The following is a 144,179-nucleotide window of genomic DNA, read 5'->3' as shown; positions in this document are numbered from 1 at the left end:
ACATCTATAATTCCAGCACTTTGGGAGGCCAAGGCGGGTGGATTACCTGAGGTCGGGAGTTCAAGACCAGCCTGGCCAATATGGTGAAACCCCATCTCTACTAAAAATACAAAAATTAGCCGGGCATGGTGGCTGGCGCCTGTAGTTCCAGCTACTCGGGAGGTTGAGGCAGGAGAATCACCTGAACCTGGGAGGTGGAGGCTGAGTGAGCCAAGACCACGCCACTGCACTCCAGCCTGGGCGACAGAGCGAGACTCCAACTCAAAAGAAAAAGGTCTGACTGACTTTTTCTTTTTTCTCTCAGAAGAAAAAGGTCTGACACACAAAATACTGCGACTCCTACTTCATGGATACACAATAATTAATTTAGGAAAGATCACAGACCTTAACATAAAAGCTAACACTGTAAAGCTTTTTAGAGGAGAGTATCTAAGTAATGGGAGTAGGAAAAGTTTCTAGAGAAGACACAGAAACAATAACAATAAAAGAGAAAATGATAAGTTAGACTTCATCATAATTAAGAAGACATTAGTAAGAAAATAAACAGGCAACCCACACACTGGGAATAAATATTTACAAAATAGGAATCTGACAAAGGACTGATACTGAGATATGTAAAAAATTCCTACAACAGAAAAATAAAAAGGAAACAATCGAATAGATGAGCAAAATATTTGAATATATAAGGGAAGATAAATGAACAATAAGCACATGAAAATTGTTAAATATCATTAGTCCACAGGAAAATGCAAATTAAAAGCATAATTAGCTATCACTACATACTCACCAGAATGACTAAAAATAAATAAAAATAGGCACCAAATGTTATCAGGAAAGTCGGTGGTGCGATACTTTCCCAAAAGATCTGGCAGTTTCTCATAAAATCAAACAGCCTCACCAAATGGCCCAGCCATTCCAATCCTAGTAATTTACCCCAAAGAAATAGAACACAGTCACGTGTTGCTTAATTATGGGGATACATTCTGAGAAATGCATTGTGGGAACATCAAAGGGAGTGCTAACACAAAACTAGACAGTATGGCCTGTGGCGCCCAGGCTGCAAAACCAGACAGCCAGCCTGTGACCGCACTGAATACTGGAGGCAGTTGTAACACAATGGGAAGTACTTGTGTATCTAAACATAGAAAAGGTAAGTGAAAATGTGGTAGGAAAGATTACAAATGGCACTTTCATAGGGCACTTAGCACAAATGGAGCTTGCAGGACTGGAAGCGGCTCTGGGTGAGTCTGTGAGTGGGTGGTGAGTGAATGTGAAGGCCTAGGACATGGCTATGCACCACTGCAGACTTTATGAACACTATACACTTAGGTTATACTAAACCTATTTAAAAATCATACTTTCTTCAATAATAATTAACTTACTATAACTGTTTTACTTTATAAATGTTTTAATTTTTCAAAACTTTTTGACTCTTGTAATAATGTTTGGTTTAAAACAAACACATTGTACACCTATACAAAAGTATTTTCTTTCTTTATATTCTTATTTTATAAGCTTTTTTCTACTTTTAATTTTCTTCTTTTTTTTTTTTTTTAACTTTTTAAACGTTTTTGTTAAAAACAAAGACAGAAACACACACATTAGCCTAGGCCTGCTCAGAGTCAGGATCTTCAATGTCACTGCCTTCCACCACGTCGTGTCCCACTGGAAGGTCTTCAGGGGCCACAACATGCATGGACCTGTCGTCTCCTGTGATCACAGTGCCTTCTTCTGGAATCCCTCCTGAAGGACCTGTCTGAGGCTGTTTTACAGTTAACTTAAAAAAAAAAATAAGTAGAAGGAGTACATTCTAAAATTATGGCAAAAAGTATAGTAAATACATAAATCAATAACATATTCATTTATTATCAACTATTATGCACTGTACATAATTGTGTGTGCTATATTTTATATAACTAGTAGTATAGTAGGTTTGTTTACACCAGCATCACTATATACATGTGAGGAATGCATTGCACTATGATACTATGACAGCTACATTAGTAGGTGATAAGAATTTTTCAGTTACATTATGATCTGCAGTGAATATTTATTTATATGATTGTAAAATTTATATGATTGCAAAATTGAGGCTGGGCACATTGGCTCATGCCTGTAATCCCAGCATTTTATGAAACCAAGGCTGGAGGATCACTTGATGTCAAAAGTTTGAGACCAGCCTGGGCAACATAGCGAGACCCTATCTCTCTGTAAAATTTAAAAAAATAATAAAAAATTAGCTGGGTGTGGTGGTACATGCCTGTAGTCCCAGCTACTTGGGAGGCTGCGGTGGGAGGAGCCCTTGAGCCCAGGAGTTGGAGGCTGCAGTGAGCCATGATAGCACCACTGTACTCTAGCCTGGGCAACAGAGTGAGACCTTGCCTCTAAAAATAAATAAATAAACACAAATAATTTTTAAAATTGTAAATGATATTTACTGACTTTAGATTTTCTGGATTGATGTAGGCCAAGGACCTCATATGTAATCAGAGTTTCAGGATAACATGCTAACATTTCACATCTTGACAATGTCAAGCAATGTTATAGCTGACAGTTTTAGGAAATGTAAGAATGGAAGAAATGTGGAGAAAAATGTACTTATTTATTTTAAATAAAATAAAAATTAACTGGCTGGGCACGATGGCTCACACCTGTAATCCCAGCACTTTGGGAGGCTGAAGTGGGCAGATCACGAAGTCAAGAGATGGAGAGCATCCTGGCCAACATGGTGAAACCTCGTCTCTACTAAAAATACAAAAAATTAGCCGGGAGTGGTGGTGGGCGCCTGTAATCACAGCTACTTGGGAGGCTGAGGCAGGAGGATCGCTTGAACCCAGGAGGCGGAGGTTGCAGTGAGCTGAGATCACGCCATTGCACTCCAGCCTGGTGACAGAGCGAGACTCTGTCTCAAAAACAAAACAAAACAAAACAAAATCAAAAACAAACAAACAAAATTAACTAAAGAGAAGTGAAGAGAATGAAGGAAAAATATAATTAAATTCCTTATCTTTATAGTGAAATCAGTAAATGAAGAAATAGAAGGGCAAGAATATTAAGTTTATGGAGGTAATCATGAGAATTACAGATAGAACCTATCAAAAGAGAGACACTGCCGCTGCAACTGGGATCAAGGTGAAGGATGGGAAGGAAGTTTGGATGTTCTGTTTTTTATCTTTCTGTACTGTTTGAAATGTTTCTGTTTGATGTATTACTTGTATAATATGCACTTGTAGGGCATAAGAGTATGAGTCGTAATATACATAGTCATATTTTGGTGGTATATTTTACAAGGAATATACCAATGCATTTGAAAGTCATCTGCTATTAATGTTGCTCATACATTTTAATGTTTCTTCTATACAGCAGAATCATGAGACAGACTTTGCCTTATATCTACTTTTGGTGGGGACTTTTGCCCTTTGGGATGCTGTGTGCATCCTCCACCAACAAATGCACTGTTAGCCAAGAAGTTGCTGACTGCAGCCACCTGAAGTTAACTCAGGTACCCGATGATCTCCCCACAAACATAACAGTGTTGAATCTTACCCATAATCAACTCAGAAGATTACCAGCTGCCAATTTTACAAGATATAGCCAACTAACTATCTTGGATGTAGGATTTAACTCCATCTCAAAACTGGAGCCAGAATTGTGCCAAAAACTTCCCATGTTAAAAGTTTTGAACCTCCAGCACAATGAGCTATCTCAACTTTCTGATAAAACCTTTGCCTTCTGCACGAATTTGACGGAACTCCATCTCATGTCCAACTCAATCCAGAAAATTAAAAGTAATCCCTTTGTAAAGCAGAAGGTAAGATGAAAATGTCTATTGTTACTAATGTTTTAAAGTCACTTATCCATCCTTAGACTTACTATCTAAACATCAAAGTAAGAAAAAGGAAGAAATTTGATCTAATCCAATTTGCCACAAATACTGCCATTATAATAGAAAATGCTTCCAAAAGAGAAAATGTACTCTTAAATCAGTTTCATCCTTAATTTTCAATGTTTGCCTCTCTCGCTTTTTCCCATTAGAAACAGAACTTAGATGCAAGAGGCAGAAGTAATGAACAGAGAAGAATCAGAATATCCCATAAGAACATGGACACTAAACTTTCAATGCTGCTGATTTAGTATGTGAAGTCATGAAAAAAGTCTAGAGTCCAAAGTCTGACTTAAATAAAATTAACAAATTGATACAATGATCAAGTGAATTGTTCAACTAAAAATTACCTACTCCTGGTTTAAGAAATCTCCTCAATGGCTATTTCAATGACTTGTTCAATAGTGGTGTCACTTTTTCAATGACGGCTACCTTTTTCTTTTCAACACTTTGCTTGAATTTTAGTTTGTTTTTTTTTCTTTTCTTTTTAGTTGACATTTAATAATTGTACATATTTATGAGATCTAGAATGCAGATCTTTCAATATGTGTATACAATGTATAATGATTAAATCAGGGTGATTATCATATCCATCATCTCAAATGTTTCTCATTTGTGTTGTGAACATTCAAAATACCCTCTTCTAGCTTTTAAAAAATATACAATAAATCATAGTTAACCATATTCACCCTACAATGCTTTAGAGCACCAGAAAACAAACAAACAAACAAACAAACAAAACGCATGCTATTGTTTCTAAATCTGAGGCAATTATTAAGTGTTTTTCTTTAACCAAAGTGATTTTCAAGTTACTTCATTTTATGGCCTTACAAAAAATTGAGCATTGCTCTTCCTCAGATGCCAAGAATAGTCTACAAATGTAAATATGCTGTGAAACATAAAGTGATTTGCTCCCTGGCTATTTTAAATCTTCTCTTGGGTCTTCTTAGAGTCTAATGTGGATGAAATATCTTCAAATACAAAGGCCTCAAAATCTTGCTAGAGAAGTCATTGTAAAATGTTATTTTTGTAAAGACTTAAATTAAAAAACTTGCTTCTCGTTAATAGAGATTACATTAGATTTTGCCTTAACTGGTATCATCAGCTTTTCCTTACCTTTTGCCTGAATTTGAAGCGTACATATTCAAAAGTAGCAAAGGGTGATAAAATATCCCACAGTACTGACAAGCAAACAAAAGTTAATATTCTGTACTAGTCATGATCCAAAATTTATATAACTATGAATCTTTCTCAGTATAAAAATCTATTTAAAATTGAAATTAAATAGATGGCAAAATTCTACTCATGCTTTTTAAGAAAACATTCTGTTCTTTTTTCTGATACTTATTTTCAAGGTGAATGCATGACACTGTGTTTGATAAGCCACGTGAAAATCCTTGCATCATAAGTAAATGGTTATGAAAAATAAGTTTATAAATTAGCAATGTTCCTTATATCATAAGTAAGCTTAAATCCTTCTTATTTTGGTAAGAGAAATAAAATGATTCTTGAAGTAAGAAATAAAATCCTTCCTACAATGGTTTCAAGGGTAACCATCACAAAGATTATAACATAACAAAGATTAATCAGAACAAAGATTTTTTATTATGCTTACTGTTAGTATTCAACAGAATGATACAGAGGTGTTGATTTTGTTGTTGAAATATTTTTAAGATGTACTTACATTTAAAAGAACTGTTTTTGACACCAAGACTCTAACATATGCTTATTATTTTTTCCCTTCAGAATTTAATCACATTAGATCTGTCTCATAATGGCTTGTCATCTACAAAATTAGGAACTCAGGTTCAGCTGGAAAATCTCCAAGAGCTTCTATTATCAAACAATAAAATCCAAGCGCTAAAAAGTGAAGAACTTGATATCCTTGCCAATTCATCTTTAAAAAAGTTAGAGTTATCATCGAATCAAATTAAAGAGGTAAGAAGTAAGCTAAAATTATTTTGCATTCTGCCTTTAAGGTGGGTAGTCCCTATCTGTGTCACAGACACAGGAATCTGACGTTCTTTAGCCTTTGCCTGTCTTCCAGCATTCCTTCACACCTACTGCTTGGGGGCATTGGTGCCACCCTCGTGAGAGCTCAGGCAGCCCCAGGAGAGGTCGGGAGACGGGACTCTGCGGTCCTGCAGCACTGGGTGGAACCCCCGTGCCATGACCTTGGGAACATCCTTAACCTCTCTGAGTCTGTGTCCTCACTTGCAAAGTGGAAATAGTGCTCTCTGTCACACAAACTCTCTGAAAGAATTATTAATAAAAGAGTACGATGGTCAAGAGCCCCAGGTTCACAGTTGGGTTAGCTGGCCTGGTCTCTGGGCTTTGTCTTTTAACCATCGTGTTATCAGGCAAGTTATTCAAGTTCTCCCTCTCCAGCCTCCCAGCTTTCGAACGGGCGTGATAATGACTCTACCTCACAGGACTGTGTGGTAAAGAATTTAGGACCGTGTCTGGCATAGGCAGGGCTCAGGAAATGACAAGCAGCCCCATGTTGTTATAAAAACCTTCCTACAATGAAGTCAGCTTAAATAACTGACAGGACTGTCTCTTTTTGGAATCGTGATCTTCAGGCTAATCATTTGCTGTCACGGGGAGCAACAACTGTCTGGACGGGTGGCACAGGGGTAAAAGAATTTACCAAGACAGTTGTAGGTGGAGAAAGGCACATTTGTTAGTGAAAGTAGGAAACTACATTGCGAGAAGGCAACGGGCATTTCAGCAAGCGAAGCTGACTACAAAGAAACAAAGGCTGCTGAGGATTTTACAGGATTATGTTTTTTTTTTTGTTTGTTTGTTTGTTTGTTTGTTTGTTTTTTTTAAGAGGGCTCTGTGCAGCACGGACAGCGCCCAGGTTGCAGTGGGCTAACTCGCAGGGGCCTGGGGATAGCTGGGCACAGGAAGGCTGTCTGTTATTCGCACAGGAGGGCTATGTGTCCTGGATCATGAAGAAAGAAATAACTTCCCTGCTCTTTTGCTTTCTCTCGGTCCTGTCGACTGACTCCTTTTCCCTAAATAGGATTCCGTATTTTCATATACAGGTTGTCTGTATTTTACACTCATTTTGTTCCCGGCTACAAGACTACTGGAAATCCTTACCTACAACTCTATTCATTTTCAGACATAAAAATAAATGGCGTACAAATTTATCCTGAGATATTAAGATGTTTTGTGCAAGCTATTCATTTTATTTTTTTAAACAGCATTTTCTATGATTAAGACATTTATGATAGTAATGGTATTAAATATATCAATAAATGAGAAACAATAATAATAAGGGGTGATTAAAAAAAAATCACTCAAATGTCCATAGTCAGAAACAACCACGGTTAGCATTTGGGTACATTTTCCCTGGCTTTTCTCCAAATAATTATAAGGAAAAACAACAGCTTAAATTCTTACTGTACTGAAATTCATACTGTTTTTTTAAATCCTTAAGGCACTTAACTGTGTGTCAAGTACTGTGATAAATTTTAAAAAATATTTTATGTATATAGTAGTTTTAATCAACTTATTCTTAGTTTCTTTTCTTTTCTTTTCTTTTTTGAGACTGAGTTTCGCTCTTTGTTGCCCAGGCTGGAGTGCAATGGCACGATTTGGACTCCCTGCAAACTCCAACTCCCAGGTTCAAGCTATTCTCCTGTCTCAGCCTCCCGAGTAGCTGGGATTACAGGTGCCCACCACCACGCCTGGCTAATTTTTGTATTTTTAGTAGAGACGGGGTTTCACCGTGTTGGCCAGGCTGTCTCGAACTCCTGACCTCAGGCGATCCGCCTGCCTTGGCCTCCCAAACTGCTGGAATTACAGGCGTGAGCCACCGCATCCGGCCTAATCAACTTATTCTTAATTGTCATTTTCACAAAAGAAAACTGAGATGAAGAAAGTTAACGTGACACATCTCAGGCCCCACAGGATCCACCTGGGACAGCGCTGGGTTTCTGGCTCGCTGGGACCGGAGGCCCTGCTCCTAACAGTTATGCTATATCGCCCACCGAAGATCATGGTCTCTCCTGCTCTTTAGATTTAATATGATATCATGAACATCTCCCATACAATTAAGAATCATTCCAAAGCTAAATTTTACTGCCTGTAAAATAGTGCTATCATGTAGATTTATCATACTTAATTTCATAATTTTCGGCTTTGCATTTTAACTCATTTGTTTATGATAAAGCACCCTTTCTTCAACACTTCTCTTTTTTTCCATTAGCCTTACCATCCCCCAAGTGACACATTACAAATCACAGCCCCGCCAGGCTGGGTGCGGTGGCTCACGCCTGTAATCCCAGCACTTTGGGAGGTCGAGATGGGGGTGGATCATGAGGTCAGGAGTTCAAGACCAGCCTGGCCAGCATGGTGAAATCCCGTCTTTATTAAGAATACAAAAAAATTAGCCAGGCGTGGTGGCAGTCGCCTCTCATCTTAGCTACTCAGGAGGCTGAGGCAGGAGAATCGCTTGAACCCAGGAGGCGGGGGTTGCAGGGAGCTGAGATCGCACCACTGCACTGCAGCCTGGGGGACAGAGCGAAACTCTGTCTCAAAAAAAAAAAAAAGAAAAGAAAAGAAAAGAAAAGAGTGACTTCATGGCAGTCCATGAGTGACTTCATGAGCAGTTTATTCATCGCAATTGTTCTCATGGTGATAAAGAAAAAGTACCAGGAGATTGATCCTGGACTGGAAGGTCAGAGAAGGCTCCTTGAAAAGGTGTCATCTAAGCTGAGGCTGTGAATGCTGAGCAGAAGCTAGCCAGTGGCCAGGGGAGTCAGAGGTTGGAGCAAGAGGTGGGCGCTGTAAGGAAGGACTCGTGCATTAGAGGAAGGGGGAGAAATGCTCTGCCCACAGGATGTGGTGAAGGGTGAGTAGAGATGGAGTAAAGAACTGCATTGAGTCGGGCGCGGTGGCTCATGCCTATAATCCCAGCACTTTGGGAGGCCGAGGCAGGTGGATCACAAGGTCAGGAGTTCGAGACCAGCCTGGCCAACAGGGTGAAACCCCGTCTCTACTAAAAATACAAAATTAGCTGGGCGTGGTGGCGGGCACCTGTAATGCCAGCAACTCAGGAGGCTGAGGAAGGAGAATTGCTTGAACTCGGGAGGCGGAGGTTGCAGTGAGCTAAGATGGCTCCACTGCACTCTAGCCTGGGCGACAGAGTGAGATTCCATCTCAGGAAAAAACGAAAACAGAAACAAAAACAAAAAAAACCAGAACTGCATCTAAGCTTTTCAACAGCCTTACAGAGTCTGTGCTTTTGATTGTTAACCTCTTTTTTTCCACCTTTAGTTTTCTCCAGGGTGTTTTCACGCAATTGGAAGATTATTGGGCCTCTTTCTGAACAACGTCCAGCTGGGTCCCAGCCTCACAGAGAAGCTATGTTTGGAATTAGCAAACACAAGCATTCGGAATCTGTCTCTGAGTAACAGCCAGCTGTCCACCACCAGCAATACAACTTTCTTGGGACTAAAGTGGACAAACCTCACTATGCTCGATCTTTCCCACAACAACTTAAATGTGATTGGTAACGATTCCTTTGTTTGGCTTCCACATCTAGAATATTTCTTCCTGGAGTATAATAATATACAGCATTTGCTCTCTCACTCTTTGCACGGGCTTTTCAATGTGCGGTACCTGAATTTGAAACGGTCTTTTACTAAACAAAGTATTTCCCTTGCTTCGCTCCCCAAGATTGATGATTTTTCTTTTCAGTGGCTAACATGTTTGGAGCACCTTAACATGGAAGATAATGATATTTCAGGTATAAAAAGCAATATGTTCACAGGATTGATAAACCTGAAATACTTAAGTCTATCCAACTCCTTTACAAGTTTGCAAACTTTGACAAATGAAACATTTGTATCACTTGCTCATTCTCCCTTACACATACTCAACCTAACCAAGAATAAAATCTCAAAAATAGAGAGTGGTGCCTTCTCTTGGTTGGGCCACCTAGAAGTACTTGACCTGGGCCTTAATGAAATTGGGCAAGAACTCACAGGCCAGGAATGGAGTGGTCTAGAAAATATTTTCGAAATCTATCTTTCCTACAACAAGTACCTGCAACTGACTAAGAACTCCTTTGCCTTGGTCCGAAGCCTTCAACGACTGATGCTCCGAAGGGTGGCCCTTAAAAATGTGGATTGCTCTCCTTCACCATTCCAGCCTCTTGGTAACCTGACCATTCTGGATCTAAGCAACAACAACATAGCCAACATAAATGATGACATGTTGGAAGGTCTTGAGAAACTAGAAATTCTGGATTTGCAGCATAACAACTTAGCACGGCTCTGGAAACACGCAAACCCTGGTGGTCCTGTTTATTTCCTAAAAGGTCTGTCTCACCTCCACATCCTTAACTTGGAGTCTAATGGCTTTGACGAGATCCCAGTTGAGGTCTTCAAGGATTTATCTGAACTAAAGATCATTGATTTAGGATTGAATAATTTAAACACACTTCCAGAGTCTGTCTTTGATAATCAGGTGTCTCTAAAGTCATTGAACCTTCAGAAGAATCTCATAACATCAGTTGAGAAGAAGGTTTTTGGGCCAGCTTTCAGGAACCTGAGTAACTTAGATATGCGCTTTAATCCCTTTGATTGCACATGTGAAAGTATCGCCTGGTTTGTTAACTGGATTAACAAGACCCATGCCAACATCCCTGAGCTGTCAAGCCACTACCTTTGCAACACTCCACCTCACTATCATGGGTTCCCAGTGAGACTTTTTGACACATCATCCTGCAAAGACAGTGCCCCCTTTGAACTCCTTTTCATGATCAATACCAGTATCCTGTTGATTTTTATCTTTGTTGTACTTCTCATCCACTTTGAGGGCTGGAGGATATCTTTTTACTGGAATGTTTCAGTACATCGAGTTCTTGGTTTCAGAGAAATAGACAGACAGACAGAACAGTTTGAATATGCAGCATATATAATTCACGCCCATAAAGATAAGGATTGGGTCTGGGAACATTTCTCTTCAATGGAAAAGGAAGACCAATCTCTCAAATTTTGTCTGGAAGAAAGGGACTTTGAGGCAGGTGTTTTTGAACTGGAAGCAATTGTTAACAGCATCAAAAGAAGCAGAAAAATTATTTTTATTATAACACACCATCTATTAAAAGACCCATTATGCAAAAGGTAGGTAAACATTGTGAAATTTTAAGTGTGTACTTGCTTTTCAATTAAACTTTTTTTTTTTTTTGGATGGAGTCCCACCCTGTTGCCCAGGCTGGAGTGCAGTGGTGTGATCTCAGGTCACTGCATCCTCCACCTCCCGGGTTCAAGTAATTCTCCTGCCTCAGCTTCTTGAGTAGCTGGGATTACAGGTGTGTGCCCCCATGCCTGGCTAATTTTTGTATTTTTAATAGAGATGGGGTTTCACCATGTTGGCCAGGCTGGTCTTGAACTCCTGGCCTCAGGTGATCTGCCCACCTGCCTCCCAAAGTGCTGGGATTCCAGGCGTGAGCCACCACACCCGGCTTCAATTAAACTTTTAAATATTACCAATATTACTCAACTCAAATAATTTTAAAAATAAAATTAAGAAAAAAAAACCCTGAGTTTCAGTAACAGCTTAAACTCTGTTACAGACTATTTTAAATAGTAGTGATTCTGGCTGTTAAGAACTGTGTATTAATTCTTCGATACTTTTCTTTACTTAGATTCAAGGTACATCATGCCGTTCAACAAGCTATTGAACAAAATCTGGATTCCATTATATTGATTTTCCTTGAGGAGATTCCAGATTATAAACTGAACCATGCACTCTGTTTGAGAAGAGGAATGTTTAAATCTCACTGCATCTTGAACTGGCCAGTTCAGAAAGAACGGATAGGTGCCTTTCATCATAAACTGCAAGTAGCACTTGGATCCAAAAACTCAGTACATTAAATTTATTTAAATATTCAATTAGCAAAGGAGAAACTTTCTCTATTTAAAAAGTTCCATGGCAAATTTAAGTTTTCCATAAAGGTGTTATAATTTGTTTATTCATATTTGTAAGTGATTATATTCTATCACAATTATATCTCTTCTAGGAAAATGTATCTCCTTATTTCAGGCCTATTTTTGACAACTGACTAAATTTTACCCAAAATAAACACAGAAGCACATAAGAACATTCTCTACTGATAAATACACGATCGGCCACTGAGCCTGTGACAACTTAAGGAGTTTTAAAACATTTCTCATCTTTAGAAAAGTTAGAGTTACATTAGGGTTTGTGATGATCTTTTCGTTTTTTGGATACACTTAAAAGAAAGATAATTGTTTCAATGGGTATAATGCTATTTCCTTTGTAAAAGAGTAAAATATATACCCATATTTTTAACAAGTTTAATTACAGTATTTTTTCAATGGAAACACTTTGTATTTTAGTAAGTACTTGTCTCAGTATTGATTTCGTTAAATGTTAAATATTTTTTAATATGCATACCCAAGGGCAGAAAACATTTGCAATTCATTTTCATTAATGAGATGATTACTTGAATGAATATTGACTTGTATTTTCCTGAGATACGAGTTTTTGCTGTGGGAGGGTAGAAACGATTCTCCTACTAAAAGTATTGTGGGCAGGCTTGCTTTCTGAAGGCTAATCAGTAACTGGCTTTGTGGAAACAGAACCTTCCTCCCATGGTTACAGACTCAGGAGATGGCATTGGCGAAATCACTCGGGCTCACTGGGATTCTTTGTCTCCTGATCTTGAAAATTATGATAATAAATAGCATCTTAGATATTCCTATATAATTAGTGATGATGATCACCGTATAATATATTCACAGGAATGTATTATTCTACCATAAAATAATATGCCATGTATAAGGTAGTCCTTATCTAGAAAGACTATTTTTATTTTTATTTTTGTTTTTTATTCGTTGGTTTGTTTTTGAGACAGAGTCTGGCTCTGTCGCCCGGGCTGGAATGCAGGGGCCCAATCTCTGCCCACCGCAATCTCCACCTTCTAGGTTCAAACTATTCTCCTGCCTCAGCCACCAAGTAGCTGGGATTACAGGCACATGCCACCATGCCTGGCTAATTTTTGTATTTTTAGTACAGATGGGGTTTCACCATGTTGGCCAGGCTGGTCTCAAACACCTGACCTCAGGTGATCCACCCGCCTTGGCCTCCCAGAGTGCTAGGATTACAGGCATGAGCCACCATGCCCGGCCTTTTTATGTTTGTTTTACAATACAACAAAAAAGTTTTCAGTTTTACAATAAAAGAGAGTCTGATTATTGGAAATAGACCTGAATAGCTTTTTGAAATAGTTATAGTTCCAGTATTTAAAGAGAAACCTGAAATTATAAGGCTGAGTTAATTTCTATACCTGAAATGTTCACTTATCTGCTGAATTCAAGGAGCATTTGAGATGTCACATTTTGGAACTTTGATTTAAATAAGTCATTATTCTCTTTTTCTTTTTTTTTTTTTTTGAGACAGAGTCTCGCTCTGTGGCCCAGGCTGGAGTGCAGTCGCGTGATCTCCGCTCACTGCAAGCTCCGCCTCTTAGGTTCACGCCATTCTCCTGCCTCAGCCTCCCGAGTAGCTGGGACTACAGGCGCCCGCCACCTTGCCCGGCTAGTATTTTAGTAGAGACGGGGTTTCACCGGGTTAGCCAGGATGGTCTCGATCTCCTGACCTCGTGATCCACCCGTCTCGGCCTCCCAAAGTGCTAGGATTACAGGCTTGAGCCACCGCGACCGGCCCCCAATAAGTCATTATTCTCAAGGCTGATTTCCATGACCCTGGATGAGACATATCCACTGTGCCGCTGGTTCTGAAGAGTCTCTAGCCGGCCAACACTGTGAATGTGTGGAGGACTAATTACCACTTTCATGTTATTTGCCAACCTGACAGCTGAGACACTGCTTTTCAGCATTTTAGTCAAGATTTGCTTTTTAACTGTGCGATAATCCTGTTTTATTTTGGCATTATAAAATAAAAATCACAGCTTCTGCTTTTCTTATATGCTTTGTGTGTTATCAATATTCTCAACTATTCATAAGATATTTTAAATAAATCATTATTGTTAATTAGTCAATATATCAAGTTGCTTAATATGTCACATTTCAATGCTATTTAATATATAATATCTATATTTAATATATTGATACGTTGCTGGTAGAGGGTGTCCAGGTTCTTGCTGCTTTGAGCAAAGAATTGGACAAAATGCACAAAGAAGGAGGCAACAAAAGCAGAGATTTACTGAAAACGAAAGCACACCACGCAGGGTGGGAGCAGCCCGAGCAAGCAGCTCAAAAACCGGGTTACAGAATTTTCTGGCGTTTAAATACTCTCTAGAGGCTTCCATTGGTTACTTGGTGTATGCCCTATGTAAACGAAGAGGCTGAAGTGAAGTTACAAAGTTATTTACTTGGTGTGCACCCTATGCAAATGAAGAGGGTATTTCCTGCCATAGCTGAGCTAGCGTTACAAAGTTATTTACTTGGTGGTAGAAAGTTAGGGCCGGGCGCGGTGGCTCAAGCCTGTAATCCCAGCACTTTGGGAGGCCGAGACGGGCGGATCACGAGGTCAGGAGATCGAGACCATCCTGGCTAATACGGTGAAACCCCGTCTCTATTAAGAAATACAAAAAACTAGCCGGGCGAGGTGGCGGGCGCCTGTAGTCCCAGATACTCGGGAGGCTGAGGCAGGAGAATGGCGTGAACCCGGGAGGCGGAGCTTGCAGTGAGCTGAGATCCGGCCACTGCACTCCAGCCTGGGCAACAGAGCGAGACTCCGTCTCAAAAAAAAAAAAAAAAAAGAAAGTTAGGGTTTTCCCCCTTGATTTACTTCTAGGAAGCCTTTAGGTTCCCTGCCTCCAGACCCTATTCTCCTGCCTCAAATATATCAATGACATATTCAATACATCATCAAGTTGCTTAATAGTTAAGAGGTGAAGACGCACAGATAAAACCTCTAAATGAATACCAATAAAACTAGGAAAAGGTGTAAACTCTGACTCCTCTCTGACCTAGGGAGGAAGTAACATCCAGAACTTCTGCAGGCTGTCCTGTGTAATTGTTCCCAGGAGGAATCCTTGTCCCCGGGGTTTGAGAGAAGGGGATTGAGGAAAAGGAAGTTTGACCTCTTCTTTGATTTGCCCAAGTGACTTGACTTGTTTGAATCCTCTCAGGGTGCCATCATGTTATCTGTTCACTCCAACTTCTTCCTGTTTTTCACGTTGCAAAACAAAACCTAACTGAATCAACACTGAGTTTAAAATAAATCTCCGTATTTAGTTCTACCTAAAAATAACTTTTAGATTGTAATCAGAAGTAGATGCTAGCAATTTGTTAGTGAAGAGGGGTGGAGTTTTCAATGCCACTTAGTTAACAACTTCTAATTGTTCAAATATACATCTTAAGTTGTAAAGGAGACTCAATGGTAAAGTTATAGTGACCATTCAAACATGTAAGGGGGCTTCAAATCAAGAACTTAGAAGGCATTTCTTGCAATCTATTGACACACAAAGCAGATTAGCAGTTGTCTGGGCCTAGGAACAGGAATGGGGTGTGGCTGCAAATAGGCGTAAGAGACTTTTTTCAGGAGAAGAAAATACTCTAAAATTGGGTTATGGTAATAATTGTACAACCATGTAAATTTACTGAAAGTCATTGAGTTGGATACTTAAAACAGGTAAATTTCACGGTATGTAAGTTACACATTCACAAAGCCTTTATTAAAAATAGTCTTTTCTGAGCAGCTACAGGTGCCTAGCCCGGTGCTAATTACTATAGTAAACAGCAAGATAAGATTTAGAATCTGGGTGAACAATAGAACCTGTCGGCAATAGAACCTGGGTGCAAAAGGATTTCAAAGATGGACCTGGGCAGAGATGACTCCACAGAGGTGAAACAACCCCTTCCACGGTAAGTGAGATTTCAGTGAGTGGAGATGGTCTCGCTGACTTCAAGAATGAAGCCGCAGACCCTCACGATGAGTGTTATGGTTCTTAAAGATGGTGTGTCTGGAGTTTGTTCCTTCAGATGCGTTGGCAGTGTCTTCCTTTTGGTAGGTTCGTGGTCTCGCTGACTTCAAAGAGGAGCCGCAGACCTTCACCGTGTTACAGCTCTTAAAGGTGGTGTGGACCCAAAGCGTGAGGAGCAGTAAGAGCTATTGTTAAGAACCAAACAACAAGGTTTCCACAGCGTGGAAAAAACCCTAAGTAGGTAACAAAGGGTTGACAACGAGGAAGACAACCCAAGTTGGTTGCTGCTGGCTGACGCGGGCTGCCGGCTTTTATTCCCTTATCTGACCCCACCCACATCCTCCTGATTGGTCCATTTCACAGAGAGCTGACTGGTCTATTTTACAGAGAGCTGATTGGTCCATTTTACAGAGAGCTGATTGGACCATTTCTACAGGGTGCTGATTGGTGCATTTACGATCCCTGAGCTAGATATAAAAGTTACCCAATCCCCGCTGCATTCAAGACTTCTCTGTGGCTTCACCTGGTGGATCCTGCACTGGGGCTGCAGGCAGAGCTGCCCGCCAGTCCCAAGCCATGCCCGCTCTCCTCAGCCTTTGGGCGGTGGATGGGGCCGGGCACTGCCAGGGTGGCTCGGGCTGCGTGGGAGCCCACTGTGGGGGAGGGGGGGCTTGGACATGGTAGGCCGCAGGTCCCCAGCCCTGCCCCAGGGTAGGTGACCGAGGCCCGGCGAGAATTGGAGTACAGTACATGTGGGCCAGCAGTGCTGGGGGACCCAGCCCAACCTCCGCAGCTGCTGGCCCGGGTGCTAAGTACCTCATTGCCCTGGGCTGGCGGGGGGCCTGGCTGGCTGCTCAGAGTGCCGGCCGGCAGAGCCTGTGCACGTGCCCCCCACGGAACTCTCCCCGGCCTGGCTGCCACCTGCGCCTCTCCCTCCACACCTCCCCACCAGCAGGGGGAGCCAGCTCCGGCCTTGGCTAGCCCAGAGAGGGGCTCCTACAGTGCAGTGGTGGGCCACCAGAGTGGATTCCAAGGCAGAGGAGGTGCCGAGAGTGAGGGCTGCTAGCATGTTGTCACCTTTCATATAGATGCAATGTTTTGAAATTGTGACTTTATGGCTTTCAACTGGCAAACCCAGACATCAAGATGAAATTCCCTCCTGGGATCTGTGCCTTAGATTTAGGTGTCAGCCAGTTAAACAGAGGAACATAGACTGTAACTTCACAGTCCAAAGCCAGGCTGACTGTCACATAACAAAAGGGGCTTTAAGCACTTTTTTTTCTATAAACATATACATCTGTGTTAAAATAACAAAGGACAGTCACTCATTAGTTACTAATTACACTAGGTGACATTACTAATTACACTAGGTGACATATTAGCTACTCTTGGCTCTTGTAACTCTCTAGCCTTGCTCCATTGTCCTGTTTACGGGAGAAAAGAGTTATGCTATGTGGCTATTTTCACAAACCATTCTTTATTCTTTGTGTGCATTGGGCAAGAATCACCAGACTTTTCGATGGTGGAACTCTTCCAGTTTTGTTTGAGGACTTCTGGGCAGACAGAGTTGTCTTATTTAGCTTCCTTTTCTCTTAGGTCAGTTCCCCAGAAAACAGGTTTTGGAATGGAGATTTGCATGAAGGAAGTTTCAGGGGTGCTCTGATTTATAAGTGAGTGAAATAAGCTGGATTGGGAAGAGAGAGAATGATTAACTCTGATGCAATTCACAATTGCAACTGAGTTCTTAGCCAACCCCATGGGGAGCTCTAGAACTGGAATGACCCTAGAGAATTAGGAGAAATCTAGGCAAAGGGTTGGACCGCTCTCCATGCCCTCACATCAACCAGTCACAGACACAGGCAGCCCCAGGGAGGAAGTGTGACCTTTAAGTAATATGTTTTGCCAAAAGAAATTCAAGGAGGGGGGCGGGTGCAGTGGCTCACGCCTGTAATCCCAGCACTTTGGGAGATGGAGGCAGGCGGATCACCTGAGGTCGGGAGTTAGAGACTAGCCTGACCAACATGGAGAAACCCAGTTCTACTAAAAATACAAAATTAGCCGGCCGTGGTGGCACATGCCTGTAATCCCAGCTACTTGGGAGGCTGAGGCAGGAGAATTGCTTGAACCAGGAAGGCAGAGGATGTGGTGAGCCAAGATTGCATCATTGCACTCCAGCCTGGTCAACAAGAGCAAAACTCCATCTCAAAAAAAAAAAAAAAAAAGAAAGAAGAAAGAAATTCAAGGGGAAGGCCTCAGTTATGAACCGTCAGAAGCCAACTCACTGTGCAGCTGGAGGAATAAGTGCCTGGATCCTGAGAGCAGAGCTCCCTATAGAATGGCCTTTTCAAAAATTGTAACAGTGAGACACTTACGACATTGAAGGGATCTGACCTAACCAACTCCATCTTGCTTCCGGCCTTGTTTATTTCTGGGTGTAACAAACTACCTTTGGGAGGAACTTAGTGTATAGTTTAACTTGGAAACAAAGATGATAACTTCCCTTTCCCAAAACAAACCTCCCTCTTGCCAGGGAACCAGACTGCCTTTGTAGGACTAACAAATTAGCCACAAGGTTTGTAACTTCTTCAATTACTCCTGCAGACAACATCACTATTTCAGAATGTAAGATTGGCTTTTTGAGATGTCTTTTCAAGTTTTTGCATTTCCGACAAATAATGGCTCAACCCAGACCCACCAAGTCCTGTAGCTCCACCTAGGAACCACCTCAGTGTAAGAAGACAGCTTTGGCTCCCTATAATTTCATCTCTGACCCAACCAATCAGCACTTCCCATTCCCCGGCCCCTACCCACCAAACTATCCTTAAAAAACCCTAGTCTCAAGGCCAGGTGTGGTGGCTCATGCCTGTAATCCCAGCACTTTGGGAGGCTGAGGCAGGTGGATCACTTGAGGTCAGGAGTTCGAGACCAGCCTGGCCAACATGCTGAAACCCCTGTCTCTCCTAAAAATACAAAAAAATTAGCTTGGCGTGGGGGTGGGCTCCTGTAATCCCAGCTACTCAGGAGGCTGAGGCAGGAGAATCACTTGAACCTGAGAGGTGGAGGTTGTAGTGAGCCGAGATTGTGCCACTGCACTCCAGCCTGGGCAACAGAGCAAGACTCCGTCTCAAAAACAAAAACAAAAGAAACCCTAGTCTACCAATTTTCGGGGAGACTGATGTGAGTAATAAAATACCAGTCTCCTGTTCAGCTGGGTCTGTATGAATTAAACTTTTCTCTATTGCAATTCCCCTGTCTTGATAAATTAGCTCTGTGTGGGCAGCAGGTAAAATACTTGGTGGTCACACCTGTTTCACTACAACATCCACCACGCCTTTTGAGGTACTTAAGAATTAAAAGGGCAGGTGCAATGGCTCATTGTAATTCCAGCATTTTGGGAGGTCAAGGTGAGAGGATTGCTTGAGGCCAGAAGTTTGAGACCAGCCTGGGCAACACGGCAAGACTCTGTCTCTACAAAAAATTTAAAAATTAGTTTGACGAGGTGGTGTGAGCCTGTAGTTGCAGCAACTTGGGAAGCTAAGCTGGGAGAATTGTCCGAGGCCAGGAGTTTGAGGCTACAGTGAGCTACGACCGTGCCACTGCACTCCAGCCTGGGTAACAGAATGAGACCCTATAACCACCCAATGGGTTTATCTTGCCTGCTGCCCAGATAGAGCTGACTGGAAATTTTAAAGGACAATTTGATGGGTGCCGGGGGCGGGGGGCGGGGTGGTGGGGGGCAGGGAATGGGGAATGCTGATTGGTTGGATCAGAGATAAAATCACGTGGAGTTGAAGCTGTCCTTTCACACTGAGTAGGCTCTCGAGTGGAAGCCACAAGACCAGGTGAGCCCGTTTATGGATCTGAGTGGCGCCAGCTGATCCATCAAGCGCAGGGTCTGAAAAAGACCTCAAACATCAATCTTAAGTTGTATAATGCTATGTTATTCATAGGAGCAATTGAGGAGGCTATTGATCTTGTGGCCTCTGGCTGCATGACTCCAGAGCCGTAACTTCTAACCTTGTGGCTAACTTGTTAGTTTTACAAAGGCAGTCCAGTCCCCAGGCAAGAAGGGGGTTTATTTTAGGAAAGGGCTACCACCCTTGTTTAAAGTTAGTTCGGCCTACGCTCAGGAATGAACACGGGCAGCCTGGAGGTCAGAAGCAAGATGGAGTCGGTTAGGTCAGATCTCTTTCACCGTCGTAACTTTCTCTCTGCTATAATTTTCACAAAGGTGGTTTCAAGACCCTGCCTCTAAAATTAAAACAAGAATTAAAACATACAGAGTGCAGTTGGCTTGGGCACTAATGCAAGCTTCCAAACTTTTTTTTTTTAAATAAGGTCTGTTTCAAAAATTCTGAGAAACAAATGACTTCATAAAAAGCCAATAATTTTGTTTTTTAACAGACAAGGATGTTTTCACAGTGTTAATGTCCTGCAGTCAGACAACGAACTCACCTGCAGTTAAAGAAGTTGGGGTTTGCTTCATTGCAGTGAGGAAGGAAACACATCATGGGGTATCAGTAAAAAGGGGCTTGAAAAATCCTATTATATAGGATTTGGGCTTGGGATGGGTAAATTCAGGAAGAGGAGACTGGAGCAGGGATAAAGTTGTAAAAGAAATAGCAATCACTAGCTGGACGTGGGGTTCACAGCTGTAATCCCAGCACTTTGGGAGGCTGAGGTGGGAGGATCACCTGAGGTCAGGAGTTGGAGACCAGCCTGGCCAACATAGTAAAACCCCGTCTCTACTAAAAATAAAAAATTAGCCAGGTGTGGTAGTGCACACCTGTAATCCCAGCTACTCGGGAGGCTGAGGCAGGAGAATCGCTTGAACCTGGGAGTCGGAGGTTGCAGTGAGCAGAGATCACGCTATTGCACTCCAGCCTGGGCTACAAGAGCGAAACTCCATCTCAACAAAGAAAAAAAAGAAATAGCAATCACTGAGCTGAGAGAGGACTGGTTATGGTATTTTGAGGGTGGCACAGTGACGTTATTTTTGTCTGGACTCAGACAAAATTATGACATGGTAGTGCTTCATGTTGCTTTCTAGTACAGAGCACTCTTGTGGAAGCTGGTATGTGGTGAGTGTGTCTGTGTCCCACGGGAGAGGAGCACACCCGCCCCGTGGGTGCCCGGCTGCTCCCACACCCGTCCCGTGGGTGCCCGGCTGCTCCCGCACCCGCCCTGTGAGTGCCTGGCTGCTCCTGCACGTCAAGGCGCGCTCCCTTGTTTTCCTTTCTACCTCCCTTCACATGGGGATCTTCTTGGCTCCTTTCAGAGATCTCTTTTTTTAATCTGAGTGAGTACTTGGTCGAGAGGGACAGAAGCTCATTGTTTAGGCAACAAGGAGGCAAGTTTGTGGGACAACCAAACTCGGAAGGGGAGCTGGAATGGGGCTCTGACACCACCACGCAGTGTGTGCTTCTCTCTGCATGATGGCGGCATTGGTTTGCATGGCTGGAAATGTGGGCGCCCAGGATCTTCAAGGCTGCCATTTCCCTTCAACAAGGCACTAGCCCTCTTTCCTACTGTGGTTTCCAAAACCTCAGGACAGTCCTTTGCGTGGTCTAGCTGGGGATAGATGTCCATGTTTGTGGCCATGGGAGTAGGGTGCTGGGGTTGGCAGCACCCACTAGAACCACATGGAGAAAATGGAAGGAGGAATGGCCCCCACAAAACAAGCCAATGCTATTTCCCCAAGAGGGGAGCCAGGCAGCAAAGCAGGGTGTGTCCACCCTATGAGCCACGCGGAACTGGTCTGCTGGACAAGCTGGACTTGTAAAGTCCAATCAGAAACCTCCGTTGTTCTTTCTTCCTCTCTCAAAGCTGTCTTTTTTTCATCCTGCCATTTGAGTGAAACCTCTGGCTTATTAGACACACTTAGATAGCACAAAGCATGTCCCAGCATCATGGTGCAAAACTCCAGTCCTGTAGTAATAACGAAAGCACAAACTCTTTCCCAGTTGGAGTTCTCCTCTTCTCTGTCGGAGACCTGCTGCAGCCTGCTGGACACCCGCATCAGGGAGCCGGGTAGTGTTGACTTCCTTTGGCTCCACACTCCCCCTGCTCTTTCACCTGCTGCCTGGGGCTCTGAGCATCTCCAGGTTCTGAGGGGCACTGCACACAGAAGGAGAAGATAAAAGACAGAGAAGCCTTTACTTGGTGGGCACAGGTACCATCCGGCCCGGGGCCTTTGGCAGCATAACACTGAGGGGCTGCCTCTTTCTTTCATGAACGCTTCTGTCATTTCTTCAGAAGTCCAGCTTCTTCCCTTGCACTCCAACTCACAGGCTGTGGTTAGCCACTCCCAGCACAGGTTCATCCATGCTGCTAGGATGGAATAAAATGAATCCAAAACTTTCCATTGGCCTGTCCCAATCCGGGTTCCAAATTCTCTCCTGCTATGTCTTCATACATCTAAGGCATTAATTGGTGTTCCTCACTAGTGTTGTAAGATAACGTCTTGTGAAAGGGGTTCCTGCCAAAGAGATGTGGGAAAGATGGTATACTACCTTCTTCTCTCAGAAATACTCAATGCATACCAGCATATGAAAAAACTAAGATGCCTGCTATAAAGTAAGCCGTTTAACCTTCATTATTGAGGCAGTTGCCAAACCAATTTGATTACAGAACCCTTCTAGTGGTAACTGTTATCAGCATCCTGTCAAAGGCATGTTCTGCATAGCACACTTTTGGGAACACTCTAGGTAAACTTAATTATTCTAGTTCTTGCACCTCCTAAGAAATTCTCCTCTTCATACCTTGCGCACCTTAGATGTCACAGTTTGTTTCTTATTGCCTTTTGCACCCATTTTTTTTTTTTTTTTTTTGAGATAGCGTCTTGCTCTGTTGCCCAGGCTGGAGTGCAATGGCATGATCTCAGCTCACTGCAACCTTGACCTCCTGGACTCCAGTGATCCTCCCACCTCAGCCTAGGACTACAGGTGTACACCATCACACCTGGCTAATTTTTTTTGATTTTTAGTAGAGATGAGTTCTCACTATATTGCCCAGGCTGGTCTTGAACTCCTGGCCTCAAGCGATCTTCCCACCTCAGCCTCCCAAAGTGCTGGGATTACAGGTGTGAGCCACTCAACCCACCCTGCACTCATTTCTTTAAAGCTTCAGCTAAATTCCATTCCTGCTAGTCAATGGCTTTAGCCAGAATTTCAGCAGCACTTTCTTCCCCTCTTTTTCAGGCCCTAGATGTAGATGCCCCAGATTTTGGATAGGCCAACGCATGAGGTGGGGAAGCTCAAATACCAGACCAAGGAAGTGAGTGAGTGGAAGCGAGGAGTCATAAAGATGCTTTTACAGTAGAAGCAGTATGGAGTGAAGAGCTGGGTTTTAGGAAGAGTGAGATACTGGGATCGACTGGGAATGGACTGAGGTTCTTGAGATGCCCCTATTTACATAGGGCAAGTTCAGATTGAGGCAGGAAAATAGGGTCTAGAGGCAGGGAATATAAGCCCAATTCAGACTTCAGTTGTGACAGGAAATATCCTCTCCACAGAACCTATGCTGTAAATGACTTTGTAACTTTACTTCAAACTCTCCATTTACATAGGGCATACCCCAGTGTAATCCTCTAGGGGGTATTTAAAGTCCCAAAAATCATGTAATGGGGCTTTTGAGCACCTATGCTCGGGCCTGCTCCCACACCGTGGAGTGTCCGTCCGTCCTTCCTTCCTTCCTTCCTTCCTTCCTTTTTCTTCCTTCCTTTTTCTTTCTTTCTTTCTTCTTTTTCTTTCTTTCTTTCCTTTCTTTTCTTTCTTCCTTTCTTTCCTTTCTTTCTTTCTTTTTTTTTTTCTTTTTTTGAGATGGAGCTTCACTCTTGTTCCCAGGCTGGAATGCAGTGGTGCAATCTCGGTTCACTGCAACCTCCGCCTCCCGGGTTCAAGCGATTCTCCTGCCTCAGTCTCCTTAGTAGCCGGGATTACAGGTGCCCGCCACCATTCCCAGCTCATTTTTTCTATTTTTAGTAGAGACAGGGTTTCACTATGTTGACCAGGCTGGTCTCAAACTCCTGACCTCAGGCGATCCACCCACCTCAGCCTCCCAAAGTGCTGGGATTACAGGCATGAGGCACTGCGGCTGGCTCTGTACTTTCATTTTCAATAAAACCCTTCATTCCTTCCTTGCTTTGTGTGTTTTGTCCAATTCTTTGTTCAAGATGCCAAGAACCTGGACACTCTCCACCATTAACATATTGACCTAGTGTGGCCTTCAAGACCCTTCGCAACTGGGTCGAGTTTATCTCCTTGTTTGATTTTGTTTGGTTTTGTTTTACCACGTCTCCTATGCTTGGTGCCATCACCCCTGACCGCTCTGTCCCCTCGCCTGTCACAGTCGTGTCTCTGTGCTCCTCCCTCTGCAAGCAACAGCCTCTCCTCTCCTCTCCAGTTGGACAGAGCCAACTCTGTGAGAATCCGTCCTTCATAGCGCTGCCCTTTCTGCCTTGCAGGATGAATCGCTTCATTACTTAGGTGTCCATCATACTTTATCCATGCCCTTAGTCTAACAGCATACTGTATGGCAGACACTGTTATAGTATCTGACTCTGTCCTGAGCCCTTGGAATAGGATAGAACTTTGAACACAGAGAGCCCTATCATACTCATCTTGGTATCCCCACTATCTAGAAGGGTGACTGGAACATCGTAATTTGTCAAAGAAGAAGCTGTTGGAAAAGTAAATGTTAGATTGAAGTTGTGGCAGGAGGCATAGAAAGGGAATAGGCACGTGAGATTGTGTGGAAATACACTTTTACCATCAGCTAATTTCATCTCCAGTAGCTCTGTTTCTGGGAATGAAAACAAACAAGAGAACCAGGATGCTCCGGCATTCCCTCCAGCTCTGCGATCCCTATTCCAAGAACATGCTGCCAGGAGTGGGGCTGAACTGTGATCGGGGGCACTCCCGGAAGAATGATGCGGGTTCCAGGTCCCCACTTAAAACCTTCGTTTATATTCTAATTTGTTTTTGTGATCTTGTTCTCTTTTTTTCTTGCTTCATGTGTGACCATTCCCTTATACTTACATAGTGCCTGACACAGAGCAGGAATTCACAAAACGTTTGCTGATGGAATAAAGGATTATTGGATGGATACACTCTGAACAACACGGTAGCTCTCTAGGACAACAGGGAGAAATCCTCTCAGTTCTCCAAGTGGGCCTCGCCCTTTCAAATTTCTATCCATTCCAGGGGTTCTGTTTTCACTGCTCTGTTCTCTCCTTTCCTTGGCTACATCTTGCAGTTTCAGGGTTAGATTCGGTGTCCACTTCTCCTAGAAGCCTTCCTAAACACGCCTTGGGATGATTGTTAGCCAGGCCTTCACCCTGTGCGAAGGGCCTTGGATAGAAAGGATGTAACCTTGTGAACAGAGTACCTGTAAGTGTGCAACCTGGAGATCCACCGTGCCGGTGCCAGGATCTGCACAAATCCTAGGTGGGAGGCGGGGCTCTGCCTCGGCCACCATGTGACTTTGAAGGGAATTATCAGTTGGGGCCTCTTTTCCAGTCTACTACTTTGCTGAAAATCACCCTTCTTCAGAGCAAAGGGGTTTGAAGAGCTGCTCTTCAGGTTGTTTTGGTATCAAGCAGTTTCCACTGGGATGCGCACTGGGTCCAGTGAGCTCATCCTTCTGAAAATCACCCTTCTTCAGAGCAAAGGGGTTTGAAGAGCTGCTCTTCAGGTTGTTTTGGTATCAAGCAGTTTCCACTGGGATGCGCACTGGGTCCAGTGAGCTCATCCTTCCTCAGAGAAACCCTTTTACGTACCTAGTGGTGAGAAACAGAAGATCCCTCTGGACTCCCCCCATCACAGTTCAGCCCCACTCCTGGCAGCTTAGTGATTCTGCAGCTTCCTGCCATGTCATCCATCTCTGCTGGCTCACATGTCATGGTCTGACCTTAGAGTATGTGGTCCTAATATCAGATCCCAGCTTAGAAGAGAGGGGAGGGAACGGCTGCCCCTCGCCTCAGCCTCCCTCCTTAGGGAGCCCCTGGTGATTTCTGAGTGTAATGGTAGAATGTATAAAGCGGGAGGGTGTATTTAAGGGATGGCTCAGGACTGTGGTTAGAAAATTGACCTTCTTGTTAATCTTGGCACAGTGGATTTTGAGTATTGGACTTTCAAATAACTTGCAGCAGGTGTCATAAGGCGTGCTCCAAACTTTAAGGAGAGTCTCCCCAGTTCGATGCTCTCTCCTTCATCTTCCTCTTCTTCCTCTTATCTCTCTTTTTATCTACCTTCAATCTCCTTTCCCTCTTTTGCTCTCCCTGGATCATGCCCCAGTCTAGAGGCATGCTTAGCAGGAAAACACACACTCTGGGGGAATGGGTATGTCTAAAGTCTGTGTGCATAGCTGTTATTCTTGTGTTTTATGAGCCTCTTACCAAAGCACTCTATGATATGACGTTGGCATGTCATCCAGAAATTCAAAGGCTGGCTTTGAGAAGGTATCTTGCTGTCTCGTGAATGATAGCATTTGAAATGGCGGAGTGCTCTGTGCATGCATGATATTAACAGAGCATAGAGGTGCTGTAAATCAGTAGCTGCCCTTTCAGTCTACTAACAATGGACAGTCAGACTCTTCATTGGAGCTCCCAACTACAGCAGACACTGCCAGTTACCTGCCCAACGAGACACCCACACCTCACACTCTTTCTTGGTTTAGGGATGCTGATTTTGTTCAGGGGGCAACATATTCAGGGAAAGGGGATCCCTTCTAGCCCTAGAAAAATAGCATTATTTCTCTCTCTTAGTCTTAGTTTTCTTTTCTTGCTTTTTTTTTTTCAGACAGGGTCTCACTCTGTTACCCAGGCTGGAAGAGTGCAGTGACATGATCTTAGCTCACTGCAGCCTCGACCTCTTGGACTCAAGTGATCCTCCCACCCAGCCTCTGGAATAGCTAAGACGACAGGCATAAGCCACCATGCCCAGCTAATTTTTTAATATTTGGGCGGGTCTCGAACTCCTGGGCTCAATCCATCTGTCAGCCTCTGCCTCCCAAAGTGCTGGGATTAAGGCGTGAGCCACCCTGCTCGGTCTATGTCTCTTTCTGATGATTAGTTTAGCTGTGGACTTTTGACCTGGTTATAGCCAATGGGACTCAGTTGGAGAGGCTTCTGGAAAGTAGTTCGTTCTTTAATGAGAGAGGGTGACCTGAACCTTCTTATTACCTTGGATGTAGCTATTTATTTATTTATTTTTGAGACAGACTCTTGCTCTGTCACCCAGGCATGCAATGGCGAGATCTCGGTTCACTGCAACCTCCACTTCCCGAGTTCAAGCAATTCTCCTGCCTCAGCCTCCTGAGTAGCTGGGATTACAGGCATGTGCCACCACGCCCAGCTAATTTTTGTATTTTTAGTAGAGATGGGGTTTCACCATGTTGTCTAGGCTGGTCTCCAACTCCTGACCTCGTGATCCGCCCACCTCGGCCTCCCAAAGTGCTGGGATTACAGGCGTGAGCCACCGCACCCGACCAGATGTAGCTATTTAAAGAAAGATGGCTGATGCTGAGGGTGACACCTCGGAAACACCAGGAAACAAGCCATACACCCTGACAATGCGTGAACGAAAGAGAATGAGCTTGGGTCTCTCTGACATTGGTAATTTACCGCAGCAATCCCAGAGGCAGTGAACTGTGGGAAGTGAATTGTGAGCTACTGAAGCATCTTGAATGCTCAAGCTAAGGCCAGTGAGGGCCATTTCCCTGTTCCCTGCAGCTAAATGTACCTTACCTGCCTCTGCGGTCTGGTCCTCCACCTTCCCACTACACTGTATCTGCTACGGTACTTGGGGAATGGGGTCATGGTCTATCAAGAATCACTGTGATGTAACACTGCCTTTTGATCAGTTTAAAATTGTTCTTATTGTTATTTTATTTTATTTTTTGAGACAGAGTTTCACTCCTGTCCCCCAGGCTGGAGTGCAACGGCGTGATCTCGGCTCACTGCAACCTCCGCCTCCCGGGTTCAAGCTTCTCCTGCCTCAGCCTCCGAGTAGCTGGGATTACAGATGTCTGCCACCACATCAGGCCTAAAATTGTTCTTATTGTTATTTTAATAGTTTTCCCTCAGTAGAATCCAAGGGCTCAATCAAATAGCAAGAAAATTTGCCCAAGGCTTTACAGAGGCTTTCATTTATTGCGTTTATCACTGAAAACAAATAATACGCATTTGTTGCAAACAAATTTTTGTTCACATTATACAAAAAGGAATAAACTTGGAAGCAAATGTAGCTATAATTTCCTTCTAGATCTTTTTCTCTAGTTATTCAATGTAACCTGGGGTCATATATAATAAAAACTAACATCTACTGAGAATTTGCCAAGTGCTATGCTCTGTTCCAGTGACCTCACATGTATTAGTTAATATAACTCTTACAAGGCACCATTCAGATAAGTACAGCCGAGGAAACTAAAGAACAGAGAAGTCTTGGTGGTGTTTAGTGGCAAAAACAGACCGTGAGCCTACACAGTTCAGACCCACAGTCCGCTCGTCTGCAGTGCCTCCCTGTAGTGCTTAGTAAATGTTTGTTGAATCAACAAATATTTCTGATTGTTCAGAAGTTTGACATTTTTATAATAAAAATCGACAGTATTTTTCTTTGTAAAATACTGGTGTCATGCTAAGTGAGGAGATTTAACGTCTTAAACAGATTAATTACTCAGGTTGTTTTAACTTTCAGGTTTCCAAAACACTTTTCTTCATAGCAACATGGTCATAATTTCCTAATACTTTCTCCATGATGTAGCCAAGCGTTATTATACACATCAGGAAGACAATTAATGAAATTGTTAATCAATATAAGCAGAATAATTTTATCACATAAAGCACTACTCTGACATTTCTTTTCTTTTTTTTTTTTGAGATGGAGTTTCACTCTTGTTGCCCAGGTTGGAGTGCAATGGCATGATCTCGGCTCACTGCAACCTCCACCTCCCAGGTTCAAGCAATTCTCCGGCCTCAGCCTCCCAAGTAGCTGGGATTACCGGCATGTGCCACCACGCCCTACTAATTTTGTATTTTTAGTAGAGATGGGGTTTCTCCATGTTGGTCAGGCTGGTCTTGAGCTCCCAACCTCAGGTGATCTGCCCGCCTCGGCCTCCCAAAGTGCTGGGATTACAGGCATGAGCCACCACGCCGGGCCTTACCCTGACATTTCTAATAGTCTATATAAAATCAGTAGAAAGAAAGATTAACTATTTACTGTATTTACTTTCATTGCCTGATCCTGCTTGAGCCAGACCACATCACCTGAGGCTCATGTTCTGAGCATGACATGCTGCTGGTAATTAAGAGGGAAGCCTGGCTGTGTCTATGAAAGGCTGTTGATGGATGAACAATGGGTACAAAAGAGTGGACAACTTGCTAAGAATGGCTTATTGTGTTTGCAATTATAGGTCATTTTCGAAGGAAGGCCCTCCAAAGGAAAGGATCCACTATTCCTTCTGTGTGCCTTCTTCATGGGGCTGGCTGGTCAGAATGCTACGTCTACTACCGTAACCAAGGATGATACTTCTTCCCCACCACCGCCATCTCCTTTTTATGATTCTTGTCATTCTCCCTATAGATTTAAAACAATTACGATTACCATTTCAATTTGTAGCCAGCTTTTTAGAGTGAATTTACCCACTAAAGACTCTCACAGAGGTACAAGCAAGACACTATGATCTTGAAGTAACCCAAAATTAATTAATACCCCAATCATGGATCTTTCCTAGGACAGCCATAACAAAGTGCCATAAGCTGGGTGGCTTAAAACAACAAAAATTTTTTCTCACAGTTCTGGAAACGGGAAGTCCTAACTGAGGTGTTTGCGGGGACCTGTAGGCGAGGAGTCATCCCTGCCTCTTCTTAGCGTCTGGTCGTGGCCGTCAGCCTGTAGCGCCCTTCGGCTTGCAGCCACTTCACTCCAGCCTCTGCCTCTGTCATGGTGCTCCCCCTGTGTCTGTGCCCACATCTCCCTCTTCTTAAGAGTACACCCGTCGTACTGGACAAGGGCCCATCCTAATGACCTCAGCTTAACTTGATTACATCTGTAAATATCCTATTTCCAAATAAGATCACATTCACATGAACTGGGGATGGGACTTCAACACATCTTCTGGGGGCCCACAACTCAAATGTACCCACAGCTGGGCCACATGCAAACACACCTTAGACACAGAATGCTTTCAAGGCCGGGATCTGGAAGGGTATGCAGCTGCTCTCTAGCTTTGTTTTTTATATTATTATTACTATTGTTTGAGACGAAGTTTCGCTCTTGTTGCCCAGGCTGGAGTGCAATGGTGCGATCTCGGCTCACCACAACATCTGCCTCCTGGGTTCAAGCGATTCTCCTGCCTCAGCCTCCTAAGTAGCTGGGATAACAGCACCCGGCACCACACCCAGCTAATTTTTGTATTTTTAGTAGAGACAGCGTTTCTCCATGTTGGTCAGGCTGGTCTTGAACTCCTGGTCTTGAACTCAGGCGGACTTCAAGTGATCCGCCCGCCTCGGCCTCCCAAAGTGCTGGGATTACAGGCGTGAGCCACTGCACCCAGCCTCTCTAGCTTTATTAACAGCATCTGTCTGTATACTTTAAAAAAAAAAAAGTATGTCCACAGAAGAGAAGTGGTTATTAAGGGAAACATGGAAAGATCTAGAATCAGAGAGCCCAAGACAGCGGCATGAATGCACCACTGTTCAGGAACCGTTGCTCCTGAAGAAGGGTGCTTGGTTCTAATGGTTAATGCCTCTCCAGTATGTGAACCATATGATTCCTTCCCTTTGCTTTGATTCCACGCTCACCTAACAATCATTGGAATTAATTTGGTCCTAAAGGGATTCCTTTTATGGGGAAAGAGCAGAGGATGCAACACGGCATCAGTGCTTTATGAGTCAGGTTAGTGGGGCTCCACACTGAGAGACGCTGGTCAGCCGTGAAGGTGCTGGGCCAATCAGATTTCTGAGTCTGAAATATCAGGAATCCTGAGTTCTGGCAGCAAACAAGTGCTACCCCCAAGGATCTAGGTGAGCTGACTCAAGCTTTGCTCCACAGTGGCCCTCCCTTGCTGTTATTTCAAGTTACATATGTTCAGATTCAATGGAGTGACTAGCAGCTTACTCACTGAAAGCACATACTCTAGAAATGACTTCTATTTGCATTGAAAGTGACCTGATATAATAAGGTTTTAATTACTCCATGAATCAGAATAAGATCCTTATATGATAAACAAAAAATCTGGGGCAAACTGCTTTGCAGTCCTGAATGAGTGCTGTATGAAAACAGTCCAGTGTTTGGATGGAACGTCCAGACTTCCGAGGCTACCTGGTGAGTTGCTGCATAAGAGGAACAAGAGAGCATGAGAAAAGTTCATGGTTTAACAGCAGCCTGTTGCTGCTGTCTCTGCATTGTGACGGAGTTGGCACTGCTTCCCTGGTTTGCCCCCAGCCCTCTCCCTCTTGTTACCATTGCTGCTCTCAGAGATGTCCGTTCTTAATTCCCTCTTTCTCTCATTTTGATTCTTCACTGTGTGCTGGTGCTTCACACGCTGACGACTGCGTGATCTCGCCTCTCTGAACATCCAAGGCCCTTTAAAATCTGACCCTAGTCACCCATGTCTCTTACTTCTCTTAGGCATACAAATGCTCTGCTGTCCCCAAGCGAATGTTGACCACGATGGCTGCCATCACCTATGCTTGTTTTCTAGGGCACTCACCAGACACTTGGCATATGACGTGAAGCAGATTATTCCATGCTCTGGGAAGAGAACCGCTCTTTGCACGTCTGTGCTTAATGCAATCTTGAAGCAGACAAGTGCCCGGTACATGTTTGTTGGTGGCAGTTAGATGTGGAAAAGGGATCGTGACCGGACATCACGAGCAGAAGACTGGTTAACTGCCTCCAAATAACGCAAAACTTAGCATTACTACAGAAGTTTACCGTGGCTCAGACTCCAGTTTGATAGCTTACAAAAGATTCAAGTATATAAGGATGAATGTCAGTTTATTCACTGCCAGACTTAATTCATCTCTTTTCCCTACCCCAAATCAGGAAATGTATCTCCTGAGATCCTCCCCTGAATATTAATGGACAAACTCCATCAATATCTCATTACTATTTTTTTTTTGACACAGGGTCTCACTCTACCTCCCAGGCGGGAATGCAGTGGTGCGATCACAGCTCACTCCAGGCCCAAGTGATCACTTAGCCTCCCGAGTATCTGGGACTACAGGCATGCACCACCACGCCCGGCTTTTTTTTTTTTTTTTTTTTAATATTTGTAGAGATGGGGTCTCCCTATTTTGTTGCCCAGGCTGGTCTGGAACTCCTGGGCTCAAGCGATCCTCTCACCTCCCAATCCCCGTGCTGGGATTACAGTATGAGCCACCTCGCCTGGCTGCAGTATCTTATTTTTTACTCTGTTCAGCACTGACCCCACACCCCTTTGGGCGCTCGCACCCATACGCTCTACCTTTCACATATGATTTTCAGATTAAGCAAAATACAATTTATTCCACTTAATAAAAAACATTGCCTTCCATATCTGTCTTTGAATTTGTAGTCGTTCCGATTATAATTTGAGTTCTCAAACATTTGAGTTACACAGTCTCTTGGTTCACTCCGACAGGTGTTGAAACAGGTATGCGTGGGTCTTACTACTTTAGTTCTCAGAGCCAGTCTTGTTTGCAGGTTCGTAGGTGGCGCACCTCGCTGTCGCTCCCACCCCAGCATTAGTAACAGGGTTTGAGCAGGACCCTGGGGTAGGGGGGTGGGCGCTGCTGTTTCAAGCTCATTCGCCCAAGTACACCTTTCTACCTACCTTCCCTATCATCAGAGAGGTGACCTGACCCCAGCACGTGCGAGCTTGTCAGGTTGGGTAAGTTCCAGAACCTTTTGGAGCCAGGATTCTCTTTCAGGGCCCTGGGCCCTGAGCTCAGCGGATAGGATCTGCGAGGCTCCAAGCGCCGGGGAAATGGGGGCGTGTTCCTTTAAGGCGGAACCAGGCGAGGAGTGGGGCGTCCCCCGCAGGCACAGCCCGAGCCGCACCTGGGGCCCAATTAGCCTGGAGCGCGGCGGGGTGTGTTGAACGTAGCAACCGCGGGCGGCGGGCGGCGGGCGGCGGGCGGCGGGCGGCGGCCGCGCCTCCCGGGGCTCCTGGCCCTTCGGCCCTCGGGGGTCTCGCGGCGCTGGGACGAGGCGGCGCTGCTCCCCGCAGGCGGGGCGCTCGGCCGGCGGACCCGGACCGGGGAAGGGCGATCCCAGCGGCGCGGAGCTGAGCGCCCTGGGCGGTTCCTCGGGGAGGAGACGGAGGCAGGGGCCTCCGGGGCTCCGGGTGCGGGGACCCCAGGCTCCTCGCCCCCGCCCGGGCCGCCTCGGCCGGATCCCCGCGTCTGGACTCTCGGGCGGCGGCGAGGACGGCGTGTCCGCTGTCGAGGCATGAAGGCTGCTGTGCTGGACTTTGGGTCTCTCTTGGCCAAACTCTTCGAGACCTCGACGGCGCCCCCCGCAGGCCCCTCCTCCAGACCCTCGGGAGGTGCTGCCGCTGCAAGGTCGGGGGGCTCCAGGGCGGGCACCCCGCTGGGCACCGCCCCGACCCCGACGCTCCTCCGCGCCCTTGCTCCGGACTCCCCCTCGGCCTCGCGGCGGGCGCCCGCCCCGCTGCTCCCCGCCTCCTACTCCCGGGGCTCCACCGCCAGCCGCGCCGCAGGAGCAGTGGGGACCCTGCTTTCATGGCCCAGTAGCCCCAGAGCGGCTAAAGCCCCGCCCCATCCCCCCACTCCCTCCGGCGGGGGCTGCTCCCCTGCACGCCTGGTGGTCCCAGTGCGGCCGACCCCGGGCCCCGGCGGGGCCTGGGCCGCGCTCCCGCGGAACCCGCGCCAGTTTGGCCCCGGAGAGCGAGAGCCCGGAGCCTACGTGGCCCCCGGGGCTGGCCCCAGAACCCTGTTCCTTACCCTGCCTGACATCGGCGAGGAGGGGGCCTCGGACGGCGACTCCGGGGATGGCGAAGCGTGAGTAGCAGCGTGGTCTGGGCGCGTATACCTTTTGCTGGGACCCCTGACCCCTTCGCCTGCCGCACTCACCTTCGCAGGTACACTTTAGGAAATGAAATATTTGTAGTAACTTCCATAACCCCCAGGCACCCTCCTTGCACGTTTCCTGGATCCTTACTCCTTGGCTTTGCGGGCTTTCAGACATAAGCTGTGACATGCTTTGTCCAACTTTCTGAGAATGAATCCTAAGGCGGCTTGAAGGAAGGGACAGAATTTTGTTTCTCTTCTACCAGAAGCATTGCTACTTAGAGCGTTTGTGTGGTTTTCTTGAGGACTTTTTGAAGTCCCTTTGTCTCAGAATATAGTAGGTATGCAGGGAAACAGAATACACACGTCTGCAGCAAGTATTTTAAGAAATGGTGAGACCTTGTGCTTTCCTGATTTCTAAGGACCAGCCCCTAGTCTTATCCCAAGTGGGATGGGCCTCCTTTGTGTGACATCTAGTTAATTTATACATGCATAACACCATCTGACACAAATGGAATTGTAATGGCCAGGACATGTCTGATTATTACCTTAGAGCTCCTGAGAACTTGCCACAGTGCCCTGAGTTGCTGCGGAAACGTTGACTTCATGGGAACATTTTCACTGGGAATCGGAAGCCACTTCCCTAAACACACACACACCCACACAACACCCCTTTCACTTCCGAGAGTCGTGATAAAAACATTGCTCTTTTAAAATGTGTTTTAGAACTAAGATGAGTTTTAATTTTTAGACAGTGGAGCATATTGTTATTCTTGAGTGGGTAAATTTTCATCCTGAATGCTGCAAAGAAATAGTGAAATGGTCAAAGACAAATGAGCCAATTCACAGACTGGGGTTTCTGCGTTGTAATCTAGTGAGGCCATTCCCTACTCCCTTCAAAAAATCCTGAGTAATTTTTGCATTCATACTGATCCTGACTCATTCACAATTTAAATAATTACAGTTTCACAAAATTGCATGATATTCCTGTCAATATGAAAATAAGCGGCCGGGCACGGTGGCTCACGCCTGTAATCCCAGCACTTTGGGAGGCCAAGGCGGGCGGATCACGAGGTCAGGAGATCGAGACCATCCTAGCTAACACGGTGAAACCCTGTCTCTACTAAAAATACAAAAAATTAGCTAGACGTGGTGATGGGCACCTGTAGTCACTCTGGAGGCTGAGGCAGGATAATGACGTGAACCCGGCAGGCGGAGCTGGCAGTGAGCCCAGATCGCGCCACTGCACTCCAGCCTGGGCAACAGAGTGAGACTCCGTCTCAAAAAAGAGAATAAGCAGTTAAGCAAAAGGTTGTTCCCACTCATTAAAAAATACTATATTATGACATATTTATCGACTGATAGTTTTCCCTAAAACTATCAGTTAATTGCTTTTGGAAAACTCACTGGAATACGTATACCTGAGGAATTAGACCATTGTTATTGGCAACTGGTCCTTAACATTTATGCAATTAATGTTTTATGAGCAAACAGATCTACACACTGACCTTAAACGCTAGTCTTAGTGCTTTTAACAAATAGGCACTGAAATATGCAGCATGGCCAGTGAAAGAACTGGTATTAGTTTCAATTCTTGAACATATTAGCTCATGTTTATATTGTGCAAATATTTGCCATAGACACTTTTTGCACTGCATTTGGCATCATTTACATAAGAGATTATTCTGAATTAACAAATGCATTCAATTTTACGGACAGTGAAGAAATTGAATTTTTAAATTATTATTATTTTTTGAGATGAGGTCTCCCTCTGTCACCCAGGTTGGAGTGCAGTGGTATGATCACTGTTCACTGCAGCCTCAACCTCCCAGGCTCAAGCGATCTGATTCTCCTGTCTCAGACTCTTGAGTAGCTGGGACCACAGGTGTGAGCTGCTAGGCCTGGACAATTTTAAGAATGTTTTTGTGGAGACGGGGTCTCCCTGTGTTGCCCAGGCTGGTCTTGAACTCCTGGTCTCAAGCAATCTTCCTACCTGGGCACAACTGGGATTATAGGCATGAGCCACTGCATCTGGCCATGAAATTGGATTTTAGGTAAGTGCCATGAGAAGTAATATACATAGCTAGGTGCTTTGCAGAATCTTCCTGAGTTTGTGTGCTCCTGCTGTCTGCAGCCGCAGGTAAAGACACACACAGGCAGGAAGCAGACTGGCCTGTGAGCACATACCATTTTCCCTTCCAGATCCACGGCTACTCACGTTCCCTTCCTCTCATCATACCCCACTCCTTTTTCAATCACTAACACATAAGAGACGAAGGGGAAGAAAGAAAGTATTAAGGTCACTTTTCTTTCAGTACTACAGACTGCACCTTGAAGGATTTTTTTTCCCTCCTGGATTTCTGCGGTGGTGATTTATAACACCGAATAAACAAACCTAAGACAATGAATTTAAATTTGCTTCTACCATCTCATCTGTCACTTGGCAAATAGCTGCTGCTGTTAGCCTGCGTGGTTAGTATTAAAATCAAGAATTTGAATTTCAAAAGCTTGGGAACATGGAAAGGGAGAAATGGATAATGTCAGAGAAAAAGAAAAAGAGTGATGAGAGAGAATGTGAACACATATAAAGGAAACGTAAACCTACCTGTAAGAAATGTGGATCTAATTTTAAGGCTGTGGCACTGAATTTGAAAGGAAAGCCCTACTAACAGTTTATACTTTTTTTTTTTGACAATAACGCATACATTTTACATTTGCCTGATTCTGTACTTGGCTTAAAAAAAAAAAAAAAACTCAAAGTAGTGAAATTAACTTGAGTAGGAAAATATGCAAACTGTCCTGCAATTTCGAGGCTTTTTTCCCCAAACAAAGGTGCTGAATAGCAGCAGGGGTTTTTAATCTGACCCGAGAATTCTGTAAGTGAAAGGCCCATGGAACGGAGGCTGCCCCATTCACTCCACAGGATATACTGGCTGCACGTCTGAGCCAGAGGCAGAGGATACTGAGCTCTCTTTCTTCACCTCACTGTCCTGCATCCCTAGATGTGTGATCCAACACCTTTGATCTTCACCTTGGCTTCCCTGTGCATTTCATGTATATATTATGCCTCAGTGTTTTCCGGTCTCACTCACCCCTCTTCACTACCTCTTTTCACACTTCTGGTTTGAACCACACAATACACCTTGTGAAGGTCTTATTCCCTTATTTGTTCTGCAAATCTAAGAATTCCTAGCAATATGTAAGGTGGATAGATTGATAATTGCTGTGTATGAATGTTGGTAGAGTGTAAACTTCTAGTCAGGAAGTATTTATAGCTTGTATAAGTCATAGTTATTAGCAAGCATATACTCTTTTTTTTTTTTTTTTGAGTGATTGAGTTCCATTGTTAAAATAATATTACTGTGGATACATTGCAGTGGCTGCTTGAATGGCTTGTCAGCATGGCTGGCAGTAAAGTGACTGGAGGGACTCATCTTGATTCCTCTGACACTGAGGCAGCCTCGAATGTGATGAAGCCTGTAGACCCGGAAACCAGACAAGGTGGATTCCACCTCAAGCCAATTGCTAGCTGAGTAATTCTGGGCAGGTTTTTCATTTTTCCCTAGCTGTACTTTTTCTTTCATGATAATATGGAGGCGATAATACTTTCTGCATCGAGGTACTCCAGAAATTAATTGAAATAATATATTAAGTAACATATGGAGAAATGCTAAAAAAAAAAAAAAAGTGTTATCTATGATTACTACCTGCTTCTTGGCACAGAAATGAAAATTGAGAGCCATGTTTTATTGAAAGAAACATTCTAGGTGAAGGAAAGACTGAGAGAGAAAAATGATTCATTATATTTACCATGTGACTGTAATAAATGGCATCTTTTAGTTCAGTTATTTGGGAGAACAAATTATTGTACATGCCAATCTTTCATCATTACCTTCCCTGCATGACTTACAGAAGAAAAGGGTTAGTTTAATTAACATTACCACTGAGCACTGTGTAACACCCAGAAGGAAATGCATTTACCACTCTGGGATCAAACTTCTAATCTGCAGAATAATCAGTAGCATCACAAATCGTACATTTGGGTAGCCCTCGTCTTTTCCTCCACTGAAACCTTGTGATTTATATTCACATCTTACATCCGTTATCAGACTATAAACTCTTTGTCCTGTGACACTTAAGGGAACGCATGCCCATGAAGGACTTTTAGCAAATATTTATTGAATGGATGAAGAAAATATTTTCTTCCTTATATACCCACTGTCTTGGGTTTCTAATCTTACAAGAACCCAGGGGCAGTTTCAATGTCTTCCTTTCAGAATAATTATTGTCTTGGGTCTCTTTGTTTCATTGTCTGGAGTTTTTCCGAAGTTGGTAATGCTTTCTGCCGGGACTTAGCCTTTCCTCAGGGATGAACAGGGAGCTCAGTGTACAATTGGCACGTGACCATTTCTTTCATTAAAAGTAATAATGAATTCAACTTGGTTTTCCATATGAAGTATTTGCTTAAACCCGAGAAAACAATTTTGTTCTGTGTTATGCAGTAGACTTTTGCTGTAAATTATCCTCTTTCTCTGTTGTTATATTTCAATCTTTTTTTTTTTTTTTTTTTTTGAGACAGAGTCTCGCGCTGTCACCTGCCTGGCTGGAGTGCAGCAGCGCTATCTCAGCTCACTGTAACCTCCGCCTCCTTGGTTCAACTGATTCTCCTGCCTCAGCCTCCTGAGTAGCTGGGATATATTTACATCTTGAACATTTGAGTTAGCAGTTCTATGTTTTTTTGCTGTGTGTTTAAAGAACACATTTTGAGTGTTTTCTAATTTCTTATCCAACAAGCATGGCCCTTGACTTGTGCCAAGCTCATAATGACAGTCCTGTGGGAGTTGAATGCTTCAGCGTTGCGTAATCATAACAGCTCATGTAAATTAGTATAGTTTTTAAAGCACAGATTGAAGTTGGATTGAATTTGATTCACATCTCATTTTATGATTCTTCTTAGAATGCTAACTAAGCATTCACATTGGGTACTTAACCTCTTTAAACTTCACCTTCTCATTCATAAAATGGGAATTAATAATGCCTATTCAAAGAGATGTTGTAAGGATTAAAAGAGATTATATATACAAACTTGTTTCTGTGGTGGCTGGTACATAAGCACTCAATAACTGTTACTATTACATGATACTCATTATTCTAAATATATTTTTATTTATTACCTACAGTCAGCATCTTTTGTACAAAATAGGGTTTATTGCTATGATCTGCAGTGAAGGCTAATGTATTCATTGCCAACCTGTATTATATCTTTTCCATCTAAGATCCACATGGAGCTAGATTTTTGAGTAATCAGGGAAAGAACTGGAATGGATCTTATCAAAAAGCAGGAAAAATAAGATAAATGATCCAAGAGTGGTTTCAGACACACTGCTGTGAGCACACAGCTAAGAGAGAAAAGGAGGCCCGGAGATGATGCTGAGGGAGGGGAGGTGTCAGGGGTCTGAGTTCTAAAGAATATCCAAAAGTGGGGCACATGGGCACCTGGGGCTTGGGAGGGCACTGTAGGAGACCAAAGCAGTGCGAGCAAATGCATGGAGGCACAGAGTCACGTGGCACAAGGCTTTCCATTTGTTAGGAGCACAGCTTTTGTGAAAAGCGTTAAAACTAGGGAGAGCCTTGGATACTGGGCACGTTTAGTAAACACTGGAAAAGCCATGGTTTAGGTAGAGAAGTGGCAGGAGCAGGCTGCGCTTTAGAAGGGTTGAGCTGATATGCAGGGAGCTAGTAGGAGGCTCCAGGAATAAGCTCCTGAGAGGTATGGAGCCTAGGAATGAACACGGTGAAAAAGATACCGAACTGACAAATCTCACGAGACCGGCAGCACATAGGTGAGACTGAGGAAGCCAGAGGAAGTGCTGCAGATGATGTCATGTGGCTGGGAGGAGAGCGCCACTCATAAAGGGAGGGACCACAGAAGATGTGGGTTTGTCACGCAGATGAGGCGTTCCCTCCGGGATACACACCTTGAGTTGAGGTCTAGGAAAACATCTAGAGAAGGGAGCAGGCACAGGGGTGGACATTCATGGTGGAATGTGGCAGGAAGTTAAGGACTGGGAGTATAAACAGGCAGCTTTGCATATACAGGTGATGGTGAACACACACAGTGATCACAAACTACACAACAGATGACATCACACGCCAAGTAAGATAGGAGCGCTCCTTACTGTTGCTGCAGGTGCTTCAAGACCCTCTAAAATGAGGGGCGTCTCCTTTCTCTGCTGGAACAGTGCTTCTCAATGTGTGTGGCATTAGCTACCTGCGAGCAGTTACCAGGTGGCTGCTTGTTCCCTGTCCACGAAGAGGTAAGTACAGAAAGGGAGAATAAGCATTTAGAAATTTTATGGCAATTGGCAGAGGAGCTTTATGTCTGTTGACTCTAATAATTAAACATTTGGATTCACATTTGTATATTGTTTTTACCATTTTATTTTTCCATTTTTATTATATTTTAAAAGTATTTACATACAATAAATTGGAAAAATGATCCGACACTACAGATAGTTTGAAGACCACTGAGGTAGACTTTATTAAGATACCTTTAAACCACACTGAGCAGGCCAGGCGCGGTGGCTCAAGCCTGTAATCCCAGCACTTTGGGAGGCCGAGACGGGCGGATCACGAGGTCAGGAGATCGAGACCATCCTGGCTGACACGGTGAAACCCCGTCTCTACTAAAAAATACAAAAAACTAGCCGGGCGAGGTGGTGGGCGCCTGTAGTCCCAGCTACTCGGGAGGCTGAGGCAGGAGAATGGCATGAACCTGGGAGGCGGAGCTTGCAGTGAGCTGAGATCCGGCCACTGCACTCCAGCCTGGGCGACAGAGCGAGACTCTGTCTCAAAAAAAAAAAAAAAAAACCCACACTGAGCAAAACATTTCAGGACACCAAGAAAAAAACAGCCAAACGTAACATTATCTTTTACTGTCCTTAAAATACCGGGCTAAGCAATATTCTAATAGTATCCTCTGATTGAAGATGAGATTCTTTAAATTGTTCAGACGATCTGGAGTTGAGGGTGTGCCTGGTTCACAGTGTCTTTGAGCACTGTGGTCATCGGATGCAGCCTCCAGCCAAGCACCCACTGTCTGGGAGGAGGCAGTTTCCCATTCTTATTCCTGCTTTAATCCTAGCTTGTCAGTTTTTTTTGTTTTGTTTTGTTTTAACATAAAAACCATGGGGAGTAGAGTCTATTGCTTTCTCTCAAAATAAACCTTTGGATCATTCACTGTGAGGAGGGACAAAGGAAAGTGAAAATGCTAGGGAAAAAAATACCAGTTAGCATTTACAAATACCATGCCACATATCCTGCACTTACAGAGGACCTCTTCCCTCATGGGTGCAGTGCAGATATGTGTTTCATTTTACACAGTCAAACCACCTACCTTTTTGGATATGCAGAATTTTACAATTCATAGGCAAAAATTTCAAAAATTACCTTCACATTTAATGGTGTCACGAGTAGTGTTACACAGACACGTATTTAACAGGACGTGATTTACTAGGCAGCATATACTACGTAGTACTCATCAAACAAATGAATAAATACTATTCATTATGTATTGGAAAAAAGTTGCCCCTTTTTGAGAGGTAGAAATAATGAAGATGCCGTCTTTTGTAAAGCACAGAAATCAAATAAACGCTTTGTCATGATTCACCATTATGGCACTTTGCAATGATTACATATCATTTAGAAGCTGGTGGTCTTTGGCAGTGACTAGAAAAACAGCCACGCTAAGACTTTTGCTTCAGTTGTTTAATAAAGAGGTTATTAAGGCAAAGTTGAATTAAATGTTCTTCTCAAATGCATGTATACCTATATAATCTTCTTAGAATCTTTGCTTTCTTTATAACCGTAACTTGAAATTATTTTTAAATATTGTGGAACTTCTATATAATGTCAGTCATGAGGATGAGGACACAACTCACCTTGGAAGCTCCTGTTCATATCAGGCTTTTAGTGTTAATAATTCTATTTCAGAGAATGTCACTAGTTGTATAGAAAGGCAAAGTGGGGATGTATTGTAAAATGCAACATTTAATTCAATTCCCTAATATCAGTGTGAAGACTTGGAAACCATCCCTGTACATGCAGGACTCTTCATAATCCAGTTGACCTGAGTCTCCATCAAATAAAATGAACCCCTCCCCTCAAATAGAAGTTTTGTTGCTAAATTAATGCAAATAATTGAATCCTAGGGAACTACAGTTTCAATATATGAAGTGCACTTTGAAGAAGCAGGTGATATATTCCCAAGGAAAGGTCTGCCTCAGACCTCTGTTTTACTTATTGGTTTTAACATTTTTATAAGCATGTTTCACAGATTGATGTGATCATTGATCAACTACTTACTATTCCATAAAGCCAGGGTTCTTAGCATTTGAAGTAACAGCTGGTATTTCAGGGTCTACGAGGCACTAAATATAGCATGCATGTCTTATGGACATTATCACAAATCCCCAAAATGTACCTACAAGGCAGGAATTTTATTTTCATTTTACAGATGAAGAAATTGAGACTCAGAATAAGAAATTGCCTAATTCCACCTAGCTGCTATGTGGAAAGTGTAAGATTGAATTCGTGGAAATCAATCTATATCTTCCACACATAGGTATAACCAGGTACTTTTAATGAATTAAGATAGTAATGAGGATTAAAATCTACTTCCAAAGTAATTCATGGAATTTCCACTAGAACAAAATGACTCCAAAGAATTATACTCTTTCCAATAAAAATTTAAAAATCATGTTAGTAAGGCTGGGTGTGGTGGCTCACGCCTGTAATCCCAGCACTTTGGGAGGCCGAGGCAGACGGATCACGAAGTCAGGAGTTCGAGACCAGCATAACCAATATGGTGAAACCTCATCTCTACTAATAAAACACAAAAATTAGCTGGGCATTGTGTTACGCGCCTGTAGTCACAGCTACTCGGGAGGCTGAGGCAGGAGAATCGCTGGAACCTGGGAGGCAGACATTGCAGTGAGCCGAGATCGCGCCACTGCACTCCAGCCTGGGTGACACAGCAAGACTCCATCTCAAAAAAAAACAAAAAACAACAACAACAAAAACAAAACAACAAAAAAACTCACGTTAGTAATCTAAAAGTATCTCAAAATAATATTCCTATTAGTACTGATAAAGAGACCATAATAGTCCATTTCAAAGTACAGATAAATGCATTTTGTAATAAAGGCGTGACTTCTTAAAGCATTCATTTTGTCAACTCTCTTCCAGATTATTTTTATAATTATGTTTTTTGTAAATTATTTTGTGTGGTGATACCAAATATATTTTATTCATACTAGAAAGGCAGTAATGAGCAAGCATTGTCTTACTAGAAAAAATGGAGAAGCAACTAGAGATGGCATTGCCAGGGAAAGGCTGTTCCTGCACGTCAGCATTTTCTTAATTAGATGTTTCACTTAAGGGTTTGGAAGAAGCCTTATAATTAAATATTGACAACTGTAATCCTTGCCAGCCCTGATGTTCACGTTTATCTAGTGAGCATATTTGTTTCATATGACATTTAACATTTTGGATCTTTTTTGACTCTTGAGTTCTAACATAAATGATATAATTTTGAGGTTCTATAAAATATAGTTAAAATATATTCTAAAAATGTATTTTTAAAGATTTATTAAAGTGACCATTTAAAACTTAGTCATTAACTTCGTTTCTTTACGGTGACATTTCTTTAGTAGAGCATGTCAAAATTACATTGAGAAAATGATGGGACCCTATGAAAGATGTAAGGAGACATTGATGGCAATTGATATTCTGATGCACATAAATGTATTGTGACTGCCCTGACAGGCGCTGCGCACGTTTACCCCACCTAGCGTGGGACTAAAAACAATGAGCGTGGCGGTGCCATCCTACACCCAGTGGCTGTCTGTCTTTGTTCTCGCGTCTGACTGTTGAAGTTCTGCTTCTGGTTCTTTTGTCTTTGTCTTGCTTTCGTGGTGAAGTTTAACCTCGGACTTGATGAATACCTTTGGCTCTTGATATAATCCTCACAGCTCCTGAGAATCTGACTCAAGCGCGCCTGTGATTTATCTTCCTGAATTCTCTGTTAACTATGTCAACCAACCCAGATCCAGCTCCAAGAACTTACCAAGACAGTGACTTCCTGGCTGGCGCCATCCTAGGCCTGTCCAGGAGATCAGAATAGTCAATACCTGTTTTCCTTTCATTAGTTTCTCACTCATCTCAATTATGTCTTTGTATTAAATGAGAAAATTGCTGACCAAATATAAAGATGTTATGAAGAAGTCTAAAACTATTGGTAAAGGAAGCATAAGATGAATGTAGACGGTAGGCTGTTCTAAAAGATAACTGGCCTGCTGTCTTTAAAACTGTCAGTGTCAGTGAGGTCTGGGGAAAGGTGGAAGAATAATTTTCTTTCTATATGAAAATAGACTAAAGAGAGGTAAGAACAATTTAAAATATGGAATTTGATTGGATGCTAGTTTAAAAATATAGCTATAGAAGACACTTGGGAAAATTAGATTTGAATATTAAAGAGAATATTAGAGTGAGTACTAGTTTGAGGAAACTGTCATTGATTTCCTTAGATATGATAACAGTATGGGGATTATGTAGGAGAACATCCTTTTAGGAAATGTATGGTAAGGTAGGGATCAGTAGAGTGTCACGATATTTTCAACTTCCTTTCAAATAATCCAGAATAAAATACGTTTCTGGATTTAAAACAATATGGTAAAATATTAACCATGGTTGAATCCAGGTGATAGGTTTTTTTTTTTTTTTTTGTATAAATCTTTCAACTCTTCTGTATTTTTAAAAATATGTTATAGTAAGAAGTTGGAAAAACTATTGTATATAAGAATCATTATTATTCTGACCTCAACAGAAATGTTAAATAGTGACTTTTCATGGGAATTGTTCATAAATAATGTACATATTTAAAGGATGAACATCTAAATGATGAAACAAAAGATAAGTAAATTCTTGCCTTTTTTTTGGAGACTAGGTGGTTTCTTAACATTTGTGAACTCTAGTGTTCCAAATTTCGTATTTCCACCTTTCTTGAGAGCATGCGGTAATGGTGACTTTCTTTTATAAAATTTCAAGTCTTCAGAGAAGAATCTAAAGTTCTGAAGAAGGAAAAATGGAAATTATGATAGAGCCTAGAGGGAAAGAAATGAGTATGTTTAATTTTGTTACAAGATAATAAGAAATAGTGGGGAAGAGAAGATGGAGGAGATACTTCTATTCATAGGCCATGCCTCTGGGTTCAAACGCTGGTCATTCTGATACACAGTCCAGTGTTAATACAAGGAACCAGGACAGCTTGAAAAGGAAATGTCACTATTACTGAGTTTTCAAAGGATGTCCAAATCTTATTTTTGCAAAACATGGCTGTTTGTATAGTTTATTTTTGGCAAAGTATGGTTGTTAGTTGATGTAGTTTGTATAGTTAAAAGATTTCTCTTGTCATTGCAAGTTTTCCTGTCTGTACCATTATGAGACGGGTGAATTTTCCTCTCACGGACATGTGCTGATGTTGGGAGACAGTTCTCCCTGGGCCTTTTGTTTCTGTACGTTCTTGCTGGATATGCAGAAATGCAAGGCCCTTCGTGGCTCTTTATTAGGGCCATTTTCCAGGATTGCATTTGCAATGAGCAGCCTGAAGAGATGAGGGAGAAAGAGCACATGAGCCACCGGCCACTGTGGACCAGGGGGTTTGCAAGCTCAGTGTTTCTTGTGACGCGACCCACTGCAGGATCTAGGACCAAACGCTTGCCCTGTGGGAAGTGGGGTGCAGGGAACAGATGTGAATTCTGATACTGTGGCAACTGCTTTTGCAGCAAGTAGGAAGGTCTTTCATCTACAATTTAGGATTCTCATGTTTTCTCTAAGCATCCACCAAATTGTGACAAACTAATGTGTTAGCTTCTTAGCTGAGTAAAATGAAATCCCAGACCCTTCACAGTCCTTGACAGCCAGCACAGAATAGTTAAGCAGCAAATATTTGCGTGACAATCACTTTCTTAAAGCACACACACACTTTTTGTGCAAAGCAGTGACAGTAGTAGCTGAAATTGCGAAACGAAATTCCATTCTAAAAATTTGCCATCTTAACTAGATAGGTAAAATTTTCTAACGTGTAAGAGAAGGGGCTACACACTCACGCAGACAATGAGAAACTTGGTAGTGGGTGACCACTTCGTTTCCAGGTCATCCACGCCCCAGGGAGGTGTATCCTTGGTCAGAAAAGGATGGACTTAGGATAAGATCCCAAGATACATCTACAGAATAATTCTGTGAGGAGGAAATTCAAAGGCACTATTTTCCTCCAGGGTGGAGGCAGAGGGTGGGTTGGCTTTCAGTTTCTTGCCATTTTTATAGAACACAGCATGGTGATGTGTCCACAGCCATACAGGCCAATGACTGGACTGTTGGAAATCCTTGCTGGTGGCATCTCATAAACCTTTTCCTTTCTCTCAGTACTTTTTCTGTAAGTAATGATGCAGTTCAGGCCCTCAGCTTGTTGTTTTGTGATATGTGCCAGCCACCTGCTTCTCGAACCATCTCTCTCACTGGATGAGCACAGAGCTAGGATGCCTGCTACACCCACATCCCCTGTGGAGGTCTCTTGACCATAGTCACTGCTGAGGGAAGCAGCCCTAGGAAACTCCACAAACACAGTAATGACACTGCCCCTCCCGAGCTGATCAGAGCACGCTGGGAAGCCTGAGGAAGACTCCATCCATCAGCCAGCCAGCAATCAGTGACGTGCTCCCAGGGGTGGCTCTATCCAAGCAGGGATGTCAATGTGGTGAAATGGGTTTCTCACGAGAATTTGCACACGAGGTAGAGGGAGAGTCAGCAACACAGCCTTGTTGTCAGGTTTAAGTGAGATCTTTCCCATAAGGCACTTAGCAGAGCACTTGGCTGAAATATGGGGCTTAATAACTGTTGGATAATTAACACTACTATTGTGAACAGTTGAAGCTGAAGGGTACTCTGAGAGAAGGCAAAGAACAGAGAGGCCATAGGCAGGCTGGGGCCATGAATACCCAACAGTTCGAAAGGGAGGTTAGAAAGAAATATGGGGTAGAGGTGAGATGTTGAAGAAGCAACGTAGGAAGTGGAATCACATGAACGAGCATGGCACCCTCTCGGTGTGCTGCAGACTTGCACTGCCAAGAGCGCGAGGTAACAGCCTGTTCTCTGGCTGCCCGGAGGCGGATGACCTTCACAGTCCCCAAATTCTAACCCCTAAAGCCTGCCATCTCCTTCCTCCCTTATATTCCTGTTTGGGTGGCATTTCCCAGACTCCTGTGGGATCTGGACGCTTATTTCCAATATTTGTAAATAATTTCCACAAAATGAATTCCTTTCATTGGTATCATATCACTTGCCCAGTCCATACTACTCATTACTAGGAGTACCTCGAGTAAGCCTCGCACCTTGTTACCAAAAAGGATACATTGATGGACTTGCCCTTCCCAACTCACGTCTTCTTGAGGTCCCCCTTTCTTGCTGGCTGGATAGAATTTATTCACTCAGCTTTTCTACCGTAGGATAGTGTGATGGTCAATTTTATGTGTCAACTTGACTGAGCTAAGAGACACCCGGATAGCTGATAAAACGTTATTTTTGCATGTGTCTGTGAGGGTATTTCCGGAAGAGATTAGCATTTTCATCAGTAGATGCATTGAAATCTACCCTCACCAAGGAGAGTAGATCTACCCTCATCTAATCCCTTAAGGGTCCAAATAGAACAAAAAGGCAGAGGAAGGGCGAATTCTCTTCTTCATGATCTCGGACATCCAACTCTCCTGCCTTCAGACCAATATCGAAGGGCCTGGTGCTTGGGTCTTTAGACTCCAGGACTCCACCCTCGAATTCTCAGGTCTTTGACTTTGGACTGGGGGGAGTCACGCCATCGTCACCCCATCGACCCCCCTGGTTCTCAGGTCTTCACACTCGGGCTGGATCATACCACGGCTTTCCTGGTTCTTCAGCTCGCAGATGGCAGATGATGCGACTTCTCAGCCTCCGTGATTGCGTGAGCCTGTTTCTCTAATATATCTCCTGGTGTGTATCTCTGTATCTTATTGGTTCTATTTCTCTGGAGAACCCCAATACAGGGGAAGGAAGAGACGCTTGCTCGTTACAAATGGGCAGTATGTCACAATTCTGTGGGGATTTTGAGCTAATTTTCTGCTTTGGAACCACTGAAGAGGCTTCTTGAAGAATGGAATGGCATCTTGTAATGGTAGAGCTGTCGCGCGTGCCAATTACAAATGTTGCGGGAGGACAGTTATTTCACAGGCAGAAGTCGTGTCTTGTGTGATTCTCTGAGAAGCCGTGCCTTCCCGCCAGGCGGAAGGTGCTGGAGCTGACGGCACGGGCCGACAGGAGCAACCGTACACCTCTCGCCAACTCCACCCTGAGAGGCCTCACACTGGGTGTTTGAAATCAGCCAAGGAGGAACTCTTTTGACCCTGCATGCCCACAGAACCTCAACTCAGAGCTTCGGTTTCTTCCGGAGAGTTAGTCTACCAGCACACTGCTGCTAAGTAGTGTAAGATGTATGTTTACTTCACGTATCTGTGGAATCAGGTAGATTGAAACAAGGGGATGCTTTTGACAAAAGGCTTTGAGATTACTGCTTCTGTCATAAGAACACTCGGAAGAGATGTCAAGAGGCTGGCCTCTCCAAGGTCACACAGTGGAAGTATGGGTACTGGGTTCTGTCTGGTGGCTTTCAACATTTGTTTTCTGTCTTACAACGTCCATCAGAGGGTGACATGCACCTGCAAGAAACAGTTTCATGAGCATTTGTTAACATAATCACTGCAATTATATCCCTTACTCTTCAGACAAGCAAGAATAAGGGAATGTACGTGAAAGGGGTAGTCTGAAATATTCTGGGTGTTGTTTCTTTTTTTTTTTGAAATGGAGTTTCTCTTTTGTTGCCCAGACTGGAGTGCAATGGCGCAATCTCGGCTCACTGCCACCTCCACCTCCCAGGGTCAAGTGATTCTCCTGCCTCAGCCTCTTGAGTAGTTGTGACAATAGGCACACGCCACCATGCCCCACTAATTTTTGTATTTTAGTAGAGATAGGGCTTCACCATGTTGACCAGGCTAGTCTTGAAATCCCTGCCTCAGGTGATCCAGCCACCTCTGCCCCCCAAAATTCTGAGATGACAGGCGTGAGTCACTGTGTCTGGCCAATATTCTGGTTTTTAATGCAAATTATTGATAAAATTAGTCCTATATTTTTGTGGTCACAGCTTACGACTGACACTGAGGGTAAGGACCATGAGTTTAGATGATACAAGGGTGAAAGGAAATTGTGCTCTGCAGGGGCCTCATGTTGCAATTGTCTGTCTTAGGGAGCCACTCAGCTAAATATTATAAAAACCAAACAAAAAGAACAACGGAACCGTGCCTGGAACACTGTAGCTCACGATGCTTTCTTTCCCCCTCATAAGGACATGTATTGTATGTATTTTTGTTTATTATGGGGAAGGGCTGAGCTCTGCTTAATGGAAATATATCTGGTATATTCCAGAGCTCATGGTTTTTTGAAATTCAAGGTCCATATGAAATTCCGTTTATTTAGAATTAGAATGTTCACCTTTATTATTTAATGTACTTCAGTTGTTGGTTTGGTTAATATTCACACTTTTTAATATTCACACTTTGAGCTTAGCATTGTGTGTCTGTGTGTACATATATGTATGTGTGGATAGATGGATGTCTGCATATGTGCATGTGTGTATGGTGTATGTGTCTGTATGGGGTGTGTGTGTTTCTGCGTGTGGGTGTGTGTGTGCATCTCTGTGTCTGTATGAGTGTCTGTGTATATGTGTCTGTATTGGTGTGTGTCCATGTATGAGCCTGTATCTGTATGTGTGCCTGCATCTCAGTGTGTGTATGAATGTGTGTCTGTGTGTGTCTGTCACTTTGTGTCCATGTATGTGTATGGGTGTGTGTCTCTGTGTGTCTGTGTATGAGTGTGTGTGTGTGTCTGTCTGTGTATGAGTGTGCGTGTATGTGCCTCTGTGTGTCTGTGTATGAGTGTGTATGTGTGCATGTGTGTATGTGTCTCTGTGTGTATGAGAGTGTGTGTGTGTGTGTGTCTATGTATGTGTGCTCCGAATACACTTCTAACGTGTACCTTCCTGTCCCTGTTGGGAAGCCTCTATTTTTGCCCCACACTGACCCTGAAGGAAGGATGCAACTCCCCTTTCCCCATAAGGAATTCATGAACTGTAATTGCATTAAATCACGAGGAAGAACTGTGTATTTCACTAAAGATCCCCTTGAAAGATGAATGTGATTCATATCACACACCATACAATATCTCAGTTCAAAAGTTCTCTTAATTCCACTTCCAGCAAGGGTGGACTGGATTGTTTCAGACCAGCTACCAGCTGAAAGCAACTAGAGAAGCTGAACAGCAAGTTAAAGACCTCAAAGGAGTTAGGGTGACCTGCAAATAGAGCAGCGCCAGGGACTGAAACCCAGTTTTAGATCATCTCAGTTCCGGATTGGATTAAGGTGACCTGGGACTGCGAGAGCCCCCAGCACAGTCTGCTGTAAGAAGCAAGTACAATCCTCTTTGAACTTAAGCTGCAAGCAACAACTCTATAGTGTTTACTAGATACCAGTTAAATAGAAGAAGAAAGAAATGTTAAAAATAAATGTACACATCAAGTGTTTGAATTTGCAAATAATCCAAATAAAAGGAAGCTGGTGTATCTTGTATTATATCAGACCAAGTAGATTTCCAAGTAAATAGGAAGCATTGGTGGAAGTAACAAGGGCCATTTCATAAAGTTTAAAGGGCCACTCTATGAGAAGATATAAGAATTCTTAATTTATAGGCACCAATAATATCATTTAAAAAAATACATAAAGATGCACTTATTTGACTAACTTGCAGCAGCTGATGTCTGCTGCCAAGGCTTCCACTGCAGATGCAAGAAAAAGTGTTTTTTGCCATTCCTATCCATCAGCCTGTGGCAGCCAAGATTGAATGGAAGAGTATAGGAAATACAGGTAACTGCTACAACCCAGACATAAACTTGTAAACAGTGCAAAACCTATTTTACTCCAAAAAATGAATCTAAAATTTGACTTTATGAAATCTCTCTCTCACTATATTTATCTATGTGTATATATATGTAGTATCTATATATCTATATCTCTATATATATCTTGACAGAACTAAATGGAGAAATAAATCCAAAATTGTAGTGGAAGATTTTAATAGTAATTGTGTATAATTGTTTGAGACAGGGTCTCACTCTGTCATCCAGACTGGAGTGCAGGGGCGTGATCTCAGCTCACTGCAGCCTCTACCTGCTCAGGGTCAGGTGATCCTCCCACCTCAGCCTCCCCAGTAGCCACCATGCCTGGCAATTTTTTTGTATTTCTGTAGATATGGGGTTTTACCATGTTGCCCAGGCTGGTCTCAAACTCCTGGACTCAAGCGATTCACCCGCCTCGAGTTCCCAAAGTGCTGGGACTACAGGCATGAGCCACTGTGCCTGGCCAATTATGTATAATTTTTTAGAGTCAATTCGTTTCAGAAAAAATACCACCAATTTACCTTAGATTCTAACAACACAGTAATTCCTCTCATATATATGAGAGGAATACGTGAATAAGACAGTATGTTACTGATACATACTACAGTAAATAAGACAGTATGTTACTGATCCAAAGGTAGACAAATAGGCCAGGAGAGTACAGTAGACAAGCCAGAAGCACCTATTTGTACATGGATGTTTGGTTGCTGCAAAGTTGGTGCTGCAGATATTGGTGAAAAGATGGTTGCTATGAACTGAATGTCTGTGTCTTTCCCCAAATTCCTATGTTAAGCCCCTAACTCCTAGTGTGTTGGTATTTGGGGAGTAACTAGGTTTAGATTAGGTCTTGAGGAAAGGCCCCTTGTGACAGGGTTAGTGCCCTTATAAGAAGAAGAAGGGCTGGCGCAGTGGCTCACGCCTGTAATCCCAGCACTTTGGGAGGCTGAGGTGGGTGGATCACTGGAGGTCAAGAGTTTGAGACCAGACTGACTGACATGGCAAAACCCCATCTCTACTAAAAATACAAAAATTAGCCAGGTGTGGTGGCAAATGCCTGTAATCCCATCTACTCAGGAGGCTGAGGCGGGTGAATCGCTTGAACTCACGAGGCGGAGGTTGCAGTGCACTGAGATCACGCCATTGCACTCCAGCCTGGGTGACAGCAAGACTCCAACCAAAAAAAAAAAAAAAAAAAAAAAAGAGAGCCTCCTACTCTCCCACTCTCCATGTGCACACAAAGCAGAGGGCATTTGAGCACACAGGGAGTTGGCAGCCTTTGGCAAGCCAGGACGAAGCCCTCACAAGAACCAAACCAGCCGGCACCTTGATCTTGGACTTCCAGGCTCCGTAACTGTGAGAAGTCAGTGTCTGTTGATTAAGCTGCCCAGGCTGTGTGTCTTGCCACAGTAGCTTGGGCTGACTGAGGCAGTGGTCTTTTCAATAATAGTGCAGAACCAATTGTATATCCTTACAGAAGTGAAAGACTCCTGATACCTCAAGTCACACTACACATACAATTTCATGCGGACTGTAGATCTGAATATGAAGGTAAAACAATGAGACTTCTAGGAGAGGACATAGATGCCGATTTTCATGCATCTTATCCTTGAGGTAAGGATCTCTTTGCTAACAGACAAAATAATTGCGAACCAAAAAGTAAAAGTTACACTATATTAAAATTAAGACCTTCTGTTAATCAAAACAGACCATTTACTGGACGATTTTAAATGACCCCAAACAAGCTTTGGAGGGCCAGCTCGCCCTTTAACTATAATCGATTGTGGGAAAAAAAGTTATTCTGAATTTGCTTTTGAATGGGTTTAGCTTCTATTCTAGCTCTCTTTATTATCTCCATAAAAGCAACACAGATAACATGTCATTTCCACAACAGAGACTTGGTGATATTAATCATTTGGCAAATTACCTTGGTACGATATTTTCCAGTTTATGTCACTTTTAAAGAAGGGCAAATTTTTAAAGACCTGTTATCTATTTCTGAAGATTAAGCCATCAGTATTATCAGGAGACAAAATTACAACAAATTTAGTTCAGAAATCTCAATTGGTTTTACTTGTGATTCTGGAATTGGGCAACACTTCCAGAAAATAGAATAAATGTGCCAAGGGGCAAAGCAGAGGAGGTGAGCTTTATAGACAGGAACCGGTGGAGAAAGCAGAAACAAGGGACAGAGCGAGTTGGTCATTTCAGTGTTTTTTTTTCCTTGTAAGGCAGGGATAGGGAGACAAAACATGTACCCTAGAACTTAAAGTATAACAATAATAATAATAAATGGAAAGGAAGAAAGAAAGAAAGAAAACTTACTGATTGGCTAACATTGGGTTACTCCAGGTTAGAGATGAAAACAGAGGACTTCAATGCTATGACGCTGATTGAAACTGGTCTGTTTGGGAATCAGGATGTCTTTCTCTCCTGATTTCTGGAAAGGCTGGATAATCGCTCAGTTTGGGGACCGACTTGGTGGTTCACGCCTCTAATCCCAGCAATTTGGGAGGCTGAGGTGGGCAGGTCACCTGACGTCAGGAGTTCGAAACCAGCCTGACCAACATGGTGAAACCCCATCTCTACTAAAATTACAAAAATTAGCCGGGCATGGTGGTACATGCCTTTAGTTCTAGCTACTCAGGAGACTGAGGCAGGAGAATCACTTGAACCCAGGAGGCAGAGGTTGCAGTGAGCAGAGATTTTGCCACTGCACTCCAGCCTGGGTGACAGAGCAAGACTCTGTCTCAAAAAAAAAAAAAAAACCCAACTCAGTTTGGGTTTGGTGAAGTGGAACTTGAGCACGTAACTACATTTTGGTTTTTAGTCTTGTCTTTTGGGACCTAGTGCAGGAGCTTAAACCAAAACAGTGGCCTCCTAGAATGTTTATCTAACAGTATTGAAAAAACCCTTTTTCCAAGTCGGGAATTACTGAATTTTACTGAATTTGAAATAAGATAGGTTATAAGGCATACTGTCATTTTACATTCTACTACAAAGAAAAATGTTATAATACTTTCTCTTGAGAATTTTAATTCTTATTGTAATAGGTTTAAATTTAATTGGAGTTTTAAAAATCATAAGTCACTCTTGTGCTGATATAAAAAGGAAAATATAGGCTCAAAAAATTCCTAAAAGTTGTTAACAGAGACCAACTATTGAGAATTTTTTCTGCTCAGGATTTGTGAGGTCTTTGCTTTTCCACTGGTATTTTTTGTGCCCTTAAAGCACTGGTGAGGCACAGAACGCAGTAATAACTCTCCTAGATATGAAATTGATTTAACAGCCACAGTAAATAAGACAGCGTGTTATTGATGCAAAGATAAACAGATGGGCCTGGGAGCCCAGTAGAAAAGCCAGAAACAGACCTATTTGTCTATGGGATCATTGCAAAGTTGGTGTTGCAGACATTGGTGAGAAGATGATTGTTATGGGCTGAATGTCTGTGTCTTCTAAACCAAAAAGTACCTAAGACAGGTCTCAGTCAATTTAGAAATTTTACCAAGGTTAAGAACATGCCAGGGAGACAGGTCTGTGCCTTTTTCCAAAGATGATTTTGAGGGCTTCGGTATTGAAAGGGGAAAAGCAGGCTGGAGGGGATAGAGGGAGGGTATGGTCTCACTACTGAATCCACTGGTTCCAAGACAAAAGGAGCAGGGAGGGGAATGGTCAGTTAGGTACTCGTCTAGGCTCTTACGCAAGATAAGGTGAACATGGAGTGTGAAGATATTTAACCTTTTATCTGTAGCTCTCTGCCTGTCAACAAAAGGAAAGATAGTTTCTTGCATGACTCAACTTTCGGCTTAAGTTTTTCCTTTTGGCATTATGAACTGGGGTCCCAAGTTTCTGTTTTCCTTTCCCAGTCTTCCCCTAAATTCATACGTTAAGCCCTGAAGCCCCAGTGTGATGATGTTTGGATGGATTCTTTAAAGAGACATTGATGCTGGGCTCTTAGACTAGCTCTGCTTATAGAGCTGGCCTGCACTCAGCACTGTTTCGGGAGCGTGAATAAAGGCTTCTGACTCAACACTGCCTCCTCCTCCCTAGGCATTCACCGGTGGGTAAAGGTTACACAGGAGTCACGTATTGTCTCAACTTCTTTCCAGGCTACACGCTACGTTCTGCAAGCTGGGAGGTGATTTTTTAAAAATTGTGATAAACATGCATGATATAGAATTGATCATTTTAACAATTTTAAGTGTACCATTTAGTGGCATTAAGTACCACCTTCATAGTGTTGTGCAATCATCACCACCATCCATCTCCAGACGTTTTTCATCATCTCAAACAAACTCACTACCCATTACCAGTAACTTCCTGTTCCTTCCTCTCCTCAGCACCTGGCAACCACCGTTCTGCTTTCTGTCTGTATGAATTTGACTACTTTAGGGACCTTATATAACTGGAATCATACAATATTTGGGCTTTTGCGTCTGGCTTATTTCACTTAGCATAAGGATTTTAAGGTTCATCCATGTTACAGCATGAATCAGATTTTCACTCCTTTTTAAGACAGTATTTAATTGCATGTATTGGTCTGTACTACCTTTTGTTTATCCATTCTTCTGTTGATGGACATTTGGGTGGTTTCCCTCTTCAGCTATGTGAACAATGCTGCTGCTCTGAGCGTTTTTTTGAGAGATGGGTTCCTGCTCTGTCACTCAGGCTGGAGTATGGTGGCGTGATCATAGCTCACCGCAACCCTCACCTCCTGGGCTCAGGTGATCCTCCTGCCTCAGCCTCCCAGAGTACCAGGGAGTACAGGCATGTGTCACCACACCTAGCTACTTTTTACATTTTTTGTAGAGACAGGATCTCCCTGTATTGCCCAAGGTGGTCTCGAACTCCTGGCTCAAGTGATCTGCCCACCTCAGCCTCCCAAAGTGTTAGGATTACAGGCATGAGCCACTGCACCTGGCCTATGTCCCTGCTTTTAATTCTTTCAGTATATACCAAGAAGTGGGACTGCTGGATTGTAGGGTAATTTTACATTTCACTTTTTGAGGAATCACCAAATGATTTTTTCCTAGTAGCTGCACCGTTTTATGTTTCCACTGGTGATTCACGAGGATTTCTCTGCGTCTTCACCAAAACTTTCTTTCTTTCTTTCTTTTTAAACAGCCACTCTAATGAGTTTGAAATGGAGGACTGATCTTTTTACATTTTTTGGCAAGGGCTTCCAGATAGCACTGTGAGATGCTGTTGAAGATAGACGCATCCCAGCCTCAGAGATTAAACCTGAGCAATTATGATCTTTATTTTCTTCTTTTGCAACATTTTAGGCTGGTATCTTCCTGGGTCTCAAATAGGAAGAAAGCCGCATGTGAAGCATGTTCATGCCTGCCTCTGTACTAAGCGCTGCAGCAGGGAGAGGAAGAAGAGCCGCTTGCTTTTTTAGGTGCATGAGAAAGACAGCGAGAACACAGTCATCCTGAGAGTGTCTGGCAGCCTGAGTTCTCCTTTCAGCTTTGGTCAGCTGAGAGCCCTGGAGCACCAAGTAAAGAGGAACCTCTGTGCTCTCCCAAGTGTCTTCTTTAGTCAGACCTTAGTTTTCCCTGGGTGTCCTGCATTGCCCTAGAATCTGACCGTTTTGTTGTTTTACATTTAGAAAGGGTGTTCTGCCGGTGTTCCCACCCAAAGATGGAATAGGATTTACTTAGAATTAAGGCTGTCGAGGGAAAGCCTAGCCACCTCGTGTGCTGCACGTTTGCAGGAATCTGGGTTCTGGTCCCTGGTCTTCACCAAGCAGCAGCAGGCCTGCCCTTCTGAGACCTCACATTTTCTTCTCTGGAACATGAAGGCTGCTTTGAGTAGTTCCTCTACTCCTTCAAACATCGATTAAAGGTGTGCTGAGGCTGGGGTGACACAATCCAATATGACACAGTTCCTGGGCTCAAGCAGTGTTTTAGGTGGGAATGGGTTGGGAGGATTGAATGTATAACAGATGAATCAGGGCGGTGGCTCTCGGAGTGCCATCCTGGGCCAGCAGTACCAGCAGCACGTGGGATCCTGAGAAATCCACATTCTCACTGCAGACTTGCTGCGCCAGAGACTGGGGTTTTTACGAGCACTGGAGATTCTGCTGCATGTTACTATTTGAGAACCACTGGATTTGATTCTGATCTGGCAAGCAAACTGCAAACATAAGACAGCGGGCACCACCCCTTTGCCTCTACGCTCACATTTTTTACTTTAGATTGTGTATTAAACATAAAACCCATGCAATCTCCCAATTCTAATGTTCTGAAATTCCGTCTGTATGTCTTGAAATTTAGTAATAGATTTCTGAAGACGTTGTATTGTAATGTCCTATAAATATGAGGTAATCATCAGTTCTCATTATGCCTGGTGGTCACGGTCTATGAAGTCACCAGAAACCATGATGTAGTGAATACTGAACCGTAGCTGTAGACGAAATACAGGGTTAGCTTCCTGTGAGTCTCCAGTCTCAACGTTTTTGTCAGCTGATCAATACCTGATCTTGTCTAATGTGTGTTCCTGTTTAAAGACACCTGGTTTAATATATAGTGGTGACTTGCTAACATTGAACTCACCGACAGTACTGTCTATACCTCGTGCCTGAAAGCTGATCAACGTACGTATTTCCTTCCCGAGGCACACCACGGCCTTCTGGCACTTAGGAGCACTCGATAGCTTTAGCACAACACTCCACAGGACCACTTGACACAGCCAGATCACCAACAGAAAGCACGACAGTTTGGAAAACCTGTGATGGCACTGAGTAGACCCACAAAAGTGCACACTTGTTTACAGTGTGAGAGCTGAAACAAGGCAGGGTCGCCTTGTGTGGCCGCAGTGGGGAGCACGCAGCTGAAGACATGCAGATGTGTCTTCCTTCTGCACGTGTACGGAGGGGCACGGAGGCACCACGCGTGTGGATTTGGGGCTTACAGATCTATTTTAGCAAGTAGCTGAATTTGCAGAGAGTGAACCAGAGAATAAGAAGGATCAATTGCATCTTAATATTTCAGTTACATAAAATATAACGTACAATAGCGGTCTAGCAATTACTGTGTGAAGTCTTTGTTTTCTGCTGTGCTATTTAAAAGAATAAATCAAACATCAAAAAACACATTTTAGGAAAATGTGGCCTTATTGGTGTTGCAGTTTGCCCAATCAAACTCTTCATGGAATGTATTTGGATAGTTATTTTTATTTTGAAAGACTGTTTAATTATCAAAATTTTTGTAAAACAGTTTTTAGATTATTCTTTTTAAACTTTATACTAAGTATAGTAAACAAATGTGTAAAAGTAAGAAAAAAATTGGATATTAATGTCATTGAACCCATTTGTTCAATATATTAGGTTGAAACAATGAAATTTCTGTTTCTCTGGTTCAAAATAGTACAATATGGACAATTTCATATGATTCCGCCTAATAATTACTCTCCGTGATAAATTTTTAGCACTTATTTTAAAAAGTTGGGTTTCAGAACTTGGGTGTTTCATTTTGAATAATGTACTAATTCTATATTCTTCTATAATTTTCTCTAAGCTTGTGGACCTCATTGATTATGTAGGACTTTCTATGCTTTTTACACTCTTCATGTTAAAAGTCTAAGTATTTTTCATCTTCTCTTTCAGATACAACATTCATAGCAATTTTAAAAAGTCCTGATTGTCTTTGCCATGTATCGGAGCTTTAGCGTCTCCGTATGATTTGTAGAGAGCTGTGGGTGTGCCCTGCAGGGCTGGAGGTGGGGTGTTCAACAAACCAGGCCACCCACAGCCTAAGAAGGTGGCTCTGCCTTTCCGTCCGCTTCTCTGTGCCCGAGTTTTCTCACTGGCAGAATGGCACTAACAGTAGTGCCCCCTTCGAAGAATGATTGTGAAGCTCAAATACACTGATCGATCGATCGATCATCTCTGTCTGTCTCTCAAGTGCTTAAAACAGGGCCTGGCATGTGGTACATATTCAAGAAATGTTAGTGGATACTATGGTAGAACGTATTTGTTGGTTTAAAATAGACCAATAATGAAAGGAACTTTAACAGAAATCAGCAAATTGGATTTGAGATGAATCTTTGAAAGCTAAACTTCTAAAGCCAGACTGGACTGATCTGGATAAAGCCATGTACCTTTGGGAGTTTACTGTATGTTGCTGACCCTCTTGGTTTTTTTTTTTTTCTGTATAAAAGGGTAGCTACCTTTCAGGTGGCTGAAGGTTTTGTTCATGTGGTGGTTGTGAGGTTTGCGAGTGAGGTGCATTGGTCTCTGGCCTAAGTGCTTGTCAGAGCAAAAGCATCCCCTATGCCTTGTGCTCCTTCGCATCATGGCACTTTCTGTTGGCTGCGCGCACCAGCTCCTGTTCACTGAAATGGCGACTTCTGATTTAAACAGGATTCCTCCTTTATTCTGGAATGAAAATTCAGCAAACCCTAAATCTTGGGGAAAAAAAAAAAAAAAAAAAAAAAAGACCCATAAAGTATTAAAATCTGGGCAAGGATTTTTTTTTTTTTTTTTAATAGTGATGAAAGCGGGGAAATGTTGACCTCTGGTGGCTTTCTGGCAGTATTGCATGCCAACATTTCAATATTGCATGCAGCCTTTCAGTCCCCATCTAGAGCTGTATCTTGGTTTACATAGGCTATTCCTAGAACATTCTCATAAAAGAAAAATTCTGTTATCATTTAATATCATATTTATTTATTGCAATTTCCTGGACTCATTTAAAACAATGTACTTATAAATATCACCACTGAGGTAATTTTTAAACATTAAATCATCTATATTTTTCTATAATTTTATGTAAGCTGTGGACTTCATAGTTTACTTAGCACTTTCTAAGATTTTTATGCTCTTCCCATTAAAATAATAAAACATGCTATTGTTTTATTAGTCTTCTCTGAAGCAAGTTATTAACTTGTAAAATATATTTAAATGTATAGAGGAGGTTAATGCAAGCATTTTTAAAACAGACTTTTTATTTTAGAGCGTGTTAGATTTACAGAAAAGCAGATCCCTATTATTCTGGTACAGATGCCACAACTGATGAACCGGTATCAATCTGTGACCATTAACTAAACTCCACATTTATTCTCATTTCACCAGAGTACTGTCAGGGTTTTTCAGAGAAGCAGATCAGACAGGATGAGTTGATGAGTGAATGTGTGTGTGTGTGTGTGTGTGTGTGTGTGTGTGTGTGTGAAGAGGGAGAGAGATTTTTTAAAAATTGGCTTACGTGATTGTGGAGGCTTGGTAAGTCCAAAATCTGCAGAGGTGACATTATTTTGGGGGTTACAATTATATTTTAGCAAAGAGGTGAATTTGCAGATAGTGAAGCAGAGGATTGCAGAGATTGGATGAGGTCCACCCACATGATGGAGGGTCATCTGCTTCACACAGAGTCCACTAAACTAGTATTAACCGTCACCACCAGTTTTCCCCAGTGCCGTTCCTCTCCTCCAGGGTCCACTTGCCATTACACGGAGTTGTCACGTCTCCTCAGCGTCCTCTGGTCCGAGACAGTTTCTCAGACTTTCTTGTTTTGATGACCATGACAGTTTAGGGGAGTACTGGTCGTGTGTTTTGTAGAAGGCCATTCCACTGGGGTTCGCCTTGTGTTTTTATCATGGTGAGACCAGGGGTATGGGTTTGGGGAGGAAGGCCACATAAGGGAAGTGCCGTTCTCATCGCCTCATCGCAAGGGCGCGTGTCAACATGCAAGGGCACGTGTCATCACAGGTGGTGCCAGCCTTGACCACCTGACTCCGGGAGTGCTTGTCAGGTTGCTCCCCTGGGAAGTCACCCCCCACTTCCACACTGCACTCTTGGAGTCAAGCCCCACTCCAGTTGGGAGAAGAAGGTATGACACCAGCCTCCTGGAAGGGGAGACGCACACCACTGGGGAAAGTTCTTCTGCGGGAAATTCACCTCTTCTCCCCATTTATTTATTCGTTTATTTCTATCAATATGGGCTCATGGAAATGTATTTTGGACTTTAGTTATAATCCGATAGCACATGATTTATTTGGTGCTTAGGTCGTTCCAGCTTTAGCCATTTGGGGCTCTTTCAGGTTGGCTCCTGTGACATGCTCTCATTCTTCCGTTGTTTTTGTTTTTGTTTTTTGAGTACTTTCCTACCGTCTGGCAGGAAATACTCCAGGTCCATTTTATATTTCCCTGCCTCAGCCCCCAGATCGGCCACTTCTCCAAGGAGCCCTGGTCCCTCTGTTGGGGAACGGTATTTGCTGTGGTCTGAATGTTTGTATCCCCCAAAATTCCTAGGTTGAAATCTATCTCCAATGAACTGGTACTAAAGGTGGGGCCTCTAGGAGGCGATTAGGTCCTGATTGCAAAGCCCTCATGAACGGGATCTGTGCCCTTATAAAGGAGGCCCTGGGGGCTTCTTCACCCTTGCGGCCATGTGAAGACACCGCTGGAAGCCACCATCTAGGAAGCGTGGAGCCGGCACCAGACACTGACTCTGCTGCCACCTTGTTCTGGGACTTCCCAGCCTTCAGACCTGTGGGAAACAGGTCATGGCAAAAACCGCAGTTACTTTTGCATCAACCTAATACATTTTTATTGTTGATAAATCACCCAGTCTATGGTATTTTGTGATAGCAGCCCAAATGGACTAGGACAGTGTTAGGGACTAAGATCTAGGCACTGGAGATGTTCATTGCTACTGGAGACAGCTCTGTGGTATAGAGAGATGACATAGTTGTCTGTACATGTATGTATTTGCAAAGCAAGGACACAGTTCTGATATGTACAAATTTCCGTTTACATGATACCCCTGTGAAGCCAGGACTGCTTGTACTGGATAAATGTCAAAGGTTATATGTAACTTTTGTATGTCATAGTGCATAATATTAAAATGAACTGGTTCATACTCTAACTTAAAAAAAATTTACTTGAAGTAACTCAATGCTTTAAATGCTGAAAAAAGGAATTATTTACATTTCATTATGTATCTATATGCACTTTCCAAAATTTGTCTCTAATTCACACAACTCTACAAGAAAGACTAATATTAGCCTTGTTTTAGCTAATTTCTGCTCAAAGCAGTAAGTTATCAGCTCAGCATTGCATGGCTAGGGCAAGACAGAGCTAGCATGTGAAATCAGGTCAATTTTCAGAGGAGTTAAATGTTACTTATAATTTTTGGAATAATTTTATATCTTATATTACTAATTAAATATTTTCAGAGGGTGATCACATAATCACATATACCACTTTTTATTTTTATTTTTTGAAACAGTGTCTTGCTTTGTCACCCAGGCTGGACTACAGTGGTTTAATCACAGCTTACTGCAGCCTGCATCTCCTGGGCTCTAAGCGATCCTCCCACTTCAGCTTCCCAAGTAGCTGGGACTACAGATCTGTGTGAACACACCCAGCTTATTTTTATTTTTATTTTTTTTTGGTAGAAACAAAGTCTCATTATGTTGCCCAGGCTTGTCTTGAACTCCTGAGCTCAAGAGATCCTCCCACTTTGGCGTCCCAAAGTGCTGAGCCACTGTGCCCGGCCTATACCATTTTATTTTATCCTAATGAATTTGTCAAAGTAGGCTAAGGCAGATCCTATTATTTCAGGAATTGAGGTTTCCCATTTAATGATTATAATTACTGATGCCCCTGGCATTAAAATGTAAAACACTTAAACAGTAAGACAGAAATAGTTATATACTTTTCAATTCTCAACTACGGTTCAAATAATCAATGAAAGATGGAAAATCATATGGACTAAGTACGGGTAACATTGTATGAGGTTCTCCAGAGAAACAGAAGCAATAGGAGATACATGTCTACATCTATATTTATATATATCTGTATAAAGAGATTTATTACAAGGACTTAGCTCATTGATTATGGAGGCTGACAAGTCACAAGGCCTTCAAGGTGAATGGCCAGGTTGGAGATCCAGGAGAACTAGTGAAGTAGTTCTGATCCAACTTGCCAGCATCTGTTATTTTTGACTTTTTAAGAATAACCATTCTAACTAATGTGAGATGATACCTCATTGTGGCTTTGATTTGCGTTTCTCTAATGATAAGTGATGTTGAACTTTGTTTTATATGATTGTTGGCCACATGTATGTCTTCTTTTGAAAAGTGTCTGTTCATGTCATTTGCCCACTTGTTTATGGGGGTTTTTTCTAAGTTCCTTATAGATACTGGATATTAGACCTTGTTGGATGCATGAAATATGTTATCAGTGTAAACTACACACAGGATTTCAAAACTCAGTACAAAAAATTTAAAAATATCTAATTACTAATTTTTATACTGATTACTTGTTGAAATGATAATATATTAGAGTAAATAAAATATATCATTAAAATTGTACCTGTTTCTTTCACTTTATAAATGTGGATACTAGAGAATTTAAAATTGTATGTATTCACATTAGATTTCTACTGGGCAGTGGTGGTCTAAACCAATCCAACGTGAAGATTTTATCACTTTAATCTTAAGCAACATAGCTTTAGGTTTTGAAATTTGAGAGAAGAGACAAATGAATTAAGGAACTGTTCAGGTTTGGAACAGAAGTCGTAGGAAATGTAAGTCAAGACTTGCTGGGTTTGTGCAACTTTGACCATCACAATCTCTCTGGGCAAAACTGAAAAAATGGCCTCTGTGCAAAAATCAAATCCTAGACAGGGGCAAAGGTGAAATCAAAGGTTTGGCTTATTAAGACATCAGATTTAGGGGTATCTTATAGATCCCCCAAGATAAACAATAGGGCTTTAAAAAATCATAAAGAGAATTGTCCCCCGGCAGTCTCAGAAGTGGATCAAGGGCCCATGTCAGGAAGGTCAGTGTGATTTGTGACTAATGGATGGGGTGAACTCTGATAAAATTCAAAGAAACCCACAAGGTTCATAAGATAACTACATTGGCAGAGTGATGGAAGCGCCACTGGCTTGAACTAAAAGAGGCGCAGACTTTTGGACCCCCTTCCCTAGCCTTCCCTGGAAGAAAGCAGGCTGAGAGGCTACTCAGTTGCAAACCTAGGCCATTTCTTTTCCCTGAGGAAGTCTTGGAGGGAAGAAGCAAGAGCCCACAGGACAGAGCTAAGGGCTGGGGAGAAGGTCGGGAGCAGAAGCGAGTCCCCTCAAGGCAAGGCAGCAGGAGCCTGCTGGAACCCGCAGTGGCTGTTGCCTGACTCCACCGCCTCTCCTGTTGGACAGGTGCCCATTGGGGCTGTCCTGGCTCTGTCTCACCATTGTGGGTTGGGTGTGGAGAAGGCTGCTGCCTTGTCTTTTTAGTTCGCAGGTCTTCAGATGTAAGGGAAATACCCCAAGAAGAAGCCTCCTCTGCACGTGGACATGCTTTAGATGATGAAACTTCCGAGCATCTTGAAAGAGCTAAGTGTATCATACACGTGTAAATGGCCTGTGGCCAGAGAAGGGTTATGGCAGATTAAAGGGGGCTGTAGGTTCTTCCCATTGAGAGCAGGGGTCTATTTTCCAACTCTTTCATTCTGGGACTGCTTTGACTATGGAGTACAGTGGAGGTGACACTGCCAGTTGCAGCCTTGAATAGAGCTGACAGCTTCTGCCTTGCTTTCTTGGAGCCCTAAGCCACCATGTAGAAATTCTGACGACCTCACTGGAGGGACCACTCGGAGAAGTGTTGAGGCTGCATGAGAGAGGGCTCAACTGAGCCCAGGCTTCCAGCCACCACCCACTGCATGGTGTAGACACGTGAGTGAAGCCTTCTTAGAGCCTGCAGACCAGACCACCCTCCACCTGTGCGCCACTGAGCGACCCCAGATGGAGCGGAAGAAACACTCAACCTGCCGGAATTCCTGCCTTCTGTGGATTGTGAGCATAACAACATGACTGCTGATTTAATCTACGTTTGGGGGTAGTTTGTTACGGGGTGACAGATACCTGGGACACATTCACACACATCCTAGCTGTGTGACCTCAAACATGTTACTTAAGGTCTCCGTCATCAGTATTTTTATCAACAAAATTGTAATAGTGTCTACCTACTATGGGTGTTAAACAATACATGTAAAATAATATGTGTAAGAATGTATGTAAAATATATAAAAGTAAAAGCGGTTAGCATATGTTTGGATCTTAAATGACTTTGTGTTCGATTTTTACTTTTTTTCTTTTTTTTTTTTGAGACAGTCTTGCTCTCTTGCCCAGGCTGGTCTTGAACTCCTGGGCTCTAGTGATCCTCCCATCTTGGCCTCTCAAAACACTGCGGTTACAGGTGGGAGCCATCACACCAGGCTCCTTTCTTTTGTTTCCTTGGCATGTCCATCCTCCCGCCCCTGGCAATATAAATAACACCAGCAGGTCTGTGTGGACTTAAGATACCGTCAGTTTTCCTGATAGATATGGATACACATATGCATATATCACATATATACATATATACATGTATCAGGATTTAAAATGTCATTAATTTTATAATTTATAACCACTTACCACTTTTACAAAAATGGGGAGGATCCCAGTGTCCGTAGTTCAACAATGGATTACTGTTTTGTTTTTGTTTGTTTTTTTGAGACAGAGGCTTCTTCTGTCGCCCAGCCTGGAGTGCAGTGGGGTGATCTCCGCCTCCCAGGTTGAAGTGATTCTCGTGCCTCGGCCTCCTGAGTAGCTGGGACTACAGGTACGCCCTACCACACCCAACCAATTTTTGTATTTTTGGTAGAGACGGGTTTCACCACGTTGGCCAGGCTGGTCTTGAACTCCTGATCTCAAGTGATCCTTCTACCTGAGCCTTCCAAAGTGCTGGGATTACAGGTGTGAGCTACCCTGGCCAGACTAATGTTTTTGTTATTGGTAGTGATTTCTTGTCACCGTGCTAGGGTGGTCCATCAGAAATAAACTGGGCTTTTTACTAAAAACTCGGAAAGACGTGGTTTACCTCTGTAAATGCAGGATACGGGGCAGAAGAAATCGTTTGTATCTGTTGAAACTTAGATGGCCTCAGCTCTCAAAAGAGACTGGCTATGGCAGGATGAGGATGAGTGTTGTACCAGCGGCACCCAGTGCACTAATTGTCATTACTAAAATCCCTGTCGTGGGAAAGGCATGGCTTGTGCAGTGGCCACCCTGTGACACTCAGGTTGGAAAATGTAGTTCACCTCCGCGGTCCTCATCCCTACTTCCCTTAGCAAATAAAAATGACGGTTCAGCAGTTTCACCAGCTCACAGGAGAGAATCCAGCTGCTCTGCTCCTGGTGTAATCCTGGGCCTCCAACACTGAAACGAGCACATGTTAACACAAGCGGCAGGCATGCTCTGGGTGTGCAGGAAATGCACCGGGTTGTGTGAGCCGGCAGGACAGACGTGGAAGGGCCCACGCCTTATTATGCATGCTTAGATCTAGCGTTCCTGTTGATGGAGTAATGGTTCTCGCATGGACTAGATCCGGGGCTTCAGCTCTCAAACCTCATTTGCCCACTCCCCACCCCCGCCCAGTGTGCGCACCCTTTGATGGGGCGGGGATAGGCGAGAAGGGCCAGTGGTTTTCTACATTCTTCTGGTGAATTGAAATCCGATTCGGAAGAGGGAAGGGCCGCCAGCACCAGTCTGCACAGCCCCCGGCCCCGGAGACCCGGGAAGGGGTAGGGAGGCCGTGCCGTGCGCGGAGGAGTGACCCGGCCCGGCAGGGAGCGGGGAAGGCGCGCTTTCCTGGAGGTCGGCGCCGCGGGGCCGAGAGCCGGGATGGGCAGGCGCGTCCGGGATTAGCGGGCGGGCGAGGGCGCAGCGCAGGGAGGAGGAGGGGAGGCGGCGCCAGCGCGGGCTGGGCGGAGGATCTGGAGAGGGAAGGGGCGCGCGAGCCTCGCGGACCCCGGGCGCGCCCGGGCCGCCTGAGCTGGGCCAGCGGCGCGGCGGGCGCGGGCTTGGGCGAGCGGGGAGCCCCGGCCCCGGGGTTGCGGCGGTGGCGGGGTCGCGGGACCGGCTGTCCGCGTGGGGCCCGCGCGCGGTGCCTCTGCCTGACCGTGCCCGAGCCTAGCGCGGAGCCCGGCGCAGGGGCCGCGAGCACAGGCCCGGGGCTGATCGTGATCGGGTGAGTCTCATCCGGCAGCGGGGCTCGCCTTCTGGCCGCTCTGCGGGCGATGTGCGCGGTGTTCTCTGTCCTCGGGCCGGCTGGATTGCGTCTGGCCCGGGCTTCCCTGCCGGCGCTCGGGAAGCGTCAGGCCTGCCCCGGGCATGGCTCACGCGGAGAAGTGTTCCCCGCCAAAGGGACTCCTCCGTCACCGCGGTCGCTCCTGGGACTTGCGGGTCTTGGGTCAGGGCGGTGTGAGTGCTCCATGTTGAGCAGCGGCTTCCCATGGCCACCCTGGAGTGCCCCTGTGTGCCACCCCGTCCTGAAAACCAGCCTGCATTTTAACGTGTTCAGAGTGCAGTGCTTATGTCAGACAGTCCTGTCAACTAGGAATAGACGATTTTGAAAGCTGCTGTCACTGACATTAGAGTTTCTGCAAAGCAGTGTGGCAGAGGTTTGTGGGCTGTCAGGAAGCAACCTACAAAAGTAACTCCAGATGGTTATTTCCCTGACAGCTGGAATTGAGTCATGAAGATTGGAATTCACCCTTAGCTCCGTGCACCAGCAAATGAGTGCCCTCTAGTGTAGTGACTGCACTTCAGTCCACCCTACGAAACCCTGTCCCCAAAGCATCAGCCTTGCTCTATGTAAACAGTATGGACAGGAACTAGTGTAGAACTTGCATGTGTATGTATAGAGGCTTCATAGGCATGCCACCACATTCAAGTTTTAAAACACTTGCAGGATGCATCCTGTAAGTTGTGTACACTTTCTTAGACTGTGTAGCATATATAACTAGTCCATAGTTTATGGGGATTAAAGAGGTTCAATGTTATGCATGAAGGACCATTACAATCCTTGGTTAGAAAACAGAGAAACGAAAGAACCAAAACAAGATGTGAAAGAAAAAAAAGAAAAAGGAAAAGAAAAGAAAGGGGTTTTTTAGTCTCTGCTGTTAATTCATGATGTTAGTAACTTGTGGTCCCGGAGAGACCGGCCGGTCAGTGGCCTGGGTCCTCAGAGAAACCCCGTCCCTGTCTTCTTTCTGCTCTTGGGCAATCATTGAGTTATGACTTAAATTCCTGTTCACCTAGTTTTTTTGTGAATTGTGTGGTCAAGTTTGTATGTTATTACACTGAACTCTGAAGCTCAAGCAATTGCTCGAAAGGACACACGGAGGGGAAGGGCAGAGAAGAAAAAAGGATAAATGGCATCGAGTAGAGGAGTTTTAAGGCATCTAATTCATACTAACTGGTGTGACTGTTACCCAGCTTCCCATTTCCTTCTGCCCTGCATCCCAAGACCACCTGGCCTCAGCTCTGCGTCCAACACAGTGGGAAGCCTGGTCCTGGAAAGGATATGGTGTGATGTGAAGAGACACGAGTTCCTCTGTTTTGTTAATAATTTTCTTCTTAATTTGCAAAGACCTTCCACCTTTTCCCCTGAAAAAGAGTGAATTTCCTAGAGGAAGAAATTATTCATTGAAACAAACTCGCATGTGTCCCTTTCTGAATTTGGCTTTGAAGTTGCACAAAAGGCGGAGGAGGAGCTAGAAGTGGGACAGGTGGTCTTGAGCAGAGCAGACGCTCCATTTGGAGGTGAAAACTGTTTGGGGGGGAACATCAGCTGCTCAAAGAAGAGCTGTGACTTTTTAACGAGTAAAACGTTATCCAATAATGTCTTGAATTTGGGGAATATTTTCATGTCAGGTCACAGTGTAATCCTATGTTTCAGGCATAAACATTCAGAGTAATTCTATAGTGAAATGAGTTCTGCATTTGAGTTGCTAATTTCATCTTTGCCTGTTGATTCTTTCAACAGAGGGCATTTTTTGTGTGATGAGTGTTATTTCAGGTACTTAGATTAAAAGATGAATAAGGTGTCAAGGTCACAACAAAAGGTTAAAATGTGAAAAGATCTATATAATACAAAATGCTGTGGGAGGTCCAAAGAAACAAGAACACAGCATCTTCATAGAATAGCATGTGATGATGATAATAGCAGTGAGAGGACAGGTGCAGTGGCTCATGCTTGTAGTCCCAGCAGTTTTGGAGGCCAAGGCAGGAGGATCACTTGAGCCCAAGAGTTCAAGACCAGCCTGGGCAATATAGTGAGACCCCATCTCTACAAAACATTAAAAAGTTAGCCAAGCATGATGGTAGACACCTGTAGTCCTAGCTACTAGGGAGGCTGAAGGTGGGAGGATAGCTTGAGGCCCGGAGGTCGAGATTACAGTGAGCTGTGATCCTGCCACTGCACTCTAGCCTGTGGAGCAGAGCAAGACCCTGTATCAAATAATAATAATAACATAATAATAGCAGTGAGCAGGTAAACCTGATTTATCTAGCACTGATTAGACACTTCGTATACTTTATCTACAGTTGTGGACACTGAATTCAGGAGAGGAAAAGTAACTCGCTTGAAGCCTCAGTGGCAGAGCAAATTTGAACCCCCTATTATTATTCTGAAGATATATATCATAAAAGAACAATGTTTTAGTTAATTCGTTATGCTGGGTTTTAAAATTATTTCTCAGTCATATATTGACTCATATACCAGTATGTTTTATTTAGTGTTCAAAACAAATCTATTTGATGTAATTTTTAGTTGTTATTTTCTGTCATTAGTATTTGTATATTTACGTAAAAAGTTATTGAGTCACATGTAAACAAGAAATAATTAATGGCTTGAAAGCAACTGAAGAGAGCTAAAGGTAAAGCAGTTTGTCAGCCTAAAGCGTGTCCTTCATTCTTTTCTCTGGGGCCCTTTCTTTAACACCTTTGTCCTCGGAGTTACCTGGTTGTCCGTAAGATACATAAGCAACAAAGAGAAGAAGAAAAAAATCATATAATTCGGCTGGGCGCGGTGGCTCACGCCTGTAATCCCAGCACTTTGGGAGGCTGAGGCGGGTGGATCACAAGGTCAAGAGATCGAGACCATCCTCGCTGACACAGTGAAACCCCGTCTCTACTAAAAATACAAATATTAGCCGGGCGTGGTGGCAGACGCCTGTAGTCCCAGCTACTTGGGAGATTGAGGCAGGAGAATGGCGTGAACCTGGGAGGTGGAGCTTGCAGTGAGCTGAGACCGCACCACCGTCCTCAAAAATGAGTGAAAAAAAACCATATAATTCTATTATTCTCTCTTGCACGAGACATATCTATGGAAGGTAGATGTTCTTGCTAATCTGTACATGGTAATTAATTTGTTTTAAAAATTCCCCATGTTGGCTGGGTATGGTGGCTCATGCCTGTAATCCCAGCACTTTGGGAGGCTGAGGTGGGCAGATCACTTGAGGTTAGGGTTTCAAGACCAGTCTGGCTAACATGGTGAAACCCTGTCTCTACTAAAAATACAAAAATTAGCTGGGTGTGGTGGCAGGCGCGTGTAATCCCAGCTACTCAGGAGGCTGAGACAGGAGAATTGCTTGAACCCAGGAGGCGGAGGTTGCAGTGAGCTGAGGTCAATTAGGTAGCCTTATAATTGGAAGCAAAAGCAAACTTTTTAAAAATGCATGCTGCCGTGGTGTCCTTATTAGAAATATTGAAAGTTGAAGTTTTTCCTAATTCACTACCGTATCTTATGTTAATATGTATTTTATTTATAAAGAAAAATAAGATTTCTATTGAAAAGCAGAAGTTGTTGATTATTAAACATCAGGAAGATATTTTGACTATAGAGGAAGTAAATGTTTTAAGTGGTTCATTGAAAGGACATTTCAATGATTAACAGGAACTGTGCTACACCCGTTAGGCTTAATAGTTTATTTAACATCTAGATATTTCTTCTGTTTTAGTTCTTCATTAAATTTTAATGTTTTCTAACTCTTGAAAACTCAGTATACCCACAAACAGCAATGCTAAATTAAAGCGAGTTAGATGTCTGTGTGGCTTCTAAGTGAGTGTAAAGAATTTGATGCTTCTTAATATGGGATTAATGATTTTTTACTGGAGGGCTGGTTGGGTTTTGTAAGTATAAGGGGCCTGGTCAAGGGACAGCTGGGACCTGACATCCCTGAAATAGTGTGAACTGTTTGGGGCAACTTTTACTTCTCTGGCTAAGTCACAAAAAGTTGATGTTGTCTTCAGTTCACATAAAGGTGCGTGTAGGTTAATGGCAACCTTGATTTTAAGAAAAATAAAAATGAGAAGGTCCTAAGTCTCAGTTTCTTGAGGATGTGGGGGGGGTGTGTGTGTGTGTGCGCACGCGCTTATGCACAGGTGAATTTGGAGGGATGTGGCAGAAGAAGGGGAGCAACTTTATACAAAAAGGAAATTTTAAAAGTCTTAATGAATAAAACTATATTTTTACATTAGGGAGACTTTTCATGTTTTCTTTTATTTCCAGAAGAGGACTGTCAGAAGGACCTAGAAGGCACAGTTATACTGTGAGAAGCAAAGATCCTTTACCTACACATTTTACAAGAAATGTGCAGAAAGCCATTGATAAATATACCTGGTAAGAATTCACCTTGTTCATTGCTTCAGATTACAGAATCACAAAATGCCCGTAACAAATGTGGGAAAGGAAATTAGTGACTGGCCATGAATTTCTAAAAGTGAGATGCAGTTTTATTTTTAACCTAGTGTAAACATCACACTGTAAAAATATTTCAAAATTAGTATACTGTGAAATTAATAAATTTATTTGGTGAAAGAGGAAGCAGGCTCAGAGAAGTGAAGCCACTTAGCCGTCCAAGCCCTTCCAGCAAATGTGATTTTTTTGCCGGTGTTCATTCCTGCAGCGAATCGTCCTTTTCCTCCAGCGGAAGCCGCACACCCACGGGAGCCCACACCTCTTGGTCTGGGTCGGCCACGCAGAGCTCCACCACCGGCTCGTCCACGGAGAGGGGCTCCATTTATTCCTGGAGAGATGACGTATGTCTCAGAATATTCTGGATAATCTTGTAATTACAGTGTATAGTGAAGAATTGCTTCCTTATATTCAAATTTTTTTTTACCAATTATAAAAGCATGACCTATTGCATACATACATGTACATACATGTAAAAGCATGTACATGTTACATGTGAAAGTAATAGATCAGGAACTGTGGAGAAAAGTGAAACTCCCTCATGACCTCCTGGCCCCGTCTCAGCGGCCGCAGTGTTCTCGTTTCCACCCTGCAGCCGGCTCTCCCGGTGACTTCGTGGTATCCATGGCCGGAAATTCAGGACTTGAAGGGGAAAAAAATGTTGGAAAAGTGAAAGCTGTGACAGCCCACTGTGATTAGAGAACTCCCCGCCAGTATTCCCAGTGGGATATTTCACCGTCGCCTCCTGTCCCTGGGGGAGCTGTTGCCTCTGGACTGCTTTTGCCTGTGTGAGCCTGGGATTCTGGCTGGGTGAGCTCTGCTTCTATGGCTCCAGCTTGCTCAGGAACTCGCTGGCTCCACAGTCTGCCCCCTCCTCCTCGTTCCAGGGGTCTCTGAGGATCCCGGGACACAGCCCTCCTTTTGTGAGGCCCACCTGGCTACAGCATCTTGGGTGTTCTGTTTTACCTCGTTTATGCTGGTGGTTTTTCTTTCTTTCTCTCTCTCTCCCCCCCTCTTTTTCTCTCTCCCCCTCTTTCTTTCTCTCCCCCTCTCTTTCTCTCTTTCTTTAAGACAGAGTCTTGCTCTGTCCCCCAAGCTGAAGTGCAGTGCCGCAATCTCGGCCCCCTGCAACCTCCGCCTACGAGGTCCGGGCAATTCTCCTGTCTCAGCCTCCCCTGTAGCTGGGATTACAGGTGCGCACCACCATGCCCAGCTACTTTTTGTATTTTTAGTAGAGATGGTGTTTCACCATATTGGCCAGGCTGGTTTCGAACTCTTGACGTCGTGATCTGCCCGCCTCGGACTCCCAAGGTGTTGGGATTACAGGTGTGAGCCACCGCGCCCGGCCTCTTTGCTTTCTTTAAAAGCGGTTCCCCACTCCCACCGCACACGTGAATCCGCTTCTGTCCGCAGCTGTACAGCCGAGATTCTCAGGGGAGCGGGCAGCGGAGGGAGTCTGGAAGGGACTCAGCTCAGCACTGCTAGGAGGACTGTACACGCACGCAGCTCCCTTACTTAGGGGCAGCTGCCTCCTTCCTCAGCCTGACGCCCACTCACCGCCGCCGCTCAAGCCCGGCTTCCTTGGTAGAAGGCTGAGCGCCACTGCTTTACTCTGTCCAAGTTCTAGGATTCTTTTAGTATAACATTTAATGGAATTACCAGGGAAATCCGTATAACTTCCATTTATAGAATTAAAAATACTCCAGACCCTACAATTGCTTTTCATTTTAATTTTTAAGAATGTATTTACTTTTCGATGGGAAATATTTGCAAAAGCAACGGAATGCAAAAGATAGAGAAATGAAAGTGAGCCCTCTCCCATGCCCCAGCCACCCAGTCTCCTGGGAGATAAATATTATTATTAGTTTTCCTTTTCTTTGTATTTTAAAAGAAATAATTCAACTCCCCTGTAATCTGGGAATCTGGTTTATTATCAATTCGAGAGAGGAGCTAATGCAGAAAATAACAAATAGCATTCTATGAAAATCAACCTGGACTGACCATCTGGGGACACGTGTGACTGAATACACTCTTTGCTCTGGGGACTGTGGAAATTCTGGCGCTCCTAGAAAACCATGTGGCGGGGATCCTGCCTTGGCTCTGAGAGTTTCAGGAGAGTTGCCTCCCAAATGAGACCGTCTAGGAAGGCTGAGAGGTTTTCTCATCTCTGATTCACTGCAGCCACGTGTAAGAATCTCCTAAGGCCAGAGGAAGAATTAATACTCGGGCCTCACCCTAATGACCACACTTCTTAGGATAACTGAGGATTAAAAAAAAAATTTTCCCAGTTCATTCATTGAAGGAGGTTAATGGCCTTTTCTACAAAAGTAATTTTCTTTTCTGTGGTATCACCAGAAGAAAAAAAAAATCTTGTATTTTGCAGTTGTGCTTAGGTGTGTCAGGCTCTGTGAGGGACACGTGGCTGCATGTATGCGCAGACATACAGATGTGGGCGTGTCTGTATGTGCACAGACATACAGATGTGGGCGTGTCTGTGTGCGTGCAGACATACAGATGTGGGCGTGTCTGTGTGCAGACATGCAGATGTGGGTGTGTCTGTGCAGACATGCAGATGTGGGCGTGTCTGTGCAGACATACAGATGTGGGCGTGTCTGTGCAGACATACATATGTGAGCGTGTCTGTGCGCAGACATACGGACGTGGGCGTCTGTGCAGACATACAGATGTGGGCGTGTCTGCGCAGACATACGGATGTGGGCGTGTCTGTGCAGACATACAGATGTGGGCGTGTCTGTGTGTGCGCAGACATACAGATGTGGGCGTGTCTGCGCAGACATACAGATGTGGGCGTGTCTGTGTGTGCAGACATACAGATGTGGGCGTGTCTGTGTGCACAGACATACAGATGTGGGCGTGTCTGTGCAGACATGCAGATGTGGGTGTGTTTGTGCAGACATACAGATGTGGGCGTGTCTGTGTGCGCATACAGATGTGGGCGTGTCCGTGCAGACATGCAGATGTGGGCGTGTCTGTGCAGACATACAGATGCGGGTGTGTCTGTGCAGACATACAGATGTGGGCGTGTCTGTGCAGACATATAGATGTGGGCGTGTCTGTATGTGTGCAGACATACAGATATAGGCGTGTCTGTGTGTGTGGACATGCAGCTGTGGGTGTGTCTGTGTGTCGACGCTGATGTCTATGGCAGTGTGAACACCTCCACCTATACCTGTATCTATGCAAATTCTCGAGTCTCATCACTCCCGTGGTAGAAGTTTTCTCTGTTTAACAGTAAAAGAATCTGAGGCTCAGCGTGAGATGGCATTTCTCTGAAAGGTAACAGCTGGAGCACGGGTGTGTCTGACTGCAGAGCCACCTCCTTTTTACCATGTCATGTACCCTCCTACATGGTGGGTTACGGTAAATGTATAAGTAGCATTGATCCAGAAGCCCGCATTTCTATAACTTTTAGGGTCGTAACTAAATGTGCATTTCTGTTTAGGAATTTGACGAAGCCAGTGCACAGACAGTGCAGCGGTTACTCTGGGAGGTGGAGGAAATGTTATTTGAAGAGAAAGTGAACCCTCAGACCCAGAGTCTGCTGGCCGAATGCGGGGAGTGGACAAGAAGATCCCTCCATCTGAGGTGGGACCTTGGTGGTGGAAGTTCTCTGGGGTGGGTTTTCGAAGCGCCCACCCCTGGCCTGCCTCGATATGATCAATACATTTGGTCTGAAAGCACCTGCCCAGTCGGAATATGGATGCAGAGTACGGTCCTTCACTGAGAGATCATTGTCTTCTTACGGTGTCTGAGGAAATACTGAGACATTCCAGTACGCAAGTGCCTTTTAATTTGCAAGAAGCAAATTCGGCTCGTCCTGAGAAGGGCATTACACATACAATGAATGCAAGAACGGTGGAGGCCACCTCTTACCTTCACATTCACTGTGTGTGAGCAGCACGTGTCTGTCTTCATCACAGAACACAGCGAGGGCGGGCAGTGATGATGTGCGGAATGGTTGGATAGATGGGTCTTCCCATCTCACCCATTCCTTACGTAGGGAGGAGTGTGTGTTACTTTTTATATCAAAGATGGAGAATATGGATGGGGTAAGATGGCAAGCTTTTCTTTCGGTCACTCAGCCAATGTACTGGAGGACAGTTTAGCAAAGTTACCTGAGTTCCTCTAGATTCTATCTGGGGAGAATCAATTAGAACACTCATGTAAATGTGGCTGGATTTTCTGGTTACATTCACGAGATAACTTTTACAGAAATCTTGACCAAACTAGAGTTTTTCTTTTTTTTTTTTTTCTTTTCAATCCTGATAAGTCACCTGCCCTAAAGAGTATGATATGTCCACTAGATACTAGTTGTGGAAACTCACTTTTCTGGGGATGGTCACTCACCAAAAATTTGGGAGCTCAGTCTTACTCTTGTCACTGCTATCTTACATTATTAATAGAAATGGAGGGAAGGTGGGAAAAGAAAAGATTGCCAGGTACATAACCAAGTGTGCATATTTATATGTTTTTCTTCTTGTTATGTTTGTGTTTAACTGTGCATTAGTTAGTATCTATGGAGAGCTTCTATGTGCCCAGTGTTGCCTTAGACACCTAAGTCTGTCATATATGATCTCTAAGCCGTTCATCAACCCTGCAAGGTAACCATTATTATCCTGTTTTGCAAGTGAAAGACAAACAAATGAAATTAGCCTGAGAACCTTGCCTGAGACTGAGCCAGTGGAAGAACAATCTGGCCTAAACTCTCAAAGTCACGCTTCTTCTATGATGCATGATGCTTCCCATGTACCCATACACGCTTCGTATCATACACATGCCTTCAAAATCATTGTTTCCTACTTTTAAAATCCCCAAACCTTTTCCCTTTGTCTGATCAAAAATGTTACTAGCTTCTCTTTGACCTTGCAGAGTGTTAGGAGGACAGCTGACCCTGCCCACTGACGAAGGCGTCCAGCATCTCCAGGGCAGCACCGCTGCCTCCGCGGCCCACAGACCCCCGCTCAGTGCCTGCGGACGCAGCAGCAACATCAGAGAGTATGTTCACATGAGTGACTCTCAAGAAGTATTGTTAGCTGTATTTTAGTTATACTTTTTAATGTTTATCTCATCTACAAGCCTGGGCTCCACCTAGTTTGGAAATTTAGATTCTGATGAAGGGCGGATACAGAGAACAGTTTTTGTAAGAAGCTCTTGATTCTGAATTGATGATAGGCGTATGTGTGTGTCTATAGAGAGATGTGTAATATGTGTATATATGGAACACACATGCTCACACGTGGTAGTTACCTTCCACGTTTGTTCCAAAGACGCTGCGAAAGGTGGACTGGGTGCAGGATGGAAACTGCCTCACTGGGATGGATTATAAGCCTCCAGGCAGTGGCAGCAGGAGAAATGAAGCTCTGTCCTGTCATTTCTGTTCCCTAGAGGATTTTGATGACTCTATGCCATTCACACGTATCTGGTGTGCCGTGACACAATGCAGTCCTTTCACTGCAACCAAAGAGGGTACAAACTCGTAGAATAATTTAGGCTTTTAAGAAGCCCTTACGATTTTTAATGATGCCTGTATTAAAGTGTTTTTAAGGACATGAGTTTTGTCCAATGTAATATTCAATCGTTTTGGGGGGGATTCTGTACTTTAAAGATAAGTTAAAGATCCGCCATGGTCATTTAAGCATTGCGTTCTTGGTGTCCTGTAAACTCCCATGTGGAATCTGTTTTTTCCCCATAGGTTGTGCATTTCTGGCTCTCAGATAGTCCCAGCAGCGCTCTCAGCCTCTGCCCTGCCAGGCCCTGATGGGACGGGGGTTGCTGACCTAACGGCATGTTCATCCCTGGAAGAAGAGGTTTACCATGTGGATGGAAAGATTGAAGAGTATTTCGCTTTTGACAGAAAAGAGGAGTAAATAGAATCTTACTTGACATTGGCCTCATAAAATAATATTAATTTATTTGACATTATTGTTATCGTATGAACATTAAGTGTTTTGTGTATTTTTTACTCACCCAGAAGATTTCTGATCTTTTGAGAGTAATGCACTCCCAGAGCTTTTGGATTCCCAGCAGGCAGCGCCTGTGCGGGAGCAGTGAAGAGGGTGTACAGCTCCCTTGTAAAAGCAGACACGGCTCCTTGCGGTCCTGGTGCTGGGGACTCCAGATTCCCCATCCCTGGCTGCCCAAAAGGGCCTAAGGAGAGTCCCTGCCTCTGCACTAAATTCATATTTTGTTCTTAATCAAAAACTACAACTATTACATGATAAAAATTTGCCCCATGATTGAAAATTGGCACATTAAAAAGTAACACTGATAAAACCAGTCTTAACAAATTTAAGAAGACTGAAATCAAGCATCTTTTCTGATCTCAGTGGTACGAAACTGAAAGTCAGTAACAGGAAGGAAACTAGAAAACTCCCAAATATGTGTAAACTAAACAACCCGCTCCTCAACAACCAGGCAGTAGGTCAAAGAAGAAATCAAAAGGGAAATCAAAAACATAATGAGACAAGTTAAAATGGAAACAACATATTAAAACCAAACTTACGGGATACAGTAGAAGCAGCTCTAAGAGGGAAGCCTATGGCAATAAATGCCTACATTGAGAAAAAAGAAATATCTGAAATAAACAACCTAACTTTATACTTGAAGGAATGAGTAAAAGAACAAACTAAGCCCAAACTTAGTAGAAGGAAGGAAATAACAAAGCTCCGAGCCGAAATAAATGAAGAGACTAGAAAAAGAGAAAGATCAGTGAAACCAAGACTTGGTTTCTTGGTTTGTTCCCCCCACCCAGTTTTATTCATGTGTAATTGACAAAATAGGTATATGTTGAAAAAGAACAATGCTGTTTAACAAAGAATGTTTATTAATATATGTATAAATGTACATACATGAATGTGTGTAGATAGAATTATTTTAACTCTAAGCCTTGATATTTTAGTAATTGGAGTGGGTTTTTATTCTTAGTGATGATGAATGTCTTGAACAAAAACCAGCTCAGCGTGGTAGGAAAAGGCGCAAACTCGGACTTCCTCCTGTTTCCCCTCATGAGTGTGTCAAAGATGCCGTGATGGCGGAAGTATTTGATCATGTCTGGACAAATATGGTAGAACTTTTGGAAGAACTGATTAGAAAGCACTGGGAAACTACACTCACAGGTACTTACGTGCAGAATTGGCTTAATGAAAAGAAAAAGTCCCTGTTCCTCAGCCCTGGGCTCCTAGCTCCCCAGGAGCCATACCTAGAACACGGTCAGTGAGAAGAAAAGTGGGTGTTCTGACTTTACTCACGAGTGCTCCTTAGTCCCTTCAAAAAGGACGCTATTGTTTTTTGTGTTATGAAAAATAATGCAGGGCTGATTGGGTGCAGTGGCTTACGCCTGTAATCTCAGCACTTTGGGAGGCCAAGGCAGGTAGATCACCTGAGGTCAGGAGTTCAAGACCAGCCTCGCCAACATGATGAAACTCTATTTCTACTAAAAATACAAAAATTAGCCTGGCATGGTGGCACGTGCCTGTAATCCTAGCTACTCAGGAGGCTGAGGCAGTAGAATTGCTTGAACCCAGGAGTTGGAGGTTGCAGTGAGCCAAGATTGTGCCATTGCACTCCAGCCTGGGCAACAAGAATCAAACTCCATCTCAAAAAAAAAAAAAAAAAAAAGAATGCAGAGCAGGCATGGTGACTCAGAACTTTGGGAGACCAAGGCAGGAGAATTACTTGAACCCAGAGATTCAAGGCCAGCTCATTTTGGGCAACATAGCAAGACCCTGTCTCTTCAAAAAATACAAATAAAAAGTTAGCCAGGCATGGTGGCAAGTGCCTGTAGGCCCAGCTACTCAGGAGGCTGAGCTGGGAGGACCCCTTGAGCTCAGGAATTCAATATTAAAAGTAAGCTATGATCGTGCCACTGCATTCCATCCTGGGCAAAAATGCGAGACCATCTCCCCCCAAAAAATAACAATGCATACGCGTCTGGAAAACATACAGAAATACACAAGAACAAGGCTTGAAGTCACGTTTTTTGTTATAGTAAAAATAATTTACCTAACTAATTTCTACTAATAGAGATATGTTTTTAATTGTTCATGACATTATCTGTAATGTAAAATGTAAACATAGCTAAATGAATAATCCTTTAGTTATCTTACTTCAACATATAAAATATTCTCTAAACATAACATTGAACAAAACAAAAATCGGTGATGGACATTAATGACTAGTTTTATTAATCAATTTGTACAATAAGGCAATAATCATGTTAACCTAAATCCTGTTCTTTTTCCAGAATTTAAGGAATTAGTTGGGCTTTGTGATGTGCTGAGAATCTTTATTGCCCACTGTGTAATCCACTTCTCATGCCACTGCAACCACAGTTACAGCAGCCAGTTGCCCCATACGGGTCTCTGCCTTCTGTAGTAACGTGCATAGTGGCCATAGCATGGACTCGTGGTAGCTCAAGAACAAATATTCTCTTTTAAGAGTGAATTTTAAGTATTTGTATTAGATAATCTGATGTTTCTTATATTGCTTCTTCTTTTGATACAGAAGGGAAAAAACAGAGAGAAAAACTGAAAGTAGCTGGAAACAGATGTCCACATGTCCTCATTCCACACACTCACGCTGATGGAGCCAGTGGCTCCCCATCCGGAAGCTCCGAGGCTCACAGCATCTCCCTGGCCTCTCGTCTGAACCCGCCCCAGGTCAGTGCTTTCACACCCTTCTCCCTCTCGCCTTCAGTCTGTGCGTCTCTCGCCTCAGCTTGTCAGGAGTGCCGTTCTAGTAAGCTGTAGTATTGAGATATTTGGGGCTGCTTGCCATGCTGCCTGCACAGGGGTCCATGCAGGCTTTCCATGGTGACTTAAAGGGAAACCTTCACAGTGTCACGATGCCTGGAGCCCTTGACGTCCTGCCCATGAAGGACGAGGCTGTCCTCAAGTTCCTTGCAGTAGGACCCCACGCAGGCGGCACCACCCTTGGCTTCCAGATAGAGCAGTGTATCCACAAAAGGAACAATGGTGGCATCTCTGTCAGAAATCTGAAGGGACCTGGGAGAAGCTGCTGCTGGCAGCTCATGCCATTGTTGCTGTTGAACCCGGCTGAGGTCCCTGTCGTGCTCCAGGAACAGTGGCCGGTGGGCTGTGCTGCCACTGGGGCCACTCCAGCTGCTGGCCGCTTCTCTCCTGGAACCTTCACTCACCAGATGCAGGCCGCCTTCCGGGAAACACGTCTGCTGGTGGCTACTGATCCCCGGGCGATCACCGGCCTCTCAGGCGTCTTGTGCTAACCCACCTCCCATTGCTCTGTGGAACGCAGATTCTCCTCTGCGCTGTGTGGAAGTCGCCATCGCGTGCAATAAGGGAGCTCGCTCAGTGGGCCTGAAGAGGTGGCTGCTGGCGCAGGGAGTTCTGGGCATGTGTGACACCATCCCCCAGGAACACCCATGGGAGTCCACGCCCGACCTCTGCTTCTGCAGAGACCCTGAAGAGGTTGAGAGGGAAGAGCAGCCTGCTGCTGATGCCGCTGTGGCCAAGGGGGAGTTTCAGGGGAACGGACTACCCCAGTGCCTGCTGAGCACTGCCCCCGCCTGAGGCTGCAGACCCAGCCCAAGTACACTGCCGCCCAGCCTGAGGCTGCGGACCCAGCCCCTGCGTGCACCGCCGCCCAGCCTGAGGCTGCGGACCCAGCCCAAGTACACTGCTGCCCAGCCCGAGGGTGCAGACCCAGCCCCTGCGTGCACTGCTGCTCAGCGTGAGGCTGCAGACTGCTCTGAATGTGCAGGTGCCCCCTGTGCCTATTCAGCAAGTCCCTACTGCAGACTAGAACACTTAGCCTGCCAGGGAAGCCTGTTCTCAACTCCCAATGCTCAGGCCCCTGAACGAGGAGGATCAACCACTGAGCAGTCTCAAGCTGTTCTTCCACAGGCCACCAGCAAGGTGGAAATAAGGCTGATGGAAAATAAACATCAGTTTCTATTTAAAACAATGATATTCAGGTCTGTTTGCAACGTGATTATTTCATGAAATTTAACAGAATTACCACATGGCGCTGCTTTGAGATGTGAAGCTGTTTTCTATATTTTGGGACATAAAAAATGCTTTCCCATTAACATTTCCAGCTAGTTTGAAAATTATAAATGTTCTCCCTTCTTTCCACCAAAGTGATGAAAGAATCAGTGAGTATACATTGGGCTTACTCAGCATTTATTGGTGGTAGTTAAGGCGTTTTGAGGAGATACAGAGGTGAATCCTAGTGATATAAAAGCCGTGACACAGGGTCGGGTGCGATACATTCTGTGAGGGTCGCACAAAAAAACAAAAACAAAAACAAACCTTGTAGAATAATCAAGGAGTGATTTGTTGTGATTACAGGAGGGGATTGGTCTTTTACACTGGAGGTAAAATTTGAGCAGAAACATGAAGGAATGAGCAAGGCTCTTGTGGGAGAGAACTCTGGGTGGGCCATTTCAGGCCAAGCAAAGGTGGGGATGAATAAAAGATGGGGCCTGTTTGGGGACTGTGACTGGGCTGAGCTTAGGGGATAAGAAACTGGGAACCGCAGCATAGTGTCAAGAACGGGGATTAGGAATCGAGAGGCCTGTGAGGAGTATTCTTCTGGACGTGGTGTTTAACTTTTCTGAACTTTAGTGTCCTTGGCTTACAATGAGATGATTATCTTGTCCAAGGGATTATCACGAGGATAAAATCATAGAAATACCTGAGAGTTCATCCCACAGGGGCCAGCACATACTGAGCTCTTAATACATTTTTATTGAAGATATGATCGCAGGTGAGGTTGAGTATGACGCTTGTTCACGCGATAGCCCGTCGGTGCTAAGGAGGTTGTTTCATTGCCCGTCGGGGCAGGGAACACGGGTATGGCGGATCTGTCCCGGTTACAGAATCTGTGGTACAGCTGAGGAGTCCAGCCTGCTGCCAACACACACCAAGGCCACACACACCACACCACACACACACCACACACACTAGACACACCACACACACCACATACACACACCACACCACTCACACACACACACCACACACACACTAGACAACACCACACCACACACACACCACACCACCACACACACACCACACACACACTAATCAACTACATACACACCACAATAATAACACTAGACAACTTCACAATCACACAATAACTACCAACCACCACAATAATAACAATAACTAGACACAACTACACAACAACAATAACCAACCAATCTCACCATCAATAACCAATAACAACACCCTGTAATAATAACCAATAACCACACACACACCAACACCACACACACACTCTAGACACACCCACACCACACACACACTAGACACACCACATACACACACCACACACCACATACACACACCACCACACACACACTAGACACACCACACACACACCACACCACATACACACACCACACACCACATACACCACACACACACTACACACCACACACCACATACACACCACACCACTCACACACACACACACACTAGACACACCACACACCACATACACACACCACACCACCCACACACACACCCACACACACACACCTAGACACACCACACCACATTAACACACCACACACACACCACACCACCACCATCATCAATAATAACACACTAGACACACCACACACCACCATACACACACCCACCACTCACACTAGACACACCACACACCACATACACACACCACACACACACACACACTAGACACACCACACACCACATACACACACCACACCACTCACACACACACCACACACACACTAGACACACCACACACCACATACACACACCACACCACCACACACACACCACACACACACTAGACAACACCACACACCACATACACACACCACACCACCACACACACACCACACACACACTAGACACAACTTCACACACCACATGCTAATATCAATAATCACACAATAACACCAGACACACCACACACCACATACCACACCACTCACACACACACTAGACACACACCACACACACACACCACACCACTCACACACACACCACACTAACATCTAGATTAATAACTCACACACCATACAATAACACCACACACAATAATAATTAGACACACCACACCAACACACTAGACACACCATACAATCTACACACCACATACACACCACAATAATAATTCAGACACAATTCAATAATAATAACTACTAACCACATAATAACAACTAATAACCACATACACCAATAATAATTCAGACACCACACACCACATAACTACACACCAATTCACACACACACACTCCAGACACACCACACAATCACATACACACCACACCACCACACACACACACTAGACACACCACACCACACAAACACCAGACACACCACACCATCATCAACCACACCACCAATAACCAATAACAACAATACCAGACACACCACACACCACATACACACACCACACACACACACCACACCACCACACACACACACACTAGACACACCACACACACCACATATACACACACCACACCACTACACACACACTAGACACACCACACACCACATACACACACACACCACTCACACACACACACACACTAGACACACCACACACCACATATACACACACCACACCACTCACACACACACCACACACACACTAGACACACACCACACACACCACACATACACACACCACACCACCACACACACACACACACACTAGACACCACACACACCACATACACCACACCACTCCACACACACACTAGACACACCACACACCACATACACACACCACACCACTCTCACACATACACAATAGACACACCACACGCCACATACACACACTACACCACTCACACACACACTAGACAACACACACCACACCACTCACACACACACACACACACTAGACACACCACACACCACAGGCCACACACCACACCACTCACACACACACTAGACACGCCACACACCACACCAGTCACACACACCACACCCACACACGAGACACATCACACACCCACAGCATACCCACACACTAGGCACACCACACACCACACACACACCACACCACTCACACACACAGACACACCGCACACCACATACAATAATAACCAATAACTAATAATAATTCAGACACACCAATACACTAGACACCACTCAATAATACACTAGATAATAATCATACACAATAATAACTCCCACACACTAGACAATAATAACCCATACACACCCCATACACTCATAATATTAATTAGACACACCACACATTCAGACACACCACACAATCAATAATAACTAATAATAACTAATAGCACACACACACTCCATTAATAATAATAATAATTGACACACCACATACACCACTCAATAATAACCACACACCAGACAATAACTAACACCATGACAATAACCACACCAGTCACACACACTCAGACAATAACCACACACACACCACCACAATAATAATTCAGACACACCACTCACACACACCAATTACCACACCCAGACAATACCAATAACATTCACTCATACACACTGCATACATCCCACACACCCCACACAAACACACCACACACCGTACAGCACACACCAAACACATACCACATACACACCACACACACCACTCACATACACACACTAGACACACCACACACTGCACACATTCCCACACACACACACCACACCACACACACACTGGACACACCACATACACACCACTCACACACACCACACCACACACACACTAGACACACCACACACACCACACAGACACACCACACCAGTCACACACACACTAGACACACCACACACACACCACTCACACACACTAGACACACCACTCACACACACCACTCACACACACTAGACACACCACACACACCACTCATACACACTGCATACATCCGCCCCACACACCCCACACAAACACACCACACACCGTACAGCAATTCAATATCAATAATTCAATAATAGACACACTCACACTGTCACACATTACACTAGACACAATTCACACACACACCAATTACACACTAGATACACCACTAATAATAATACACCACTCAATAATATCAATAATAATTAATAATTTACTCATACACACTGTATACATCCACCAATAATAATTCCCCACACAAACACACCACACACCGTATACATTAATAATTCAAACACATAATACCATATACACACCATGTACACTCACATACACACACTGACACACCACACACTGCATGATTCACGCCATTCCCACACATACCACATACAGCCATGCACCACATTCCCCAAACATTCTACCAAATACACGCACACTGCTACCATGATACACACACTACACACATACACCACACACACCACTCACACACACTGCACACACACCCCCGCACACACCACACACCCCACACAAACACACCACACACCATACACCACACACACCACACATTATACAAACACATACCAAATACACACAGATACACACACCACACACACACACCATGCACACCCCATAGATGCACACATACCACATACACACCATACACACACCACACACATACACTACATGCATACACAACCCACAACACACCACACAACCCACAACCCCCTACACACACCACACACAACCCCTACACACACCCACACACCCCACACATACACACACACCTTCACACACAACACACACACTCCCACACACCACACACACACCACACACACACACACGCACACCTCCCCAATGACAGCAGAGTGAAGCTTGCATATATAGACTACTGGTTCTGAGCTTGACGTCTTTATTTAATACTCCATGATTTTAAATCAGTCCCTGTTTCTCAAAACCTCAGTTTCCTGATTTATGAGGTAGGAAGCTGTGAGAATTAAGGGAGAGAAAACATTTCGTCTAGTGTGTGGTGTAGAGTGGACGTTCAATAAGTGTTACCTTTTATTATAATCAGATGCTAATTATATATTGATAGTATATATAATCCTTCATAATTAGATGTTTGTGTAATTTTAAAATTAGATGTAATATTTTGTAATCAGATTCTATATATTTTATAATTAGATGTGTTTTGGATCCTAAGTGCTCTGGGGGTCAGAGGAAAAATATACTTTTCACAGAGTAGGGTAAAATATGAACCAAGCCCTAAATGATAGGTGTGATTTGTTAAAGTGGGAAAGGAAGGGAGGCTCTTCAAAGCAAAAGCAAAACTGTGCACCTGGCACAGGAGCACCTAAACCGTCGGTCTTTGTGAGACTGAAAGGACACAGGCCCGCTTCAGGGGGCAGTGGGGAGAACAGAGCGCCTCCGAGGTTTGTTTCACTCGCTCGTGTGAGGGCTTTACAAGAAGTCCTCTGTGCCTTTGCTGTTCTAGAGAAACTTGTGGAATTGCTACCTGCTTATTGTATTGTTTGGGTCTCTTTAAACGGCTCTGACAAGCTCAATACAGTATTTCCCACTTTTAAAAAAATAGGTAGCATGAATATCACAAAAAGAGCAGTGGATGAACCTTTTAATATTAGGCAAAATAAACAGACGTGGAAAATACGGAAATTCTAGAAGCTGAGGCATTTTTAAAATAGCTGTTTTGTGTTTATAATTACTCTGTTTGGATAAGTGTTAAAAAAATAAATGGACAGCAAAGTTAACAGAATAAAAATAGAGCCTGTTTTGAAATACTCAAGATGTTCTAGTGGTAATTATGAAAGCTCTTAAGTTATTCCTCTGCGTATGACTGTGGTGGCCACATCTGTTCATGAACTAGAACAGAATTCCAGTCCCAGAAATCCTGTTCTCCTGAATCTAAATATTATTTTTTTAAAAAATGTTTAATTTTACTTTAAGTTCTGGGATACATGTACAGAATGTGCAGGTTTGTTACACAGGTATACATGTGCCATGGTGGTTTGCTGCACCTGTCAAGCTGTCATCTAGGTAAATGATTTTAAATCCTAGTTGGTCATGTTGTGGGACTGAAGAGGGAGTTGAGAATTACTTAGCCCTTAGCTCACGCTTTCTGTCATCTCATTTAATTCTCACAATAGCTCTGTGAAGTACATATGATTTTTCCCCAATGTAAAGATGAGGCCATTAAAGCTCTAAGAACAAAGTAAGCTTTCGAGAATTACAAATCAGGAAGCAGTCAGAGCTGGGATTCAGACGGAAGCTTTCCAGGGCCCAGGCCATCTCACTGCTTCTGGGAAGAGAACCCAGGCAAGTATGGAGGGGAGGAGAGGAGAGGTCCAGGCAAGCAGGCTAGCCAGGAGCCGTGATGCCCGGCCTGTGCTGCTCCCAGTTCTCTCTCTGCCTTCCTCACCCTGGAGTTACCAGAGGCTGATACACGTTGACCACACCGGGGCTCCTTGCCCTCCAGCCTCTGGGATCTCAGAGCCTGGGGGGAGACTGAAGCACGGCTCTGCTTCCCTGCAGCCTCCCCGCTGCCTCCCTGCCAGGTCACCCTGGGCTGGTGGCGTTTCTACCCCGTGCAGCTACCCTCTCTGGGTGCAGGAACCTCTCCCTCACTTCTGGCCACTTTTGGCCAGGTGTGCTGAACGTCCCTACTGTCGGGGAATTAAGCAGTTCGTTGTTAAATGTCTCAGCCCACATCTTTATAAAATATCTCCACTTTATTAGTTTTTCCTCCAGTTAGCTGGTGAGCGTGCTGTGTGTTTCCTGCTGATTTCGGACAAGCGTCAGTCATTGGAACAGCACTGGGCATTTGTAATTTTTTTTTTTTTTTTTTTTACTGTTCTCAGATTCATCGCTTCTCCAACAGCTTTTATAGTGACATGAATGGCGTCATGACAATTCACGCAAAACCGCTTCAGCGGAGACCTACCTGTTTCGCCGACAGAACGCAGTACGTATCAGAATCAGTAGTGGTTACCCAGTCTCTTCCCTGGGCTGCAAACACGGGAGCACTGAAGATTGCAGTGGGCAGGAGATCACCGAGGTCCCACTGAATCCCAGGCTTCGGATGTGCCTGAGCACGTCTGGAAACGCAGAAACAGACCCTTCAGTACCAACCACACGACAGTTAGTATCGTGTATTTGGTTGGGAGAGATGGGGAAGGGGAATATAGTCCTGAAATTCTGAATCTTGTGGGCTTGGCTGTTTGATGACTAACAGTGAAAACCTTAGCTCTCTTCCTGTGGACGATTCTTCTTTGAAACAGAAATGGAAATGATGGGTCTTTTCATTCATTCAGCCAGTGCTTAGGAGTGTGTTCTAGGTGCCAGACTGTTCTAGACAGTCAGTGCTCAGCTGAGCACAGACAGGTGCGTTCCCTGTTATCCCAGCACTTGCAGCTGAGTAGCTCACAGGATTTCCTTCCCAGGAATGAGAAGGAGGACAAAGCCTCGGGTGGAGGGGCAGGTGCTCCCTCCTCCGCACGGCACAGACTGGGACGGGCCTCAGACACTCATGGATTACCACCTTCTGCAAAGCAGACACCCGTGCCCTGGAGGCTGCCTTCTCTTGCGTCAGATTCTCAGAGACTCAAAACCCCCAACATCTATAGTGACGAAGTTCTTCGGGGAACAAAACTGTGAGTCTCGTTTCTCTCGTAGTAAACTAAAGGTCATGCAGGACCTAGACGCTTGTCAGTTAGGGTTCATGGATCATCCCGGACAAATCATCCTCTATCCAGTTTTACATAGACGCTGTTCTAATGAGTTCATTGAGTATTTAACATTCTGCTTACTCCAGTGGTCTGCTTAGCTGTATACTAGGACACAAGGTCAGGACATCACACAGCTCATTTCGCCTGTGTGATGGTGGGGTGACCTTGGGTGGATTTCAGTGGACTCATCTGTGAAATGAATAATTAGCTAATGCCTTTCAATTACATAATTAATACTTTTTAAGGGGAGGTTTAAATAAAATAATGTATATAAAATACTATAAAAATAAAAGGACTGTGTCCCTATCGGAGTATCTTTAAGGATGCCTTTCTATGTGGGAGTTTCAGTAAAGCTTTCGATCTCAGGGATGCACATCCCGTCATGGCCTCATTAGAAAGGTGTTTGTCTCTTGCCCTCCAGCTAACTTACCAGTATCGGCCAGTACTTACATTGATAATAGCAGCTAACGTTTATTGATCGCTTTCTTTGTTATCAGCACCAGGTAAATGAATTACATTTATGATCTTATTTATTCCCCACCACAAACCTTTATATGGCTGGGACTCATACCATCCCGAATCTGAGACAGGAAACAGGCTAAGCCTGCCAGAGATCATCCCCGCCAGGAAGAGGCCCACCCGGACACACCCACAGTCTCTCAGGCTTTAGGGACCACCCACTGGACCCCCGGCCTGCAGGGGAGTGGTTATCGGGAGCTGGGCTCAGGAGTGGGCGGCTGCCAACACTTACCTGGCACCCGGACTTTTTCCAGATGCAGTCGTAAAGCCCTTTTCAGCTTTTTAATTGGTGACTGTGTCTTTCACAGTTTGGGACTGATGTTTCCAGCTGTGTTGCGTCTGCTGTGCTGATTCCTTCGAGATCCCTCTCCCTCCTCTGCCTCGCTTCCCCCCATGCCAGTCAGCAGCACCTGGTGCCAGTCAGCAGCAGACGGTGCCAGTCAGCAGCACCCGGTGCCAGTCAGCAGCACATGGCAGGCTTTCTCCTCCTGCCCCAGCCTACCTGGGCCCCCCCGTCACACCTTCATCAAATAGAAACCCTTTATGTTTCCTACTGAGATACATTCAGACGCCTCCGATTGTGCCAGTCCCTCTGTGTTCCGACCCTTCCCTCCCTGTGAGCTGGTGATTTTTCGGCTTTCTTTTTATTATTGCCACCCTGAGGAGCCCTTTTAGACCATTCTTCCCAATTGCTCTCCGTACACATGGAATTGTAGTCCCACAGACAGCCTGTTTTTCTGTGTGCGTAGCTGTGCTCTACACATACGAGGGAAGCCGTGGCTTCAGAGGGGCCAGTGCCCTCCCCCTTTGGTGATGCTGCCTCACCTGTGTCCCCCGGCTTCTCACCTGCCTGAATTCTCACCTACCAGCCTCACTTTCCCTCTGACCCCCACACACACCAGCTCTGCGTCTTCTCCCCTCCATCCTCTGTCTTCCACTTGTATCGAGATAACATTTTCCCCCAGTTATCAGAGTGCTATAAGTTCCCTGGGGAGCACCAGGGTAATACCACAAATACCAGAAATGAAAGACCTCTTGTGTGCCCATCGCACAGAAGCATCAACATCACAGCTGTTGGCAGATTTCCTGTCACTTGCCAGTTATCCATGTACCTGGGTGCTCAGTGACATGATGCTGTGTTGCAGGCCGACTGGCGTGGACCACATGGTTTCGCCGCTGGTTCAGACATCACGGAGCAGGTTCCCCCCGATAGGCGTGGAGACCAGGGAGCAGAATACGGCAGTTCCTGGATGCCGCCTTGTGTCTGTAAGACAGATTTCATTGTATTTCACCGGACCATTTAGGTTCTATATTGGAAAACAAACAAAAACAACCTTGGCACTTCCAAGTGAAACTAGTAACGTAAGATCTGAGTGGCTGTATTCAAATGGCATCATAATCTGTTTCCGGAAAGTAGATGAATGGCTTGTGAGAATGTACAGGGAGTGAGAGGCTTAATTCACCGTTTTGTGAAATAGAAGCATGTCTTGAACTAAATCGGAAATTCCAGGTGTCAAGGAAACCTCTGACAGGATGGTGGAGCGAAGGAGAGAGCGTGAGATTTGGTCGGGAGACAGGCAGGTCCGCGTGGATCCTGCCACAGAAACTCTCTTCTATGAGTTGGTACAAGTTACTTTAATCTCCCTGAGCCTTAGTGTTCTCTATAAAAGGGGATTAATGATTCTTACCTCTAAAGAATTGTTAGAAGCACCAAATGAACTCAGAGGTGTTAAATAATTCCTGATGTGAAATTATGAGCTCAGTCAGTGATGACCGTGGTATTTTTATCAGGTCTCATTTTTACAGCTAACCTCTGCCATGTCTGTTGCAGTGGAGGGTGATACCTTCTGCAGTGAAGCTCCCCTCAGCCAGGCAGTGGCACAGGCCTCGGGGAGTGTGCTGCCGTCCGTGTGCAGAGCCAGGCAGCCCCCAGGTTCACAGCCACCCCTCCCTCCACTCTCACACAAGTAACTTGTCTCTATTCATTTTATACAACACAGAAGGACCCCAGTTGTAGGAACATAAAGACATAGTGAGAGGAAAACCCTGCCTGGGGTGAGGTTTCCTCCTGTGTGCCCTGTGCCACCTTGAGCCCAGCACTGGAACCTACTCCCAGAAGGCAGGAGTTGCAAAGTGTTCGTGTTTAACCTTAGAATAACATAATTTTACAAAAGGTGGCTGGATGCAGTGGCTCACGCCTGTAATCCCAGCACTTTGGGAAGCCAAGGTGGGTGAATCACGAGGGCAAGAGTTCGAGACCAGCCTGGCCAACATAGTGAAACCTCATCTCTACTAAAAATACAAAAAAATTACCCAGACGTGGTGGCGCATGCCTGTAATCCCAGCTACTCAGGAGGCTGAGGTAGGAGGATCGCTTGAACCCGGGAAGCGGAGGTTATAGTGAGCCGAGATCACGCCATTGCACTCCAGCCTGGGTGACAGAGCGAGACTCCGTCTCAGGAAAAAAAAAAAAGGCAAACATCACATTAAAAAGCCTGCTACTTTACAAATGCAGAATTACATTTCTGCATTTGTAAAGTAGGTTTTGTATCTCTCTTTCCCTATTATGACACTATCATTTTATCAGGTTTAATAGTGGTTACATAATCAAAATATATTTCTTCAGGTATTTATCCTTAGGAGACCTGATCCTTAGTAATGTCTAACTAAAAGTTTCCAAATAAATGAGTGAGTGATTGAGCATGTAGAAATCTTCTTTTGTGTTTTTAAGGATCGCATTTATTTTAAACAAGAACATATTATCCTTCATTTAGTACAGAGGAAGGCATCTACAAAACCGTGTGTCGAGTGCCGTGCCTGACGGTATAGAACGATCACGTCTTCGAGAAAGAAGCGCTACCCTGGAACAGCTGTCAAGGCCCAGCACAACCCACACGTTCCGGGTGGGTTCTCTGTTTACTGTAACTTTAACTTTGAAAAACATTGGAAAAAAATGAAATTTGTCCCTGATTTTATTTTTCTTCCAGCAGTTGGATACGCCTCGAAAAAGTTCACTGACACAAATGGAATTTGCTGCTCACACATGGACAGGTCAAAGTATTTTGACAGGTCAGCTTTTCTCCATATGTAAATAAAGTGATGTAATATGTGAGATTTCAAGTTTCAGAAAGTGAAATGCAAGATTATCTACCTTGATAAGCCTATTCTGCTCATGTAGGAGGGAATAGCAAGTGTCTGTGGCCTGTGGCCTGACCTCAGAAACCTCGATCACAGAGCACACCTGCACAGACACGCACGCACTCACCTGCTGTCAGGTCAAGAAGGGGGAAATGTCCAAAAGCTCTCCATGAACTGGGGGCCTCACTCTAAAAAGAATGCTGTCTTGGGAGAAGTCAGTCCCTTGTTTGCTATAGAGTTTTCATGCTCTATTTCTAAGTGGAACTTTAATCTTAGATTCTCTTTGAAAATCTGATGATAAAAATGCCTGAGAAAATTAACACAGATTTGCTAATTACTTTATAACGTAAGGTTTTACAGAGAAATACATATTCTCAGCCTGGTGTGGTGTTCGCAGGATGTTCTAGTTTGAATATGGGCTGGTGATGTTTCCACTTCCAGAACAGTCACCAACGCTTTTTCAGGGCGGTAGTGTGGCCTCATCATGAGGTGTGCTGCTCTGGAGTCTGACGCTGGGTTTCCACCCTTGCTCTGCCACCAGCTGTGCAACCCTAGGAATGTCCCAACCCCTCTGGCCCTCAGCTTCCTCTTTTATAAGAAGCTGGGTAGATAAAATAATTATTGAAAATCTGTGAAAAGAACCTAGCTAGATACCAGGCATATATTGCTCAAAAATGATGAAGTATGAACCATTTGTATTATAAATGATCTGAAATTTCAGGGATAATTTATTGTTTTACAGAGAATTTTAAACATATAATCCTAAAAATAAATTTCGTACTTTGGGAGGCCGAGACGGGCAGATCACGAAGTCAGGAGATCGAGACCATCCCAGTGAACACAGTGAAACCCCGTCTCTACTAAAAAATACAAAAAACTAGCCGGGCGAGGTGGCGGCGCCTGTAGTCCCAGCTACTCGGGAGGCTGAGGCAGGAGAATGGCGGGAACCCGGGAGGCGGAGCTTGTAGTGAGCTGAGATCAGGCCACTGCACTCCAGCCTGGGCGACAGAGCAAGACTCCGTCTCAAATAATAATAATAATAATAAATAAAATAAATTTCGTAAAAAGTAAGCATTGTGTAACACAGATCTATCTGTTCTCAGCAGCGCTTCTGTCATCCTGTAGTACAGTGATGTCAGGGATTCTTCAGCTCTTTAAAATTTTGCTCCTGTGCTAATAGCTCTGGGCTGCTGTGCCTTTTTGTTGCTTTTCTGGACGTTGTATGTTCCTTAGCAGCATTAGCCGTCATTCTCATGGCAACAGCTTGTTCTCTAAAAAGCAGCCACGCTACATGGTTAGGTGTTGCTTTTTTTTTTTTTTGAAGACGAAGTCTCGCTGTGATGTCCAGGCTGGAGTGCAGTGGTGCAATCTCAGCTCACCGCAACCTCCACCTCCTGGGTTCAAGCGATTCTTCTGCCACAGCCCCCCACTGAGTAGCTGGGATTACAGGCATATGCCACGATGCCTGGCTAATTTTTGTATTTTTAGTAAAGATGAGGTTTCACCATATTGGCCAGGCTGGTCTCAAACTCCTGACGTCAGGTGATCCACCCATCTCAGCCTCCCAAAGTGCTGGGATTACAGGCATGAGCTACTGTGCCCGGCCCAGGTGTTGCTTTTAACACAATTGTAGATGCTTGGGGGGAAGTAGGTGCCCAAGTTAGCTTATCAATCATGGATGGGGTATCAAGCAGTCACCCTGTGCCAAGGTCTGTGCCGAAGGCTGGGATTCAAACAGCAGGGGTGTTTCTGTCTGTGCCTCAAGGAGCATTGAGCCTGGCAGGCAAGCTGGAAAAGGCTGTGAGGGGTGAGCAGGACCACTTGACTCCCCTGTCAGGTGGCTGGAGGGTGCCAAGGCTTCCTGGAGGAGATGACCATCACAAGGGATGTGAGAGAGAGGGAGTGAGGACTGACGGACGACTCTGTGGATGGCCAGCGGCGGGTGGTGCTGAGAGACGGAACTGGAGAGATTCTGACGAGTTCACTTTTGGGGATGCTGACTGTAGCACGCCAAGCGGAGACGTCCAGTAGGTAGTTTGGGCACACATAGTGGAGGTTTGGAGTGGGAATTGGGTTCTGAATTTGTTTTAAATCTTCACTATTAATCATTGACCAAATGCCAAGTCAGTGTATTCTCTTATCAGTAACTTTTTGCTTTGAAATACGCTATTCATTTCTTCTACAATTATAAAAATAATACATTATCAAAATAGACAACTTACAAAACACAAAAATCCACCGAGGAAAACACGGCCAATGCCCCTGATCTCACCACGTAGAGAGAACGCGGCTCAAAGGTGCGAGCTGTGATGACGGTATGATGAGGCGCGTGCCCCATGCAGATGTCCCCAGGCCCCAGGTGAGGCTGCAGGTGAGGCGCGCGCGGCCTCACACACAGATTAGAGATTGGGAGCAGAAGGCCTAAGTCTTGTCCCTCAAAAACGAAAAGCTGTTTCTGTCCTCCTAAGCACTCTGTCAACGTCAGCCCACCACGCTGCTCACACAGGGAGCCGCCTCTCTGGCCACCAGCTTAGGCAGCCCACCACGATCTGCTGGGACATTCGGGAATGAATTAAACACCAGAGTGGATTCATGTGGCACCTTTGGAATATCACTCACTGCCTTCTGGAAGAGGAGGTGGGTGTAGAGCCGGTGTGGGGGGACTGCAGTGACCCTGGGGGCGCCCACAGGAGGTACATTAACACATGCAGTCACATATGGCCGCTTAACTCATGCAGGACCCAGAGAACGGTCCACACCAGTCATCTGCGCCTCACTGCCTCTTAACTACTGACCCAAGACAAAAGAGCTGTTAGAAGGGAGAACACAGCCAACCAAATGCACAGCTCTAAGAGGTTCTGCATCTATAATGACAAGCTAACATTTAGTTCTTTGGTTCAAAATATTTCCCCTCCTTAACCATTTTTTAACACTGCAAAGCTCATCCCCATCTGGGGAGTGCTAAGGGTATGTCCAGGCACCCTCAGGATCGGGCTGGCTTTTCTTCCTTTCCACCAGGTGCACAGGCAAACTGGCCACAGGGGACTCCCGGGAGCTCCATGCGGCTCGGCACGGCCTGCGCGGCCCGGAAGGGAGGGCAGAGATGCCCAGGGCTGTGGGTGCCGGCCTGTGCATTCCGGAAGGGAGGGCAGAGATGCCCAGGGCTGTAGGCGCCAGCCCGTGCGGCCCGGAAGGGAGGGCAGAGATGCCCAGGGCTGTGGATGCCGGCCTGTGCATTCCGGAGGAGGCCGTGCCCGGTGGTGGTGAGAGACACAGGCCTTGGCACGCAAGTCCGAGCTCTGCTGCTGGGTGCTGTGGGACCAGGCATTCCCTGCGGGTCTCAGCTTCCGTATCTGTAAAGTGGGAGGAACACCTCACTCAAGGACTCCTGAAGGGATTAAATAAAACACGGAGCAAGTAACACGGTGCCTGGTGCGTAACAAGCCTCAACATATCCAAGGACTCATCCTGATCGCCCATGAGCCTATTGAAGGTCAACCCTGTCTCATTTAAAAAACAAGACTGTGCATCCAAGTCCGGGTAGGGTGACCCTGTCCAGGGCCAACCCCCACCTAGAACCAGCCAGGTTTGTGCTGCTGGAGAGAACTGGCCAAGCCAACGCACTCAGGACCAGCAGTGAGCAGCCTCTGAGCCCGCAGAACAGGCAGGGCCCCTGACAGGCAGGCTGTGTGCAGAGGTCCCTGGGGCACCGAGGGGCAGAAAACCTCCTGGGGAAAGAGGCCCTTTCACCCACCCAAGTGGAACCCTCCCCACTGAACACCGGATCTCCCAGCACTGCCTGGCCTTCAGTCACATTTTAAACACTGAACAGAGGGACAGAGGGACCTGTGTTCCTTGATGTTTCATCTTTGTTCATCCATCGGTCGTCCTCCAAATCAAAGTCCAGAAGCTTCTGCACTAATTTCGAGGTCAGGCTGAATCTTGAGTCATGAACAAAACTGTTTCAATTTTCCTCTAACTCTGTGTAAGTCTTCGTGGAGCTTATCATAAGCAGGATCCTCATAAGGGAATTTCTGAATCATTTCGATCAGTGGTTCTAAGAACCACATCTTTCTGTGGTCCTTCTCAGTGGCACAGCTCTGCGGGAGACATTCCCACGCAAAAGCCAGGCCTCGGTAGCACCTGATCTCAGGCCGGATGTTGGTTCCATGCAGTGTGCGGTGCTGCCTTCCTTCAATCACGCCCACGCTCCTGTCTTCCTTCTCCTTCAGTCACACCCACACTCCTGCCTTCCTCCCAGCCTTCCTGACACCCTTCCCCGTGTAACCCACATCCGCCTTCATGATGGCATCCAACACGGCCTGGCTCTCAGGGTCAGGCCCAGATGCACTGCTTCAGAGGAGGCACTCTTATCAGTAACTCTGAGACAGCTATTACTGATGATCAAAGGTCATTTCTATATCTGCAAAAGTGATCGAGGGTCCATAAGAGGGATCTTCCTGTCTTTCTGGGGGTTTATTTTCTTTTTCTCTGACAAGCAGGCCACATAACCTCCTTGCTAGCTTTGCATCCGGGTCAAAAAGCACTGGGAACTATTAACTTACCAACTTTTATTATTTCTGTGATAGAAAAAAAAAAAAAGGAGCCAAAGGGGTATCCCAGGTAGTGGGAAGGATCCCTTAAAGTACCTGGCGTTGCACGTGCCCCTGGGAAGCAGTAGAACTGCCAGGAAGTAGAGCTCCCTCAGCCTCCTGGGCCAGGACTCGCCTCTGCATAGAAGCTTCTCGCAAATCCACCAGCTCGGGAGGACGCACGGCCTGCATCTCGACTTGGTTTTGGGGGAGCGCCCTTCCTTTTTCTCAGGACCCTAATTGGGAGTTTTTGCATATGACTATTTCCTAATTTATACAAAAGTGTATTAATAAAGTATTTTTAAGTATTTGCATGGAATGTACAAAACAGCCGTTCTGAGTACTTGCCTTTGTAACATTTAATGAGAATTACCTCTTGCTTGCTGTTTCCAGGTTCACAATATGTGCCTAAATCTTTTCAGAGGACAACCTTGACTTTAAAGAAGAGATTCCAAGTGACATCTTGAAACCACCTCACCAGAACCATTGGCGCACTCATGGTCTCAGCACACCACTTATCGCTTGAAAACTGGAGGAACAAGTATTCTATTTATCTGTGTGTCTGACAGTGTGAGATGCTAGACTGAGAAAAATGCAAACAAATAAATCACTTAATTTTGAACACTTTGCATTTTAAAGAGAGTAAAAGTCAGATCCACCAAGCTGCCTTGCTGAAAGCATCTCCAAGTTTCTGTAGGCTTTGCTCAGAAGACCCTGATGTGTGTTTACAATCCATCATTTTATCAATGATACACAAACATAATTAGCATGTGTTTGTACTCACACACTAATTACATATAAGAATATATTATCTAGGGACATGCCATTTATAACTTTGTACTCTGATGTATTTTCTAGTCTCATTCTGTTAGTAATTCCGTCAAAATCGTAGACACTAGTAGATATTAGGATTTGAGACAATATGTCAGTCTGAATAAGACTCAGATTGTTCTAGTCATGCTGACTTTCTCATACATTTTTAAAAAGTGCTTCAGCCATGAACCTTTTTGAGAAATGTCAGTGGTGAAATCTCCCAAGCTAATTTTCTTTTTCTAGTTTCCATCTTCAAATTCAGACAGTTCACGTGAAGTACCCCACATTTATTGATCTTAGGGTTGAATGTAAATATAAACGTAATTAAAAGCTATGGCAGATGATGTCATCTTTATTGTTTACAGTCGAAGCTCCTCCGTGGGAGGGGAGCCTCGCACCCTCCACGTGCCATCGGGAGCTGGCCTTTGCTCAGACGCCCCCTCTGCAGTGACGCCTTCCCAGAGCCCTCGTCTCTTCTTGCTCTGTCCTTCTGCTCTGTTGGCTTTTCTTCAGAGCATGTATCCCCATCTAACATTACTGTAGAAAATGGAGCAGAGAATGGGAAGAGGAATTAGCAGAGCTGAGGCTCCAGGCATGTCTTTCTCTTGTCCCTCTCCCCACTGTTTCTCTTGATCGTGATTCAGGTCCTTACACTCATTTTTATATTCTCAGATCTCAACTCAGCTAATTTCTTCTTTTCTGTCAGATAATTGCATTTTGTCAGTCTAATTCTTACTAATCCAAACTGTAACTTTATAAGGTTATATATAAAAATGAGCATATTTATAAACTTAGATTTATAAACTATATATACACATACTTATATGTATCATATAAATACATAATAAATTATTTTCAGACGATTTCTGGCTGTCAGGTGAAGGGATCATTGCCTACTTGTAGATGTCTGGAATTTTAAAAGATGTGTTCAGACTAACGCTAATGTTGTCCTTTATCACAGAGTGACAAAAGAAAAATGACCCCAGAGCCCTGCCTCTGTTTGAATATTTCTCCTTGACCTTGCTGACTCCATTTCTGTTTTGCTTTCTTTTTTTCGAAACGGAGTCTCGTTCTGTCACCCAGGCTGGAGTGCAGTGGTACGATCTCAGCTCACTACAACCTCCGCCTCCTGGGCTCAAGCGATTCTCCTGCCTCAGCCTCCTGGGTAGCTAGGATTACAGGTGCATGCCATCACACCCAGCTAATTTTTTTGTATTTTTGGTAGAGATGGGGTTTCACCATGTTAGCCAGGCTGGTGTCGAACTCCTCAGATGACCTCAGGTCATCTGCCTGCCTCAGCCTCCCAAAGTGCTAGGATTACAGGCGTGAGCCACTGCGCCTGGCCAGCTGACTCCATTTCTATAGCAATGAGACACATGAGGCAGCAGCAGCAACAGTGACCACCGGGTCCAGGCCTCTTTTCCATGGTCGCAGCTCCGTGCATCTGGGGAAGATTGCTAATGCTTAGTTTTCTGCACAAAGCAAACCAAAGCATTTTTGAGAATTTTCTACATTATTCCTAAACATTAGCAATAGAAACTTTTAAGAGCAAATGCCAGTCCTAATTTAGCAGCTCTCACACTTGAGGAATAGTTAGATATGTGAGTAGCCTGGAGCCCATGTTATAGGGCTGCTGGTTAGGTGCACTCTGGTGCGTCACTACTGCTCAAAGCGTGACCCACTTGTTCTTTCAGAACCACTCAGGGTATTTTATGTCCATTTCCAGGAGCCATCCAACTCCTTCCCCACTCAGTCCAAACTTCCTTTTTTTTTTTTTTTTTTTTTTAAACTTTAAGTCCAGGGGAACATGTGCAGGTTGTTACACAGGCAAACTTGTGTCATGGGAGTTAGTCGTACAGATTACTTTATCACCCAGGTATTAAGCCTAGTGTCCATTAGTTACTTTTCCTGATTCTCTCCCTCCTTTCACCCTCTACCCTTTGATAGAACAGTGTATGCTGTTCCTTCTGTATCCATGTGTTCTCATCATTTAGCTCCCACTTAGAAGTGAGAACGGATGGCATTTATTTTTCTGTTTCTGCATTAGTTTGCTAAGGATGATGACTTCCAGCTCCAGCCATGCCTCTGCAAAGGACATAATCTCATTCTTTTCTATGAGCTCAAGCTTTGTAATAGGGAAAACAGTGGATATTCAGTCTAAACTAACATTAAGGTAGGGTATCCAGGATAAAATGTTTTTTCTTTGAAAACCACTGAATATACTTTATGGTAACTTTATCTTGTTTGGCTTCAGAGGTTTGCAAATAAGAATCTATTATTTATATATAGGTAAAAAACAAAATATTTTAAAAAATAGAACCAGTTCCAGTGACCTTGAGTCTTCTAAACATTTAAATTGGAAGATAAAGTACCATTTTAGAGATTACATAGATACTCGGCCCTGTCATTGATTTTAAAAATGACCTTCTCATTGCACTGATTTTTACCCCTATGTTAAAGTTAGTATTTTATTTATACATTACATTAGATTTAGAGATTAGTAAATAATGCTTATACCAAGGATGGTGCTTTTTAAGCTAATTAGGTAAAAATTAGAGCAGTGTTTTTATAATCTAATAAATGAGTCTTAGAATTAATCTGTTAAAAATTAGAAAAATTGAACTACATCTGAGATAGATTTTTAAATTCAGATTAGTGACTACATTAATTAAAATGTCTGTTTATCCAAAACCAAAGGAAGAATGAAGAAATTTTAATCTAAGAAAATGTAAAATACCGTAGAAAACTGCCAGATTTTCTGAATTTAATATGAAAGGAAGTATCCATATTGATATTATTCTGAACTAGATGAAATTTCTACACCAATTCAGAAGTACATTTTTATATATCATTTGGGTATTATATTTTTATTGTTTTCTTATAACTACAGATCATTGTGTAGGATTTTTGATTCCTTAATTTCTAATAAAATATAAAAATGTCAAAAGAGTTTTCAAAAATGTGTTACATTTATAAAAGTATGTTTAGATTCCCAATTGTTGTATCATTTGGCAAATACCTCTCTGTTCTACATTTTCTAATACAGAGGTATTTATTATTTCTACCTACGTAGCAAACTTTCCCCAGTAAATTCAAAGTATATGTCCATATGTATTTGCAAAGGCTTTTCATAATTTATGAATACTCCATTGTAATGTTTGTTTCAGAAGATTATGCTCCTGTGTGGTAATCATCATGGATTTGATTTCATCAGACGTTTATTAAGCACTTTCTTGGTGTAAGATTTTGTTCTAAGCATTATGTTGAACAAGACAGTCTTTGGCCTAAAAGTACTTAGATTCTAGTGGAGGAGACAGACTATAAACAATTAAATAAAAACACAATACAGGTCAGGTAGCAATAAGTGCTATGAAGAAACAAAGCGAGGCAAGGTGACGGAGTGAAAGGAGCTGAACTTTCCATCGAGCGGTTGGGGATGGCTCTGTTGCAGAGGTGATATTTGAGCAAACCCCAAAGAAGATGAGAAAAGAAGCCTTGGAGATATCTGGGGAGAAAGAATTGTAGACAGAGCAAAAGACATGTGCCTAAACCAAGAGTCCACCTGGAATGTTTGAAGAACAGCAGAGAGGCCAGTGCCTGGGATGCAGTTGGCAAGGGAGTGAATAATAGGAGCTCAGTGAGGTAACAGGAGCTGAGGGACTGAGGCCCCTTTTGGACTATGGGAAATCTTAAGTAGTCTGAAGTAAGAAGCCACTGGAACAGTTGAGTTTTGAGGATAGAATGATATAATCGACAAGAGATGATCATGTTTCAGTCAAATGATAGTGGTGAGAATCCCAGGACTGGGGATGTGTTTTGAAATTTGAGCCAAAAGATTTGCAATTGGATGAGAGTTGGAGTGTGTCTACAAAAAGATCAAGAATGCCTCCAAGGCTTTTGGCTTCACGCTTGGAAGGATGGTGTTGGCATTCACTGAAATTGGAAAGACTGCAAGGGGAACACGTTTGGCAGCATGAGGGACATGTTATGTGTGAGGTGCCAATGAGATGCCTAAGTGGAGATATTGAGATATTTGGATATCCACACTTGGGTGTGGAGGTGAGGTATAGACTGGAGGTATAAATTTGGGGATTGTCAGCATGTAGATGGTATTTAAGAACTGAAACGGATGAAGTAACCAAGAAAATGAGTGTAGAGAAATGGAGGAAAAAGGAGTTCTGAGCCTTGTGCTTTCTAACATATAAAGGCCTGGGATGTGAAGGAAAACCAGCAAAGCAGACTGAGAAAGAATGACTGGTGAAGGGAAATAGGAGAATATGGTATCCACAAAGTGTGTGTGTGTGTGTGTGTGTGTGTACGGGAAGTGTTTCAAGGAAGCCATAGGGACTTAAGTATGTTGAATGCTGTTGATGAGTCAATTAAGGTCTGAGAATCAGACTAAAGGTTTAGCCACATGGAAGTTACCGGTGGCCTTGACAAGATCTGCTATGTGAATGGACAAGGCGAAAGTCTGCTTGCAGTGGGTTTGGGAGAAAAGGAGAGAAATTGAAGACAGTAGTCATGGGCAAGTCTTGTAGGGAATTTTTCTGTACAGAGGGGTAGAGTAATTTGTGTGTGTGTGTGTATGTGTGTGCATGCACATGATGAACCTAGTAAGGTTCATCTTGATGAATGTCTTCATTATTCAGTATCAAAATGTTGATCCAAAAAGAAAGATAGCTGTAGTGTTCTCTGGAGGACGTGTGGGGTGTATTCCCACTGGAAAATTAAAGAAAAAGCTGACAGAGCTGAGTGAATAGTAAGTTATAATTCAGAAGCAACATTCAGAGAAGGATACACCTTGTGAAGTATGTCTTCAGAGTTCACAAAAAGAACACTGTGGGGGTGAAAGTTTTAGCTTAGAGGGCAAAATATTTCAAAAATACACAGAATCAAAATGATGTTAAAAATAAACGAGGCATTCCACTACTGTTTATTGAAGAATAGTTCATGTGAAACTGACCTACTGAGAACAACTATAAAAGCTGTAAATGGACAAGAAACAGCTCTTTGGAGGTACACGTGGACACCCACATCCACACCCACCCAACCCCCCAGCACAAAGCAGCATAACTTCAGGAAGCAAACTGGGAGACAACAGGAATAATACATTGAGGTGAACCCCATATTTGCTACTGTTTTCTTTCCCTGTATCAATATATTTTAGACTAATAATGGGGCATAGAGACCAAGAAAAAGGGATACCCTCAAAATTTGTGACAAGCTCACTAGACTGCCAAAAGGAATGATGTTGGGAAATGTCTCAGACTTTGAATTGACAACCTTGAAGGACTAGACTCTAGGAGTCAGGGCAAACTCAGTACAGACAAGTGCTTAAAACACTGGAAGCAGAACCTAGAATCAATGAAACCTCTGTTTACATCCAGGTTATATGCCTGTACTTTATATGACCGTACTTTATACTTTATACTTTGTTTGCCTGGGTATCACCAGTGGAGCCTGCAAAACCACAAATATTGCAGAATGGCAAATGTTGCTGCCTGAACATTCCTCTGGAAGCTTTGTCTCAGAGGGGCACCCGGCTGTATGAGGTGTCAGTTGGCCCCTACTGGGAGGTGCCTCCCAGTTAGGCTACTCGGGGGTCAGGGACCCACTTGAGGAGGCAGTCTGTCCGTTCTCAGATCTCAAACTCCATGCTGGGAGAAGCACTACTCTCTTCAAAGCTCAGTTGGAAATGCAGAAATCACCCGTCTTCTGCGTCACTCATGCTGGGAGCTGTAGACTGGAGCTGTTCCTGTTCAGCCATCTTGGAACTTCTATTTTCGAGAGTTATTTCTTTCAAGAAAAAAGGGAGCTGGCAAAGCTGAAATCTGTAAAGCAAGCTGGAAGGCTGGAAATTCAGGTAAGAGTTCAGTATTGAGTCTGAAATCCACAGGACAAGGCAAGTAGCCTGGAAATTGTGGCAGGGTCTCTGTGTTGCCATCTTGAGGCCAGATTCTTTCTTCTTCAAAAAACCTCAGTCTTTTTTTTTTTTTTTTCTTTTTTGAGACAGAGTTTTGCTCTTGTCACCCAGACTGGAGTACAATGGCGCAATCTCGGCTCACTGCAACCTCCACCTCCTGGTTTCAAACGATTCTCCTGCTTCAGCCTCTCAAGTAGCTGGGATTACAGGCATGTGCCACCACACTCAGCTAATTTTGTATTTTTAGTAGAGACGGAGTTTCACCATGTTGGTCAGGCTAGTCTCGAACTCCTGACCTCAACTGATCCACCTGCCTTGGCCTCCCAAAGTGCTGGAATTACAGGCGTGAGCCACTGAGCCTGGCCAAAACCTCAGTCTTTATTCTTGAGGCCTTCACTGGTTAGATGTGGCCCACTCACATTCTGGAGGGCAATCTGCTTTACCCTAAGTCTACTGATTTAAATGTTAACCACATCTTAAAAATACCTTGACAGCAACATCCAGATTGGTGTTTGACCATACAACCTGGCCCCATAACCAAATTGGCACATAAAATTATCCATTGTAATAGGTAAGACTTCCTCAAAGAGATCTAGAAAACATTTCCGGGAGAAATTAACCAAGACCCAAATAAATGAAGCGATATATCATGTTTGTGGATTGGAAGACTCAGTGCAGGTATTATAAAGATGTCAGTTATCTTCAAATTGATTTTTGTATTTAATTCAATCACAATTAAAATACCATCAGGGAGTGTGTATGTGTGTGTGTGTGTTATTATTCTAAAATTTACAGGGAAATAAAAAGCACCCACCCAAAATAGCAAGATAGTCTTGATGAATTTGAAAAACAAGTTAAATAACTTATACCAAAAAATAACAAGACTTATAAAATTTTTGATTGAAATTACCTGTTATTGGCACACAAATGGACAAATAATAGAGCAGAACAGATCATATACATGTGTACAATCCCCTGATTTATAACAAGGTGACATTCTGTGCATTGATTAAAAGACAGTCTTTTCATTAAATTGTATTGAATCCATTTGATATTCATATTTTTATTTAGAACGGTGTTGAACTCTACTATCACATACATACACAAATACATTACAGATGCAAGTTCTTGGATCTAAATTAGAAAGGGAAGATTATGAAGCTTTTAGAAGTTAATATAAGAGAGAATATCTGTTTTAGCTTGTGGTAGGCAAAGATTTTCTAAGATGCATAAAACATTAATGAAAAAGATAGATAAATTGGACTTCATTAAACTTTAAAACATTCTTATTCATTCAAGTACATCAGCGATGGTTTGACTGTTCCCCAAAGTTCAGGTGTTGGAAACTAATCCCTAATGCAACAGTGGTGAGAGGTGGGACCATTAAGAGGTGATTAGGCCACGAGGGCTCTGCCCTCACAAATGGATTAATGCTACTATCATGGGAATGGGTTCCTAATTAAATGATGAATTCGGCCCCCTTCTTCTTGCTCTCTCTCGTTTACTGTTGTGCCTTTTCACCTTCTGCCATGGGATGATGCAACAGAAGGCCCTCATCAAATGTGGCTCCTCTGTCTTGGACTTCCCAGCCTCCAGAACCATACTGGTCTGTGATATTTGGTTATAGGAGCACAAAATGAACTATGACAACATCATTTAAGAGGGTGACAAGGCAAACTACGGAGAGGAAGAACCTTGCACTACATAGCTGGCAAAGGATTTGTATTCATATATAATTTATTATATAATAATTGCTCAGTCATTATTTATAATTCCTACAAATCACTAAAAATCCAGACAATTACAATGTTAAACATGGGAAAATGATTTAATAGGTACTCTCTGAAATGGCCAATAATCTTTTGAAATGATGCTCACTGTCCTAGGTCACTAGGAAAATTCATACTAAAATTTCAATGCTCAGCCTAGGCAACATGGTGAAACCCTGTCTCTACTAAAAATACAAAAATTAGCCTGGTGTGGTGTGCACCTGTTGTCCCACCTACTCAGAGGGCTGAAGCGGGAGGATTGCTTGAGCCTGGGAAGTTGAGGCTGCAGTGAGCTGAGATCATGCCACTGCACTACAGTCTAAGTGAGAGTGAGATCCTGTCTCACAAAAATAAATAAATAAGTTAAATAAATAAATAAACAAACTCAATGCAGTTTTACTACAAGACTCCAGCTAAGACAATACCAAACATTGACAAGTATATGGAGCCACTGGAACTATCAGAGATTACTCATGAGTGTGTAAATTGGTATGAATTTGGAAAACTGGCAAGAAGTACTAAGTCTAAATGTGTGCCTGCCTTATGATCTAACAATTCCATTCCTGGGCATATTTACAGGAAGGAGAAATATGTATATATGTGTATCAAAAGACATCTACAACAGTGGTCATACAAAATGCGTCACAACATAGGAAAACTGGAAACAATGGAAACATCCATTGGCAGTAAAATGAATGATAAATTATAATATATTCCAACAATGGAATAATATACAGCTGTGAAAAATAAGGGAAAATATTACACATGGCAAAACGGTCAATATAGATTGTCATAAATCAGGTAATTGTACACATACATATGTTCTATTGCTGTTTTCCATTTGTGTGCCAATTACATGATTTTAATTAATAATTTTATAAGTCTTGGTATTTCTTGGTAATAAGTTATCTAACTTGTTTTTCAAATTCATCTAAACTTAGTGTTGAGTTTAAGAAGCCAGATATGAAAGGGTGCGTGCTGTATGATTTCACGTTGTATTGCATGATCTAGGTTGTGGTTACATGGAAGTGATGGTGTTTGTATACTTTATTTGAGCCTGGTACTTGTAATTCAAAATTTCACAACAATTTCCTGCTACCCTTTATGATTTGATATGTGTAAGCAGAGTTTGCAGATAATGTAGTTCTATACTGAGCTATGAATTTATTTTTATAGTGTAATTTTTTTTGTATTAAGAATCATTCCGAGTGACAGAAAATTTGGGAAATCAAAGTATTAACATTTATAAAACCATTCTGTTGTTCATAACATATTCTGGCCATGACTTTCAAAAGCACTGGTTTCTAGGGGGAGAGAGTATCAAAGACAGACCTTGACTAAAGAAAGCTCTTTCAAGTGGGAAGGGCATCATAGAGAATGGATCTTGAGGAGGGAAAGTCAGGAGATGCCTTCCTACTCAGCTGCATTAGCTCATGAAGCTGACAGCCCGCAGGCTTATAAATGTTGTGGGTAGATTGCCTTCTCATCGGCCTTGCAATCATCTGCTACACTGAGCACCAGTACATTTCATGGTGGACATTCTGAGGTGTGACACTGTGTACTCTGCTGTTAGGAGGCTTTCCGGGAAGAAGGTCTTGCCAAGGATTTCTTGCACTCCCAGCCACCTGACTGGTTTAGTCTGAAATTTCAGTATTCCGGGCAGTATGAGAAAGGCCCCATCTGGTAACAAAGAAGGCATAAGAAAGATGACTAAGGGAACAAAGGGACAAGGTTTTTATTTTGTTCTTCACCCACAGATTGGCTTCAAAATAAAGCGTCTGGCCGGGCATGCTGGCTCATGCCTGTAATCCCAGCACTTTGGGAGGCCGAGGCGGGCGGATCACGAGGTCAGGAGATCAAGACCATCCTGGCTAACATGATGAAACCCCGTCTTTACTAAAAAATACAAAAAATGAGCCGGGCATGGTGGTGGGCGCCTGTAGTCCCAGCTACTCCGGAGACTGAGGCAGGAGAATGGCATGAACCCGGGAGGCAGAGCTTGCAGTGAGCGGAGATCACGCCACTGCACTCCAGCCTGGACTACAGGCGAGACTCTGTCTGAAAAAAAAAAAAAAAAAAAAAGATAAAAGCGTCTAAGCCTGGCAGTCCAGGTCTCTCTAAGCTGGCTCCACCCTACCCACCCACCTCATCCTGCACCTGTCACTGTGTGGGACCCTGTGCTCCAGGCAGGGGCCCCTCACTGCCCCTTGAGCTCATTTTATCCCTCCTGGCTCTGCGGCATTCTGACCATTTCTACTCAGTCCAAGACTCACTGCTGCCCAGAGCAATCTCCCTTCTCTGCTTCTGGAGGGGAAGGGTTGTGTGTTACCCGCCTTGTTTTGTCCACAGAGGTTAGCAGAGACTGACAGAGACAAACCTTTTTTCTTTCTAATTTTAGATTCAGGAGCACATGTGCAGGTTTGTTAAATTTGCCTGATGCTGAGGTTTGAGTTTCTCTTGATCCCTCACCTGAATACTGAACACAGTACCCAACACACAGTTTTTCAACCGTTACTCCCCTTCCTTTCTACCCCCATTTTGGAATCCTCAGTGTGATGTAGGCAAATTGTTTACTTTTATAGCTGTAATTAACCTTATTATAGTTCAGCCTCAACCCTTTAGAGGGGAGGAAACTAAAGCCCATGAGATATGCTTAAAGATACTAAGTGAACATATTTTTTTTTAAGTGTTAAAGTGATTAAACAATGTAGACGTGAATGAAATATAAAGCGTAAGTTCCCCATCTTCATTCCCACTCCTTAGAGCTGATCAGTACTTTTACTTCCAGACATTAGTGGAGCCGTAGAGAAAGAAACCTTTTCTCCCAAAGAAGGCATTACTTTACACACTCCATTCTGCAACTTGTTTTGTTTTGTTTGTTTGAGACGGAGTCTGGCTCTGTGGCCCAGGCTGGAGTGAGTGGCGCGATCTCGGCTCACTGCAAGCTCCGCCTCCCGGGTTCACACCATTCTCCTGCCTCAGCCTCCCGAGTAGCTGGGACTACAGGTGCCCGCCACCACACCCGGCTAATCTGTTGTATTTTTAGTAGAGACAGAGTTTCACCGTGTTAGCCAGGATGGTCTCGATCTCCTGACCTTGTGATCCGCCTGCCTCGACCTCCCAAAGTGCTGGGATTACAGGCGTGAGCCACCGCGCCCGGCCTTTTTATTTTGTTCACTTGCTGTTTCACGTCAGCACATGCAGATGATTTAAATTCAGATGGAGAAAAGCCTGAGGCATGTTCTTCTCTGCACTCCAGAGGCGCTGCAGGTGGCTGTGGGCAACCTATGCAGTGGCTTCGAGTAAACGAACGTAATTAGTAATTAAGCAAAGCGGGCATCCAGGACATTCTATTTCATCTTCCTGGCACTTTGGTGCTTACTAAGGGTCTGGCCTCTTGGAGAGCGACACTCCTCGCCGGGCCTCTTTGTAAGAAGCATCGAGCGTGGAAAAGGGGCTGGGGTCAGCACCGGGGCCCTCTGGCGGGAAGAGAGACTGGCAGCCGGGACACGCGTCTCCCCGGGCTGAAACCGGGCACCCTCTCGCGGTCCTTCCCTCCCTTCCCAGGCTGGGTGGCTAGTCTTGGCTCTTCTGCGAGTCCCCCGCGGCTGCGGTCTCCCGGCACCCGCTGAGCAGCCTCCCCCGCCTTCCTCCCCTCCCCGCCCCGCCGTGCTCTCCGGGGCTCCGGCTTCCTCGGTCTGGTGCCTGGTGCATATTTTGGAAAATAACTGGCTCACGACCACCTCATTTCGCTCCCAGTGTTCCAGGGGGCCAGCGCACACACACGGGTAGGTGACTTCCCTAAAGTTGCGTCCCCAAGGCCACCCTGGATCCCAGCGCCCGCTGCTCCGTGTGACCCCGCCGGAGGCAGGACGCGCCCCGCCTCCCGGGGCCTGGAGGTCGCGCAGGGAGCGAGCGCTGCGCGGCAGAGCTGGGATCCGAGCCGGGGGCGGATGCGCCTTCTTTTCCCCTTCAGAGCAGGCTGCCCGCCCGCGGAACCCCGCACGTCCGAGCGGCCTCGCAGGACCCGCAGACCAGCCCCGCTGGGGCGCGCCGGGCTGCCGCGGTGACCGTTCCGACGGCCCCCGACCCCTATCCCGAGGCGGCCCGAAGTGTCTGTCGCCGGCCTCCTCCCGGCCCAGCCTCCGGGCCTCGTGCAATCACCACGCCCCGGGGCCCGGAAACCGTTTTCCGGTCTTTCGCTTTCGGCTGGCGCGGAGCGCGGAGGCCGCGGTGCTGCGTAGCCCGGGCCGGGCGCAGGAACAGCGCCGTGGCGCCCTCTCTGGCCGCCGCCCAGGCGGGAAACGTCATTCCGGGGACCCGGCGACTCCGCAGCGGGGAGCGCGCCAGGCCCGCGAGGGGAAGGGGGCGGTGCGCGGCCGGCGCCGCCTCTCATCACGTCCCCGCGGGCCCGCACTCGCCCGGAGCGCACCCAGCAGTCGCCAGCCAGGGCGATGGCGGGCATCTGGCTGGGGCTCGTGTGGCAGAAGCTGCTGCTGTGGGGCGCGGCGAGTGCCGTGTCCTTGGCCGGCGCCAGCCTGGTTCTGAGCCTGCTGCAGAGGGTGGCGAGCTACGTGAGGAAATGGCAGCAGATGCGGCCCATCCCCACGGTGGCCCGCGCCTACCCACTGGTGGGCCACGCGCTGCTGATGAAGCGGGACGGGCGAGGTAAGGGCCGGCGCCCCTCCTGAAGCGCACCGGGGTCCGCAGCCCCGTCCCCACCCTCCGATCGGCCAGGAGCCCGCTGCTTGTGGCGCTGGCCGCAGGAGAGAGGAGCCTGTCACCCTGTGGAGAATGCGCTCCCGGTTCTATTCGTTGCCCCTTGGCACCCGCCGACACGGCTAGTGCCTCATCCCAAAGTGAGCATTTTCTTTGTGTGTAGCACAGGATGCGGTATTTCCAAACCCCCGCCCTGAGTCTTTTCCCACCTCCCTGCTGCTCAGCTCTCCAAGCCCTGCCTTTCCTCCTGCCGTGGCTTGGGAAGCCTTAGGAACAGACGCTCCCTGGGAGCGCACAGGGCTTGTGAACTGGCCAACACCTTAACGCCTGGAGCCGCGCTCCTCTCGCTCCCACTTTGGAAAATAAGAGACTGGAGATTCATTGGAGGCTTCCTCCCAGCATCACAAGACTTGACCGCTGCTTCAGTTCCCGCTTGACCTTCATATTTTAGCCCTCTAAAGGAGGTTGCAAATAACAGTTAAGAAACTGTGATTTAAAGGTTACAAATAACTGTTAAGAAACTGTGATTTAAAGGAGGTTACAAATAACAGTTCAGAAACTGTGACTTAAAGGAGGTTACGTAATAACAGTTCAGAAACTGACAGCAGGGCCATCCGGCAGACTTCTTTGGAGGGTTTCAAACTCCTTGTTTATTAAAGAGTGAATTTTTTAATTAAAATCATGTTTTGAAACAGAGATGAACATTTTATTGATGGGAAAAAAATCACTTGAAGTTGGAAAGCTCTCAAAAGTACCTGGTATTTACAGCCCCCCGTCAGGGAGCGTGAACTCGATCTCAGTGCTTCATTTTCATCAGGGGTTAAGTTGAGGTACCTAGAACTGAAAAGATTTGCCCAAAATGACATATTTTAAAATGGGCCCCGACCAGAACCCAGTTCCCTCTGGGTGTATTTGTCAGTAATTGTTCTACAGGCTGAACGTTAACTAACTCCAAAGCTTGAAGGACTTTTTCTCATTTTCACTTGTTTTCTCTAATAAAAATAACGCTGCCATTTCAGCTTCACAAGATGAGGCCTCATGGAAGAGTGTTTACCAGAATATTAAAAATATTTTGACAGAAAAGAATCAAGCGAACTCTTTGCCAACCAAATATCATCATGACTGATGTAACAAGTAATCCAGTCCAGCTATGAAAATCACACTGTTAAAAATCATCTCAGTTAATTCTAAAAGCAGAGCTAACCACACCTTTTGTCCTAAGGCTTTACGGTATTAAAAAATAATTGTACAAAAATATAGGGGAATAATATATTTAAGTCTCATTATATTCTGTTGGGGATTCCAGTAATTAAAATCTCTGGTGAATAAGACCTGTTTCAAAACAACCCGTGAGCTGACTGGACTATTTAAAGTAATTCTCCTTGCAGTCACTTTCAGAGTGAAGACAATGGCAAATACTGTCTTTTACGAAGGGACTTTTTATTCCACCAACCAGTTCTGGATTTTGGCGTCTGGAAAACCACTGTTCAGTTTCCAACAGTATATCCAAGTTGTTTGAGAAATTATTTAAAACTCTTTAACTTAGAGGGTTTTTCCCCCCTTTACTTGTTAAAGTGACTATATTACAGAGTTACTTTAAGGATTAAATTTATTGCTTGCAAAGTTGCTAGATCACTGTCTAGAAGTTGGTTAGAATTGACAACTAAGTTCTTTAGTTGTCAATCAAGCATTTATTGAGGCCCTGCTTTGTGCCCAGTGTTGACCTCAACAAAGTTGGGGATACCAGAATATTCTAAGATATAGTCGTTGTTCTCAAGAATCCTGTCTTTCGTGTACAAGAGGTGTTGCCTTTCGTTTCGTGGCTAATGTCCAAACGCTGGCCTCAGCCATTTCACCTTGAAGATTGCAGTTGGCTTCCAACTGGCCTCTAAACTCTAATCTAGCATTTTCCAGTCCATTATGACAATGTCTGCCTTCCCCAGCTACTCCCAACTGTGGGCCCTGCTGCCTTAGAATCACAGATTGAGACTCCCCTGTCCCCTCTGGTAGACCGGACCAGGGCAGGCAGTATGTTAGCACGACTCAGGATGATTGACACTGGTGATCTGACCCAGCTCCTTTCATACCAGTTTTACAGCTGCTTCATCTGAGAGACATTTGGAAGTAGCATAGTGTGTGGGGAAGTTCTGGAGTCTCGGTGCAAGCCAGGTTCCACCGTTTACTAGCTCTGTGATATTAGGCAGTCGTTAGAAAGAATGCGCATTCTGGGACATCAAAACCTAATAATTATTATTCTCTAATAGGTAACATGCATTATGTATGTTTATTTGCTGTGGCAAATACTATTTTGAAAAAAACTTTAGACTTACAGAAAAGTTGCAGTATTACAGACAGTTCACACATGCTCTCTACCTGGCTTCCTCTACAGTAACACATTACCTAATTAGTATATTTATCAAAATGAGAAAACAAATATTTGTCCAATACTGGTCACAACATTCTCATCTTGATTGAATTAAAAATTTGATGTTTTTCCCCAGAATTTTTTCAGCAGATCATTGAGTACACAGAGGAATACCGCCACATGCCGCTCCTGAAGCTCTGGGTCGGGCCGGTGCCCATGGTGGCCCTTTATAATGCAGAAAATGTGGAGGTGGGTGCGTGTGAATACGATCATTATTGCACTGTGTATCTTACAGTGTGAAAATCTCATCAGAATCAATATAATGCATCCTTACATTTCAACCATTTCAGTGCAAAAAACATTCCATTAAGTATTTTAGACTATATAGGTGCAATTTAATGTTTTTCAGATGTAGCCTGAATCCTGGGAGATTAACACCCTCCAGATATAAGTACACAACGGCTCTCAGGTCCCGTTATATTTATTCTTTTTTTTGAAAGGATATCATTTTTTTAGAAACATAAATAAATTATTCCACAAGGCAAGCACTTGTTATCCACCAGATACCATTTTAAGACTTCAAAAATATATGACTAATAAAATATGTTTTCCTCAAGTTGCTCAGGTCTCATATTATATCAATGACAAACTTATTATTCTAAATTTAAAAGACAAGGTAAATTTGATATTTATGGGATAAATATTACAAACCCATGCTATTGAAATTAGTCCTCCAAAAAACTGTAGTCCTTTTAGTAGTTGAAAGGTCTGGGGAAATCATCTTGTAGTATGGTGAGAAAAGGATTTGGGTGAGGAAACAAAGATGGGGTAAACAGACCGTTGACCAAAATTAAAGGCCAAATTTCCTAGGAAGTAGTGCCAGGACACGTCTTTCTAATTATGGTGAAAATGTTGGAGTTTCTCATGCTTCTCCAGAATCCTGGCTCAGAGAAGAGAGCGAGAAGGGCAGACAGGATTTCAGCCACTGTTGGCCTAGTGTTAATAGAAGTTGGTGTGGTGGATGCAGATGGAGAGCTGTCTAGAGTAGGCGACTCGAGCAAGAAGCCTGGTGAGCACTCTGTGCTCAGCCCTAGACCCCATCCCTCCTCCCACTTCACGTGGACTCTTGGTGATCCGATCACACTCATGGCTTCCCTTGCTGCCTCTATGCTGGGGACACTCAAACAGGCATCTCCAGCTCAGGCCTTATCTTAGCTGTCTCATTTGCTTTCAGACCACAGCAACCTGAATGCCTCAAAGTCAACATCGCCTGAAAATACACCCATGATTTCCATCTCCCCAGATGTGCTCACCCTCCAGATTTGCCTCCTCCCCACCTCAATTTCCACCTCCCCCCATTAAATAACTCCACTTGGTCCCTGGTTTATGGCAGGAACTAGAGAATTGTCTGGGTCTTTCTTTCTCCCAAATGCATTGAGTCCCCAAGACTGAATGCTAGTTTTATGTTCAAAACTCTAATTGAAAGTCTTTGAGGCACAGGACTGAAAATGAACCACGGAGAAAATAAATGTTGCGAATGTCCTAAAAACTAGCTGTATTCTAGCCAGGTATTCCTATAATTACAGGAAGGTTGTTTGATGTCTGTATGTCTCTAAAATATGTTTTTCTCTTCCTAAGGTAATTTTAACTAGTTCAAAGCAAATCGACAAATCCTCTATGTACAAGTTTTTAGAACCATGGCTTGGCCTAGGACTTCTTACAAGGTATGCCAGTGTACCTTTGTAAAGCTGTCTATAGAAATGGTTACTTCTGCCTGCAACTTGTTCCTTCAGGAATTGACACCGGGTAGCTTTTTTCTAGCAGGACTGTGCTGTCAGAAAGGAGGAGAAAGGCTGGAAAGGAAGGTCCAGCTGGCAGCTGCCCTTTGCCCGCCAAGATGCCAAGAGTCGAGGTGAACGGTTATCTCCAGCTGTGGTGTTCAATAGTGACTATCGCCAGTGTTCAGGAAGACTCAGACGTTCCTGATGGACGGGACTGGGCAGGATGGAGGACACAGTAAAGCAAGGAGTGTCTGGAGCAGGGAAATCTTGAAAACCCAATCAAAAAGATAGCCCCAGAGAAGTACAGTGAGCTGGTATCTAGAAACAGGGTTCCGTCCTCTGAGAGAGGTCCCCACAAGGGCAAGGCAGGAGCCTAGTAGGGACTTTGGAGAAGTGGAGCAGGGGAGACATCAAGGTAGAACCATGGAGAGTGAGGATCATCTGAGGACTAAGGCATTGATGGCAGGAGAAAAAAAATTTTGTTAAAAACTTGGAACTCAGAAATTGAGAAAAATTCTTAAAATTTTTAATTTTATGAATGCTATTTTAAACATTAATATTATGGAACAATGTCCAAAAGATTCATATTTTGTAACTATAGATGAATATCTTATAGATATGTGTATATCTTTGTCATTCTGCCAAAAGCATTTGAGAACCTGTAGATGAAGGTGTTTCAGGAGAATTTTGTTGACTTGCTATATTTATGCTTTAATCGTTTTAGATGTTACTTTTCTCTCTCTCTATATATATATGTGTATTTTTTGTAACCACATATTTTATTTCTAGTACTGGAAACAAATGGCGCTCCAGGAGAAAGATGTTAACACCCACTTTCCATTTTACCATTCTGGAAGATTTCTTAGATATCATGAATGAACAAGCAAATATATTGGTTAAGAAACTTGAAAAACATGTTAACCAAGAAGCATTTAACTGCTTTGTTTACATCACTCTTTGTGCCTTAGATATCATATGTGGTGAGTCTCATCGATCTGTTTCTAAATTTATGACATAAAGAGAAAATGGCCCAAATAGGAAATCACGCTCCACCGGGAAGGCAAATGGGGGAACTGGAAAGGGTGGTGGGCCCTTCAGAGCAGTTCTCCTGCCATGCTAGCCTTCTGAGGAGCAGCAGCCATGCCCAGGGCTGTGAGCGGGGCAGGCACGGAGCAACTGCCCAGGGAGCAAAGGGAAGGAAGAACAGGAACAGGGAGTAGAAGTGGCCGGTACAAGAGAAGGGGGTAAAGGGAGGAAGGAGAATTCTGAAAAATACAAGGACAAAGCAGGATGTACGATAGTGTCTGCCACTGCAAAATAAACACAAGATAACTAACGTGCATGAATTGAATGGTTGCTTCTCACCCATATTTTATAGAAACAGCTATGGGGAAGAATATTGGTGCTCAAAGTAATGATGATTCCGAGTATGTCCGTGCAGTTTACAGGTAAATGGAGTCCTTTCAGTTATTTCAAAAATTATTGATTTGGACTTTAAAAATGATCGCTAACAATTTCTGTGTTGTATCTTTTTATGGTTTCAAAATTAACCATTAAACTAGAAGTTAACCTCATCATGTAAGCATGTGTTAAGCAGTAGAGTAAAGGTTATATAAATTATGGCACATCTAGATTATGCAGTAATTTAAAATGATCATTCTCTAACATTGAGATTACATTATATTGTACATGATGATGCTTACATTGTGATGCTGAGAAAAGAAAGATATAAACAGTTTTCTGCTCTATGATAATTGTTATATTTAAAAAGTACTCAAAGAAAACTAGCAGATACTATAACCAAATGTTAGCCGTGGTTCTCATTGTCTCGTGTATGTGTTTCTTATTCTTGTGCTTTCCTTTTGTTGTTATTCTTCTTTCTCATATTTTCTGCACCCAGTAGGTATTGTTTTAGTCATCGAAACAGTCAATTTTACTCTAAAATTGCTTGCAATTATTCACCTGTTAAGAGGCAGGGCAAGGACTTGAGGAAGTACAGAGAAGTGCACTGAGCTGAGTACATTTAAGTCTCTTGCTCATTTCACTTCATTTTAACCAACATTTATTAAGCATCTGCGATCTTCCAATCACTGCACAGGGTACTGACTGGTTTTGTAGTAGTACACAAAACAGAATAACACAGGAGTCAGGCATCGGACAAAGAAATTCATGAATTGTAATAATTGCTCAGGAAGAGAAGATCAAATTGATATTGGAGAGGAGAACCAGAAAGTATCCTACAGAGTGAGAGGCCAGCAAAGGTCTTTCTGAAGAACCGGCGTCTCAGCTGGTCCTGCAGGAGCTCACGTAGGGGCCTTTCTGCTCTATGGCTGGACATGAAAGGGAGGGGCCAGAACAGCCAAGTGACAGCTGGGTACTTCGAGAGCCCTCGCTGGTAGAAGAGGGCAGCCAGTTGTCTTCTGTCCCTCCAGAGGAGCGGTCAAACCAATGATGGACCTTAAAAGGAGGCCGATTTCATCTCAGCCCCTGGTACAGAGGCCCTAGGCAGAGTGGAAAACTCGCCCTGGAGAAACAGAAGCAGAGGCCAGGTGGCTATCTAGTAAGAATGTTTTACAATGGATTCTTCATTCCTTTAAAGAACCCATTATTTTCTGAGGCTTCATGGGATGCATAAGAGCCCGTACCTTCACTGTTGAGCTTAAAGCATGGAGCTCTTAGTAGCCTCTGGGACAGTCATCATCATTTCCACGATTGCCTTCATCAAGGCTAGGTACCAAAGAAGGGCTCAAGAAATACACCTTTCTGATACAACAGCTGATGTATTTTTTTCCCATCTATAGAATGAGTGAGATGATATTTCGAAGAATAAAGATGCCGTGGCTTTGGCTTGACCTCTGGTACCTTATGTTTAAAGAGGGATGGGAACACAAAAAGAGCCTTAAGATCCTACATGCTTTTACCAACAATGTAAGTCCCTGACTTTTAAAATTGTGGTAAAACAGACAAAACATAAAATTTTCCTTTACAGCCATTTTAACTGTGCAGTTTGGTGGTATTAAGTGCATTCACCATGTTGTGCAACCATCCCCACCATCCATTTCCAGAACTTTTGGTAAGTCCATGATGTTGATGTTTTGTTAACATACGCAGTGTAGGACTATTGAGCCTATATCTCAGAAAATAAAAGTTGAATAATAATAGAAAAAATTATTTAGCATATTTATACTTAAATTATGTATTTGACAAATATTAATTAAGTGCTCGCTAAGTGCCAAACACCATACCAAATGTTGGAAATTTAGTAATGAGGAGGACATGTGTATATGGTCCCTACCTGAAAGGAAGTTATTCTAGTAAGAGAGGTCATCTATCAACACATAATTACAACATGTGACATGAACTATGAACACTTATTAACAAACAGGGTGCTGTGTAAAAGAATAAAGAAACAAATATCTGTGTATAGGAGTTTTCTGGAAAATGTTTGGATTCGGCAGTCATTTTCAAAGGCAGGGGGCATTGATAGCAGTATCTTAACGTGGAAAACATTAAAATTAACTAGATATTAGTATTTTATTTCCAATTCAAAAATAACCAGAAGATAGTGATGTTGTTTTGAATATAGGATGTCAATCTTTGTGTTAATAATGTGTTTTGAAAAAGCAAGATTTAATTGAAAATATACATCAAATTGTAATTTCAATGTATTGAAAAAACAGCCTATATAAATATGTCCTTTCTTTGCTGTAAATTTTGGTTAAAATCTTTTGGAATTACGTCCTTGTGGTGAAGTATATACCCTATCGCAAGAGAGCAAATGATAAATAAATCAGTAGACGTTCCGTGAATGCAATGTTGGCTGAGCTGGCCACAGTGGAGTGTGATCACCTGGTTATAGGAGAATAGCCAGCAGGTTATATTTCATAGTTAAATTTTTCCTTAAATTTTGTGCATTAATATTTAATAGCAATAATTAAATGAATTCCTGACTGAATGGACAATATTATTCATTTAATAAACATTGAGAATTGCCTACTGAGGCCTGGGCTGTAGGAATTCCACCAAGAATAAAAGAAGACATGGTGTTTTGCCCTCAAAGAGCCTAGAATCTATTTAGGCCACTTAGTAGCAGGTTTGGTCAATTACCTGGTAGGAAAAGAAGGTTGAAATGTACAACCAAATTAAGCGTATGGGCCTTCATTCTTTTATCCATTCAAGAAATATCTAGTGAGTATTTTTTAAATGCCAAGCTGTACTCTATATATCAATGAACAAAGACATGCACAAGCATGGCAGAGTTTGAGTTGGAAGAGAAAGAGGCTAAGTAATAAGTATAACATAAGTATAATATCACATATAATAATAAGCATATTAGAAGTATCACATAATGTCAGGTGGCAAGGGAAATGGAGAAAAATAAAGCAGTGTTAGGAAGCGTCGTAATGCTAGGGACGGGGTGGCAAGGATGAGGGAGGTCTCTCTGATCGTGTGACAGTGAGCAGAGATCTGGAAGAAGGGAAGGGGCAGCCATGCAGGCCTCTGAGGAAAGCATTTCAGGCAGCAGGAATTGCAAGCATAGAGGGTGAATTCACTAATCTACTTGCTGTTTCTTTTCTCCCCTACAACATGTAATTAAGTCTGTAATGAGAGTATTATATAATGATTGCATTCACTCCACCCCTTAAACTTTTTCTCATTAGCGCGATCAAATCTCTAGGGTTCTATCTAGTAGACTATGATTCTATTCTTGTGTTGAAAAGACGGCAAAAATAGCACTTGAAAATTAGGAATTTGCGTGACATTACATTTGTTTTTAAAAGTTTCACCAAATAATCCCCAAAATATTAATGAGGCTTTACTGTGTTTTCACAAGAGCCTACGTTGTCGAAATGTTGAAATAGAAAGGCTTGGAAAAAATAAATGAAAGAAACTAGCATATTTTATAAGAAAATGTGTTACCATCGTGCATCCAAGTTCAAACAGAAGCATGTGATTATCATTCAAATCGTACAGGTTATCGCTGAACGGGCCAATGAAATGAACGCGGATGAAGACCGTAAAGGTGATGGCAGGGACTCCGCCCCCTCCAAAAATAAACGCAGGGCCTTTCTTGACTTGCTTTTAAATGTGACTGACGACGAAGGGAACAGGCTAAGTCACGAAGATATTCGAGAAGAAGTTGACACCTTCATGTTTGAGGTATTGCATATTGTTATGTTCAGATATCATTAAACACATTTCAGTTATTGTTAGAATCTGTAGCATTATTTTTTAAAACTTAATCAAATTTTAAAGTCGTTTACTGTAACTGAGGAAGATTCATTATATTTTAATTAGAAATTACAAAATTTAAGAAACTGATTAACTCAACTTCCTTCTTCAGAAAACGATTTTGACTAGTGCTGGGCACAGCAGTAGACGCATTTGCTTTCCCTCAAGAAAAGCTAAGACTTGTCAGAGTTTTCCCAAGCGGAAGAGCAGCCAGAGATTGTTGCTCTCAATTCTCCACGTGGCTTCAGATTTCTTGCCAACCCCTGAAACCCACAAGTCCCCTTCCTCACCACCTCCTTTCTGAGGTTCCAGCAGATGAGCGCTTCGCTACTGCCATGAGCTGCTCTCCCTAAAGAGGACAGGGAGAGCCCTCCCACAGAGAATCAGCCAGTTCATGATTCTGAAGAGACCTCTGATCTCAAATTTATACAAATATATGAAGTGCTTTTTACAAAGATAGCTTAAATATTAAATACTACAAAGAGAGACTTTCTCTTTATGTGGATTGCAAAATAGATAAAGCGTGGTGTTTAGAAGCCATGTAGTAATATCCTCCACGTGGAGCAGAGTGAAAGGCACCTGAGTTGTTTTTTTTTTTTGAGGAGCCGGAGTCTGGCTCTGTCGCCCAGGCTGGAGTGCAGTGACCGGATCTCAGCTCACTGCAAGCTCCGCCCCCCGGGTTCACGCCATTCTCCTGCCTCAGCCTCCCGAGTAGCTGGGACTACAGGCGCCGCCACCTCGCCCGGCTAGTTTTTTGTATTTAGTAGAGATGGGGTTTCACCGTGTTAGCCAGGATGGTCTCCATCTCCTGACCTCGTGATCCGCCCATCTCGGCCTCCCAAAGTGCAGGGATTACAGGCGTGAGCCACCGCGCCCGGCCAGGCACCTGAGTTTTTAATGGCTCTGCCTGCCACCCAGGTGTTAGCTGCTCTGCGGCAGCCTCTGGCAGCAGTGCCAAGCGTGTGCACTCTGGTGTGAGGCTCCACGACACGGTAGAAAAATCTGTGTGAAGGGTCTTTACGTCCGAGTTCCAGTTCAGGCTCTGTGCTGATGAGCCAAATAAGATAGTTCTGATCATTCCAGAGCGCTTTCACAATTTTCCTATGTGTAAAGAGAGAGATGGGCTACACTGGCAGTTTTAAACTTTTTAAAGCAGAAAACTTTACTGAAAATAAATCTGAAGCAGAAAATGGACATCTAAATTAGCTGAAAAGTAGACAGGTGTTAAGCGTGTGGGCTCTAAGACCACATCCCAGCTAACATGCTGGAACCATGACCTCAAGCACCTCACCCAGCCGTTCTGGGCCTGAATATTCTTATTTTAATAGCACAAGCCTCATGGAATAGTTATGATGATTAGATTTGTAAAGGTGCCCTGAGAATCGTGATTGGCCCATAAGAAGTATGCAGCACATACCAGGTGTCATTTGATGTTGAAGTGGAGAGACCTTCTCACATCTTCACCTTGCCCATGTACACACATGTGCACACACACATGCATACACTCATGTACACCCATGCACAAACACACATGCACACGTCTACACACACACACATGCTCATGCACATACACACACATGCACAGACACATGTATATACCCACAAACACATATTCACATATACACACATACACAAATGCATGCACACACCTACATACACTCATGCACATACACACATACATGCACACACATACACAAACGTGTATATCCACATGCACACACACGTGTATACAAACACACACAAATATACACACACACCCAGATACTCATGCACATACACATGCATGCACACACATATATACCCACATGCACACATGCATGCATACACATACATGCACACACCACCCCACACACGTGCATACATTCATGTACATTTATGCAAATAATCACACATACAAAAACACGTACAGACCTACATACACACATGCACATAGACACATATACATAGATGCACATATATATACACATGCACACAGATGCACAAAGTCATGTACACTCGTGTATACATAAACACAAATGCACACACAAGCACATGTACAGAGCCATGTACACACATGCATATATGCACACACTCCCATACACACATGTACACACATGTGCACACACACATCCATCTCCTCCCAGGAACCTCTCAATCTCACGAAAACAACCAGAACCAGACTAATGATTTCTCTTCCAACTCTAACATTCCCTAACATTCTAATTCTTTTCTTCTTTGCATTGAAAGGGAGGCATAGCCGGTGTGAGTGTGATACTGTGGCCTCCTCCACAGGGTGGTCAATGTTTAATGCAGAGGATATGACTTAGAACCACACCTCTACCCCACTGGTGCCCGCCATCAACAGGCAAGGCCCACCTGACAGATGGGGGAAGGCAGAGAAGTACAGACCTGACAAGCAGGCTCATGAAAATCAGACTTCGTTCTATTCACAAAGGCCCAGCTCGCCTAGCGCCCGTGCAACGCCCCCTTTGTTAACACAGCACAGGCACGTCCCACCAGTGCGCACCACCGTGCGGCGCAGAACTGTCATCTCTAGGCATGAACCTCCGCTTTTCAGGGACTGTTTCCTTGTTTATCACCGAGGTAAGGTGCTGCACGGAATTCATTTCTTATGTTCTGCAGTCACAGTGCAGCCATCAAATCTGGAGACAATTCAAAAGAGGTTTCTGGTCACTCCCAATCATCGCAGTGTAACTCTACTTTTTAAGCTACTGTTTTCTCCATTTGTAGGGCCACGACACAACTGCAGCTGCAATGAACTGGTCCTTATACCTGTTGGGGTCTAACCCAGAAGTCCAGAAAAAAGTGGACCATGAACTGGATGACGTGTTTGGTATGTCTGGCCCCTTCCCTGGTTATATTGTGGTACTAAGTCCCCTGCAGAGGTGTCACTGTGTTGTAAACACAGCATAATGAGCAGGGAGGCTCCCCCGCGGGATCCTTTCCAGTACCATCCCCTTTGCAAGGCCTCGTCCATTCACCCAAGGCCTCTGCCAGTCGCCTGGCCAGTGACCGTTCTGGGCCGGATGCTGGGGTGCACAGATGCGTGCTGCCGTCCTCAAGGGTCTCACTGCTTCCCAGGCAAAACAGACACCTACGTGACGCTTTGAGTCATGGGCTGTGCATTTGAATGAAGAAGGTGCTCTTTGGGAGAAAGGAGGAGCTGGTGAAACTATTCGGAAGGGTACAGGAAAGCTGTTTCACAGATTGCATCTCACCACAAAGGAGAGAAAAGATGGATTAAGCTACCAGGAGATACATTTCTATTATACAGCAAGCAGCCGGAGGAAAAGGCCTGCCAGTAGGATGTCCAGGGTCCCAGACTTGCCCTTTTGCTCCCTGCCATCCCTACCGTCTTGGCTTTTGTTCTCTTGATTGGCGTTCTGAGCATCACATTCATCTTCAAGGCAGGAAGACGGGGTGGGGGTGCCGGGTGTCTTGGTGTCCTGTGGCTGCTGTGACAAATCCACAGACGGGGAGGTTCACAGCAGCGACGTCTGTTCCCTCACAGTTCTGGACACCTGAGTCAAAGATCAGTGTCACTGAGCCCACATGACCGTGTGGGCAGCGCTGAGCTCCTCCTCACCTCTTCAGTTTCCGGTGGCTGCCAGCGTTTCTTGGCTGACAGCCGCATCGCTGGCATCTCTGCCAGTCTCTGCATTGCCTTCTCTTTTCTCTGCGTGTGTGTGTGCACACACGTGTATGCGTGTGTGGTGTGTGTGTGCATGTGTGTGTGCTTGTGTCTTTCTCAAACATACTTGTGACATACTTGTGATGGCGTTCAGGGCCCACCTGGATCATTGCCCCACTATAAGATCTTTAATTTAATCAAATCTGCCAAGAATTCTCTTCTTCCAAATAGGGTAACATTTACAGATTGCAGGGATTAAGACCTGATATTTTGGGGCCCATTATCAGCCTGCCACAAAGGGGCTTCCATCAATTTTATCCTTTTTGAAAATCACGTGTCACATGGCCCCCAATAGCTGCAAGGCGAAAAGGAATAAAGTTGAGTTAGCCGAGCAGCCAGTGGTATCTGATGCAGTTTTATAGCGAGAAGAGGGGAAGGAAAACTACAGGTGGCGAGAGAAGGCGTTCTAGAAGGAGAGGAAGCAGATGAGCAACAGCACAGAAATGGAAAGGGTTCTGGTCTGGAGGGCAATAGTGGAGAGTGAGAGACCGCGAGAACTCATCTCTCATTCCCTGGGAGATGAGGATGGAAAAGCAGTTTTGTGTGCAGATTGTGCCAGGACTGGAATTTCATATTAAGAGGCAAGCTTTTGTTTTGCAGAGTGGACACCTTCTAAACCTTTTGGCAACATTTTTGTCATCATTTTATTTTTTTTACACTGATTTTAGTTTTGCTTAGATTGCCTTGAGTGGGTAAATTTAGTCTTCTAAAAGCTCACAAGTTCCTTTGGAATAGGCTCCAATCTTTGTATCCCGTACAATGTTTAGTTCATTGCCAGTTTCACAAAGGTTTTTGGTCCTGCAGAATCAGTGACACAGTCATCATTACTAGAATCTTTGCTCCATGCTTCTCGTGTTTTCTGCTTATTGTGCCTCACTTTTTCTTCAACCCCCAATCCTAGTTCTAAAAGTTTTGAGTAACTAGGCTGGGCATGGTGGCTCACACCTGTAATCCCAGCGCTTCAGGAGGCTGAGGCGGGTGGATCACAAGGTCAGCAGATCGAGACCATCCTGGCTAACACGGTGAAACCCTGTCTCTACTAAAAATACGAAAAACTAGCCAGGCGTGGTGGCGGGCACCTGAAGTCCAGGCTACTCGGGAGGCTGAGGCAGGAGAATGGCGTGAACCCGGGAGGTGGAGCTTGCAGTGAGCCGAGATTGCGCTACTGCACTCCAGTCTGGGCGACAGAGCGAGACTCCATCTCAAAAAAAAAAAAAAAAGAAAATTTTTTTTGAGCAACTAATCTTTGTGTAGTGAGTTGCAAGTATTAATTCCTTATGTTATTTTTTTACTGAGGTAAATGTCACATAATGTAAAATCTGCCATTTAAAAATGTACATTTCAGTGGCATTTAGTACCTTCACCGTGTTGTACAACAGTTACGTCTACCTAATTCCAGAACATTTTCAGCACCTCGAAAGGAAACTTGGTGCGATTAAGCAGTCCCTCTTGATTCCTCCTTCCCCTGGCCCTGGCAGCCTCTGATTTACTTTCTGTCTCTGTGGATTTACCTATTCTGAGTACTACTTATACATGGATTCGTACAATATGTGACCTTTAGTGTCTATTCATTTTACTTGGCATATTGCCTCATTTTATTTTGATTATGCATAGTGTTAGAAATTCTGCTTTAGCTGTGGGTATTTGGCATCTGGTGCATTGATCTACATGTTCTTCTTTGATGGGTATTTGATGGGTATTTAGCATCCAGTACCCTGATCCACGTGTTCTTCTTTTATGGGTATTGATGGGTGTTTACCATCCAGTACCTTGATCCACGTGTTCTTCTTTGATGGGTATTTGATGGGTATTTAGCATCCAGTACCTTGATCCACGTGTTCTTCTTTGATGGGTATTTGATGGGTATTTAGCATCCAGTACCCTGATCCACGTGTTCTTCTTTGATGGATATTTGATGGGTATTTAGCATCCAGTACCATGATCCACGTGTTCTTCTTTGATGGGTATTTGAGGGTGTTTAGCATCCAGTACCCTGATCCACATGTTCTTCTTTGATGAGTATTTGATGGGTATTTAGCATCCCCTGCCTTGATCCACATGTTCTTCTTTATGGGTATTTAATGGGTATTTAGCATCCCCTGCCTGATCCACATGTTCTCTTTGATGGTATTTAATGGGTATTTAGCATCCAGCACCTCTGATCCTAATGGTTCTTCTTTGATGGGTATTTGATGGGTATTTAGCATCCAGTACCTTGATCCACATGTTCTTCTTTGATGGGTATTTGATGAGTGTTTAGCATCCCCTGCCTTGATCCATGTGTTCTTTTTCGATATGTGCACCCCTGGCCCCCACCGCTCTTTCAGGTCATCTTATTTCCTTGCTTTCATCAGGGAGGTCTGACCGTCCCGCTACCGTAGAAGACCTGAAGAAACTTCGGTATCTGGAATGTGTTATTAAGGAGACCCTTCGCCTTTTTCCTTCTGTTCCTTTATTTGCCCGCAGTGTCAGTGAAGATTGTGAAGTGGGTAAGTATGCTGTACCTAAAGTAGAAGGGAGAGGGAAACTTTCTAATGTCTGTCTTGCTGTGGTCCCATGATGTATTGACTACTTCTTGACAGCGGGTTACAGAGTTCTGAAAGGCACTGAAGCCGTCATCATTCCCTATGCATTGCACAGAGATCCGAGATACTTCCCCAACCCCGAGGAGTTCCAGCCTGAGCGGTTCTTCCCCGAGAATGCACAAGGGCGCCATCCATATGCCTATGTGCCCTTCTCTGCTGGCCCCAGGAACTGTATAGGTTTGTATCCATCTCAGTTGGTTTGACCTTTCAGGCCCACTTGATAGTGGGTTTCTCACAGTTATTTCTTTGAGATGTGATATGACATTGCCCATATGCAACAGCCTTAAAAAAATAGCTGGTTTCTTTTTTCCCTCACTTACTGTGCTTTGTAGTTTTAAAATATTATGGTCAAAAGGTATATTAGTATATTAGCCTGCGTGGGCTTCCATAGCAAAATACCACAGACTTGGTGGCTTAAACAGCAGAACTTTATCTTCTCACAGTTCTGGAGGCTGGAAGTTCAAGATCAAGGTGTTGGCAGGGCTGGTTTCTCCTGATGCCTTTCTGTGGCTTGTAGATGCCATCTTCACCTCATGTCTTCACGTGGTCTTTCCTCTGTGTAGGTCTGTGTCCTGATCTTCTCTCCAGTCAGACTACTCTAGGGCCTACCCCAATTACCTCACTTATGCTTACTGACCTCTTTCAATGACCTGTCCCCAAATACAGTCATACTCTAAGGTACAGGGGGCTTAGAATTTGGAGAGAGACACAATTACCCATAGCATAAGACATAATTAGTTTCATGGTAGAGTTTCAAAATGTTGTAGATTTTTAATTACAGTAGAATATCTTCTTGTGGTAAAAACTTTATTTATGATTACTTATGGTTAACCTAATTTTTGTGTTTATTGCTTTTAAGAATTTCATTTTGCAAATCACAACAGAAAATGCTTGCCACGTGGCCAACTGAAGTACTTAAGCAAAATGAATGCACATCACTGCCCTGCATTATAAACCCTTTTGGTTTTAGTATCTCTAGTATTTTGTCATTTATGTAAATGCAGACCTTGGTAAAATGAGGACAGAATGAAATGGGTGAATCTGAAGCTTATTTGGTGAATCTATAGTAAATTAAACACCCACTAAGACATAATCTAGAGTAGTGAGTCTTAAGCTTGAATGAGCTCAGGATTTATCTGGATCAGCTGGAGTACAAATTCCCTGGTCCTCCCCAGCTATAGATGTGCAAAGTGGGAGCAGGGAGGGAAACTCAAGACTCTTCATTTTTAACAAGTGTCCCAAGCCATTCTGATTCTCCTTCCGCCTACTCTGAAAATGTAAAATGGCTTGCTTCCTGTGATAGGACCTCCTGTTTCTCACATTTGGGGTAAATCCATATCTAAAGCGATGGTATCTACATTGATTTGAAGGTCAAAAGTTTGCTGTGATGGAAGAAAAGACCATTCTTTCGTGCATCCTGAGGCACTTTTGGATAGAATCCAACCAGAAAAGAGAAGAACTTGGTCTAGAAGGACAGTTGATTCTTCGTCCAACTAATGGCATCTGGATCAAGTTGAAGAGGAGAAATGCAGATGAACCCTAACTATATTATTGGGTCATGTCTTTATCATGAGAAAGGTCTTTATTTTAAGAGATCCTTGGCATTTACAATTTATAGATCATGAGTTCAATATGCTTGAATCCCCTAGACCTAATTTTTCCTTGATCCCACTGATCTTGATATCAAGTCTAACAAAGAAAGAGTTTTGAGTTTTATATTTTCTTTTCTTTTCTTTTCTCTGGGACCGAGTCTCACTCTGTCGCCCAGGCTGAAGGAGTGCAGTGGTGTGATCTCGACTAACTGCAACTTCCAACTCCCAGGTTCAAGTGATTCTTCTGCCTCCGCCTCCCAAGTAGCTGGGATTACAGGCGCCTGCCACCACACCTGGCTAATTTTTTTGTATTTTTGATAGAAACAGGCTTTCGCCATGTTGGCCAGACAGGTCTCGAACTCCTGACCTCAAGTGATCCACCCGCCTCAGCCTCCCAAAGTGCTGGGATTACAGTCGTGAGCCACCACGCCCGGCCAGAATTTTGTATTTTCATCACCATCATAGATGTTACAGTTGGCTATGGTCTCAAAAGTAGAGTTAAGTGTGTCAGTACCCAAATAAACATCTAACAGGTTTCTCAACAGAGGAATCCACAGTCCAATTCCACTTCAATTGATAGACCCCCAAAATATAATTTAATCAAAGTTCTAGAATTTTTGTTTGTTTGTTTGTTTGAGACGGAGTCTCGCTCTGTCGCCTATGCTGGAATGTAGTGGTGACATCTCGGCTCACTGCAGCCTCTGCCTCGCAGGTTCAAGCAATTCTCCTGCCTCAGCCTTCTGAGTTGCTGGGGCTACAGGCGCATGCCACCACGCCCAACTAATTTTTGTATTTTTAGTAGAGATGGGGTTTCATCATGTTGGCCAGGATGGTCTTGATCTCTTGGCCTCGTGATCTGCCTGCCTTGGCCTCCCAAAATGCTGGGATTAGAGGCATGAGCCACTGCGCCTGGCCCAAAGTTCTAGAATTTTTTAAAGGTATTCATGTTGACTCAGGAATACACAGACAGACACACACACACACACACACACACACAGAGCATAATTTGAAAGAGGTAAGTACTCTGACTTAGGCTCTCAAGTTTTAAAAATTATATTAGTGGCATCATTTATGACAAGAATAATCATTATAGTACTTTTCAGATTTTATAACCTAGAGCAGATTATTTACAAGTTGATTCGCAGGTTCTGTTACAGTTTCTGTTTTGATTGTCACTTATGGTCTTCATTTAATTCCTCATAGAATCCCAATCACCTTTATATATTATTGGAAGAGATTCATCTTCATAATCTCCAATTTTTCACAATGCCTCACAAGGTTAATCATGCCTTTTGGAGCTAGAAGGACTTTAGAATGTGTCTAGTTATGCTCCTTTATATTATAAGTAAGGGAATAGAATCAGTAAGACAGTTTCTGCCCAAAGTCATGTTGCCAGTTGGTGACAGAGCCAGAAATACATAGAGATCTATACTCTAAATCTCTCCGCTCACATGCTGATATACTTTCTACTACAGTATGCTCTATGGAACTCAGGGTGATGATCAGACGTGTCATTAGAACAGGAGTCTTCTGCTTCTGATTTAGGCATACTTCTGGGATTCTTCCATCTTTAAAGGAAAAAGGAAGCCATTCCTCTGTTTTTAGTAACCCAGTAATATCTCACTTAGTTTAGGGTTAGACCTTTAGTTAATTCAACCCTACAGATCATACTTATCAAGCTGATAACTGATACATATTCCCTGAATTTTAATTTGATAGGCAATACATCTACCCACTCCATTATTTTTTTAAAACTTCATTTAATAATTTAAACAAGATTGGTTTTGTTTTCAATTTGTATTCATTCTTCATAGAATCACAATTACCTTAATCATGTATTTTTGGAAGAGATTCCTCAGTAACTGCCAATCTCTCATAGTGCCTCACAGGGTTGATCAATGGCTTTTGGAACTGGAAGGACCTTAGAACTTTCCTGGTTATGCTCCCAATAGGCAATAGCAGATAGAACCGTGCAATCAAGAGGGTAGGATATGTATTCTTCAATGGATATCAAAGGAAGAGGTTGCAAACCAAAGCCATTTGGCAAGCCCTGTAGCCTGGGCCATTTAAGGCGGGGGCAATCTCAGCCATTGCACCCATTTAACTATCCCAAAGAGCCACAGTGCATAGAACCCAGGCCCTAAATTGATGAGGAAAAAGTCAAGGAAGGAGGTGATATAATTGGAAATATTTCTGTCAAATGGTTAATCTTATTATCAGGAAAATGGGTATATTAGAAAATTTCCTTCCAAGATGATTTTGGATAATAAAAGTTGTATTTGTGGAAATTGGTCTTATCTCTGTTTTATGCACTTACATTTATCCCTTACATTTTGTTTTTAGTGACACTACATGACATTAAATTTAAAGAAAACATTGCTTAATGTTACCTTTTGGTCTGAGAACTTCATTCAGCTCCAGAATTATTGTTACTCACATTTTAATCAGTAAATCATTTAAGCTGTGACAGAGTAGGAATTGAGAAATTATTTCATGTGCTGCAGTATTGAAATGTGGATGCTTCCTTGTTTTATAAGAAGATGATCAAGTATCTATTTGTGTGCCCATTACCTTTCTTCTGCTTGAAAGACGTGTCTCAAGAAAAATAAATTATATTTTAGATGCAGGTGCTGCATTTTATTCTAAGAATTGATATCAATTGAAAACATAGAAAGCTGTAAAAGATAAGTCAGTGGGTGACTGATTCATAATGGGTAATAAAAGAAATAGCACTTTTGAGTTGATGTCTTCAGTGACTCTTGGATTTTCTAACGAAAGGTTCCTATACTGTTGTTGTAGACCGATTGTGAATTTCTCTAACCCTGAAGAATCAACTAGAAGAAGTAGAATAACCAGAACATATTGCTCAGCTGAAAGCACAAAGTAAACTCAGCTACTGGGAATCAGTAAAATCCACAGGCATCACTAGTCCCAGGGATTTAGAGTCCAGAAACCTCTCCAGGTGATGGACTGTTGATCTGGGGCTCTGTGCATTGTCACAGGCAGCTGGGGATGTCAGTTTCTGGACCAAATGACCCAACAAGAGATGCTGGTCATAAAAATCCATTTTTATCTGGAATGTTTCTAGAAGATCAAAACATTTTTCCTTCCATCATCTAATGCCTGAGTGATACATTTAAACATGTTTAGTCTGCCTAGGCACCCTCTTTTTCTAGGAGCAGCACTCTTTATTTTTGAAATTATCCTACAATGAATTACCGGCTTTTCTTCTGTTCTCATCTTTTTCCTTCTCCAACATACACACACTGTAAACATGTGGTTTCAATTGGAGCTGCCATGGTCTTAGGCAATCCCGCTTTCTCAACCTTTGTTGAGTGACCCAAGCAAGGTTAAATTCAAGTTCTCCCCCACGAGTTTTCCCAGCTGCAATTGAAGAAGAGATACAGTCTCTGTGGTGGAAACTCCAGGTTGTGAAACTCAAGATCAATCAGCCGTAGAATCTCTGGAGCAGCTGCTGGGTGATGAGTAGAGAAGAAGCAGGCAGAAGAAATGACCAGAATCCTGGAGGAGTCTGCGTCCCGCTGGCAGGTGATGCTGAGGCTCACTGCATGTCTGCCCTGGCCACCGTGCAGTGGGTCTACCCTATGTGGGAACCCAAGAGCCAATATATTGCCATTTGCTTACAAGGACTGTCTTTCATTTATGACCAAAAGCAACTTAGTGTGTGTCAGGTCAGCCGCAGGATGAAGGAAGGGCCCCCATTCTCTGGATATGATCTTAGGTCTTCACCCTATTTTCTTTGTGCTGTTCAATAATTCTCTAGATTGGATTGTCAGCATATATGCCCACCAGTCATTTAAATGCAATACCATTTAAGAAAATGCAGAGTTTTCTCCTTTCTAGATAGTAGGAAAATTAAAGTTACAGTGCATTATTTTAGAATACAGCTAGGCTTAACCTAACACATCAGTCCAGTTTTTTGGTTCTGCCTTGATGACTCTCCGAACTAATTAGTCATTTTTCTCCTTCTCTAATTAAACCAGGTTCATTTTCCTGCTGGCTACCTGTATGTCACATTTCAGGGATAAATCTCTCATCCTTAATTACTGAAATGGATTGGTTGCATTCTTGCCTCAGTTTCTTGTCCAGAAGTTCACCAAATGGTTATTTCCTTGGGCCAAATTCAGTTTTGGAATGAACTCCAGTCTTCAGCTGTTGATTTTGTTCTCTTTATCCTAGTAGATAAATTTTTGGCACATTCTTTCTCCTTCCCATCGTTCTCTCTCCTCTTTACCCATCACTTTCTTTCTGTTGGGGTTTGGATTTATTGATCTCAGCCTTTCCTGATACTACTCAATTTATGTTTCACAGAAATAAAGGCTATACTTAAATGAAACTCAGATTCCTATATACAAATGTTGTGATAACTTGTTTCCTTCAGTAAGGGTCACACAGATAGTATAGATCTTATCGGGAAGAAAAATTATCACAATATTTAGACATGACTGTCTTATTTTAAAAATGTTCTCAGTTTACTTTCAGATTCCATATATAGTTTTAAAATACATGTTTTAGTTGAAGAGTAAAAAAAAAAAAGTGTAAGCACAGGCGTGTCATTAGGCACTCCTGGGAAGGAGAGCAGCCTTTTTTTTTTTTCCTTCTTCCTTCCTTCCTTCCTTCCGTCCTTCCTTCCTTCCTTCCTTCCGTCCTTCCTTCCTTCCTTCCTTCCGTCCTTCCTTCCTTCCTTCCTTCCTTCCTTCCTTCCTTTCTCTCTCTCTCTCCTTTCTTTCTTTCCTTTTTTTTTTTTCTATATTCTACCTCTAGGCTTTGCCTCCTTGCTTGCTCAAGTCAAGCCCAAGTTCTAAGTTTTATGCTTATGGAAATACAGTAAATTAAGGCATTTATTTATTTATTTATTTAATTTTATTTTTTGAGACAGGATCTCACTCTGTCATCCAGGCTGAGTTGCAGTGATGCAATAGTGGCTCACTGCAACCTTCACCTACTGGGCTCAATGGATCATCCCACCTCAGTCTGCTGAGTAGCTAGGACTACAGGTGCATGCCACCACGCCTGTCTAATTTTTGTATTTTGTCTTGTACAGTTAGGGTTTTGCCGTGTTTCCCAGGCTAACTTAAGGCATCTAAATCACTCAGGCACAACTAATTTTTTCATATTGCCACATCCTCCTATGCGAGGGATTGTGCTTCAGTCTTTTCAGCTGTCTATGCCTTAATTGTGACTCCCATCAATAATGCTTGATGTTGTAGCCAGCATTGGCTTGTTATTACCAAAAGCAATGCTGTTCTGGAAACACAAGGACAGCAGTGTCTCATGTGATGCAATTGGACAGAACCTCAAGAGGACATTTGCTCCCACCAAAGGGCATTCAGCAGAACAAGGACCAATCAGAATTCATCCGACAATCATGTTCAGTGTCATCTGACACTGGCAGGTCATAGCTTACATGTGTGATTGTGACTCTCATATGAGAATGAGATGGTCCACAACTGTGGGTGAAGGAACCTTCCCGTTCTCAATCTTTTGTTTTTTAAAAATATTTCATTCCTTATTCATGTGCTTATTTATTTATCATTTTACTCCTTCATTCATAAAAGTCTGCCAAATGCTATTCAGGGAACTAGGGAAAGACAACAAGCAAGCCCCAATCCTTCCAGCAAAGTGTTACAGACAGCGGCATCGGAAGAACAACAGAGAAATGGACAAGGAGGCAATAGAATGGCAGGGAGTGAGAAGCACTATGCAGAAAGACAAAGAACGGTAAAGAGACAGGAGGTGGAAGAGATGAGAGATGGAAGGTGCCTTTTCAGATGAGATGCTTGCTGGAGGATGGCATCCCAAGCAGATGATGCTTGAGCAGTGGTCTGATTGAAGTGAGTCACATGGAGATCTGGGACAAGGGGAGGTGGAGAGGGCTCCATCCTGGAAAGTGTCTAAGGGGAGGTTCTGGAGAAAACTTCTCTTTCAAGCACGTGCAGTTTGTTGGAATATTCAGAGCTTCTGATGGTAGGGGTGAAATCCCCATGTTCCTTTTGGCTCTGGTCCAGAGATGACTCTCAGGTCCTGCCCCGTGACCCATCTCAAAGCCAGTGCTGGAGCACTTCCCTGCTGTCAATCGCTCTCACGCTCTGAGTCTCTCTGACTTCTCCTTATGCTGACCGCAGAGGAAAACTACTTTTAACGGGCTCAAGTGATGAGACTCTAATTGACTCCATTTTGATGAGCACAAAGTCAACTGTTTAGTAATCTTAATGCCATCGGCAGAATTGCTTTTCTCATGTAACAATCACGGGCAGATGTGAAATCTCATTTTATTCACTGTCCCCAGGATTTGAGTGGGAGATTTGGGAGAACATTTTAGAATTCTACTGACCACACCTCTTTTCAATTTAGTTCTGATTTGGTTCACCTGAATCTACAGAGGTTTTTTTAGTTTTATTGTATTACTAGAATGTAACATGTTTCACTGTAAGAAAACTCCGAACTAAACACAGAAGCATATTTAAATAGGTTAAAAGTCTGTAATTTCACCTTTTAGAGGAACAAACCCTGAGGGTTTCTGCTGTGATTTGCAGGCAGGGTGCTTTTGTCCCAATTGCTTTTTGTTTTTTGTTTTCTGCTGAGCCTGGTAGCAGATGAAATTTAAAATTTAAACTCTTTTCTACTCTGCACAAAGTACAGAGATTTGTTGACTACTCTGCTGCACCGCTTGATATCCTAAATCTAAAAGACAGCACAACAGGCGTATTTAAATTATGCTACTTCATTCCGCCAGAAAATATTGTATTGGCAACATTATCCTACATTTCTAATAAATGTAGTTCTGCATTCCAGTAGTATACATAAAATATTTATTTAAGAATCGACTCCGAAAACTCTAATTTACTAATCAAGGTGATATACTGTAATTTCAAAGAATAGAAAACAAGGAGATTTAGTGGGCAAGTCATTGTGGTCTTTAAATATTTTAAAAGCAGAAAAAGGAAAATAAATTGTTTTGTGTGGGTCTAGTACGTAAATCTAGGACTGAATGGTAGAAGTTGCAAGGAGGTATATTTCAGTATACAGGAAGTTTTTTTCTTTTCTTAAAAATAAAATTAAAATAGAGCCCCTGAGCTCTGAAATAAAATAAAATTAAACTAGAGCTCCCTGAGTTGGAGCAGACTGCTTAGGAAACCAGTTTCTCCTCAGTCGAAGTATTTTGACAGGAAAATCTAAGGTCTATGTCAGAAGTGTTATCCAGCAGGTTTCAGCCAGCCTTATCTGTAGAGTCAGACAGTAAATCTTCTTGGCTTTTGAGGCCATGCTGCCTCTATATCAACTTCTTAACTCTGCCATGTAAGGTAAAAGCAGGCAGAGACAGTAAGTGAATGAATGGCCATGGCTGTTTTTCAATAAAACTTTATTTACAAAAACAGGTGCAAAGCCGAATGTGGTCTGTGAACTGTGGTTTGTCAAGCCTGATATACTGCATTTCCTGAACTGGGTGGGAATAGGACCTAAACATCAACCCAGTCCCCTCCAAATCTAAGATTTCAGTGTTATGTGATTCTTTGGTAGGGTGTAGGAAACATAGATATTATTTGCTAAAATATCCCTCTAGGAGCAGCTATCCATACCCATCCGTTATTGACTGTGCCTCCAAGCAACTCTAATAAAAAAAGTTCACTTAGAAGAGGTGCCAATTGCATGCCACCAAATAACTGGGAATGTTATGAGTATTTTTAAAAATGGAAACTTGTGCATAAACTGTGTGACCCTAAAATGAGATTAAGGTCCTTTTGAGTGCAGCATTTTTCTACCTTTTTTGATGTGTCATTTACAAATAAAAATTAAAGATATCTTCTGTGTACAACATAGTGTTTTGATATACATGTACATTGTGAAATGATTACCATAGTCAAGCTAATTAGCATGTCCATTATTTTACATAGTTATCATTTGTGTGTGTGTGTATGTGTGTGTGCTGAGAACCCATCAGATCTATTCTCTAGCAAAGTTCATGTATACGATATAGTATTATGAACTATAGTCACCATGTTTGCATTAGTCAGGGTTCTGTAGAAGGACAGAACTAATAGGACAGATGTACATATAAAGGGCAGTTTATTAAGGAGTATTGACTCACAAGATCACAAGGTGAAGTCCCACAGTAGTCTGCCTGCAGGCTGAGAAGCAAGGAAGCCAGTCCCAGTTCCAAAACCTCAAAAATGGGGAAGTGGACAGTGCAGCCTTCAGTCTGTGGTTGAAGATCCAAGAACCCCAGGCAAACCACTGGTGTAACTCCAAGAGTCCAAAAGCTGAAGAACTTTTGTTCAAGGGCAGGAAACATCCAGCACAGGAGAAAGATGAAGGCCAGAAGACTTGGCCAGTCTAGTCCTTCCACGTTCCTCTGCCTGCTTTTATCCTAGCTCTGTTGGCCCTGATTAGATGGTGCCCACCCAGATTGAGGGTGGGTCTGCCTCTCCCAGTCAACTGACTCAAATATTAATTTCCTTTGGCAACACCCTCACAGACACATCCAGGAACCATACTTTGCATCCTTCAATCCAGTCAAGTTGACACTTAGTATTAACCATCACAAGTCTACCCCTTGTTTACTTGAACCCATACGCATCTCCTGAAATCATATATAATCTTCAAATAAAGTCAGTAATAAGGTCATAATTATGTTAGGTATACATAATACAGCTATCCTTCATACAACCAGAAATGTACCAATCCCCAAACCAAATGCTATTACATAAAGTTAACAACATTTAAATGCTATATGAAGTAAATAAATCTTATGTCACATGATAAAGGAAAAAGAAAGGAAATAAAATGAAGAAATTTTCTTAGTACAAGTGTATACATGCACAAACATGTTCTTAACAAAATAAGGAGGAAATATGACAATTACAGTCCTCGTTTCTGCAACTGGTCATATGGGCATAGCTGGTATTGATGACTACCTTCTTCTACTACCCATTCTGTATTCCTTTTGCCTTCAGCAAGCATCTTAGCAGGTTGTGGTTTTTTACCTAGTGGAGTGACCCAAACATTCATTCTTAAGGGGTCTGGGCGGTATGTAGCACTGCCTGGATTGAACTATTGTAGTTTCCCATTGACCTTGATCACAGAGCATGGTACTATGCTCTGTGATCATAGTACTAAGAGCATGGTACTAAGAGGTGCCTGAAGGGATCTCCTGTATTCCTCGCATACTCTTCCTTACCTCCATTGTGGAGTAATAGACTAACTTCATCTTTTTTTTTTTTTAAACATAAAGTATTTTTAATGTAGGTGTAAAAATAAAAGAATGGTAAACATAATAAGGTATATTTAATTTTACTTCTTTTTAGGAAGTTTAGAGTACAGACATGTATGCATATTTTGTTTCTTCTATTCAGTACAAGTCTATTTATAAAGTTTCAATATGTGCTATTTCTCTTTGTAGGGAGAAAAAAATGAATACAATGAACAGGTTGAGACAATATTCCTAGAGAATATATACAGTAACCAAATATAAAAACAGCTTGAAATATGTTCCAAAATTATAAATAAGGCTTACATTCTTAAAGAGGATTGTTAACTATGCAAACTCATTTTCTCATCTCTAAGAACAAATGTTTGAAATTTAATTAAATACTATAAAATGCATATTGATGACATATATTTTAATAATGCAAATAGATCAGATTAATATATCACAAAGGTCAATAGGTTATGGAACCCAGGCCAAGTGAGATACTAAATACACATCATGACTTCTGTTTCTTCATCTTGATAGTCCAGGTCAATCATCCCAGCCAACACTGCAACTCCCTTCTTAGCCTGTTGACTTAGAGGTAAACGGAGCTCAAAGTGTCCAGGTGGCAATCTTAACTTCCAGTTTAATGGAATCCTTGTTGTCTTCTGGTGGCAGCATTTTTCCCTCTGAAACTAACACCTCTAGGCAAGCAGAAAGTAATGTCTTGGGAACAGGAAGCAAAAATTTTGCTACTGGATCGCTAGGGGTGATGGTGAGTGGTGCCACTTCCACTTCCACCCCTTGATTCCTAGACCTGTGAATCCTGGCTATGGGAGAAACAGTGCCATGTATTGGACGTTGATTCAGAGCATACATAGCCACCTGGAGAATTTTGCCCCAGCCCTGCAAAGTATTGTCCCCTAGTTGGCATTGTAATTGTGACTTCAAAAGACCATTCCACAGTTCTATCAATACAGCTGCTTCAGGATGATGGGAAACAATGTCATACATTAGATCCCCCAACTTATTCACACCGTGTAATTGAAACTTTGGACCCCTTGACCAAAACCACCCCAGAGCCGGCACTCCCCATATGCTGGCTACCACCATTCTACTTTCTGTTACCATGACTTTGACTTTTTTAGATTCTGCATATAGTTGTAAGTGCCTCTCTTCAGATGATCATATGATTTTTATCCATCATTTTGTGAATGTGGTATATAGCATTTATTGAGTTGCATATGTTGAACCATCCTTGCGTCCCAGGCTCGGTTGATCATGATCCTTTTAATGTGTTGTTGAATTTAGTCTGGTTAAGATTTTCTTCAGGATTTTTGGATCTATGTTCATCAGGAATATTGATCTATAATTTTACTTTTGTTTTCTTGTGATGTCCTTGTTTGGCTCTGCTATCAAAGTAATGCTGACCTCATTAAATGAGATTGGAAGTATTTCCTCCTTTTCAATTATTTGAAAGAGTTTGAGAAGGATTTGTGTTAATTCTTCTTTAAATGTTTATAGACTTCACCAATGAAGACATCAGGTCCTGAGCTTTTCCTAGTTAAGAGTTTTTATTTCTGATTCAATCTCCTTACTCATTATTGTCCTGTTCAGATTTTCTATTTCTTCCTGATTCAGTCTTGGTAGGTTGTATGTTCCTAGGAATTTATCTATTTCTTCTATGTTATTTAATTTGTTGATGTACTGTTTTTCATAGTAGTCTCATGATTTTCTGTATTTCTGTGGTATCCATTGTAATGTTTCCTCCTTCAATTATAATTTTATTTGAGTGTTTTTCTTTTTCTCCTAATTAGACTAAATATTTCTTGATTTATCTTTTTGAAAACAACAACAGTGTCACTGATCTTTTCTGTTGTTTTTCTGGTCTCTATTTCATTTATCTCTGCTCTGATCTTTATTATTTTCTTTCTTCCTCTGTCTTTGGGCTTAGTGTTTTTTTTTTTTTTTTTTTTTTTTTTTTTTTTTTTTTTTTTTTTTTTTTTTTTTTGCTTTCTTATTGCTTCAGGTGTAAAGTTAGGATATTTCAGATCTTTCTGTTTTCTTAAGGTAGGTATTTATCACTATAAACTTCCTCCTTAGAACTGTTTTTGTTGCATCCCATAAATTCAATGCCACAAGTTTTGTTTCTCTTTTCATTTTTCTCAAGATATTTTTTGATTTTCCTTTCGATTTTTTCTTTGACTCATTGGTTGTTCAGGAGTATGTTCATTTTCATGTATTTGTGAATTTTCCATTTTTCCTTCTGTTATTGAGTTCTACTTTTATGCCATTATGGTTGGAAAAGATACTTGATATGATTTCAATCTTCTTAAATTTGTTAAGATGTTTTTCATGGCCTAACATACGACCTATCCTGGAAAATGTTCTGTGTGCACTTAAAAAGAATGTACATGCTGCTTTTGGAAGGAATGTTCTACACATGTCTGTTAGGGCTATTGGTTTATAGTGTTTTGAAGTCCACAGTTTCCTTGTTGATTTTCTGTCTTGGTGATCTAATTCATTGTTGAAAGCATGTTGCTGTTTATTTCTCCTTTAGTTATGTTAATATTTGCTTTATAGATTTAGATGCACTGATGTTGGGTACAGATGTACTTACAATTGTTTTATCCTCTTAATGAATTGACCCTTTTACCATTATATAATGACCTTCTCTGTCTCTTGTGACAGTATTTGACTTAAACTCTATCTCGTCTGTTGTAAGGATAGCCACCTCTGCTTTCTTTTGGTTATCATTTTAATGCAATCCTTTTTTCATCCCTTCGCTTTCAGCTTATGTCTGTCCTTAAAGCCAAAGTTAATCCCTTACAGCCAAAGTTAAGACCTTACATATAGTTAGGTCTTGTTTTTTATTCACTCATCCACTCTGTCTTTTGATTGGATAATTTAATACATTTACTTCTAAAGCGATTATTGGTAGGTAAAGGCTTACTATTGTCATGTTGTTAATTGTTTTCTGATTGTTTTATAGCTCCTTTGTTGCTTCTTTTTGTCTCACTGTCTTCCTTTGTGACTTAATGACTTTTGGAGCAATTTGCTTTGATTCCTTTCTCTTTATGTTTTGTGTATCTACTACAAACTTTTTCTTTCTGGTTATCATGAGGTTTACAAAAATATTTCATATTTATAACCATCTATTTTAATCTGGTAACAACTTAGACTGCATTTAGAAATACTGCATTTTAACTTCTCACCCCACATTTTATTATTCGTGCCATAGTTTATATCTTTTGTATGTTGTGTATTCATTAACAAATTGTTGTAGTTATGGTTATTTTTTAATACTTTTCATTTTTTAACTTTTATACTAGAGTTAAAAGTGACTGTGGCACAATAACAGTATTGGAGAATTCTGTATTTGATTGTATAAGAATACCTTTAATGGAGTTTTATTCTTTCATATGTTTTCATGTTAGTTAGTGTCCTTTTGTTTAAACTTGACAATTCCCTTTTGCATTTTTTGTAAGGCAAGTTTAATGGTGTTGAAATCCCACAGCTTTTATTTGTCTAGTGATATGATTTGGCGCTGAGCTTCCACCCAAATCTCATTTCGAAATGCAGTCCCCAGGTGTCAAAGGAGGGACCTGTTGGGAGATGATTGGATCATGAGGTGTTTTCCCCAATTATGTTCTCATGATAGTGAGAGTGTTCTCATGAGATCTGATGGTTTAAAAGTGGCCGTTACGCCGTGCACATGCTCTCTCTCTCTCCTGCTGCCTTGTGAAGAAGGTACCTGCTTCCCCTTCACCTTTCACCATAATTGTAAGTTTCCTGAGGCCTCCCTGGCCATGAGGAACTGTTAGTCAATTAGACCTTTTATCTTTTAGCAGTGTGAAGATAAATAATACAGAGAATTGTTACTGACAGAGTGAGGTGTTGCTATAAAGATAACCTGAAAATGCGAAGGCAACTTTGAAACTGGATAACAGGCAGAGGTTGGAACAGTTTGGAGGGCTCAGAAGAAGATAGGAAGATGTGAGAAAGTTTGAAACTTCCTAGAGACTTGTTGAACGGTTTTGACCAAAATGCTGATAATCATATTGACAATGAAGTCCAGGCTGAGGTGGTCTCAGATGGAGATGAGGAACTATTGGTAACTGGAGCAAAGGTCATTCTTGCTATGCTTTAGCAGAGACTGGCAGCATTTTGCCCTGCCCTACAGATCTGTGGAACTTTGAACTTGAGAGAGATGATTTAGGGTATCTGTCAGAAGAAATTTCTAAGCAGAAAAGCATTCAAGATATAACTTGGCTTTTTCTGAAAGCATACAGTCATATGCATTCACAAAGAGAGAGTATTAAATTGGAAATTATGTTTAAAAGGGAAACAAAGCATAAAAGTTTGGAAAATTTGTAGCCTGACCATGTGGTAGAAAAGAAAAACCAATTTTCTGGGGAGAAATTCAAACTGGCTGCAGAAATTTACATAAGTAACCAGGAACTGAATGTTAACTGCCAAACAATGGGGAAAATGTCACCAGGGCATTTCAGAGGTCTTCAATGCAGCCCCTCCCATTACAAGCCCAGAGGCCTAGGAGGGAAAAATGGTTTCATGGGCCCTACTGCTGTGTGCAGCCTTGGGACTTGGTGGCCTGTGCCTCAGCCACTCCAGCTATGGCTAAAATTTCCATCTCCAGCTATGGCTAAAAGGTTCCATAGCTCAGGCTGTTGCTTCAAGGGTGCAAGCCTTGGTGGCTTCCATGTGCTCTTGGGCCTGCAAGTGCACAGAAAACAAGAGTTGAGCTCTGGGAGCCTCCGCCTAGATTTCACAGGCTGCGTGGAAACACCTGGCTGTCCAGGCAGAAGTCTGCTACAGGGACACAGCCCTCATGGAGAACCTCTATTAGGGCCATGCAGAGGTGAAATGTGGGGTTGGAGCCCACACACAGAGTCCCCACTGGGGCACTGCCCATTGGGCTGTGAAAAGAGTTCCTCCATCTTGCAGACCCCAGAATGGTAGATCTACTGACCACTTTCACCATGTGCCTGGAAAAGTTGCAGGCATTCAGTGCTGGCCGACGAAGGCAGCCGTCGGGGCTGTACCCTGCAGAGCCACAGGGACAGAGCTGCCCAAGGCCTTAACAGCCCACGTCTTGCATCAGCATGCCCTGGATGTGAGACAGGGGCTTAAAGGAGGTTATTTTGGAGCTTTAAAATTTAATGATTTCCCTGCTAGGTTTTACACATGCATGGGGTCTGTGGCCCCTTTATTTTGGCCAATTTCTCCCATTTGGAATGGGAACATTTACCCAATTCCTGTACCCCTGTTGTATTTTGGAAGTAACTAACTTGTTTTTTATTTTAAAGGCTCATTGTCTCAGATGAGACTTTGGACTTGGACTTTTGGGTTACTGTGGAATGAGTTAAGACTTTGGGGGACTGTTGGAGAGACACAATTGGTTTTGAAATCTGAAAAGGACATGAGATTTGGGAAAGGCTGGGGGAAGAATGATATGGTTTGGCTCCATGTCCCCACCCAAATCTCATCTTGAGTTGTAATCCCTGCATGTTGAAGGAGGTGCCTGGTGGGAGGTGATAGGATCATTGGGGTGGTTTCCCCTGTGCTGTGATCTCATGATAGTGAGGGATTTAAAAGTGGCTGTTTCCTCTGCACATACACACTCTGTCTCTCCTATCACCTTGTGAAGAAAGTGTCTGCTTCCCCTCTGCCTTCCATTATGATTATAAGTTTCCTGAGGCCTCCCCAGCCATGGGTAACCATGGGTCAGTTAAACCTCTTGCTTATAAATTGCCCAGTATCAGGTAGTATCTTTACAGCAATGTGAAACTGAACTAATACATCTGGGAAATTCTTTTTCTCTCCTTCCTTTCTGAAGGACAGCTTTGCCTGATATTATATTCTTGGTTGCCAGGTTTTGTACTTTCAGTACTTTGAAAATATCATCCCACTCTCTCAGCCTACATGATTTCTGCTGAGAAATCCACTGATAATCTTATGAAGCTTCCCTTGTATGTGAAGAATTGCTTTTCTCTTGCTTCTTTGAAAATTCTCTCTTTGTCATGGTGAGGATCTCTTTATATTTAATCTATTGGAGTTCTTTTGGGCTTCATAAATCTGGATGTTTATTTCATTTATGTCTCCAAATTTTGAGAATTTTCTGTTCTTATATTTAAAAATAAGTTTCTGCAACTTTCTCTTTCTCTGCTTCTTCTGGAACTCTTGCATGCATATTAGTTTTCTTAACAGTGTCCTATAATTTTTGTCAATTTTCTGCAATCTTTATCATTCCTTTTATTACTCTGATTGGGTAATTTCAAATGACCTGTATCTGAGTGTGCTGATTCTTTCTCCTGCTTGATCAAGTCTGCTGCTGAAGCTGTTTATGAATTTTTTCAATTCAGTCATTGTGTTCTTCAGTTCCAGAATTTCTGTTTGGTTCTTTTTTATGGTTCCTATCTATCTTTTTGTTGAACTTCTAAATTTGCTCATGTATTGTTTTCCTGATTTTGTTTACTGTCTATCTATATTGTTTTGTAGCTCACTGAGCTTTCTTAAGATAATTATTTTTAACTCTTTGTCATGCAGTATAGATCTCCATTTCTTTAGGGTCGCCCCCTGCTGCTTTATTTTCTTCCTTTGGTGGTTTCTTGTTTCCCTGATTATTTGTGATCAGTGTGGCCTTGCATTGAAGTAGGTACCTATTTCAGTCTTTACATACTAGCTTCAGTAGAGGAAGCTGTTCACTAGTCAGATTGACCAGAGATTGTGGGTGGGCTGTCTGTTGGGGTCTATGCACAGGATTTCTGTTGGAGTTCTAAGGTGGGCAGGGCTGGATTCTGGGTTCATTCATTGTGGTTGTCTGTATTCTGTGCACAAGGACTGGCTTGAACCATGGATCCTGGAGGGCTGACTTGGCACTGAAATGAGCCTTAAGCCTGAGTCTGCAGGGGCCAGCCTAACATGGGGATCACCTGGCACATGAGTTCATGGGGATAGACCTGTTCCTGAGTTTATTCAGGCTGTCCCGGGACCAAGGTCCACTGGGGTGAGCCCAGAATCTGGGTCCACGTGGCCAAGATCTCTGGAGGCTGACCTGGTACTGGATCTGCTGGGGATGGCCTGAATTCTAGGCCCATGGGTACTAACTTGGAGCCTTGGGCTGCTGGGGCTAATGTGGAGGCTAGAGTCTTGGGGGCCAGGCTAGAGCTAGAGCAGGCCTGAAGTCTA

At 43.4% G+C, this 144,179-nt stretch overlaps 4 protein-coding genes across 14 annotated transcripts in view; 3 read left to right on the top strand and 1 right to left on the bottom strand.

Moving 5' to 3' along the window:
• The window catches only part of TLR3 (toll like receptor 3), a 23,769-nt gene extending 11,767 nt beyond the window's left edge, over positions 1 to 12,002 (top strand). For both annotated transcript variants that reach the window (XM_003899428.5, XM_021939040.2), the window contains 4 exons: positions 3,364 to 3,811; positions 5,630 to 5,821; positions 9,173 to 11,025; positions 11,550 to 12,002. In XM_003899428.5, the coding sequence (XP_003899477.1) occupies positions 3,371 to 3,811; positions 5,630 to 5,821; positions 9,173 to 11,025; positions 11,550 to 11,778 (2,715 nt within the window). In that variant the 5' untranslated portion in view covers positions 3,364 to 3,370 and the 3' untranslated portion in view covers positions 11,779 to 12,002. The remainder of the gene's footprint in view (positions 1 to 3,363; positions 3,812 to 5,629; positions 5,822 to 9,172; positions 11,026 to 11,549) is intronic.
• A 21,136-nt stretch (positions 12,003 to 33,138) lies between these two features.
• FAM149A (family with sequence similarity 149 member A) lies at positions 33,139 to 98,436 on the top strand. Of its 7 annotated transcripts, none has more exons than XM_031664114.1 (15): positions 33,139 to 33,822; positions 71,258 to 71,368; positions 71,655 to 71,787; positions 74,907 to 75,049; positions 76,334 to 76,459; positions 77,157 to 77,327; positions 78,389 to 78,579; positions 79,967 to 80,121; positions 88,174 to 88,277; positions 88,756 to 88,965; positions 90,705 to 90,825; positions 92,334 to 92,462; positions 92,550 to 92,628; positions 94,535 to 94,724; positions 97,683 to 98,436. In XM_031664114.1, the coding sequence occupies exons 1-15, from the start codon at positions 33,251 to 33,253 to the stop codon at positions 97,699 to 97,701; spliced, it is 2,454 nt and encodes an 817-aa protein (XP_031519974.1). In that variant the 5' UTR covers positions 33,139 to 33,250; the 3' UTR covers positions 97,702 to 98,436. The 7 variants fall into 7 exon arrangements, with proteins under 7 accessions (XP_031519974.1, XP_031519973.1, XP_031519975.1 ...); XM_031664113.1 differs by having other exon boundaries at positions 33,142 to 33,822; positions 92,547 to 92,628; XM_031664115.1 differs by lacking the exons at positions 94,535 to 94,724; positions 97,683 to 98,436 and adding an exon at positions 95,166 to 95,974 and having other exon boundaries at positions 33,142 to 33,822; positions 92,547 to 92,628.
• Positions 98,437 to 108,879: 10,443 nt separating this feature from the next.
• Positions 108,880 to 110,190, bottom strand: LOC103884846 (collagen alpha-1(XXVIII) chain-like). The gene is given in 3 exon segments (XM_031664108.1): positions 108,880 to 109,693; positions 109,695 to 109,802; positions 109,804 to 110,190. Coding segments are annotated over 3 exon segments (1,044 nt in total). The 3' UTR covers positions 108,880 to 109,144.
• LOC101003969 (cytochrome P450 4V2) lies at positions 109,475 to 130,495 on the top strand. 4 transcript variants are annotated; one of them, XM_009208029.4, is made up of 11 exons: positions 109,475 to 109,582; positions 113,015 to 113,127; positions 114,517 to 114,602; positions 115,449 to 115,639; positions 116,038 to 116,107; positions 117,461 to 117,587; positions 119,634 to 119,819; positions 122,622 to 122,724; positions 125,937 to 126,071; positions 126,165 to 126,344; positions 127,538 to 130,233. In XM_009208029.4, the coding sequence occupies exons 2-11, from the start codon at positions 113,059 to 113,061 to the stop codon at positions 127,708 to 127,710; spliced, it is 1,320 nt and encodes a 439-aa protein (XP_009206293.2). In that variant the 5' UTR covers positions 109,475 to 109,582; positions 113,015 to 113,058; the 3' UTR covers positions 127,711 to 130,233. The 4 variants fall into 4 exon arrangements, with proteins under 4 accessions (XP_009206293.2, XP_003899479.2, XP_009206292.2 ...); XM_003899430.5 differs by lacking the exon at positions 109,475 to 109,582 and adding an exon at positions 109,836 to 110,462 and having other exon boundaries at positions 127,538 to 130,495; XM_009208028.4 differs by lacking the exon at positions 109,475 to 109,582 and adding an exon at positions 109,836 to 110,462 and having other exon boundaries at positions 126,223 to 126,344; positions 127,538 to 127,650.
• Positions 130,496 to 144,179: the final 13,684 nt, after the last annotated feature.

This window comes from Papio anubis, chromosome 3 (genome assembly GCF_008728515.1).
Source record: "Papio anubis isolate 15944 chromosome 3, Panubis1.0, whole genome shotgun sequence".
NCBI classification, from domain to species: domain Eukaryota; kingdom Metazoa; phylum Chordata; class Mammalia; order Primates; family Cercopithecidae; genus Papio; species Papio anubis.
Note: the sequence above shows the minus strand (reverse complement) of the source record. Positions and strands in the feature narration are given on the sequence as shown.

Coding starts and splice junctions, on each gene's coding strand:
- FAM149A (XM_031664113.1), top strand. CDS start 33,251: ATGAAGGCTGCTGTGCTGGACTTTGGGTCTCTCTTGGCCAAACTCTTC. Junction 76,460..77,156: donor CGCAGCAGCAACATCAGAGA/GTATGTTCACAT, acceptor TTTTCCCCATAG/GTTGTGCATTTCTGGCTCTC. Junction 77,328..78,388: donor GCTTTTGACAGAAAAGAGGA/GTAAATAGAATC, acceptor TTTTATTCTTAG/TGATGATGAATGTCTTGAAC.
- LOC101003969 (XM_003899430.5), top strand. CDS start 110,249: ATGGCGGGCATCTGGCTGGGGCTCGTGTGGCAGAAGCTGCTGCTGTGG. Junction 116,108..117,460: donor TATGTCCGTGCAGTTTACAG/GTAAATGGAGTC, acceptor TCCCATCTATAG/AATGAGTGAGATGATATTTC. Junction 126,345..127,537: donor TGGCCCCAGGAACTGTATAG/GTTTGTATCCAT, acceptor ATTGATTTGAAG/GTCAAAAGTTTGCTGTGATG.